Genomic DNA, 141,570 nt, shown 5'->3' with positions numbered 1-141,570 from the left:
AGAGAGGGAGAGAGGGGAGGTTTAGGGAGGGCTGTGCTCACTGGGAAGCAATGTTAAACATCCAGGGGAAATGTTTGTTATTCTAATGGGATACCACCATGGTAACAGCTTTTAGAGACTCCCAAGGCTTTGTGTGGAGTATATGCACGCTTTCATCAATCTCGCCTAATTTCTTTGGGGATTAGCAAATATAATCAGTCCTTTCTCCAAGTCGTCACCTGCTTATCGACATGAATATTATGGTGAAAATTAGCAAAACACAGCCCTGTTGGATATGGAGAAAGCAATACACGGGTCATTAATATAAATCACAATTTGAAGTGAGTCACTAAATGGATTCAGTCATTAGTATTCCTTTTGTGCTGAATGGCATCCCAGACAGAAAAGCTTACATTTTGAACATACAGTACTTTTTTTTTTTTTAATAAATCCTTGCAACCGAGACCAAGCACTTTTGCTCGTATTACATCTTCAAGTTAAACATTTTTCAGACAGAGGTAATGAATTATGTTATTTTCAGATTTAATACCTTTTACAGGGGTTTTAAAGGCAACAGAGTGAACTCATTTACAAGACTTGGTGAAAAAAGGAAACCCTGTCTGATGAGGAGCCTCCGTGTTTAAAAGGCTCCAATAACTCTTAAGCCCCTCTCAGTTTTATACCTTTTTCTCTCCCTCTACAGATTTCCTTAAGTGGCTTATGTGAATTGCAATTGCCATATTGAAGCCGGGAGTATACAGAATACATTTCTTCCCGGCCGTGACCAGCTAACAGCGCATTGAACTTGTGCGTGTGGTGATGGAGAGGTTTCACACACAGCACTGCAGCGCCGTGAGAGTATAGCCTGACCTAAAGCTAAGCCCCCAGCCGGAACAGCCTTCCATCAAACACACAACACTGCTCTCTTATCTACTGGCATTTCTGTCTGATACAAATAGCCAAGACGTGATATAGTTGGCTACATGTCATATCTGGCATTGTACTACGCTCTATCTGCTCCCCCCTCTGTGAAATATAATGCTTTTAACTCACCAGCTTTTTTCCTTGGCTATTTTTTCCATCTGTAGCAGAGACAGAGACCAGTGTGTTTGCTCGTCTTGGCCAAAGGCCAAAGGCTCTTTCTGATATAATCCCCACCATCGATCAGACTTTGTTTACTCTAACATGGTTTCTCTCCCCTCCAGCAATTAGAAGCCAACCTTCCACCTCCTGCTCCTCAGACCAGCTTTATACGTTTATTTTTCCCTTAAGTGGTAATTTTTCATGTTGCGGCTAAGCTCTGAGAAGTGTGGGTGTATATTAAGTAATGGATACTCTTCAACCAGACTGACATGCTGGATACCAAATTTTTGTTAGTGTTTCTTTGTCTTTGTAGAGGAGAATTCCCCAGACGCCAAACACTGCCACACATTGTACTGTACTATCAGTGTATTATGGAAATATGATTCACAGATTTCCTATGTAGCACTCCACAGTCTGTGTGTTTCATTTAGGCTGCTCCACTTAAAAATCTCAAGCACTTTGAAATTTTTGAAAAATGGATCTGGCTGTAGAAGCTGAGGATTACTCTCCTGTCCGTCTGAGAGGCTCTCATCATAATAAATCAGGCAGGAGAGTGACTGGTCTTCTCTGTGGTCTTGGCTAAAGAGGTTTAAAATCAACACAGAGAAGAGGCAATTTTGCTTTTTTTTCTTAATACCGTGATCACAAACACAATTACGACCAATTTAAGCTCTCTGTTTGGTGCCCAGTACCTGCACCGGTGAGTTAAAGTAAATGTTGATTTGGAGCTGGTTTCACAAAATTATGTTTGATTTTGTGGCTAAGATCTAACAAATTGTCAGACATATGACGTACGTATTTGTCACACTGCATGGGTTGCACAAAGCTTTGTAGCTGCTTACCATTGTAGGTAGGAGTTATTTGCTGTGACTTCTGAGTAAATTGAAACTTAAGAGGGTTTTGTCATTGAACAATTAAAGTCTGAAATAATTCCTTATTTGTGGCCTAGTGCAGTGTACAGTATTTACTTCTTGCCTTATTTTTTCATCGTCCAAATTGTAAATATAAAATTAATGTGCTATACGTACAGTGTAACACCCTCAAAAATTCACAAAATGGATCAAAAAATACACCTTTGCTAAAATTCCCACAATACATTGCTTTACCTTTTGATAGATGTGTAATTTCCTTTTATGTTGCATAGCACCCACCAGTGATGGTGCAAAATAGATTTTGAATAAGTCCTGAAGTGCATTTCCATCCACCTGTGGTTTTTTTTTTTGGTTTTTTTTGTTTTGTTTTTTTTGTTTTGTTTTTTTGCATAAAAAATGAACGAACGGAAAAACGAAGATCATTTTTAAAAAAACGTACAAATCATGACGCACGAAGCATGTGACTTTAACGTCCACTGAATCTGCAGCGTAAGTGGAAACATGAAAAATTGCTGCAGATGAAAACATAAGATCTGTAGTCAAGTTTCCATCCAAATGTAGCACAAATTTACACAGAAAGTCACGAAAGGACAAATTTGAATTTATGCGAGTTTTCGTACATTGTTATTGTTATGTGATACTGATACATGAAACAAACATTAATGCCATATTTCTATCACGTTTTCCTCTATGTTGTCATCCGCTTGAGGTTTGCCAGACACTCTTATTTACTTCATCTTGTTGCGCCTTGTTCTTTTGCAATGGTCTAACGGCATCCAGCTGGAGAGTTATCTCCACCAACTGTTTATCTCGATGCACCCAACTCCTAATGGTCTCATAACAGTAGTGGATGGAAACACGCATTAATTCAATTTTTGTTTTGCAGATTCTCTGGAATTTCTGTTTGTGCTAAGTTTAACTCGTTTTTTAAATGAAAAGACATGGCCGACCAGGTAACCACTTCAAGCTGCTCAGCTCTTTTCATTCCAGCAGTAACCAAACAAAACAGTCAACACTTACAGGGACACTTCACAGCGAAAATTTGGTAACAAGTGTAATAATACCGGGAAAGTAAAAAACTAATCTGGAAAAAAATAGTGACGGCAGTAAAAAGTATTAATGCTACAGTTGACAGGAGTAACAAAGATGTTCAAAAAAGGTGTGCAAATATGGTGCAAGAAAAAAAACAAACTTAAAACTGGGGGATAACACATTATGCCTTACTTGTGGCAAAACACACATAATGAGCCATGTTATCCTTCTTTTGGTCAGTGTCACCGGTCAACAAGTGTTACCGATTATTACCATGGAAACATTGCTCTGAGTCAGCCTGGGGGAAGGCTGCCCTTTTACCCTTAAATTAGTCCGTCTTATTTTGTGTTAAACTATCTACCTTGTGTTAGAGTAGTCCAAGAGTAAAATAAGGGTGGCTTAACCCTGTAGATAAGTATAACATATCTTCATGAAGTAAATCCCTGATGTTTATTAATCATCTATCCTACAGAGAGGTAATATCGAACACTTTGTGGCTAATAAGTCTTGCAGTCAGAATTATCAAAGGCAAGCAGCACGCTAATGCCTCTGAAATTTTAATTTAACATCTAACACATTTCTTCACCCTGTTACTTGTGCTTTTGGCAGACAACCCTGACGCCTACCATCACCATCAGCATCTGAATTTTGTGATTTTTTTTTTTTTTTTTTTTTTTTCTTTTATAGGTTTTGTTTGATGCTGAAGAAAGACTCCTGTTTTCTGGCTGTGATTATATCCATCTCAGCCTGAGATGCTATTCTCATGTGGCAGACGCTCTTAGCACACTACACTACTAAAATTTGAGTGCTTTGAGGGAGGAAAATGTCTGTTTAGCCCAGTGGAGAGCAGTAACTTTCACAATAACTCACCGACAGAATTTAAGTACAGGAACAGTGGCCAACTTTTAATGGTATTATCATGCGTTCACTTTAAAAACTTGAAAGCTCCTTCAGTGTGTTTTTTTTTTTTTTCTTTGGATCACTAAGATTTTGAAGTCCTGCTGAGGTATTTCCATCAGCTGTGATTAGCCATGCACAGGTAGGGAAGTACTCTTCACTCAGCAGTGAATTGTAAAAGCAATTTCAAGTTTTAGCAGAAACTGACCCCTTTTCTTAACAATCAAAATACCACAGCAACAAAAGAGTCTTTATAGAACTTAATCTTGCATTGACGAGACTAGTAAACTCAGTGTTGAGTGCACCGTTCCTGCCCTTCCTCTTTGAATGTTTATATCACCTGTGTGCACTCAATATTTCTCCCTCTTGGCCCGACTATAAACAAAGACAAACAGAGTTGACTCGTAGCATCATCACAGCACCAGGAAGATAAAAACATGGAGTGGATAAACAAGTTCTAAAGTTTCCTAGCTTCCACAGTATTTCTTACCAGTTGTCATTTTATGTGGCTGTGTCGTTTTTTTTTTTTTTTTGCATAATTCCACGGTGCATTGGCTTGGCTTGGTTTGATTTAGGACCTCAACTTTCAAGGAAATTGGGCTCAGGGTATGAAAGTTCACACTTCTTGCCTCCAGGCAATTGATTTTTTTTTTTTGAGCTTGATTTTTAGTGCTGTAGTAATGCCAGTAGTGAGTGTTAGCACCATGTTGTGTCACGTAGGTGATTGTATAAATTTTGAAGTTAGCAGCGACAAAGGTAAGGGGGAAAATGTATTTGATTCGGCACTGAAACAAGTAGTCGATTTAGTTACAGAAAATTAATCATCAACAACTTTCAAGTCATTTATGAGGGTAAAATCTGTTTTCTGCTTCTCTCTGTTTTGTGTGACTGTAAGGTGAATATCTTTGGGTTTTGGATTTTTGGTCAGACAAAACATTGACATGACATTTTAAGATGTCACTTTTCACACTTGGAAACTGTGTCACACATTTCTCAGGCAATTTACTGACATTTTAAAGGCTAAACATTTAACTTTTGACTAATTAGTTGATCATTAAAATAATTGTTATTTTTGGATCATTATTTGGATTATAGTTCTGTTTCATTATAGCTCATACAGGTCTGTAAAATGTTTTTTTTTTAATGTATTTTAAATATAGAAAAACTAGAATAGAACATTTTTTTAAAATACCAATTACGTCTTAATTGTTAGACGTGATTGGTAAGTCATATTATTTATTTTTATTTAACCAGGAAAGCCGCAACGAGAATTAAAAATTTATTTTTCAAGAGTCTTATGTCCAACATAAATCAGTTAACACAAAATATTTAGCAAGATCGGATTTGGAGAGGCACTCTGCTGATTTTACTCATAAATGTCAATTTACAAGTACTAAGGAGTTCTACTTAACTGTGAACACAGTTGTATAATGTTTTCTGTGGCTCTGGAGGAACTTTTCGAAGGAGTTTAGCTTTGGCTAAGACTACAAATTAAATGAGAGTCTGTGTTACAAACTGGGGGCATATAGTTTGAAGTTTGGAGTTTCATGAGCATTAACTAGGCACGTAGGGTCTAATAAAAAGATATTGTCACGTTGGATTATGGGAAGTGTAGGATCCAGGATCTTTTGAACTTGTACCTATAGCAACAAGGGTCTCAGCCTCTCCTGTTTCAATTCTGGCTGTTCTTTTTAAACTGTCAATTGTGGTTCCCCCAGCTTAATGGAAGTGCAATACAAAATCGCTGGAGAATCTCTTTTAAACATAAATTGTGAAATAATTAAAGAAATTGCCAATAAGAATTATATAAAAGATAAAACCATAGAAACAACCTCAAACAGCACTTTGAAGACACCCGTAAGTATTCTTGCATGTTTGGCAAAAACTCATATTTTTGTTTGCACTCTACAAATCTGCAGCAACTTTTTACTCTCTCTACTCATTTCAAATTCTAATTTGCCGATTAGGCAAAAAGCTGTTGATAGCTGTTGGTGTTTTCATCCGGGGGCCATCATATAACAGTTTCAATTAGATGATTTTTTTTTTTTTCTAAGCAGGGATGAATAATTAAAAGTTCTTTTTTTGCCACGTGTTCTCCTATTTTGCTAGTGCTGAGCACACACAGTCTGAAGTTATTATTAGTCTGAATTAAAGCGGCCTCGTGTCCTCAGCTCTGAGCAGTGGGCACCAAGCTCCTGCATTGAGTTTGACAGCCTTCACACAATATTGTGCAAGGGCGCTCCCTTAGCTTCTCATGCTGGTTAAATGTAATATGGCAGATGGATAGTATTTGCAGTCAGAGCGGGGGTCTCACCCTCCCTCTCACTGTTTTTTTTTCACCGTCTCTTGCCAGTACCTCAGACATTTCAAGGGGGAGAAATATGTATCAAATTAACTCTTAGCAAAAGGGCCGCCAAGCTCCCTGCCCTTGTCTTTTCAGCAATCAGAGCTTTGTTATTTTAGTCTTTCAACCAAAACCAAACTGGATTCAATGGCTTCAGCAATTACCTGTAATTTTCCAACCTAGTGCGCTAGCTTTCATCGGAGCGACTGCGAACAGTGAAAGATTGTCTCCTTGGTTCCTCATTTTAGTGTTCAAGTTAAGTGCACTAATTCATTTACATCTACAGAGTGGCACATTTGGAAATGTTCACTTCCCAGCAGCAGGAATGTCTGCTGAGATTTTGTTTCTGTGTCTGCACAACCTTCAAATTATTGAAACTGGAAACCCTTCTGCAGTGTCGACACTCCGACACTGAACCTCTGCTTTATACATCTGACCCATATATTAATACGTCCTTTCAAGCCGGTTGAGAAGAGACAACTCTGAGGCCCCGACATCTGTTTTCACATCGCAGACTTTTATTTCATTTTTCCATCGACCCCCACAAACTCCCCTTTCCGTTCCCCATCCTGTTCTCAAATCGTGTAAGAAACTACAGGGGCTCAACTTGACTCCAAAAGTGTGTGTGTGTGTGTGTGTGTGTGTGTGTGTGTGTGTGTGTGTGTGTGTGTGTGTGTGTGTGTGTGTGTGTGTGTGTGTGTGTGTGTGTGTGTGTGTGTGTGTGTGTGTGTGTGTGTGTGTGTATTTGTGTGAGTCGGGGTGATGTTTCCCCTTTAGAGGTACCGAAGGAGAGAGAACTGCTCGTACTAAAATGCTAATTAAGTGCAGTGTGGAAGACAAGGACACTTGAGAGTGTATGCATTAGCAAATTTTAACTCCCTGCAAACCAAACAGTTTGTTCTGGGCTAATCTCCCAATGATGGAGGCAAGAACAACAGTAGAAACCAGAGAGAGTAGATATATAGACCTGCTTTAGAACATGAGGAGAGAGAGAGAGAGAGAAGCATGGTTTTCTCTTTCATTACCAAGATAACACAGTTTTAGGAGAAGAAAGCACCTCTTCTGGCATCGTTTTTGCGTTTCATCTCTTCACAGAGGTAACATATGGTATCTGTAAGGGAGAGTCAGTTTGTGCACTGCGGTGAATTATTTTGTGGATTAGTATTGGCATTTAAATGCTCTTGGCTTTAAATCTTGTCTGTTTTAGATCTTAAGTACATTCCTTGGCATCCTGCTCTCCAGCTCAGGCTGGCCTCTTCCCCTGGCCAACACATTTTTGAAACTGTAGAGTTTAACAGGAGAGCAGAAGGCAGCCATTTGAAAAGGCCCTGGAGCTGATCTCGAATTACTTTTAGTGAGATAACACTCAAATCAAACCAATTTTTCCAATGTTGTGATGCCAGCAAAACCTTAACCTCAAGCTGGAGTTAGATACCTTTTTTTTTTTTTATCTTTTTTCCGTGAAAATAGTTTCCTCCATTACTTTACAGAGTGGAGGCGTCTGAGGTTAATGTAATTACAGTCTCTGATGGTTGTACAAATTGCAGGCTGGTAGTGTGACACACGCTCCCCTTGAGTGTTCTGTGGTTGGCTCTAATGTCTTATTTTATCCACGCTCATTAAGACGACCTTGGCCAGGTATGTTTGGTTATCGCCACGACCTTCTAGCTGCATCTCTATATTTCACGTACACCACAAAAGACCTTCCTGACTCCGGGGAAAAATATCCACTTGCATGAAAATCCAGAGAAAATGTTTTAGAAATAAATACTGCAGCAGTTAGTAAGTGATGTCTCTACCTGGTTGTTAAATCCAGCATTTGTGGCACATTTATGTTGCCCTGGAGATCCTGGCTGACACGATAGCCCCTTTTCCTCATCTCCAAGTGGCCTTTAAAAGCACAGCCCTCCCTTCTGTTTCCAGTACAGTTGGCCTCCCTCCAGCTCCCTCAGAAGAAGTGGATGAATTCCTAGATGTCTGATAAGCTTCACCAGAACATCATTCTTAATGGAAGAGAGAAGAAGAGGAGGCAGATGCTATCAGTGCAGCTGAATCGCCTTGCAGTCAGATCAAACATCCTAAAAGAGCAGAGAATGCTGAATCATGTCGCGAGGCTGTTGCACATTAATCTTCTGTTGGTTTAATTGAACTTGTTTCTAAATGAAACCAACTGGCCTTTCTGATGCAAACAAAACATCATTAGCATTGTGAAATCCCAGTTGCTTTGTAGCTTTTTTCTCCACTCATTTTCATTTAAAATGAAAAGCCTTAAATGAGGTCTTTTCCTCCTTGTAAATTTTTTTTCCTCCACTTGAAGCACTTTGTGACACCATTAATCACTTACCTCTGTTTGTTTGTCCGCTTTCTTTCTGCTGTTTATTGAGCCAGAGACTGACACAGATTCCCGCAACCCCCATCATGTGTGAAGGTCTTGTTTGTCCCCGTGTGTTTGTGTGTAAAACAGCAGGACCTTCAGGATCAGGGAGTAAAATATATCTCGCAACACTAGCGTAGCGTGCCAGAGGTGTCTTGATTGAGATGGAGTCATACTGAGCTAATGAAGCTCCAAACCTCAGCTATCGATCCACCTCGCAACGGTGCTTTACAGAGATAGCTGAGGAGGAGAGCAGTGTGTGGCATCACGTGTGCTCAGATCTGTGTGACATCTAATTCTGTGTAATGAACCCTGTGCACCAGAGAGCATGATGGGGGGCTGTCTATGGTAATGACAGGGATAGCATGGCCTGGGTGGCTTTTGAAAAGCTTTGAAACAACGCCGGATAGCTCACGGGGCTTTCCTGACGAGGAGGATTTATAACTAGAACAAACGCCTCTATGCTTGAAACAAAGTTGCTTTGCAAAATTGTATATATGCTACACTTGGTGAAAACATGAAGTCTTTCTGTTTCTTTGTAGCGTTGCTACTTTGTATTTCTTGGCTGTATACTGTATTTCTGTTTCTCTATCATTGCTATTCCTCTCTATTCTACACAAGTAGTAACTATTGCATGCTTGTCTCTACTCTGTTGCTCTTCCTGAGGTTTCTCCAGATTTTTTCGTGATAGAAGTTCATCCTTATCTGAATAGGATCTTTTACGGTCCCATTAGTCCTTCATCCAATTAAATTTCCCCACACTTAGCCCCCAAAAAAGGATGTGATGTCCTTTGTTGGGATAGAAAGAAATATTGAGCAGAGCAATCATAAACTGTACAGGGATTATCAGAGCAATAATGTGATCTGTAGTCTGGTAGTGTGACAATTAACTAAATACGGTGACGGCACACAGCTATAATAATGACTTTTATTTTCAAAAGCAGTGTTTCTGTTGGCCAACAGAGGCCAAGAGCTGAACAAAGGTTAACTAAGACCCATGAGTCGGCTTGAGCCGGCCAGGAATCGCACCAACACAGGGCACACATGAATCCTTGAATTTGTCAGTTGCGTTTGGCTTTGGCGGTATTCAGGCTGACGATAGCACTTCATCAAAGAAACGAAAGAGACTGCAAGAGGCTGCATTGGTTTTGCTACAGGTTGTGGTGAGAAGATGAAACACAATCCAGGAACAGTCATGCCTCTGAAGGCTAATCAAACACCAAAACACAGCAGATGAAAGGATTTTACAACCGTGGAAAGTTTTCATGTTGACAATCATCGTCTCCTCTGTCTCGACAATCATGAAGTAAACATTCCCATGTGCATGTCGACATATTTGACTGACCAGTGCAGTTCTGTGCTGCAAGGCATTACATTTTGTTACAACAAAAGTTGAACCAAGTTCAAGTGTTCAACAGGAGATCTGGCATTTTTTTAGCCAGAGTCCTCTGCATCAGCTCCCTCGCTGCGCCAAGTAGTGGTTTTACTGAAATGAATGAGGATGCTGTGGTCATTGAAGCATTTGTTAGCAAACAGTTGCCTGTTCACACATCCAGCAGACACTGAGCAACATTAGCAGTCATTTGGAGTCATGTTTTGCCCAGCAAGAATAGGTCCAATATTCATATATTCTCTTTTAGCTCTGTTTTTGGTCTCCATCAATCCCTGAGGGCAATAAGTCGCTCTTTAGCTGCTCCACAATGCTGCACTATGTTCACCAGCTAGTTCCCTTTGTCTTTCTTCCGTTTGGTGCTGGGCAGGTAGCATAGAGTCAGTTTATCAAAAGCAGTTGCAAGCAAACCCTTTCACATTATATATATATATAGTCATTTTATCCACTGTTGATATAAAAATATTAATAAGAGCAGCTTTAAGGATAGAAGGTAGATTGTAATGCCCTCTGATAGAAACTTTAGACTTATGGGTGTACACATTAACTTGACTAAGGTCTGGAGATTTGATGAAATTTAGTGCGCTTGCAGTGTCCATAATTACTCTTTTCACTGAGGTGGTTGAGGTGGTGATGGTTTAAATTATTAGGGAGTACTAGGAAGTGTCAAACAAAACCTTCATGACACAGTACTTTGAACCCTCCCCCTTATCCCTGCAGAATTAAAATAGACCAGGAACAAAAAAAAAAAAAAAAAGCTTTTTCTTTTTCCATGACCACCTTTGCTGCTGGTGCAAATGAAAATGCCCTTCCCAAAATAGATCATTTTTACCCTTCAGATGTCCACTTTTATTTTAAGCCTGGTGACACCATGTCATCCATCACACCCAGCTTTTCAGATGTGAGCAGCCCTAGGGAAACACTGATACAGTACGAAAGAAAGTGTGATAGCGTGCTGCTGCTGTGTAGTTAGGGCCTCTATGGTTAGATTACCACTAATTTCACCTCAGAGGAGCATTTAGACATTTTCTTTGTGTGAGTAAAGTGGAAGTCATTCCTCTTTTTAGGGTAAACATCGAAAATGGACGCCCTGCCTTTCCAACTCTTCCCTCAAATTACCACTTGACATGGCCAAACATCATTCCGCATTATTGTCTGCCAGGAAAATGCATTTCTGAATGCCTTATTGAATGTTTTGGCTGGGTGGAAATCGTACCAAGTGTACCCATCGCTTTGATCATCTTGACCTGGAAATTTGATAGTCACCCCACTTCACAAGGCTCTTTGACACCTGGGAAACTGGATCTGGTACTCTTGATACATGAGCTGCACCACAGCACTAACAACTTAACTTCTCCTGTTTCGTAGTCGGCAGAGACTACTGATGGGAACTGGAATTTCACATGGCTCAGACTGAGGCTTTTTTTTTCCCCCCACAAGCCACTGGAGTCACAACATTTGGAGCCTGGTGGAAAAAATGGCCTGTATGATTTTTATGAACGAGATTCCTGCAGCATTACTTTGACTTAAAAAACAGAGACACACACAAAGGTTTTTAAAGTGGATTGATTTTTTTTGTTTTTTTTATTTATTTCTGTGCATCAAAGCTGATTATGTTTGGCAGATGTAAAAAGACTACACATGAACACATATGTACAATAACAGCATATGTACACTGAATGAAATGTATAGGGTTCAGGTTCCTTGAATCATCAATTGGATGTTTGTTACTGTTGTATTTTATCATTTTGATTCATTTTTTGGGTTAGTTTGAAGGGTTTCCTGCAGATTTTGTACAGTAGAATTGGGCCTAACATCATAAAGATTACTACACTTTTATGAAATGAAACCTTTACCCTTATGGGAAAAGTGTAGAGGCAATATTCCACACAGCAAACCCCATTTATTAAATGACTGTGACTGTTGTTTAGGCCTACTAACTAAATTGATCACAAGATGAAATTTCAAAATCGAAGTGGCTTTCCACCTTAGCTATTCAACTACCTGGGATAATTACAGATATCTACTGCTGTTGAGTTTCAAAGATTATCTTGGTATTTTATTGTGCCTGTTTTTTGTCTGTCTTGGTTTATTTTAGCATTGTGAAACCATTCACAGTGTAGCATGTTATTTTTCTTGGATTGGATGCAGCATGTTTTCTAGATCTGTAAATAATCACATCAAACTTAAGGGAGTTGAGTGCTCAAATAACAATTAAGTGTAACAGTATAAGAGTATTTCAGTTAATTACATGGATATAATTCATTCAGAAATCAGTTAATGCATTTCAGTACGGAGTTCTGGGTGATTTAATGCGATGGCACTGACAGTGGTACTGAGGTTAGAAGTAAATTACACAGAGCCAGCGTGTGATTAGAGAAGCTGTGGCATGGCTTTTAAAGTTCACCACCCCACAGGATATTTGATCGAGCCGCCGGCCTTTGATCAGTGTTAACATTACGGTAACCATGACAGTTTATTTTCAACTACCAAAAAAAGACCATTTGTGTCAGAAAACAATCTCCCCTTCCTCTGACACTTTGGCACACCGTAAAAGAAAAATGTCAGGGTCAGTGATGGGCCATTAGCCCAGAGTGAGTTCCTTCTGTGCTCCCAGACCCATTGAAAACACCTTTTTAGTCTTCAACAGATGGTGCAGTGACACAGCAACCACAGGCACTGACCTGGGCCTTAACTTAAAGACATTTCCAAAAAAACCACAGGAGACACAGTACTGCGAAGGAACGACAGTGTCTGCCCAAAGAGTGAATGACACCATCAGTGTGTAATAAAGAATTCACCTGCTTAGCATGGCTGTATTGTAATGCCTTGTACATTTGACTGACTACGTAGTCAGCCTCTATTCATCGGTATTATACTCTTCTTTTTCATGGGGGTTGCTCCTCCGTTGCTGCAAATGTCATAGTGCTTTAATGAGAACTGCACTGTAGCCCACAATGGAAGCTTTTCAGCCAGATTAAATGTATCACTGTGCTGAAACTTTCCTTTCCTCTCACCCCCCCCTTTGCCCCTATTGTCACACAGTGGTTTTACAGAGCAGCTCGTTGCTGAAAAACAAGGTTAAGAAGATCAGTATCAAAGGAGGAGTGTTTTGTGTGGCTTGCAGGAGAGTCTCGCTTCAGGTTTCCACCTGAAACACAAAGGTGTTTTCTTACCTGATTTGTATTCATTCACACAATGAGTGGACCTGCCTCTCTTGTTTCCAAGTAAGGAGAGTCCAGACGAGACTTTTGTTCACCCTATCATCGGATACGTGCATGTTGCTTCCTCCAGTACTAGCCTTGGAGCCCAGCCACAGGCTTTGTCCTAGATGGATTTTTTCCTGCCCTTTTTCCTCTTCTTTGTTGCTCTGTGTATACTTTAAGAAAACATTTCAGATAAATGTTTGAGCACTACCTCTGCTTTTTTTTTTCTCCCTTTTTGCTCCCCTGTTATTTCAGTAATACCAAGCCTTGTCATCCTTAAATTGCTTTGTCAGAATCCAGAACCCACAAATTAGCAGTTTGAAGTGTTTCAGTCCATAAGGGCCTGCAGTTCATTTCATTCTGGCCATTGTTGTGTTATCAAAACACAGATAATGCAGCTTGTACAGAGGTACTGTACAGATTACTTACTGATTCAGCTGACATCAGTCAAAGTGCTGAAAACATGATGTAAGTAAATATTGTCTTGTTTTTAGGGTTTTTTCCTGACTGTGTCTCCGGAGTCAATCCTCAAGGTGGCGAAGCACGCTTCAGATAACAACAAAATCTTCTGCATGAACCTCTCAGCACCTTTCATCAGCCAGTTCTTCAAAGAGCCCTTGATGATGATCATGCCTTACGTCGACATCTTGTTTGGCAATGAGACGGTAAGTGAAACAAGACATTTGGAAGTTCACTCAGGCATTGTTCTGATTAAGGTATACAGTACATGTGTTTGTTGTGTGTATGCTTATATTTATGTCAACACAAGAGGTTATGTGTTCAGTCATGTGTGCCTATTTGTCTATTTAGTTTTGTTTTCTAACTTTTTAGTAGGACATCTCAAAAACCCATTTAGTAGAACGTTAGGCCAGGGGCCAAGAAATAAGTGATTAGTTCTTTTGGGGAGATGTAGATCTGAGAGCCCCAAATTCCTTGTTGAATATGTCAGAACAGGGCTTACCAGATGGACTCAAACATCACAAATTCAAACATAGTGAAGTTTTTAGCCGTGATGGTGGCATGGCCCTAAGGTTGTCAATGTCGGTCTCTTTGTCTGACGGTCAGCCCATCACTTTGGTCCATATTGAAAGATATCAACAAATAATGGGTGGATTGCCATGGATTTTGTAGACATCCTAGAAGATGAATCCTAATGGCTTTTTCTGTAGTGCCACCGTGAGCTTGACATTTTTGGTTTTGACTGAAACGTCTGGACAACTATTGGATGGATTGCTGTGAAATTTGGGAGAGACATTCACAGTCCCCTCAGGATCAACTTTAATCACTTAGGTGTTTAAAGACATTTTTGTTAAGCACCATCATCAGGTTCGATTTGTCCTACAATTGTTTTATGACCACATATCTCCAAAACTAATATTCCCATCAGTCTCAGCTGTACTTAATGTTTAGTGCTAGCACACAAACAGGCTAAACTTAGATAGTGAACATTACATCTGCTAACCATCAACATGTTAGCATGCTGACATTAGCAATTTGCTGAAAGCACTGCTGTGCATACAATAGGTATTGCCTTTAAAATTCACCTTGACTTCTGTCTGAACATACAGTCTTATTTAATCCTTCCTCTGTCCCTCCTGTTTTTTAAATTCTTCATTCATATCATTTTCGGAATTCTTGTAGATGTAGTCTATTTGATGTAAATTGAAATGGCTCTTGCACATCTATAGGTGACGCTACTGAAACAAGATTAGTTTAAAGGGCTGTGACTCAGTGGTCATGAGTGTAGTTTGAACTTCAACACAAATCAGCCTCATACAAGCTCTAATACTCTCTGTCAGGATTAAGGTCCTCTGCAAAAAAAAAAAGGCTGCTAACAGCCAATCAAGAACTCAGAATTATATGCAGAGTAAATACTTCTGAATATATATATTTTTTAACATATCAGATTCAAAGGATTGTGCATTCTAGCTGAAGGTACAGTATATTTTCTCTCTGCGTGCTTTGTAGTTTAACACTATATCCTCTTACCTTGTTTAAAGCAAAATTTAAATGTGAGGTCCACTGTTTCATTCCAATCATTGCTCATTTCTCCTCAGTATCAGTTTAACTTCTCACTTATCACTGCGACACAAAGAGATGAATAAGAACTAGCCCGATAATCATTCATCTCAATCACGTCACCATTTCATGCCGGTTAATCTATTGATTTCTCTCATCTCTGTGGAAGTGAGTAGCTGGTTAGAGGTCAAGCTGTGGTCACAGACTGTGGTGTTGCTGGGAAGTATCCTGTAACAGGCCAGCTGAGCTGTACTCCTAGGCACTGCCTGTACAAACTGCACCCTCGGGGGGGGTGATCACTGGACTGGACTTGCCTCCCCACTGCTAAAGCTACTAAACAGAGCCCTGTCTTTGGGTAGAGATGGGGTCCAAAGACCAGGACAGAACTGGAAAGAACCGCTCAGCATTTGAGGATTTATTGCTGCTGCTGACTTCAGCTTTTTCCTCTTTTCTTTCCTCTCCCAATATAAGACCTCCCTTTTACATATGCACCTCTCTCTCACTCCTTAATTGCTGTGAGGAGCGATTCTGTCTCCTAAACTACGGCGTAAATTTTGCAAGCGTTATGTATTTTCGGATGGGTGGTACTATAACTGTTAGTTTAAGACGTTTGCTCACACCTCCAGTCATTACAGTTTAATGACTCTGGATAATTGCAATGTATGTTTGTTGAAGGAGATTATCTTTTGGAGACTCTGTCAGGGCTTGCTCTCCGGATTTGAACCCGGCTAAGTCCGCCAAAATAAGAAAGTCAATGGGAAACAGAGCAGATATTCACCACTCAGCTGCCTCAAGCAGTGAGGTCTTCCAGGGTCTATATAGGACTAATGCCTGTCCAGAGTGTTTTGACTCCTTTTGGCCTTCCTCTGTGTTGGCTGCTGGGAAGAGGGAATTGGGAATGACTGCTCATACAGTCAAACCCCAGACCTCCCATTGTGCACAAGCCAGACAAGGTTGGCGGTCATGCAGTGGTGCATGGTGAATGACAGGCAACAGGGCTGCCTCGCCCACGCTCGCCCCCTCCAGCCCCCCTGGCCCTCCTCTCGCCCCAACTTCCACCCCCCAAAGTGATGGATCAGCCTCAGCCCGCGATGTTTTCATAACAAGTCAGTGACAGTCAGGATCATGCAGACTGACTCCTATAGCCTTGCAGAATGTGCCATAAGGGAAGGCTAATGTGTCTGCATGTGTTTGCCCTCCTCTCCCACACTTACTGAGTCACGATACAGAGCTACGTACACTAGGGGAAATATGTTTAAAGCAGCTGTAAGATCTCGTGTTTTCAAAGTGACTGATAATAATTTTGGGCAAGATTGAAGTTTTTGAGAATTGAGTGCTGCATTATTTTCCATGACTGGGATCTTATTTCAGTCAGGTCACAATTCCCTTTTGATCTTTTGAAATCCCATAACAGCAACACCACAGACTCCAAAAAATGTCAATAGCCTCTGTTTCCTGTCTTGTTTTTGCCTGCTACTGATGTTGAAATGTGTCTGTGTTTCTGACTGAGTCTACCCTGGGTAATTCTGCTGTAACTCGATCCTGCTGGTACTTGTTTGAAACCTGGCATCAGCAGGTCCTGCCTGGCCTATCAGCAGCTTCGCACTTATATAACAGTCTCCCATCCATCCTGTAATTACTGCCTTTTTGGGGCATAGTGTAGTGTCTGTCTGGGAGGGGGTAGAGAGGCTAGCGACGTCGTTTCTGTGTTGCCAGGGCCTCTGAGATCGAGCCGACGGAGGCACATAGACATCAGACGCTACTTCATTTAATTGGCAAACATGTCGTGTGATAACCTGGGAACAGCACAGGCCTAATTGAGTCCTCCTGTGCTGTTCTCCTCTGACTACCTGACATGGAACCCAGGGCATTACATTTCCCTCCATTTAATGGCTGCAGTTAATTAGGCCCGAATGAGGGAATCATTACTGCTGGAAAAACCACATGCCAGTGGATTTGCCGATAAAATTAGCCACAATTTGCTTTTGCTATTTGAGCATAAGAGATAAACCACACAATGGGGGGGATTGGACCATTACTGGCGGATTTTGTATTGTGGAATTTTAGACATATCATAGAAAAATGGAACAATTAATCAAGACTGAATTAATCACCCTGACTGATGTTTTTCTAAGCCAGGATTCATGGCTTTCTCAATTTAGATCATTTCATGTGCTTGGGCTGTTTTTTTTTTTATCTGTGTAAATGGTTAAAAATGTGCTTCCTTAATAAAGCGGTACCGCAGATGAGGAGCTTAGTTTTTTTGCCCCACAGCCAATACCCAACAACCTCCTCGCTCCTCTGCCATTAACATTATATACCACCCCCATACAGGAGCTCCACATGCCTTCCATAGCTGTCCAATGCGTTCTGCAGCTCCACACTCAGAGGGAGCTTATTTATATGGGTCCCAGCCCCGTCTTCCAAACGAGAGACAGCCATTGTAATTGAATACTCAATAGGTGAGCCATTTAACAAAAGTGGAAATGGCATTCAGCTATGTATTAATGTGCTTTACTGAGGCAAAAGGAGCCATCATCATTTCAATGTTCAAGCTGTTTTAAAAGAGCATTTAGCCTACCATCTCTCCAGGCCATGAGAGCAAAATGACACGGATTTCTTCCTCCTCTGTACTTTGTGTGAATGTTCCTCGCCTAATATTTTGTATGGTTATCTGGCTTATTTTCCTATCCATCCCTGAGCACCTCTCCATGATCTAGGTGGAGGGATACAAGCAACTCCACAGAAGGTTATTGTCATGAAAAGCCCCTCAGGCGTTTTGGCTCTCAGCCCTGTTTTTCTACATCTGCATGCAGTGTGCACGTTTGTATGTGTGTGTCGGGTGGTGGGGGCTCTAATGATTTTTCCAGGACAGGCTGAAGTGGGTGTACGAGTATATACTGTATATGTGTGTCTGTGTGTTAGTGTGGATGGAAAAACAGGCAGGCGGAGATACATGGGCAATATGGCGTCATTTCTTAACATCCCTCCAGATTCTTCATTTGGCTTTGTTTGTTTGATAGACTGCTTGGAAGCCTTATCTCTGTGGTGAGGCCCCTGGCTGTTTATCGCCTCGGTGACGTGGAAGTGTGTGCTTTCTGGAAGTGTGTTCTCTCTGCTGCCAGTATGTGTGGGTGATGGCAAGTTCACTAAAGACCCCTTAGGGTATGAGGGGTGTTCTCGCAAAAAAAAAAAAAAAGAATAGGAGAAAGAATTTCCCCTTGACAGCTCACCCACAGTAGACTTGAGATGTGCTTCTCAACTGTAGCTTGGGGAAAACATCCAATCGCACTGCCTAAAACAAAGAGATGTGAGAGCTAGATTAGCGTATTACCGAAACAGCTTTCCTTTTAGGCTCGTCTCTCTCTCCTCCTGTCAGAGCTGTCTGCCGCGAACGGGGCAGAACATGAGACATTAACCTCCATGTGTTTATTCACAAGGCCCCACAGGCCAACTGTGAGGATGAACACAGAACCATCTCTACTCTGAAGCCAGCGAAGCAGAACAATCACAATGTGTCATTGGAAGAAAAGACATACAGTATTAGCTGCTGCTCTCCTTTGTGTCGTTCACAACTGAATTTTAATTGAATGTGCTATTTCTGTGATGAGTCACATGCCTTCCGTTCAGCACCAGAGTACTTTGACCTTCAGTGTGACGTACAGTCAGTGAGTTGTGTGGTGAGTCATAGCGCACATTACCTGTGATGATTTGCTAAATGCAAAAACGCCTTGTTTTATTTTTCTTTCTTTTATTTATGTTTATTATTTGTTTAATGCTAGTGGTTCCCAGTCCTGGGATTAGGACCCTCCAAGATGTAATATGATTAAATGGACTGAACATTTAAGAAATGAATTATTTCTGCTACATAACTTGTTTCTTTTTTCTCTAACACCTCATGAGTTGAACTGCTAACAACTCATAGAAATATGCAACCAGTGACAATGGGTCACAAGTAAACGTTGCTTGGCTTTCAAGTGAGAATATGTAAACTTGGCTGATGTTGAACTTCTCTCTCTAGCTCTCTTTTTTTCAATTGTTACGCAACTTCATTTGAACCACCAAGTGCAACACTATGAATGTCTTTCTGGAGAGACTGTCTGAAGATCTGCGCTGTTATCCCCCAAAATCGCATCATCCCCCTCACTATGACGACCGGCTTTTCACACTTCCAGTGTGGCTGTTTTGATGTCCAACATGCCCTTGAAACTCAGGACCTTCTTGTGGTCAGGAATCAGTGCTAACCACTTTGTGACCCTTCAATTTTAATTCAAAAAATACTGCTAATACAACTAAAATAACAAAGATACAACTGGGTCTTAGAGCGCAATGAAATAAGAAACACTGCAGCAAGAGATGGCACACTTTTAAAATACACAATAACAGTTGTAACTTATCCAGCTTATTTAGGCTACAAAAAATATTTTTACAGCATATGTAAACAGGCTTGATGAATAGAACAAGCAATTACAACAGCTGCTTCACTAAAAATCCATTACATTTCAAAGTAATTTTTATTGTTGTTAAGTTGACTCACATGCTTATGACCTACTTAGAAATTACCCATGGTCCACTTTTATGCCACGACCCACCAGTTGGGAACCATAGAATCACATCATCATCAGGCAATCTGATGAGAGTGAGTGGACGAAGCCTCCGATAACAGCGCGTGGCTGGGCGGCAATTTTCGCATAGTGGCCACAATCAGAGGTACAAGTCCCACGATATCCACTAGACCAAAAAGCTTTCCCCATACACAAACATTAGAAAAGAGACAGTCAAATGTAAGCACATTTTTCTGAGCGTCACAAACACTCCAAAATGACTATTTGCATTCAAAGTCACAATTGAAGAAGAGTCGTATCATCTAATTATTTTTGTGGTGGCCACCAGGAAGTCTGCCGGCTGACATGGAGAACAACTCTAATGCCCACGCATCAGAGGAAGCCTGAAAAACTTTTTCGGCTTATGTGCCCAGTGAGCAGCTTTCATTGGAGTGAACAGGTCTCCACCTTGGAACACAATATCCAGTCATCCATGCCACCAGCAGGAAACAACTAACAAGACTACTAATGAAGTGTTTACTTGTTTTATGTCCGTGATGAAACAATTGAAATGTTTGACATGCTAAAATGTAGTTGAAAAGTAGCGCAAGAAGTAAAAAGTCACAAAGTCAGCAAACCGACTCACTAATACCAGTTATGCAACAATATCTACCTAAAGTTTCATATGACATTAGCTAACATTACAGTGTGTTCTATGCTTATAAGTTCAATTTTCATTTGTAAGAAGAAGGTAGCGTCATTTCTTCTTTCAAATTTTACACAGTCTCAATCTAAAGGGCCATAAGCAAAAAGGTTGGGAACCACTACTCAATTACATGAAGTGTCACTACAGGATACTGCAACTGCTACTATTAAACCATTAGCCTTTGCCTGTCTATATACAGGCAGAGAGGGGATTCAGTACAGAAGAGGAATGATCTCTTAAACATTCCTCTTGTTTTTCCTGGCCTCTCTGTTTGCGAGTCATGGTACTTTGGGAGCCAGCATGGCTCCACCAGAGGAGTCCGACTAACCACTGTAATTGTGCCGTGCCGAAGCCGCCTTCCCCAACCCTGGGACTGAACCATGAAATATTTGAAAATGCCGGGGTTAAGAGAGGGGGTCTTTGGCAGTGCAACGTGAAATGTGAGACCATAGAGCATATTTAACAAGGAGGCGGATAGAAAGCCAGCCAGCCAGTCGGGCAGCCAGGGCACATGATGGAGTCCTGTGAAGGAGAATAATTATGGATGTAAGAGGAGATATTGCGCTGGGAGAAGATCAATAGTGCCCACGTTCTACTGGCGCTGAGGCCAGTGTATTTCTGTCACAGCAGGAGAGAGTGCAGGATATCAGCTTGTTGCTGGAGGGACTCACAGAAGTTTGAACCAGCAGGCATCCCAGGTACCCTTACAACCCTCATAGCCCCCCCGCCCCCAAAATCACTGCTGCTTGGAGTTTAGCTGGTGTGTAACCCCCCCCCAAATCCTCTTATCCACACAGAGTTGGCGGGAGGACTGGCCTTGTCTACAGATGATTGTATTCCCACAGTCCAGGCTATACAGTCATGTTTTCCAGTATCGTTTGGAAGACTCCTCCAAGAAATAGACAAAGACACAATCAACACGCATAATCTACTGACCCATAATACCAAATGAATTTGTCGAATGCCATTGATAATGGAACCTATGGGCTTATTTCAGAAATGTTGGTTAGCTCAATCTGCCCATTGCTCCCACTTGAACTGATGAAATATTTGTTCTTATAATTTACTGTGAGGTTATTTTAATTGCGTCTTGCCAAGCATTTCCTTCCAGAGGAGCCATGTGGCTATTTTGCTCTCCCTGCAACATCTATCATATGTAAGTTATATGCATATATACGAAATGATTTAGCCTCCTTGTTGAAGGGCTGCTGCCCTCCCTGCTGCTCTGGCAAATGGCCATCTTATGCCACATCAGCAGATAACACTTTGGACATCATCTCAATCTTTGTATGGGCAATTTATTTAGACAAAGCTCTCATGTCCCTTGTGCACACAAATGGTTTGAATTATTCTGAGGTCTTTTTTTCTTCCCTGGCTTTTTCTTTGTCTGAAGCATGCGAGTCCCTCCAGAGCAGATCTTTGTTTCTCATTAGGGGGTAAATAGAGCAGGCCAAATGCTCATATGTTTATTATACACAGGAGGGCATGGTCACTGTTCTCAGCAGTTCAGAGCAGAAAAAAAGCTGTTTGCTTTCTTGACCTTTGTTTGAAGTGCCTGCGACCAAATGTCTGTTGAATTTACTGGATAATAAGCTGCAAGCAACTGATGGACTGCAATGAAGGTGGGTTCAACCTCATCAAAAGTTTTTATAGCACACTCTCCAACAAAGGCTGTTTTTATCCAGAGTTAAAAATAAATGTATAATCTTAATCATAATCACCATTCACAGGTCATTTTTTACAGCAGAGTTGACACAGAATAAAACAGCTGCAAAAATATCAAATGTGCATATTACCTCAAAACAGAAGGGACACAAGAGGATAACCATATTGGAATACACAACACCACAGCAAAACTGCAAAAATGATAGAAGCAATTAACAGCAATGGACGACTAGGTTTTAAATTTTGTATTTCTCTATAATGTTAAATATTTGTGACTAAAGAAACAACAATCCAAATTAAACTTAGAAAGAACATCCTTACAAATTAATTGCCGTTAAAACTCAAAAGGTGGCTTAATCTAGTTCATCAGGACTGTGCGGTTGTGTTTTGATCAGATTTCATTCATTTGCAACATAAGAAAGCAGCTCGAAGCGTTGCTGGATTCTTAGTTTGTTACATTCTGGTTGATGTGTGGAAATAACCCAATTTCACCTTTTTCTTCCCACTTAAAACCAGAGAGAAGAGCACAGGTAAAACACAAATACACAAGTCTCTCGAGAAATAACCGTAATTTTTATAAGTTTGGCAGAAAATAACATGCTTACGTATCGTCCTATCAAAGAATAAGAAAATACGTTTTCAAGGCAGCAGCAGGTTTATAACTTGAGGGCATTCAGAAAACTGAATCTCCACGAGTGTTAAACAACTCCCTAATTTACTGTCTCACCCATTATTTCTATCATTTAAATTTCAAGATAAATTGTGTATTGACCCTGAAAATATGCCCCAAAGATCTGGAATCAAGATTGCAATTTAGTTGCTTTCATATGCATGACTAAAAAACAGTAATCTACTCATTGTGGAAGTCCTGGATCCTAAAAAATTCAATCAGGGGGAAGTTGATCAAATAAGTTCCCAGGTAAAGTAAAACTTCACTTGAGAACAAAATGAGTTTTCAGTTGTGTTAGCAGCTCACATTTCGTCAACTAAATTATTTAGTTAAGTTTAGGGGCCTTTGTTGCATTTGCTTGATCACTTTTTATCTTTTGGGTCAAGATTATTGCATCCATGATATAAGCTGGGGGATAAACCTTTTATGATGAGAAATTAATAAAAAAAATCTTGAAATTCTAAAATCTGGACATTTGAGTGGAATGAGAGTTATAAGAATTAATTAAAAACTGCTGCATCCGCTCTGCTTGTTGATTAGACCTATTCATCCACCATTTTTCCTTCATCCAGTGTTGTTCCTTGAGAGATAGCTAGTCTCTGGTAGTCTGACGTTGTCCGCTGACCCCTTAGTTAGAGCCCAGAGGTGAGATGTGTGATAGAGGCCCTTAGTGCTGATAAGGCCATCAGTCTGATAGCTCCCCACAGCACAAAGCTGCTACTGCCACTGCCATGGCTTCCATTAGCCCCAGCAGACTGGCTGAATGCCTGCCTGCTCCCTCCTGCTCTATCTGAGGTTACATCCTCTGTTCTAAGCCCCTTATGCAAACCCTGCTTTTCCTTGCTGAGATTGCTATCAGCGGAGATGTTTATGTACTGCACATGTTTCTGATTGTTTAACCTTTGGACCTGTGCTGTAGGTGCTGCTGCTGTCCCTGTGGGCTTGCAGAGACCTCTCTCCTGCCCTTGTAGGCAGACTGAGTTAGATGACAGCAGAGGCTGTTGCTAGAGGTGTGTAATGGCAAGAGCACTGTTGAAATTGGTCACATGAAAGCTTAGGCCAACCCTGCACTTGCTTTCAAGTTTGGACAAATCTCATCAAAATTGATTTAAAGAGAAAAGCTCAGTCAGATTATTTTTGGTTATTTCCTTGCTTCTGGTTCTATTTTACATTTTCTACTCATCCAGTGGCCATTTATGTTTACTATCTCCAGTAATGAACTGGCATAATTTAACACTACTAATGCTGAGGAGTGTGCACAGCCTGTATTGCTGTATAATAAAACTTTGTTGCAATTAGGTAAAACACATCTCCCTAGTGTGTAAAGTAAAATAATTGTAGTCATTTAATCAACTTAATGCCACAAAGTCCAGAATGAACAAGAAGTACAAGTACATTCTCTTCGCTCTTGTTGTCCTGAATCGATCCACAGAATAGGGATTTAGGGCAATCGTGACTACACTGAGCCTGAACCATTTCCAATCTGTTCCGAACACCAGCTTCCTAAAATGCTCCATCACATTGCCTTAAAGCACTACAGCTGCAGAGTTGAGCACCACTTTACAGCGGAATACAAAAAAAAGGAACAGCAGGCAGCAGTTTTAACTAAAGAAATGACAGCGAGCAAAACAGTCGTTTTCCATCTATTTCAGTGGCATTTTGCAGGTGAACCAAACCTCTGAAGTGTTGCTGTCAGTTGAAAATGACAAATGAACTAAAGTATTTTGTTCATGCTGAAGATGAAGAGAGGCTGTTCAAATCCTACCACAACAGATCCACACTGACACGCCTCTCCCCACAGAAAAGCCTTCTATACAAAAAAAGACAGTAAGACACAGTAAGACACTAAAAAAAATATTATAAAAATTTTACGCTAACTTGTTTTTCTTAATACAGAGCCGTTCCGCCATCAAACATTTTTAATTGTACTGTAAGTGTGCATTGTGGAGCTGTAGGAAACAATATACAACTATATACATGTAAATGAATTAAATCAGATATCTGGTCAACACATATTCATATATATTCATATGCAAAGTCATCTGGACACACCTATTTCTAAGCAGATGTGACATTGCAGTTCACTTCAATGCACTGTATAATGAACAGTGCTTGAGGCGAGCAGAGGTTTGACAGAAGTTGAAAATGAATACCATCTTATGCACTGCAGAAGGTATTGCAAACGTAAATACTCTATGTCAAAACAATACACCACCTTGTGAACAGTGGATGGAACAGTATAAAGAAGAGGATATTTTTTTTTAATTTTTTTTTTTAATCACAATTGCTACCATGTGTTTTTCAGAATTGATTTTTCTCAACTTTGCTTCAAGACATTAGAGAAATACTGATAAGAAGACAAAGTTCAGGTAATGCATTTGGGAGTTAGAGGAAGCCTTAGTTAAGAATCCAGATAAACTGTCTGTCTGTGGATGGCAGATGTAAATCTGACTGCAACAAAAAAACTGATGTGCTTAGTAAAACTGCATGATCACACCCTAAATTGTAAGAAAATAACTAGGTAGAGATATAACATGCCACTTAATGGCTTGGTAAAAACTAAAGAGAAATGCCATCAGCTGTTGCTGAGTAAATTCCCAGAGGCACTAAAAGCGACTCCTGCCTCTCTTAAGTGTGTTATTCCTGCATGTGTGTTTACCCTCATGTTTGTGGCATGTCATGCTTGAGCAGCATTGCTAGATTCTCCTGGGAGCTTTAGGAGTGCTCGGTACAGGTGATTTATTCCTCCTAATCTGTCCTGCACAGTAGCAGGCGGCTGCCTTCCTTCCACCCGGCATGAGTGAGGTGCTATCAGCTTGCATGATCATATTGATAATCACCTGCGGTCGTTATCGGCCCCCATATCTTTGAGGTGATAGCTTCCTGTTCAGCAGCACCTGCGCGTGTGCTGGGGGCTGACGTCCTGACATCCAAGAGGAGCCATGTTTGCAAACCCGAGGCCAAGTCAAGGGCACTGACAGTCCCCACTGATGCCATCACTTTGATTAGTTATTAATCTCATTATTTGCGATGTCATGGCCCAGTCATGCTCAGTTCAGTTTAAAAGGTTTCTACAGTAAGTGATTTGTTATTTCCAATTGATTTGTCAAGACCTAATTATTTGTTCTCCTCTAGTTTGCACAGTGTGACGACTTAAACAGTTAAAAAGACATATTTCCTACAATAGTGACAGTTAGTTGCCTCCTGAAGTGGTTCTAGGCTGAAAACAGCCTGATTTCTTTCAAATGAGCTCTTATTGAAATGCCCACAAAGGAAGAAGAAAACAGGGGTGTTGTAAATAACGTGTCAGGGCTATACTTTCTTCAATCTCTTGTATGCCCCCCCCAACACACACATGCACACACACACACACACACACAATGTACCATACAATACAATTCAATTTCTGCCTCAGCATCAGCTTGGGCTAACACGGTCAAGCAAATGCCTATTTTCTGAATGGCCTGGGGGAGTTACGCTTTTCAGCTTATCAACTTTTATTAACCTTAGCACTGAGGTTTGCTCTTTGATTTAGATTCTTTGGGAAACACTGAAATTGGATTTTTTTCCCCCCCAACTCTTACTCTTGCTGTGACATATGCTTAACAACTTGTTACACAGAGGAGAAAAAAATAAATTCTAGCTTTGGTTTGTTACTGGTAATATTTTATCATGAGAGCTGATAACTTCTTTAGTTTTCTTAATTGTCTTTTCGGATGTCCTTATTTACCACGCAAACATGCATTAAATGTTGTGACCAGTGGGAAATGCCTGTTATGAGATACAGAGTAGCAAAGTGGACAGGCTCATTGATTCTGAAAATATTTTTGGCCACTGTAAATTTGCGTGTCAAATTTTCCTGGAACGATACCATCTGTATTGCTCAACGTAGCACCATGGGATGATTCAACAAAAGCTTAACAATATTTTATGTTTCAAGTGGCTTTAAAGCAACTGTAATCAATACTTTTATCTTAACATTGGATCTCATAACTGCTTGTATGTGAAAGGTCTCTCTTGCAGTGATGTACCCAAAGAGTACTATTACCCAACTCTGAAGTTCCCCTCAGCTCTATGGACCTTTTGATAGAGATTTTTTTTTAGTTCACCGTTTTGGTTCTCTGACCTGAACTTTACTATTTTGGTTCACTCTCACAGCTCTTATAGTGTTGTTTTTGGCAACAGCAGGCAGCTGTGCATTTAGCTTGTGAATCTAGTGGAGCAGCTAATAAGCCAGGTACAGCATTTTTTCAGGAGTTGGCGGAGACCAAAAACAGAGCTAAAAGGAGAATTATTATTGGACTTACATTTGCTTGGTGGCTAGAAATACAACTCTAAATGATCACTTATGTTGCTCTGTGTCTGCAGGATGTGTAAATAACAGTGTGCTAAAAGTTCACCATGTACATTTATTTGGATAGTTTGCAAGTGTTGTGTTTGTAGCTTGTTTCCCAAATGTGATCCCAAATGGCCAATTGGAAAAAAAATTGCTAGAATCATTAAAATTGACCCATAATCTGAAAGTAAAGTGCTTCAAAGTGCTGAACATATTTTCAGAAAGTGTAATTTCTAGTTTCTGCTGCCATTAGCAGCACAATTTACCAAATTTTAAGCTCAATGATTGAATGTTTTTAACCAAAGTGCTCTTTGGGAGTTGTAGTTGAGTTCATTCCTCATGTTTTTTTATGCACACAATCTCATGCCTTTTGACTTATCTTTTAACTAGAATTTAGAATTTAACACAGTTACTCATAGTTTGTACTGAAGATTCAACTGGATGAGTTTTGTGTCCATCCAAGCCTCAGAACTGCCCCAACTGCATTTCACCTTACATTATCTATCAAAAAATGAATAGGGTCTTCACGTCCAGAACCCTGAATACCTACTTTGCTCCTCTATTTATGAGGAGGTATTAGATAAAGACTGAAGGCAGATTCAGCAATTTAGGGTCATTAAAAAGAAGAAAATAAAGTGCATACAGCATGGATAACTTCACACATATTAAACACATACTGTGGCTGAACAGACTGTTTCTAAAGCAGGCCTGCTAGGCTCCTGTCACTTACAGTGTCAAGGAAAAACGAAGTGTGAAGCTTTGAAAACTGCCCTTTGCATGAAGTGTGTATTTCCGCTTTCATTTTGCTTGGCAAGAAATTGTAGACTCCCACCCCCTTGACTGGGCTCTGGATTATTAGCTTAAGCTCTCTAAAAATATCCCTTTGACTGTTTAAGCCTCTGACAGCAGTAACATCTCACACATTCTGATAGCTTTATACTAACTGTGGCTGCAGAGGGCTCATGCACTCAGCCCGCCTCGTTATCTTTTACCTTGTTTGCCCGAGGAGGAAAAGGAGGAGAACTTACTGGCCCCGAAATCTGCAACAGTCCTCTCTCCTTTGGAATCACACTCAGAGCGGCTCATCAAAGGTGAGCATGCAATCACAGCAATCTGTGAACAAACGGGATGCTTTTTTGAGCACAAAAGGATTTTGCCCAGATGTCACTCGAAGCACTTGTCATTGTTGCGACAGCTGTAGAAGCACATGGACCGTCATTTGAAAACTGTCTACCCAAACATACCAAAACAGCACACATCAAATGTGAAACATGCACAGCCTGAAACATAAGATTTTTTGAATATTAATGCTCTAAGCCCCTTAAGGAATAGTGACTTTTATTGCCTATCATTTCAGCTTTATTGGCTCTCTTGTGTAGTCTCAGTAATTGCATATTTACCACCATACAGTATTTATCATACCAATACATTAGGTTTAGCTGAGCTTATACTAACAAATATTTTTGATGTTGGCGTTCATAACAGCTCATAGAAATTAATAAATTCCTGAAAGGGATTACACTCTACACACGTGGCTCGTAGACATTGCTTCAATTATCTTTTCTTCTAACACCCACTCTCCCTTGAAAAGCTTTTCTCACAAATATTATAGCTGCTAACTAGAGAAAGACGAAGGGTGAAATGGAGGCATGTGCTGCTCAACAGCACCATCGTTATTCATGCCGTCATTCATGTGTCTCTTTTAAATGTTTTCAGATGAAATATCACTGTTTTGACAAGACATGTTCTAAGCTGCTCGTGTCCCTGCGAGATGCCTCATGCTCGCCTGTGATGGAACGTTCCTGAGGAGAAAAGTCAATATGTGGTTGTAAATGAATGAAAACAAATGTGAGACCCAAGCCCTTGACAGATTGAAGAGGTGAAGGGAGGAGAAAAAAACGACTACTCACCTTTACTCATTATAAAACTGCTTCGTGACTACAGTGGCTAATTGACTAGGCTCTGTGTGTGTTGAAGGAGAAGGGGGGTGATGAATTGACATATTGCTGGCGCTGTGATGTTGATCCAAGGCAGAGAGCCATGAGGCTTTCCTCCAGGGACCAGTAACCTTATTGTTCCATGTCATCTCCTCCCCTTCTGTTTGAGGACCAGGTTGTCAACCTCTCCCCAAGGTCATACAAACACCAACCCCCCCCTCTGCACATAATTAGATTATTTAGAGTCATAGCATCAACTCATTGCCCCGTCTGGGGTCAAAAGTGAATTTAGTGCATGAGGTTGTCTGTCATAATTTGTGGCTTCACTTTGAACTGACAAGCAACAGCTTCTGTCATCAGTTAAAGGATCATACATCACAGATAACCATATTGAAGACTGTTCTGGTGAGTTTTTGATTTTTGTAAGTTTTCCCTACTATTCCAAGCATTCATTGGTTTCCATTCATTTCTGTACAATATGAGAAATCAATTAACAGACCCTTAAACTTTTCTCAAAAGCAATAGTATAGTATAATTTTCATTTTTTGGATGTGTATATCATTGTAGAAACCCACTGTTTTACGTCCATTTCTCTTCATTTCTGTATGACATGAAAACTCTTAAAGCTTGCCCTAAATTCCAAAGTGGGGACAAGTTTTAGCTAAACAGATCACGTATAAGTTACATTTTTGCTGAAAGTTCCAATGCATGCAGGGGGATTTAGGACTTTTGGATGTGTCAGCCGTTGGTTTCCATTAATTTCCATACTAGATAAACATCTTGTACCTGACTCTTGGAACTTGTCCCAAAGCTTCTTAACTGCAAATCATATATACTTTTTTGCTGGTCATTTTCAAATGAATTCTGTACAGTTTTCAAATGATATTTTTCCACCTATCCAGGCACCCTTTGGTTTCCATTTATTTCATGACAGTATGAAAATTCCATGAAAATACTCTTAAGTTGATTGAATGATCTAATTCATGATCTAATTCATATCAGTGAAAATCAAGTCTGGATTGAATTGAAATTTTGTTAAGTTGTTGCGTGCTAATGCAGTTAAATTGCACATGGTTTTCAAAAGTCTGAAAAGAAAAAACAGAAATATACAGAAATATTTTTTGTTTGCATCTTATCCCTTGAATCCTCCTGGTGACCCCACCAGGAGGAGTGATTTCTTGGGGATGTTATCTGGGGGCCTAACCCCCAGATAACTGCTGACTAACTGCTGGATTAGACAACTTAACCAAGTTTAAAGAATAAGAAGAAGGTCAGCGGCTTTCTTGACCAGCAGGAAAAGATATCCAAAAACCTAAAACTATACTCCATGAATTTGGATTTGACATCTCCAGTAAGTTTCAAGAGTTTGCCATTAGATTCTCTTGCCATACAGTAATAAATAGAAACTAGTGGCTGCCTGAAAAGATAGAGAAAAATATACAGCATGTGTTTGATAATGGTCAGCAAAAATGTCAAGTTTACATGATTTGTAGTAAAGAAGCAAAATCTTGCATAAACACTTGTATGGCCCTTTAAAGTGCACCTGTTACAAGACTAAGCGACATATAGTAGGTGCTGAATGCCTGCAGTGTCGGGGATTTCCACATACCAGCACATATTCATGGTTTCAGTGGTGGTTTCATTGCTGGAGGCTGATGTGGTGTTATCTCATGTTGCTGTGGTAAAATGAGATGAAGTGGACCAATAGATTAAATGGGTGGGCCACATGCCTATTAAATCAGGAGTTGGCAGAGCAACACTAACTCAGGTTACTTATTCTCAAGTGACATGGCCACACGTGTGAGGAGCAGAGGGAAGCGAGATAGCTTTACTTCCACGTCTGAAGTGTGACATTCTGCTCTGTTTGTGACTCTGTAATTAACTGCTTATTTGTGTGTGTGTGTGTGTTTTTTTTTTTTTTTTTTTTTATATTATCTTTTCTAGGAGGCGGCCACGTTTGCCAAAGAGCGGGGCTTTGAGGTGAGTTGACCAGCAATTGCACACTAAACAGATCCTAAAGGTTTATTTTTGCTGATAATGAAGTTCTTTTTGGACAGTGATTGATGTGCTATTATACTCTCCAGGCCTTGCAGCAGTTGCTATGGAAACCTGGCAGTCGTCATGGTTTCTTTGTTCAGCCAGCTCTCTGTTATGACGCACTCTGCTAGGTCTGCACCCAACATCGCCTACAGATGTTATTTATTGAATTTTGAAAAGCCTCTTGGGAAGCTGAGAAGTTGGGCATGGTTTCAAGCCTTTCTCTGCAGGCTCGGGGCTCATCAGGTTGCCTGGTTAAAAAGCCTCCTCATTATCTTCATTGCACTCAGGGATGATACTGTATGTCTTCCCTTCACTGCTATAGCATTACACCACACCGAAACACACTGTGGTCTTTTAATAACCAAATTACAGCCACCTGTGGTTTTAGATTATGGAAATGAAAATTACAGTGCTTGTTACCCCATAGAACATACACTATATGTTTTAAAGTGGGGCTGCCTGGTAAGTGTAAAATTAATGTTCCCTTAGTCTTTTTTTTTTTTTTACTCGTGTTTTGCATATTCCTCACACTGGTATTTAAAGGTGGAATCAAAAACACAAATAGCCGATGTATGTTAGATTTTCAAAATGGGCTCAGGTATTTTAAGTGTCTTCTCCCTTTCAAATGTAGAGCTGCCTTGAATATGGCACTGCTCTGTGTGAATAATTGTCATCCAGAATCAGTAACGGTGTGATCAACGTGACCGGAATAGAAATGCAATCCTGACGGCAGTGACAGGTTTAAGAGAGGAGAAGGGATTTGGAGGGGGGGGTCAGATGGAAAAAAAAAAAAAAACCTCAAAGGTCAGTGTAGACTCTCCTAGTAGTTACAACTCTTTGACATTTTCCATGTCAACCTGATTGGCCAGAACACTCTGCAAAATTGCATTGGATGAATGTGATTTCCCAGATAACATCAGTGGTGTGTAGTGTACGTTCTGCATTTCTAGATGGTCCCCGTTCAAAGAGGTTCTCTACACAGTTGCCTTTTTTTTTTTTCTTCCCTGTTGTCACTTTCTGATGACAGCTTTACTTGCATCGTACCAGCTGGGCCACATACCGTAGTTATACACTGGCAAGTCTTCAAAATATCAATATATACACTATACAGTAGCCTCTAGTTTAAAACAGGAAATAACAGATTGTAATATAACATTGCTACACTGGTAAAATTAGTGTATGTGTTATTGACACATACACAATACACTTGTAATATGTTTACAGAACAGTTGTGGAGGATGTGGTTGAATCAGTAAAATAAGGATATTTTCCCAACCCTGATATACGTATGTGAAATGTACAATTATCAAAAATCATGAACTTCAACACAGGATCCTCTCACTGGGAGTTTTTCGGAGCTTTCAGCCATATCCCATGGCTTTCATCAGCAGCGGGAGTTTGCTCAGTTGTCACGGAGAGTGTTAAAGGTCGGTCTCTTGAATCACATCCAACAACCTGTTACCACGTGAATGAAATTATGTGAAAACAACTGAACCATCTCCATGACAACTGAGCCAACTCCATACAGGAGATGGCTAAAAGCTCGCAAACATTTCCAGCAAGTGGGTCTTTTGCTATGATTGTTTTTGATGGATCAAATTCATGTTAAATTCCATTTGTGTACATTACATTGAACAAAATTCAACATTTGCATAAAATAGTTTTGATCGTTTAAATTGTTTTGACATTATTCCTAATCAATCACTCAGATTTTTGTAAAATTATAACAGTTTAATTATATCACACAAACACCACAAAGAAATAATTGCTGTCAGAAACGTAATCTAAAGAAGTTAGTGGTCAGTTGAGGTGCACTATAAATAGATATTGTTATAGCTGCTGCCCAATGTCAATTTCTGACTCCAAAAACACTGCATGATGCACTTTGAATGTATTCTAAAACACTGTTATCATCACATTATGGATGACTCACAAAAATGACAGCAGCACTTCTTCAGTATAAATACAAGATAAAAAGCCTGTCCACTCCAAAACAGCAATCAGCAGATCTGAACACCCTCGCCTGATTGTGATCTGTTTCCTTTAAATGCTCAAAGAACTATCTGCATCACAGCTCTAATTGAATCTTTCCCTGGCAGTGTTTCTCAAGCAGCCTGCAGTGGAGACAATCAGTTTCTCACTGGCTTCAAGACAGAAAAACAATTTAACACCCTTTTAAAGCTTTCATATTTCACGGCTTGTTGATTTATGTCTGATCAATTGCCTCATAATCATAAATATTGCCATTTGTCAGCAGTAAACCAAATTGACCATATCATTCGTCAATTAATTTGTTTTGCACTCACACCATACGTTATTCTTCTGCATTGTTTTGCCATAGGAAGTCGTCAGGTAAGTATTTCTGCCAAGCAAAAATTAGGAAGTTGTCTGTGTGCGTGACTGTTTCTGTGTTTGTGTGTGTGTAGCTTAACCTGCTCAACAGCCATGATGCCTACCCCGCCACCTCTGGCCCTTAGAACCTTTTAGCTCCTAAACCTTAGTAGAGCGCCTTTTTTATGTCAGTGAACATAAAACCAAAGGGTGACAATGTGCCGAAGCCTTGTGCGGTTTTGCATTCAATGTCTGGAGTGCTTGTGGTTACATCCAGTCACAGTGACAAATTGCCTTTTTTTTTTTTTTTTTTTTTTACACCGTCGCTTGCTAACAGCCTCTGTATTAACCTCGCCATTAGCACTTACTTAGAGTGTTACACCAATTTTTCCTCGGCCCAGGGTCTCCCCGGACCTCTCAGGGCTGATTAAAGGACGTTTGGGAAGCATTTAGAGGTGTAAAAGCTCATTGGTTTGAGTGAACCAGTGTGACTGGTGGTATTGGGCTGGAGCCTATCTCTCTGATTACTCCCATAACCACAGTATTTGCTCACCCTGAAGGTGCTCGAGTGCTCACTTTGATACAGATGCTAGAGGCGTCTACGACCCTTAATGCTAGCTCCTCAGTGTGCTGTATTACAGAAAAGCAGAGTCCACCCCACTGCGAGATGGCGATAAAGACATTCCACCTGCTCATAGTACATCATGATGAGTTAATAATAAAGTAGCACTGACAGGTGTGGGTTTTTTTTATCCCTCTCATGATCAAAGGCAACCACTCCGGAGAGTTCTGTCGTCTCCAGGCGAGAATATCCATTCTGTGCAGATGCTGAGGAGAAATGGCCTGTTTCAGGAAGAGAATGATATAGTACACGCACCACATATCCCTTCAGTTTGAAGAACTAGCTTTATCTGACAACAGCATATCTTCACACGCTTATTTTCATCTCACTTAGGAAATATGACTTTCTAATATTTTGCAGCTCGCCTGAAACTGCATGGAAGCATCACTGAGCGCTTCTATTGATCTTTTCACAAAACGGTTTCATAGCCCATCTGGTTTCATTATCACTTGATCCGTCTGCCAGGATTGGAAAGATCTGACCTTTCTCAGTCACACTTGTGATTTTTGATTAAACTCCTAAGACATGGCTCTTCATGATGCATTCATTCAACTTAACATACTCACACGGTGGTCTGGTATTTTTACAGACAGATGACATAGCAGAGATTGCAAAGAAGACCCAAAACCTCCCCAAGGAGAACACAAAGAGGCAGCGACTGGTGGTCTTCACTCAGGGCAAGGACGACACTGTTGCAACTGTTGGTAGGCTGTTTTTGCTTTCTGTTTTTGATTGCTTATCTACACATATTTTCACTTAAGTTTCGACTCGAAGCCAGCCCAACTTTGGCCCCTTTTGGACATGTTTACCCTTCAATTTAAACCTCATATCTTAAAACTGCAGAACGCAGCCTTAAATAGATGCTTGATCGCTGACTGAGGGGAGCCGAATGCTATCAGTAATTTCTTTGAAGTTAACCTCCAATATTGACACCAGATGTTAAAAAAAAAAGAATGCTTGCACTACATTCAGTCATTTCAGAGCATAAAAGAAGTGTGGGGGATGCAGAGGGCAGGCATTGATTTGTGAAGTACTTCTAACTTTGTCTTGGGCAGACTCCAGGCCAGTCCTTAGCGATTTTTAATGCTTCAACTCTTATATTCTGCCCTTTTTTTTCCTGCAAAATGCTGGCAGAGTGACCCTGGGGACAGGTTGACAAAACTGGTCTTCAAATCAGTCCAGTTTCCTTTGATACAGGACATATTTGTTAGTGGGACATTAAAAGGCAGTGTCATCGCAACCGAGTAGGGGCTGCAGGTTTAAGCCGTGTGGGGAGAGATGATAGTTTCCGATTACTACTGGGAGCCTTTGCCTTTGTTATGAGCCACAGGGTGTCTCTCCTCATTGCCCTTGCAGTTCAGACTAGGTGTGCACGGGGGGGAGATGGCCTCAGGTAAAAGACTCCAACATATCACTCATCACTGGGGACTGCAGAAGCACAGCTACAGCAGGACTGTTAGCACTACAGGACACCGTCTTCACGTGTGTCCAGTGTCCTGAGTTTCACACTGCCGGCAGTATGAGAGTATTTACAAACTCAAGCTTTGTACAGGATTTCATTGATGGCATTATTAAAAAATCAATAATTAATTGTGTCTTTTCTGTATTTCCTATTGTGATTATTTTATTTTCTGCAAACTGCCATTTTGGCCAGGACTCTCAGGATATCTTGGTGTAATAAAGATTAACATGGGAGTATTCAATATTTTTATATAAACAATGGATAAAATAACTAGGTGTAATGTGAAAAGAGACATTTGTAGTGATGATCTCACAGAATTATTACGCAACTCTGCAGCTGTCCTCAGCTCTTCAGAGGTTTTTAAAGTGTCTTAACGCATTGTTTTGGTTTTACATCCTGCAACTTTACTGTTTTTTGGTTCACTCTCATCAACATCGTTTACAGCCACAGTAGGCAGCTGTTTTCGGCAATAAAGCTCTGATAAACTCACTGTAAGCTACCTGTCCAGCACTACACAGCGGACGAAGCAGACATAGTTGAGAATTTATCAGATAAAGAGCCAGATATTTCCCTCAGGAGTTGGTGGAGACTAACAACAAGCTAAAAGGAGAGTGAATATTGGATTTTACATGCATCAGGTGACCAAAAACATGACTCTAAAAAAATATAATCAGTTTGGTAACAGTTCACTGTATCACCTTTATAAGGTGATAGTGTGTCAATGTTTTGTTTACAGCTTGTAAAGCCTGTTATAAATAAGAATATTTGTACGATATCAATATATGTCACAACATTTCAAATACGGGCAAAATTACCTATAAGAAAATCGAAGCGATGTTCAGTGCAGTGAATTGTTTTACACGCTTAAAGGCAATACACACAGACTGCCTTGTGTAGTGTTGCACCGTTTGACATCTATAGCACTCACTGGACACGCCGTACACACACACACACACACACACACACACACACACACACACACACACACACAAGTAGTCATGATATAGTAAACTGGATATATGAATCTGAAGAATTAATTTGATCAAACTTTTCTGTAGCGCCTCTGCAAGAAAAAAGGACACTGGCCTATCTTGATGCCGCAACACCCATCAACCAGCGATAATGTATGTCATGAAGCCGCCTGTGCATAGGCTTACAACAGGCAACAATAGGCATGGGTGCCCTAATGCGCATTATATGCCACTTGTGTGTGCTGCTCTTTATGCATTACATCAGACAAAACTCTTCAAGCTTCGAAAACACAGGCTGACTTGTTGGGAATCACTAATTCAAACCACAGCATTTTGTAAAGTAGCAGCGTGATGTGATAATATCATCACAATAGCCTTCAAGTGAAAGTCAGTAAATGATAAGTAGCATTTATTTTAATTGAACAAGCTCGTTTGAATTTTCATTATGCAAGTGGAATTCCTGGAAGTGAATTTCCTTTCATGAGAATGTGAAAAGAAATATTTAAGCAGAATCCCAACAGTTAAAAAGAACAGGAATCCATCCATTATGCTGGAGGTGATGGATAATTCCTGCCTGCGTCTCTCATTGCTCCTGCATGAAGACAGAGCTGTGCGCCACAGTGAACTTTATATAAAATACATGATGAATGCAGGCGGGATGAAAGACAATGTGTTTCAGATGTCATCTACAAAGGCAAACATGATAAATGTCATTGACTGTGCTATCATTACAGTGGAGCAGTTACAGTAGTAGGTGCAGCACAATCGGTGTGTGTATGTGTGTGTGAACATCGCCGTTCATGCCAGCCAAATAAATGTCAATGTAAAAAGAGAATTAAAGATTTTCATTTCCCAGAGGCGGCGCTCTAATAAACTTGATCTCTCATTTTGTTTGCAATTTGTCCTCCTGTCAGGATTTGATCATTTGCCAGCCTCTGCATGTCATGTTAAACCATTTTATAGTGATTAAGGATGGGAAAATGCCTTCCCCCGTGGTATAATTCTCCAAAAAGAGATGTCAATTTGTTATTGTTCCTTTTTTTTCTGCCCTTCATTTGGAGCCTTTCATCACACCACCGCTTCAAACATGCCTTTTAAGAGCTGGGAGCAGGGGAAATGGCCCTTTATTTAGCTGCCACTGACACTGCTGAACTACGCTGGGCTTTTGCTTATACACCCATTAAAGCAGTAATTAAGATCATTGTGCCCTGAACCTTAGCGGTGAGGAGATCTAATAAACGATCATTCAGCAGGGGTTGCCACGCTAATCGCTGATAAGGACTAGATAAAGCCTGACTCGGCTTCTCAGCGAGTTTCAGGGCTCTCAAGGGGGCAAGGCAGGCAGATTTCAACTTTGGGAAAAAAAAAAAAAAAAAGGACCTGATCTATACATGTTAATCAAATGAGGTAGGGAAAGAAGCGAATACTGACTACAAGACACAAGGCTCTTCTTTTTTTTTCTAAAAGATGAGTAATTTTTCATTCTCACCAAAGTTAGATTAAACGTTGCAGAATTATTTTAAGATCTACTTGGAGAAATTTTAATAGTCTCTTTAAAAAGCGGGATGTTTATGTTCTGTACCTCATAATAGACAAAGTCAATTAACAGCCTGTGCTATGAGAAAGACCTCCTCTTTTTTCCCTTGGCATCTGACGTTGAAGTGTTTTCTTTCATGTCTCTCTGAGAGGATATTGGTTGGCGATGATCTTTTGCCTGTGGTTACAGTAATTACAGGCATATGTTTTTTTCCCTAACTCAATTGTGAACAAAGATGCTGGTTATGATAGGGGAACAGATTGAATGTCAACTTGCTCCTAACCTGTCGCATTTGCCAAGAAAGCGGTAACGTTTTCCTCTCCGAGGCTCAGAGTTTGGCTGAAATGCAACAGGACACGATCCAGAAGAAGTATTCTCGGGCAAGTTTCTCGCATAAAGATGTTGCACTTAAGCAACTTAGCTCATGCCTTTTAGCAAAATAGTCATGTGTAATTGAGCCACTTGGCAGCTCAGGATTTAAACTGATGTATTAATTGTTTTACTTGTGTAAATAATAAAGTGAGACAAGATCAAAGTAAATTCTTATGACCTGCCAACTATTTGATACACCTGTTTTCTGTCAAGGCAACAACATTGAGCGCTGGAACACGACCAAGTGAAGCGTGTAATAATTTCAGAGTCAAAACAACACTCCATATGCTCATTTTCCAATAAAGCCGTGGTCATCTTATTTGCAAGTACAGTCGTCTTTGCACAGGAGAGCATTTTCTCAGTCAGTGTCGTGCTGTGAATTGGCATTGTTAAAAAGAATAGTCAATAATAAAGGACTTAATTGATACTCATTTCAAAGAGACGCCTGTTGAAAGAATTTCTTAAGTTTAATCAGCACCATTCAAGAGTTATAATGAGGGAATTATGAAGAGCGATTTAACAAAAGCACACAATTATAGCTGACTGCAAGGAAGTATTTGGATTCCTTCAAGTTTTTTTTCTGTTTTTTTTTTTTTTTCCCCTCTGTTGCAGGTTACCTGTCAAACCACAGCCTTACTACACTCCCACGTATTCCCACGTAACCAAATTCTAGGAACAAGAATATGTAAAAAAAAAAAAAAAAATAGTACCGCAGATTGAAAATAATGTTGCAATCTCATTAAAGTGAAATGTGAAAGGAGTTCAGCAAAGCGATGTTTTCAGACGTTCTACAAGCCAGTAACAACAGACTCAGAGTATTTTGGCAGGGTTTTTTTGGTTTCTTTTGGTTTTTTTTGCCATTTCCATGACAGATTTTCGCCAATGAGATCTTTGTTACAGATGGCTGGGGAATTGTTGGACCGTAACTTGAGTTAACATGTCAGTCAAATTTAATAATTTGCATCAGTGAGGTTATATGAACTTTCCCCCAGCAGCAGAGAACAAACTTCGAATGCAATTATAGAGGAATACGGTTGTCTATTGGGCCATGTTTCTAGAAACTGAACAGATAAGTAACTGCAAGTGCCACCAACAGCGTAATGCGGCTCACAGTGACCTAATCAGTCAGGACTGTGAAGAGGATGTCTTCGGGGCTGAAATTCAAGTTTACATGATGACAGCTACATGTTTTTACAAACAATTTAAACGGTTTTGAAAACCATCTCTCTGTCGTCGTATTCAGAATAGACCAAAATATCAGGGTACAAGCCCAGACAGATAAGTTTACCTGTTGAGCACTCCCTCCAGGATCTCAAGGGTTTTTTTGTGGTTGTGATTTGTTGCCAAAATTAATGAAACTGCAGCAACTTTAAAAAAAAAAAAAAAAAAAAACTGCACTAAAATTTGTGAGGAAATTGCAGTGTTCAAGGCTCTAAGGAATGAGTATATTGCACAGACTGTGAAACCCTTTGAGGCAAATTTGTAATGAATTTGTATAATTTTGGGCTACATAAAATTGACTTGATATTTACACAAGACTAAGAGTCAGCCTCTGTGAGGCTGTGCTGCTGCACAATGTTTCTTTTTCTTTTTTCATTCATGCTAATGTCAGCATGCTAACATGCTCACAGTGACAATGTTAACATGTTGCAGCCTAGTTATAATGTTAACCATGTTCACCATCTTAGTTTAGCAAATTGGCATGAAAAGATTTGCCACTTGTCACTAAAGACTGAGTAAAGCTGAGGCTAATTGGAATTTCATTGGTTTTTAAAAGTATTTGGTCGTAAGATAAAGTATTGGACAAATTAAGATTTGATGATAGCACTATATGGAAAGTCAGGGGATCAGCAAAGTTATTATAGTTCATCCTCTGGGAACCATGAATGTCTGAAGGAAAAAAAAAAAATCCATAGCAAACCGTCCAATGGTTGTTGAGATATTTCAGAATGGACCAAAGTGGTGGTCGTAGTCATGGTAATCATGACACTGTAATTAATAGTTCCAATGAAAGTTTTTTCCCGCCTTTACAAGGACCTTTGTGAAGACTGAGGCTGCATTTTTATGTTACTCTAGTTCATAAAGTGGTTCTAAATTTGTTTATTTTATCCTGGGAACTGCTGTGATCGTTAAAAATTCCCCTGTCGGCAAGCTGACAGGGGATCAAACCACCAGCCCAGCGATCAGTGGAAAAACCCGCTCTGCCACCTGAGCCACAGCCGCCCCGAAACAGAACTGAACAGAATCCAAAACCAGAATTGTTAATTGCCACAACATAGCGATAGGTCTCACAGTTTCTGATCTGATTGTGAAATGAATTATGATACCTCTGGATGCAGTGTTATCCCAAAGGTGAGCATTACTTCATGTGAGAAGTTACCTGGTTGCAGACTGTCTTAATAAGGCCCGACCTCTCCCGTACCAGCCCCCCGCTGGAAAGAGTAACCACTTGTTTCAACTGCTGTAAAGTTATTTACACAAATTTATTTCTATTTGATTTCTAATCAACAGCAGAAGACTCCGTGTTGAACAAGTGCAGCAGCTTCAGATTTTAAAGCATCCGGTTTTATAGCCGCAAAGTGTGTCGCATAAGCACAACCACATCTGACGACTTGAGTTTCTCAACTGTGGAATAACTGACAAACTGGAATTTATTATTAGCACATTTTTCATGTGCGGTTAATCATTTCAAGAGGGAGGAGGATTCTCAAGCTTCATCTGTGGCATTAATTAAGCAAAGTCGTTATGCTTCTAATTAGCTAATCCTAAAAGGATTCTTGTTTTATTGTAATCTATTATCAAAGTGACAAAGAGCTGCTTTCCTTTAAATAGAAAATGTGTCATTATGAAAACACAATCTAACACTTTACCTGATACATCTTCGATAGCTGTCCTTTAATACCTTCACATTCTGTTCTGTAAAATGTCATTTTCAACCACAACTTGATGGAGTTTCTTTCACAGTTGGTGTATTACAGTAATTTCCTTGACATCAGGTGTTGAACATATGCTCAGCTGCAGCTTGTGTATCCTTTGCCCTGTAGGACAAGGATTGAAGTGTATTCAACATTTGAAAAGGTGGGGTGTGTTGCCTCCAGCAGATATTCTGTGAGACATTGTTAGATTAGCAGGGAGCCTCATTAAACAACTTTTTTATAGTTTTTTTTTTTTTTTTTTCCTCATGTTCTCCTTAAACTCCTAACCTTTTTTCTCAATAAGAAGTCTGTCAGCCTCCTCGTGTTCCTTTTATCCACATGTCAGTCTTTTGTCTCCTGCACCTTTTTGAAGGTTCACGTCGGCACCGGAGCCTTGGATTATTTGAAGATTGTGTGTGTGGTTTAGATTGTTCTGACATAAGTTGCTGATATAATGTCACTCTACACCTCAAGACTTTGTCATCTGGTAGATTTTTGTTTCCCCCCCCCACCCTTTCTTTTAAACTAGAAGTGTCTTTGATGTGCATATGCTACTGATAATTGAAGAAGGATACAGTAATCCACTGAGGATAATAAGAGACCCTCATTTAATGGATTCCGTTTTGAACTGGAATGACTCACAATAACTGCTCTTGCATTGTTTGTAATTCATCAGAGCACTCGCCTAAAGCTTTAGAGATGTTGATGATCATCTGTTGCTTTTGGCGCATTTATTCAAAGGTACTGTAGGACATTGCAGTAGTTTATTTACAGAAGTGTCCATTGATTTAATGTCTAATTTACCTAGTCATTTTTGCTGAAACAAATGGTTTGTTTCATGTGGAATAATCAGTTTGTCCATCAACAGAAAATAATTCTCATTTTCAGTCAGTTGTTTGTCATTTATCAAGTAAAAATGCCAAACATTCACTGATTCTAGCTTCTCAAATGCTAGGATTTGCTGCTTTTCTCTATTTTAAATCTTATAAATATTTCTGAATATACTGTTGGTCAGCTTTATTCCCTATTTTTGAAATAAAAAAAAAAATAAACAAGCCTCCGAGTCTCCTGCTATGCTAGGAGCTCTCTGATGCTGTCCTTAGACACATCAACTTTGACCTAAATGCTAACACCAGACTGCTAACACACTAGTGCTAATGCTAAGCAGGTATAATGTTTACCATGTCCACCTTCTTAGTTTAGTGCGTTAGTTTGCTAACATTTGATAAATAGCCCTAGACACAATGTATGCTGAAGTGCTAGAATTAAATGACCAGATATCTGTAATTATAGCAAAGCTTTGCTGTGTAAAACGACCTATGAATTTCGTAACATCAAGCTACAACCAAAGAAATAATAAGCCAAAACATGGGTGGTTTAAAAAAAAAGAAAGAAATAAAAACACTGACGTTCAGCTTTAATTAACAGCCTCTTCTGTCCTGACCACAGGTGAGAAGGTGACCATGTTTCCTGTATTCGACATCGACCAGAACGATATTGTGGACACTAACGGAGCAGGAGACGCCTTCGTGGGAGGTGTGGCAAGAAAATGATTCTCTGCACAGCTTGACTTCTGTGTACATTCCCAATTAACCTTTGATTCTGGCAAACTATGCAACCTAGTAATGTATCCAGATTATATGAGCGTGACATTTAGCCTGCTGTTTTTACCCTGTACGAGCTGATCATAGCACCACATAAAATCATTTGGGTCCTGTTGAGGATGAAACCGTGTCCCTTTTTCTGGAAGCCATTAGTACCCGGCTCATGTTAGTACTAAATGCTCCCCAAACTATTTTGGAATTGATGGATGGTTACAGGCCTGCCTCTGCTCCTCTGTCTATCCAGGATTCCTCTCTGCATTGGTCCAAGATCATGTGTTGGAGGAGTGTATCCGGGCCGGGCACTACGCCGCCAACGTCATCATCAGACGGGTCGGGTGCACCTTCCCAGAGGAGCCAGACTTTCACTGATGCATCCGAGCACCACTCATCTGTCTTACTCATCTGATATGTATGCTTCTTCAGGATTTCATTTGAATTTTTTTTTTCTATTTACAGTGACTGACTAAATGGGACTAAGTGCTGCTTGGGTATTTATCAAGCTTGAATAAGCAGCTCAGATGTTTTAATACAATTCAAACAATGTACTAGTATCAAATGTTGGAATGGTATGGTCATGTTTAAAGGAGCATTCCACTGAAAATCTGTCCTTTGAGTATCAAAAAGTCAATGCTCATAGGCCTGAAAGGCGGAAACTTTTCAAAGCCACTCTTACAGCATAATCCATTTCTCCACCATTGATCCATGTGTTATCTATGTTTAAAACTCACTTTCTCCGCAACAGAGCTAAACACTCTCGTTCTATGTCCCAGTAATCACCTCCAGCATTGCGCTGAAGCTTTGCTGGGAGTAGTGTATTTAGTGATTTATTTGGATCATCCCGAAGATCGGATTAGTGATGAACGTTTTATCCTGCAGGATAGATCTGAAAAGTTTCTGTGGACATGTGGCTCTGAAAAGTTTGTTTCTTGCTCCTTCGTGGAGTAGTTACAGTTGATTCTAATGGTGACCCAGAGTCAAGGCCGAAAAAAACGTATTTAAACACCCATAGAAACTTCTCCAACCCTTCCTGCTGCATAAGCCACTTCTCCACTGTTGAACTTTGTGCTCAATATGTTCATAATAATTAATGCTTCACCAATAAATTGCTAATTACACTACTTCCTTAAGACCGTCTGAGCTATGAGGAGGGAATAGTGTGACACAGATAGTAGTTTGCTATCCTTCACAGAGCAGCAAGCTACAAACTTTTTAGAGCCTTCGTTCAAGCCTGCAGGGGGGTGAGTGTTGTGATACTACTGTATATCCTCTAAAATATAGTACATCTTCAGTTGAGTATTCCTTTAAGAATCAGCTGTAATGCTGCAGAAATCATGGATGGTGTGACATTATGGGTGGCTTTGCAATTTCCTGAGCTGACACTTTTAACAGGACAAAACTGGAGAGAATGTTTTTTTGTTGTTGTTACTGTACAAATAAAACGATATCAAACTCATCCTACCGAGATATACCTATTCCAGAACAAAGTCAGTTTTGACATATAATATTTTGTTTTCCTATTATTTAATCAGCCAGAGGCTCCCTCACGCTAATCACTTTTGGATAGCTCAACACCGCCCATTATGGAGGGCACGGAGGGGGGGGGGCAGGATCAACCTGGTGTCCTGGCTCTGCTCAGTCACCCCCACTCTCGCTCGTCGGGTCCAACCTGGACTCTCGTGGGTCTGGAGCTGCACTGCAGGGCTACAGGAGATCATTTTACTGAGTTTAGGGATTAGTGGTTGCCGTTCGTGGCGATCATTAGAGGGACCTGAAAATTAGGCTGATCCTTCAAACCCAGCTGTGCTGTTGATGGGGGTTGGAGAAGAGGATCAGAGGGCGCCCCCACCACCCCCTCCCACTGTCTGTGGGCCAGCAGACGTGTTGGGCAGTGTCTCAAGTGTTTTGTGGAAAACAATTCAATACTCATCTGTTGTACCAAGAAGTGAGATTGAGAATAACATTTTTTTTTATCCCCTGGAACAACCTGTTACATCATATTTTCTTTAATTTTCTCTGAGCATGTCAGGAGAAATCCAATTTTACTCTCCCTGCACAAGAGCTCAGTTTTCTGTAATGAGGCATAGTTTATGCATTTATGCTAATCGGGGGCATCTAGGTGAAAACATTCTCCAGCCAAAATGTTATTAACAACTTTGAGACACTTTTTTTCATCAGCATTTTTTAAGGTTTCACACAGATGCGCTTTGAAAAGGACCAAATTTCTGATTGGGCAAGATCACACTCCATGGCAGCTGGTTCATTTGCTTCTCAAGATGACAGATGGCAAAACACAAACACAAAAAGAGGGAGCCATGATTAAGTAATGAGAATGCCTGCCACAATAAGGAAACTACTAAACATACTTTTCTCACTTTTCCTGGTAAACTTTTGCTTTGCTCAATGAATGCAAGTTGTGGAAAAACAAACATAAAATCAGCGCATTTAATTTACATTTTACAATACTATGTTATCTGTTTTGTAAGCTAATGAGCTGTAGGCATTTCGAAAATGTTAAATTGCAGTTTTATTGTGTAGCAACAATCTAGAAAATCTCTTTTCATTTACTGTTTCAAATTATATACACTGTAAACAACTCTGAAGTAGGGAGAGGAAAAACTTGACTTTGTGATATTTGCCTATAAAAGTGAGTTCACGGCCAGAATATTTTTTTTCTGAATGCAGGCAAAGGAGTAACTGGGGCCCTGGCCAGTGTTTTGCCCCGCAGATGGGCAGCAGTGTTTGTGAACACCAGTGTGGCAGTTGGCAGGGATTGAGGAAGGGGGATGGGCAGATTGCAATGGCACATGCTCCAATTCAAATTATCCCTGGACCCATGCAGCAGCAGAGGACCTGCTGGGGCCCAGGGTGGCATTCATTATAACCAGACACAGGCAGGTTTGATCTCTGCCTCCATCGAGACACCAGTCATACATGCATCAAATCTCAACTCTCTTCATTCAAACTTCACCTGCTTCAACAACAGCGCCTCAGTGAACTACCATTTTGTTTACGTGTATTTACCACAATTTGTCAGGAAGTGGTATGAAGTAAATGTCAAGGACCGAATGCCAGGAAGGTACTGAATGAGCTGAATGTACTAAAACAGTGTAAATGGGGCAAACAGTTGAACAGGAAGCATCATCAAGGTCATCAAGGTAATGCGAGGTGCATCCGATGAAGATGCAGCATGGTGATTAAATGACAAGACAATTAAAACGTGAATTAAATCAAATGTCTTTTTAAAGGGGCTGCATGTTTTCATTTGAGATCTTTTTAAAGCTGCCTGTACAATACAGTTTGTGTTCATTATCTGATGGGAAGTTACCAATTATCTCTAATTACATCTGTATTACTGCATGAAAAATGAGCTTTCTGGCATTTCTAATGCTGCTGAAGAGTTGGTGAGTGAGCGAGGGGAGCGCAAATTTAAAGACTGAGAATTAAATGATCTACATTATTGCTAACAACTACTGCTCTTCCTTGGGTATGGTGAAGTTAATTAGCAGATTAGGGTGTTAGTGTATAATATCCCATACTGCCCTGGGTAAAATTGTCCAGAGCAAGAAATAGCTCATTCTGAAATAAAAGTCTGGATTTATGTGTTTATGTCAAAATCAATCACATGTGCGCTTATATCTGCTGCACATCAATGGAATTTAAAAATGCCCATAGGGACTTATGTTAATAGGAGTGTTATGACATAAAAATGTTATGTAGCCTGCCGAGACTAATCCACCAGAAACATGAAGTGTAAAAATGTTCCTCTTGGCTCATCACTGGACATGTTGATGGAGGGGGGGGGGAGTGAAATTGACAATATCATTGTAGGAGCGCACTAAAGGGGCGACGGTCCGCTCCACTACACTGAAGTAGGGATGTCTACAGTGGAAGAAGAAGAAGGGGGAGGGTACCACTTTGTCACAGGCTGCTATGTAGATTAACCTTTCAATTAGTTGTTATCAGGTCCTCTCCATGTCTCGGCGCAAGCTTTTCAGCCTTCGTTGTAAGAGATCAAATCCCACGAAATCGCTTGGATATGTCGCTGCACATTTTATCCTTCGACGTTTTCCCCGATAATGAAGAGGAGTATCCGTGGGGGGGAAAAAACTTGAAGAGGTAAACTACCAGCAAATATTTACGGTAGCCTGTGCCCTCTTTTTCTTTTCTTTTTTCCTCTTTCATACTAGTTATATGTTCATCCTTGCATGAAACTTGGCGTCAATTTGTTGTGCCTCCTCGCCCACGGCGGCGGCGGACTATAGATAGATAGGTCGGTCGGTCGGTTTGTGTAACATCTAACCATTAAAAAAAAAAACGGTGCGAAAACCTAAAAGAGGCTGTGTATCGTTTCCTAATATAATATGGAAAACGAGAGCGGGGCTGAAGCTGAGAAATGGGAGCTAAAGAAACTAGCGATACGTAATTGAGAAGCAGTGATGAAGGAGCTACTCTCCCGGCAGTCGTGTTAACTTGTATTCCCCCCTGAACATGTTTTTTTTCCCTTCCCTCCAGGGCTCACTGTTTTTCCTCATTGGAGATATTTGATAGTTAATGGTGATGAAGAGGTCATGCCATCGTTGCACAGCGCAACACAGCACGTTAATAATTCCGCTGGCAGACGCGGAGCGAGAACGAAAACCTACTTTTTTCCTCTTTTTTTTTTTTTTCTTTTTTTTTTTTTCTCTCTTTTAGCATGACGGAACATTAATTTATCGCCCCTCGGTTTTTAACGTCACATAGTTGAGATGTTAAACACCAGGAGAATTACGGCTCCTCTCGGGGAAATGATGAAAAAGGGAGGAAGATAAAGACGAGGGAAGGCGATAGCTTAGACACATTTAGCCTGCAGGAGTCTTGAACGTGCTACCTGGAATTTATTTGGAAAAAAAATATATATATATATATATGTGTGTGTGTGTGTGTGTGTGTATGTGTGTGTGTGTATATATATATATTTATATATATATATAAATATAAATACATGTGTTCCACTTTAAACCTGCGCTACAGCCTTTGCTGGTTTTATGATAGATTTAACAAACAGCCAATTAAAGTCTAAAATGATCCAAATCACTTTCAAGTGTAACCAACTGTTTCAAGGAGGAATCTGAGTAAAGGTGGGCCGGCGCTGAACGCTTCGCAAGTGAGGTTAAAAATGCATCTCGTTTAGTTATTGCCCGGCCAGTTTATGCCCGTTATGGTGTGTTCATAACTTAATAAGACCCCGTCGCTGCGGCCGGAGCTGTGCGTTGAGATATTATGTGTGTTGGAGGTAAATGATATCAATTCATCACAGACGGCACCTTAAGAGGGCGGGTCAAACGAGCGAAGTGACAGATCATACAGCCAGTGCCGTGCCTCTTAGAGTGAGCTCATACATAAAGATTGACATGTGCTTTATCAAACCAGAAATCGGATCTTGTCTTTACAGCCAATATTGAAGTTGCTAGGGAGGGCACATTAGTGTAGGTAAGGTTTAATGAGACTCCATTGGATTGTAATCAGCGTCATGTCGGATTCATGTAAACTACAACATTGTAACAAAATGGCGACTGTTTAGGTGACATCAGTAATGCTGGCAACGCTGTCATTTATCTGCTCAACTCGGCGGAACGCAACTCCGGGTTCGTTACCTAGTTGTTACCGGGTTTCTGCCTTCGCCTAAGCGGCTCGGCGGCGTTTTTGCAGGCGTCCCTCCGACGTTTCACGAAGACAGCTGTCAGGGAAAGTGAGCATTGATTGCAGGGCTGTCATTAGAGACCGAGCGCTGATCGGTTCGTCGTTGCGGGTGACGAGCTGTCAAAAGTCGTGTGCGGACAACTAACGGTTAAACTTTACGTACGGTCTCCTCTTCTTTTTTCTTTTTTTTTTCTTTTTTTTTTTTTTTCCACTTTGCGTTTTTAGTCTATTTTTGTGTTTCTGACTAAGAAATGTTGCGGTGACATTTTGGAAATGACGTGCTACGGGAATAAATGTTAACTTTTTTTTTGTCGGGGAGGAATCTGAAACCGAAAATATTTATCTGTCGAGGAGATTGTTTATACTTTTCCCAGAACTCGGTAGAAGTTTCTAGCTACCTGTCACGGTGTGAAAACTTCTTACTTTTACAAAATAGTCTCTTTTGAAATGGACGTCTGGTTTGGTTGTGTGGATTACACCGTCAGACTATGGATTAAGTCTAATTTCTTTAACAGCCATGACAGCTCCTACATCTGTTTTTATCCATCTGTTTCTCATGTTTTAGCACATCTTAAAAGTCCTGCATTCCTCTGGCTTAGCCTTTATATGCAGTATGCTATAACCTAGTGTACAGAATGTGAATAGGAAGAAATAACCACCAATTACACAAGAGTTTGCTACTTAAAATGCATTTGACCAATTTGTTTTTCTCTTTTTTTTTCCTTTTAGATTTGATCTGGGATTGAATAATTAAAGCTCCAGGTCAGCGGGTAACTACCATTGTGGAATTTACCAGTGCCAACTTTTCCTCAAGCTCTATGTCAGATACCCAGGATTGAGAAGAAGTATGTGGATGCTGGTGTGGAACATAACTTTTTGACCTTATTAAGGATGTGGATGTACCCAGTGTTCAGCAGCAGAAAGGGGGAATCTTTATGGATCACATTTTTGTGTGTCTAATTGTTCAACCATGGTAAAACTTGCAAACCCTCTGTACACGGAGTGGATTCTTGAAGCAATACAGAAAATCAAAAGGCAAAAGCAGAGGCCCTCAGAGGAGAGGATTTGTCATGCGGTGGCCACATCGCATGGGCTGGACAAGAAAACCGTCCTTGAGCAGTTGGAATTAAGTGTTCATGATGGCTCTATTCTCAAGGTTACAAATAAAGGGAGCGCCTCCTACAAGGACCCAGGAAATCCCGGGAGAGTTGGATCAATCCCGCCTGCAAACGTGTCTGTGCCATCAAAGGAATCTATATGGAATTCAAGCGATCTGCGCCATATTGATTGGAATAAAATACTTAGGAGGGCCATTGAGGGCCTGGATGATACCCATGGCTCCTCACTAAAAAACATCGAGAGGTATCTGAGGAACCAGGATGACCTCTCAGTCATTGTTGATAACCCTGCTTTCCGGCAAAGGTTACGGCTGGCGGCCAAGCGGTCGGTTAACAACGGCAAGTTGTTAAAAAATGGCCCGCGGTACAAGCTCAGCAATGGCAGTGCGGACGGAAGGGGCTCCAGGTGTCCGAGTACTTCCTCCTTGGTCCTGTCATCAGTGACACTCCTCCCCCATGAGCGAGACCAGGTACACACACCTTGGCCTCTGCCCTCTCACTCCTTCACCTCATGCCAATTCTCATGTCAACCTGCCCTTTGCTGTGTCTTATGTTGTTGTTACACCAAAGGACAACATCCCAGTGACCACAGTAGTAAAATTGCTGCCAAAATAGACTGGTTATCCATGTGTTACTGATTTCAACCTTCTTACACAGCCTTAACATGTACTAAAGCTTTGTTTAGTGAGAACTAGGGACTTTTTTGGAACTTTAACAGTGGCATTTCCATGATATCAGTACCAAGGAGGGAGGACGAAAGTTAAGGCCACCACTAAGAGAAATTTTCTTGACAGGACTTTTACAACTGTGGTCTTAATCTGTGGGACTCTAGCTTGGCAGATCCGGAGCAACGCCATCTAGAGTGTGTCCCTTTGGGGCCGTGTTTCCTTTAGTCTCCATAATAAGAGAGCTTGGATAATCAGAAAGTCATGCTGACTGTGTGGTGGCCAGTCTGCTGTAGGCTTCCCACACGTTATGTAACTCTAGCCTAATGACCTTAAGGGATGTGGCTGGCTGTCTTGTGAGTTGCAAAGCATTGGTGAACAGAATTGGTATATTTTGTTGGAAATTTGCAAGGTCATGAGCATAAACCGGTCTTCGCAAATAGGACTGAGAAACGGGAGCTGAGGTGTGTGTGTTGGGACAGAAAATTCTCAGACTACATGCAGCTGTCATGACCTTTGTGCTAACTGAGATGCCCCAGAGAGGAACTCAAGTCATATAAACAAACTTCTAGGTTGCATTATTTCCGCTTTGGCACCTCAGGGGTGGTTTATAATTTACAGATTGTGTCTCTATTACTTATGCTCAGCTATGATGCACACTGCAGATAAATGCGTGTAAAATGACTGCGCTTTTGTACTTGCTTTGCAATTTTAAAAGACACTGTCTTTTAAAAGCACAGGAGAGAGTGTCATGGAAAAAAAGTTTTCAGTGTGTGGCCCTAAAGTGCGGTGTACAGTCATCTAGATAGTCTGTTGTGAAGTCTCTCTGCTGATTGTGTGTTGAGGCCTATCAAGGTGAAATGCGCTCTAATTGTCTATGCACAAGTTATTCAGCCAAAGTGGTGAGCAGCATCAGGCTGTAGAGATGTCACCCTGCTCCCCACCAGTTTCACAGTGAATAATCAGGAAGTGACACCTTGATACTGCAGCCACAACTGTGATGGTGTCTGTGGTCAGGCCAAAAGTGAAACTGAGAACTGTTTAGAGACACAGTGTCCTGCAAAGGTTCTCATAGCTGAGGAGGGCCTGCTGTTTTCCATTTGGAACATTTCAACCTATTGCTCCCAGCCTGATGACATCACCTAGCCCAGTCCAGGTTTACCATTCACTTCAAAGGATGAGACATCTCTCTGCCTGTTCAGTTGTGGAAGCACAATGTGTGTTGAGAATGAGAGATACTTTGGGGTAAAAAAAACAAAAAAAAAAACAGTCTTGGTTTAGAGTTTATTAGACTCTGAAGAGACTCTGGCAGGAACAAAGGCAAGGAATGAGAGTTTTTTTTTCCTGCTGTGTTATGCAACCACTTGAGCTCTCTCTCTCTCTCTCTCTCTCTCTCTCTCTCTCTCTCTCTCTCTCTCTCTCTGTCTCTTCCAGCAGTGTTCTAATAGGACCCCACCCCCTCACTCAGGACAGCCTGCTCTTTTGAAGCAGCATAATTTCCTGTAATGTACTTAATTTAGAATCCCCAAGTAAATCATCAACATCTCTTCAGCTGTGTTTGTTTCTCTTTTTTTTTTTTTTTTTTTTTTTTTTCCGTTTTTCTGCTGTGCAGATTGCAAATTGCTATTGGTTTTAATCACCAGGCCTAAGAATATTTCTGATGGAAATTAATTCTCCAGTTCCTGGATTAGACTTCATAGCTCAGTCAGTGGAGGCTATGTTATGAAGTGAAGACTTACACTTGCCGATCAGTTCAGAGCATTTCATCAGTAATATGCACAGGCTGCACATTAGCAAAGACTTCCTATTAATTTCATGCTCTTTACATTAAGTTTCTCACTAGTATCTATAATTCTCTTGTAGAGATCATATTTATTTATTTATTTATTTTTTTAACCTGAAATCTGAGTTTCAAGGCTGACATGAACAATGTGATTTCAGTTTGCCTCTCCAGTCTACATAATAAAAATGACATGCAGGTACTTTTTGTATGTAAACAAGAAGTAATTAATCACAGCACTGAGGCCTTGTTTTCAAATGCCTCTGGCTGCATCCTTTAGCAGTGAAAATGTTGAATGGCTTGTGATCAAGGACAAATGCTAATATTCTGTTTCTGCTCTGAGTGAATGTGGTTTGAACTTCGAGGAGCCTTTAATTGCCAGGCTTGTGCAGTCCAGTTAAAACATTAGAGTTGTATGTAGGGCTGCAACTAGCGATTATTTTCATTATTGATTAATCTTTTTGATTGGTCTCTAAAACATCAGATAGCCATGAAAAACACAGATTACAGGTTCTAAGAACCCACAATCTCCTCTTCAGATGGCTTGTTTTGTCAAACCAACAGTCCAAAATCCAAAGACAGTCAATTTATAGTGATATAAAAGAGAGAAATCATCACATTTAAGGAACTAAAGCTAGAGAATGTTTGGCATTTTAGCTTGATAAATGACCTAAACTCTTGATCATTTCTCAAAATGGTTGGCAGTTAATTTTTTGCTGATCTAATAGTTTCATCCCTGGTTATGTTCAATTGGAATATGAACAGTATAACCAGGAGTGTTCAACAAGATTGTTTGCAGTTGTAGACCTGACAAACCTATATCTGAACTAAATGTATTTTATTTTTCTTATTTTTCTCTTCATAGCATGAAACTGTATGAAAATCACTGATTACACCTGACTGGTAGTGTTATATCCTAGAGGTGCAGTCTCATCGCACAGTTGCATTTTGGTGTTTTTTATTGCCATATTCACAGCTGTGTGAGCAGCAGTCAGCTCCTAGTGCTAGTGCCCGCTTTCAAATATTGACCTGGCAGGTTGGAAAATAGAGTAATCATTGATGTGGCTGTAAACTGCGTACCTTCACTGTAACAACGAATTGATACAGCAGCCAGGAACAGTGACCAAATTCACACTGTATCCTTGCTGCGTTTCCCCCTGGGGTTCATTTGGATGGTGTGACAGGTTGAAAGGTTGCTCCTGTCTCTTGTTTTGTTGATGGACAAAAAAAAACAAGAAAAAAAAAACCAATATTTCCCTTAATTCAACTGTCTGTCAGGAGGGTTTCAGAACCAATAGAGATTTGGAGGTCGGAAATTTGGTTGGGGTCAGGAGGATGATCTGCGTCATAGAAACCAGGAACTAATTATGGGCATCCCCAGAGTGCCCTTCAAAGCTCCAGTCAATTGACAAGGCCTTAGTGTGTAAACTGATGATGAGGTGGGTTATTTATGGTCACACCCTCAGTGTTATTTTCTGTTGAGAAATTCCTCTTAAGCAGGAAAGGAGGCAACAGCTTGTAGGATGCTCATCTACAGCTCTGTGTGTAAGGGACACCTTATGAAAGTCACAATGCATCAGACTGAGTGTAGTCGGGTCATGATCTTGGTTGGGTTTTGACTGGCTCCTGAATGAAGAGATGACACTAAGTCTTTCCCGCTTTCCTCTGCAAAGTCAGCCTCTCTTCATTCTGAGTGATCAATGAGGAAATCCTCTTAAACCTTGAGCTCATATTTTACTTCAGAACTTTTCCGTAAGCCCTTAAATGAGTGTTTGTTCTGAGACTTGCAACATTTACAGTGGATCATGGCAGTAACAATGAGAGCATGTTTTATTATTGAGGTAATTTGATTACATGCTGGTTAATCCTTTCCGACTGGAGTGCAAGCTTTAAGAATTGGATTAAGCCCTTAAACTATGATTACTAAGATCACTTACCCATTCAGATGTGATGGATAAAGGAGGTGGATCTCAAGCGCAGCATATCTCTGAGGATGAGATTCATTTATTATTCATTTCTAGTCTGTGAGAACTCAACTCTTTTTTTCATTCTCGGGCCTCATGCTTCCAGTTCATATTTTTGTGTTTTTTTTTTTTTTCTTAAATCCACACACTGGTTTTATCTTCTTGCTTTAACCAGCAATATGTCTACAGTGATCACAAAAACCTGACAAGATAAAATGTCCGAAAACAAACACAGCCTGTGCCCCTTTATATTTTATATTATCAAACTAATAGTTTATCTCTGTCTGTGTTCCCACCCAGCTCCGGGTTGACCCCATCCCAATATGCAGTTTCTGTCTTGGAACGAAAGAGTCAAATCGGGACAAGCGGCCAGAAGAGCTGCTATCCTGTGCAGACTGTGGGAGCAGTGGTAAGTCGCCTTGTGTAAGGCTTCAGTAATTGGATGTTCACACTAGTCATAACATACTATAGACCGGTCTGTTAGTCTCGTAGCACAGCTCAAAAGCAAGAGTGTGAATATGAGGACATGGGGTGGGAAATATAGTTATAATATAATATAATATAGTTAACATCTTAAACCTTGTGTTTAATGCAATGAACTGTGTTCCATAGTTCATTTTTATAAAGATATAACATTGTCAAGATATGAAAGATGAGAATAATATGGAATTATTGCCCAGTACTAATGAGAAATGTTAATTTTAGAATAGTAGCAGTGAGGATTGGTTGACATCGATAAAATCTTCTATCAACATATCTATAATGGCATTTTTTTTATATCACAGTTATATATGTAATTATTTTATTGCTTTACTGTTATAGCATGATATTGTGAATTTTTCTGGAAATTCAGTTGGCCAAATATTTTTATAACTTTTTTAAAATGTCTGTTTTTTTTCTGCCTGAAACACCTCAAAAATCATAGTACCTAATCACACTGATGCACAAATCCTACAAATTCAAATGGCTGCAATCACCTAGTAAAACCATTGATACTAAAGCTGCCATATAGATATTAAAGCTACCGTAACATAACGATCAGAGAAAAATCTGTGATTGTTGACACATTTCTGTCATCTGTCAATATAGAGCATATCATCATATCACCCAACCCTGGTAGCATCAGTTCTCAGCATCGGTTGAGCAGATGTCACATTCTTGCTCCACATTTTTCACTTCCTTTTAAGGGATTTATTGGAAGAAAAATGTTCAAATTGAGTGGCTGAAGGGATCGAAATTGCTTGCAACCCTCAGTGGGCTCAAGAAGGGCAGAAGCTCCATAAGTGGCCATTAGAATCTGAAATCATTTTCGCTCAATTTCAGATTATTCTTATAGCACGCACCAGGCACAGTGGATCAAAGATGAACTCTTTTCCCGCTGCAGATTAGTGGCATTTCCTTTACTGGTCTTTTGTTCCAGAAAAAAAAACTGTTAAACCCCCCTCCCCATAAAATTACCTCTGCCAAGGAGTCATTTATGTCTGAACAATTATTTTAAATGCCGTAAGGAATTGTTCTCCTGGTGACATTTTTATAGCTCAAATTTGACTAAGTAGCGTCGAGGTGGTTTTCATTAACCGCTCATAGTGTACACAAATTGTTCTCTCACTGTAAAACAGCTGTTTTACAACCATGAGAGGGAGCAGGGTGAGGGAGAAGGCAAGCTTTTACATGACTTTCATGGATTGGCTTCCATTAGAATGAGTGCTGCTACTGTTTCTGCCTCATTAAGATCAAATTATCTGTAATTAGCGGCTCAGATGTTTGATCATACTGTTTTTAGGCACAACTTGTGGCGGGGGGAAAAAAAAGTGTAGCGGACATACAGGCCCACCATTGTTTTTGATGATGTAATATGTTAATATTTAACCTTACTGTGTCAGTAAATGTAAAGCCTTGTCTCTAGCTCTGTGATACAGACAGTGCTGGTAAAAAATGTGTCATGCTAAAATAAATTTTTGATTGCATCTGAAGGGCATCCATCATGTCTGAAGTTTTCCCCCGAATTAACCTCAAATGTGAAGAGATTACGGTGGCAGTGTATTGAATGCAAAACCTGCAGTTCCTGTAGAATACAGGGGAAAAATGCTGTAAGTATAATGTTGCATGCATCTTAACACGCACCATTTTCAGTGTTGTTGGCTTGGAGGTAGATTCCATTTTGTGCATCCCTGAGGATTTATTGGTTTTCCCTCAGATTTGTAAAGCCTCTCTTGTGCTAAATTGGGCTTATTTTTCCAAAAGACTTTAAATGACGGGAAGGTGTTACGTGTATGCAACAGGGACATCCCTTACACGTGCCTGCTGTTCCCTTTCAGGATGAGATGCTATTCTGCGATTCATGTGATCGGGGCTTTCACATGGAATGCTGCGACCCGCCGCTTTCAAGAATGCCAAAAGGTGAGGTGTTTACACTGTCTGGCTTCTCTGTTTCCCTCTCTGCTGTCAATTCAAAGCCCATTCTTCACAGACGGCCGTTTGGGGCTGTCACTCAGCACACAGAGAGGCAGCAGTGGCTTATTAGGAGCTTTGCATGCATATCAAATTATTCCAGCATCCCTGGGGAGATTTGCTATCTCTGGATTACAGTACTGACCCTACGGTGAGACTTGTAATGATGGTGCACCTACTGTAGTAGGACATTTGGTAGGCAATTCATATAAGTCACATAGCTTTGCCTAACAAGCTGACACAAAGTCTATATCTCTGGACAGAGAATTGACCCAATGTTTTTCTTATGGATTTTCGCTTTATGCTGAGTAATTGATTGTCATAGTGAGCTGGAGGGATTCTCGCCAGTTCTCGGTATTAAACGAGATGTTTCAAATGTACTGTATGTCCTCTGAACTGATGAACCCACCCAAACAGTACTCTCTGTGTTTGGACACCCTCCAGGAACCTGGATCTGCCAAGTCTGCAGGCCAAAGGAGAATGGGAAGAAACTGCTGCACCAGAAAGCCGATCAGATCAAACGTCGATATGCAAAGCCAATCGGAAGGCCCAGAAATAAGCTCAAACAAAGAATGTAAGTGTGCAATAATCTATGAAAGAGAAACTCCTGTTGAAAATAATAACATAGTACTCACTGAGTTAATTGCTTTGCAGTTCAGCTTTGACCTGCTGTTGTTGTTCGCAATGTTGTGTGTTTCCAGATCTGAGTAATTAATTTTGTGAGCACAATGTTATCATAACAGATAAAAATGATGGTCAAAAATACCAGAATAAGACCCACACTGTAATAAACTGGATTTATTCTTTACAGAGAATAAGACCACACCAAGCAAATAAAAAGTAAATACAAGAAACAGTGAAATCTTCTCTTCTAATCATAAGTAAATTGGTGTTTATTGACCCCAGCACAACTCAACTTCACAGAGTTGTTTTGGGTGCAAAATGTGTCAAAAAAAACACTTCTTTCTCATGCAGAAATAAAGAATAACTTCTAGAGATCTCGTTTACAGTGCTAAACAGTGGAAGATATACTCAGATGCTTTACTTTAGTAAAAGTATCAAGACCACAATCTTAAAATACATTACAGGTCCGTTAAAAGTCTGGTATTCATAATTGTAGTGCCCTCTTTGAGCAATATGTTATTATACATATAACGACATAGAATTGATGCATTAATGTGTAAACAGCACTTTAATGTTACAGCTGGTTGAGGTAGATCTAAGTTTAACAGCTTTGTATACTGTTAGGTAGGTTAATTTATAAGATTGCATCATATTTTAGAAGTTGATCACGTGCTTTTTTTGTTAAAGTCTTTATCCGCAAAGTAACAAGTAACTGTACGTGTAAGATGAAAGCAGTGGAGTAAAAAGTAATACTCAAGTAAAAGTATGAAGAAGCATAATACAGAAATACTCAAGTAAAGCACGTACCTCAAAATTGTACTTAAGTGCAGCACTTAGGTCAATGTACCTAGGCAGTGAGATATCACCAACTACAACAAACTTTGCTGTTCTTTCCTTCACAGCTCTGTAACCAGTGGTGACGGCTGCGTGGTACCACTTGGAGGAAGGGGGTCACCTGGTAGGGGTCAAAAGATTACCGTCTGTTCCACACCTTCATCTGGTCATGCTGCATCTGTGAAGGACGCCAGAGACAGATTGGCTGTTGCAGACCCCTGTTGTGCGGTCGACGCCACCCAATTCACCACTTCCACCCCCACCACCACTCTCCCCCTCACGCCCACCTCCACCCCAGCTACACTCACCGTTAACAAGAAAACCAAAGGGCTTATCGATGGGCTTTCCAAATTCTTTACCCCTTCCCTCAGGCTGTCAGTCATGAAGCTGTGTAGAAGTGCGTCCCGCCAAACAGTTGAGCTGTAGAGACAAGGGTCGGTCCAAACTGTCCAAGCCACCAGAGCCGTTTGCCTTTGCTGCTGACGCCACTCAAAAGATAACTCCCTTGTCTTCTGCACTTCCTCCCGCTCCCACGTTGCCGGGATTTAGCCCCCCCTCGCAGGTGTCCAGCAGCTCCACCTCTGCTAACTCGCCCCAGAGCTCTTCCAGCCAGTCTAGTGTTCCTTCCCTGAGTAGTCTCTGCAATAGCAGCCAACTTAAGGGACTATTTGACGGACTTTCTCACATTTATACTACTCAGGGACAGTCGCGGAAAAAGAGACTACCTTGCTATGCGCCGCCTAAGCGCATGCACCATAAGCAGGATTCACCTCATGCGTCCATAACGGGGCCCCAGCGCCTTGGAAAGAATGAGTTTACTAAAAATAGGTTACACTCCACATCTGCTGGGCCGGGCCGACCCAGAGGACACCCATTTAAGATGGTCAGTCGTTTCAAACGTAACCCCTTCCTTAAAAAGCACAGGACACTAGGCAGGCTGAGGTATAAAGTGAGCCCTCAGAAGGGAGCCCCCTCACCAGGAAAGGGAGACTTGACAGACGGAAGAATTAAGCCTGAGAATAATCATGGTAAGCAAGGCTCAAAACTCCAGCCAAGACCTGCGTCTCCACACCTTTAAGTTTCTTCTTTATTTTTTTAAAGCTTAACACTCGCAGTTATTTTTTTTTTCCAGACTATAGCTAATCTTTTCTTTGAGAAGACACCCTCAACATTCTAACAGACTACTAATCTTCTGCCTAATTTGAATTCTTTTAGTTTCTTACCCCAGTTTCGTTGCGTTTTGACTTGGCTTTGGAGTTTACGTGGCTTCCATCCTCTTGCCCGTTGGCTTTTGTCATAGTGCATGGCCCACTAACTCCCTCATGTTGCTCCTTGCTCTGTTCTTGACCCTGTGCAGTAGTGCACACATTGTGATCACTACCTAGTACAGGCTGTAGGCACATCAGCGCTCTTCCTCATCCCACCCTCACTCTTGAAATCACTGTCTCTACTCAACTTCACTTGCAGCGGTCACATACAACCCAGTGATTCACCCACCCAAGTTGAGTCAGAGCTGACATGATGATTATAGCCAGAAGTGCAGTATCCCTGATATTTCACTGTCTTCAGGAGTGAAATCACAGTTGAAAAAATAACACGTAGGAAAAACAAATGGATATATGTTCCAAGCAGTTCCAAACAACATAGTGCACGAACGCTACTTACCCCAGCACCACATTTCCATAAATATGTTAATGACACATCACTTCCACTTGTAATGGGTTTTTGTTTGTTAAGTCATGGTGTTGATGTCTTTCATTAAATTACTGCCTGCTTTCCAACATCAGTTGCTTTTCATGTCGACACTCGCTCCCTTCACTGCATCTGCTTCTTAATTCATGGGAAACTGTCTTGGTGGATGACTAAGCACATGAAAGCGGTTACGCAATTAGAGTGATTTAGTTTCACTTCATTACATTAGGGATTTTCATATAAACATGCAAAGATGATACATTATGAAATTCCTCAGAGACATGGCCTCAAACAGGCTCAGCCGCAGTACTCACAGTATAAGCACATTTGCATAGAATGCATTTATGAGATTATTCAGCCCCGGCTGCTTCAAACAGGCCAGTGCTGATGTGCTATCTGATGTGTTGATGTTGTGTCATTGTGCCTGTAACAGACCACAACGGGGAACTGCGTGTCAAGCAGGAGGCCCAAACGGACTTTGCGGCCATGTCCAGAGACCACGTCACAGAGGAGGACATTGAGACATTCACACGTGTCCAGGAACTCGCTGTGCAGGTGAGAAAACTGGGGAAAGGACTAAACTTCTTAAACATCGACTGGAGTTTTAGGCTTAACAAATCCAGTTTGCAATCTTATTTTTTTATCATTTTAAGTTAAACAAGTGAATTGACATGGAAAACACAATTTTCTATGTATATTTAATAATTATCCTAATCATCCTCAGTTATCTCCAGGTCCGATTGTCTCTCCCAAATCAGTTTAACATGGACAGTTGAGTAGTTTGTGGAGAAACTGAGCAGTTTGATGTGTTAAGGATAGGGGTGGGCGGGAAGGTAAACATTATTATATTGAAAGGTATCTGATGATTATCTTGATCTACGATTTGTATTATACAAATTTAAAATAATTGTCCTAATTTAAACTGTCCTTTGTTCCACAAGCCTCAAGAACCCTGGAATATTTCAGACTTTGTATTATTTTAGGCAGAGCAATAAGAGAAACCCCCTGAAGAAATACACGGAGTACTGAAAGCTAGTGGAACAGAAGTTAAACCCCGATGTCGGGAGGGACTAGATTATATAAATGACTCAAGTTTTGAAGTTAAAACTAGTGACAGATTTTGGTTAGATTTAGTGTATCTTTCATCTTCACATGAGAGCTATGAACTACGACCACGATTTGACAGTTTATAATAGATTATATGGACCGGTGATAAAAGCCACTAACATTGAATTATCTGGGTTAATATATTTATCCATTTACCTTTGCTAAATCTTTTCATAGAGAACTGGTTCTCTGATGAACGCAGACTCTGTGCGATGCCCTGCCGTTATTGAATTCGGGAAGTATGAGATTCAAACCTGGTACTCGTCGCCTTACCCGCCTGAATATTCAAGGTAATGTTGATTTTACACAATTAATGCCAGTTTCTTTGTTACTGGAGTTGTATTTTTTTTTTTTTCCTATGTCATCTCATGCTGAAGTACAGACCGCAGCTCTCATTTTTGTCTTCACCAGATTACAAAAGCTTTATCTGTGCGAGTTCTGCCTGAAGTACATGAGAAGCAAAAACATTCTCCAGAGACACTCAAAGAAGTGTGGCTGGTTCCACCCGCCAGCCAATGAAATCTACAGAAAGGATGACCTTTCTGTATTTGAGGTCAGCTTCCCTTTACAACAATAAAGCGATAACTGTATGTTGCATGAGATTCCACTGAATGGGTTCTGGAAGGAGGAGAAGGGAAAAAAGGGGGAACTGTTTGAACAGTGTCCTCTTGCTCTTTTTATTCCATGTTTAGGTTGATGGAAATGTCAGCAAACTATTCTGCCAAAACCTCTGCCTGCTAGCCAAGCTTTTCCTGGATCACAAGACCTTGTATTATGATGTGGAGCCTTTCCTCTTCTACATACTTACAAAGAATGATGAGAAAGGCTGTCATCTTGTGGGCTATTTCTCCAAGGTAAGAATTACAGAGTGATTATATGGGAAATGAAGGAATACCGCACATAATTTATGAATGGTGATACCGATACAGAGAGACCTGTCCATTTTTTGTAATGAGGATTTAGTTTTTTTTCACAGCAGTGCTTGAATGATGAGTCAGGTAATTGATTAGTCATACAAAAATGCCAAACATTCACTTGTTCTAGCCTTTAAATGTGACGATATGCTGCTTTCGTCTGTTTTACATCTTTTTAAATTGAATATCGTTAGGAGTTTGGACAGTTCCTCAGACAAAGCCAGCAATTTTAAGATGAGATTCTGAGTCCTGAGAAGCTGTGATGCTAATTTTCAATATTGCATACAAAACAAACCAATTAATCAAATTACAGATTAACCGACAAAAGGTAGTTATTATTGGTTGTAGCCATGATTAAGGACAGAGTTACGTTTTAGTGGAGGCTCATCACCCTGTGTGTGTGGTGTGCATGTGCGTGTGCGCAGCTTTAGACAAGGACAATGGCAGGTGCAGTAAATTGCCAGCTTCAGCAGAGCTCTGACATACTTGATCTGTTTCTCCTTCCCTCAGGAAAAGCTTTGCCAGCAGAAGTACAATGTCTCCTGCATAATGATCATGCCTCAGTACCAAAGGCAAGGATTTGGAAGGTTCCTTATTGATTTCAGTAAGTTCCTTAATGCTTTTTTAGACCGCTGGACTGAGTTTATTTATTTATTTATTTTTCCATTGGTCTTTACAAACAATTTCAGATTAAGGGGTGAATTTTTTGCTCGTGGCAAGGTGCTGTTATTTGGTTAAGTCTTTGAAGTGGCCTAATCAAGAGCATTCATGTTCAGTGCTTAGGCAATCACAGAGGATTAGGAGTGAGAAACATTACATTCTGGCTGCATACATTATTTGATGGCCAGTAGTATTTCACCTAAGTATTGCTTTAAGACCTTTTTCATAGAAAATGCCTCCAATTCTCTCTCCTTGACTTGTGATGAAGTGTAGATGCTGCTCTTATGTTTTAGTCCAGTAAATGCAGCACATACAATATTTAAAGCCTTGCGGTCCACTTACGAAAACAGTTGCTGCCTTGAGTGGGTTTCTGTGTTTAGGCAGGCAGTTTTTTGTCATTATAGGGGTTTTATTATTTTCAAGAGTTGTCTCTTTGCTGAGTTTGTGTGTGATGAAGAGAAGGAAAAAGAGTGAGTGCGGGGAGGGTGGGTGGTAATGGAGCATTTGATTTCCTGTTCACTTTGGGAGCCATTGAGACACAGAGATGCGAGAGGATCTGTGATATTGAGAGTGTGCTGATAACAAAGACAGGGATTAAGGGAGATTGAACACAGCTGAGTTCTGAGCTCTTTGAAGGCTTTATTGGAAAATGTAGCTTTGGAGCTGGAAGTTGTTTAGATTAAGATTTTCTGTTATATTGGACTGTATTAGAGGAACACTTTGTCTCAGGTAGCTGTGAAGGCAGGGCATTAGTGGGTGCCTGTGTAAAAAATGCTCTCTTTCAAATCATAATTCAAAGGACCCAGAGTAGCTTTTGTTTTGGTTTATTAATGATAATATACTTGGAAAATTACAGAGAATGAAATATTACTTTTTTCAATTAATTTATTTGAATATTCATCACTGAGTGTTTGTTATCACAGGCTCCTCTTAGCTTTAGTAATGAATATTGTTATGATTACTGAAATATTATGTGTTCACTGTTTGGTGATTAGATTTGCTTGTTTGGTTCTCGGTAGTGGGTGCACATTAAAAGGCATTAATTAATTTCATGCCGCTCATAATGGATGACCCTTGACAGGGCTGCTATAAAACTAATTACACAGATACATATTGGTATTAGGTTTTTTTTTTTTTTTTTTTTCTTCTTGTTCGTTATCTCTCATAAGTGCGGTCTCTTGTGAGCAATGACATCCAGCTGCTTCTCTGTTTTGCTCTGTCGCTTTGTTTCCTCTTTACTCCCCTCTTTCAACCTCCTTTGTTGCCCTTGCCAGCATGTATCATAGCTTCTGACAAAGGTTGAAAGAGAGGAAAACTGATTGCCTCGCCTCCCTTTATACTATTTGAAGGTGAAATCCTAAACAGGGTTCAGTGTCACATCCTTACATGAATATGTAAGCCATTGGGGTGGGGGTTTGAATTGCAGTCTGAAATAACCCAGCAGCAGCCTCTTCCTTGACTAAAGCATTTTGTTTTTGTTTGAATCGTGTCTTTTTAGGTTACCTTCTCACCAGGCAAGAAGGACAAGCCGGCTCCCCGGAGAAGCCGCTGTCAGATCTGGGTCGCTTATCCTACCTGGCATATTGGAAAAGTGTCATACTGGAGTACCTTTATAAGCACCAAGATAAACACATCAGTGTTAAAGGAATAAGCAGGGCCACTGGGATGTGTCCACATGACATAGCCGCTACTCTCCAGCAGCTCGGCATGATTGACAGACAGGATGGCAGGTCAGTTTCCAAACCGCAGTCTCCTTCAGCCTTTGCCGCCGCTTCTGTATGCTGTCTGACTTATCCAGGCCAGTGGGTATTTTTAACAGCGCATCCATTGATGCTGCTGAATATTGACAGAAGTAAGTCAGGCTAAGCACCCCCAAGGACATGGAGCACCTGCTGTCCCAAAGAGTTCGCCTTTGTGCTCACATTTAACCACACATCCAGGGTGTCCGCGGGTCCTTAAAAATTCTAAGATCCAATAATCGGAATTTTAGGCCCTAAAATATCTTGAAATGAAATTTAAAATGACAACTTAAATGTCTTTTTGGGAGAAATTTGTATCGCTCACGCTGTAACAAAACTACAAAACTAAACCAACATGGAACCAATTATCACTGATGCAAACTTTGCAGCCCGATCAGAATTTAGCGGAGCACGTCCAGCTAGTGTGTCGTGATTTGGTGTGCGCTAACACTCAAGTTAGGAACTTTGGGTATAAAGGCATTAGATTTGCATGGGAAGCCAGAAAAACATAAAGCCACCAACAGACGCGCACACACACACACACACACATTAGTCATGCATACACACGGTTCCATGTTGTCATGTTCACCTGACTGTTCATGTTACTTTGCAAGTAATTCTGGATGTCCAATTTTCCTTCATATCCTTTGTACTTTTTGCAAGTATGGACATTAAATGTAGAAACCCTGACATCACCTGCTGTCTACCCTGGCTCATTCTTTCGTGGACATGAACTCATAGGCTTTTCTCACTGTGACCTAGGATTGTGCTGATCAGAAGAGAGCGATTGATTCAGAGGCACAAGGAGAGGCTGAGGGCTAACCCACGTCACAACGAGGTGGACCCCGACGCCTTGCGCTGGACACCTTCCTCGAGTCTCAGCGCTGTCCTGTCTGAGGAGGAGCGGGAGGCAGAGATGGATGTATGTTTCCTTGTTCAATCAGCAGACGCTAGTTATTTGGTTACACAGGCCTGCAGTGCTGTTATTGAATGTTTGTTTGATTAGCTAAGGAGTTCAAATAGAGGGCATGAATGGGAAAGGCTCCCTCACTGTCAGTGGGCATCTAATGTTGTGCAAAATTGCCCTAAATCAGTTCACTACATAATTGATAGTGCTGAATATTCCATGAAATGCAATCTTTCCACGGTTGCTTAACGGAAATGTTTATCCATGACGGGCAAACATCCAATCAGTATGCCGCTCTTATTATCAGGAGAAACCTGCAGTGATTCACTTGTCATGATGTTAATTCCAATCTCTTGTTTTCCCATTAGCCTCATTGCTCAGATGTTGGAGCTGTGCGTGCTCCTTTCCCAGAGATAATGCGTCTTGTCTGTTTAATTACCAGGCTGAGCGGCTGAAGGAGCAGGCCAGTTGCTGGGAGAAAGAGGAGGTAGAGGGCTACATGATGACTCACGGTAGCAGGCAACCTCTCACAAAGGTCCACTGCAAGGTTCCTTACAGGACCTATGAACGCCGCCCTGCACCTTCCTGGACCCGGCGCATCCAGCAGTCGGAGGAAGCTAGTGATGACGAAGCTGATGACGACGACGATGATGACTACGATGGCGCACCACCCATCCTGACGAAAGCCCATGCAATGCTTGCAGCCAAAAGAAAGGTGACTTTTGTTGTTTGTTGATGCGAATCATTCTTCTTTTGAATCCCCACGAGTCAGCCTTTTTTCCCTGGTGGGACGACCTCCTTGATTATCTGAAGTTTTATTCGAGGACAAAGTGGAACTGAATGGATATCATTAGATATTTTCCTTCATTAGGGACCATGTTGTGTTCTCTGGTGAGATGGAAAGGTTTGATAAATATTCATGAATTCATTGGAGGGTTCAGTGGCTTCCTCATGTCATCTGAAGTCTCCCTGTGTGCCTGCAGCTGTAGATAATAGATAGTGTTTTCACTGCTGGTGTCGAGACTGCGCAGGCTAAACCTTGTACTATTGTCAATGGTCATGGTTAATTTACTGCCCTCTTCTGTGCTTCTTACATCTGTTCTGTCTATATGGCAGTGCCCCCTTGTGCTGGAGATAATATTACAGCCAGTTGCATGATGTCAGGGAGACCTTATCAGTAAAAACACTATGGAAACCAGAAAAGAATGACAGTGACTGTTGGGAGTTTTTTTTTTTTTCTTTTTTTTGTGCATTAGTTACAGTATTGATTTCACATTCTTGTGAAGGATTTCGGAGAGAAGAGTGGTTAAATCGTAGGCAGCCGGTGGGAAACAACTGGAGAATGTAAAATACAGACTGTAGTTTCTGCTTACTCTGCCTGTCTCATTTGTGGTTTTCCACGCCAGGCTGCATTGCTCAAACATTTAGTCTCACAGTGTGGTTTTAACATTTTACATTTAGTACAAAAGCCTGAATGAATTTCTGCTATATCCTCATGGAGGCCATCCACCTAGTGCCCTAGTTTTCAGTCTGCAAGACTACTTTGATGAGGGTTTTATTCCGTTTTCATTGGTTGTTCTTGTATTTGTGTTTCAGAGAACCATTGTGCTCAAGAAGAGAGGGCGTAAAAGAAAGAGAATAAACAGCAGTGTAACAACAGAAACCATCTCTGAGACGACTGAGGTGCTGAACGAGCCCTTTGACAACTCAGAGGATGAGCGTCCTATGCCGCTGCTGGAGCGCACCTGCAGAGTGGGCGAGATGGAAGAAGAGGAGGAGGAGGAGGAGGAACAGGAGGACAAGCAACCGATTATACCGATGAAACGGCGGCGAGGTCGCCCGAGGCTGGAGAAAAATGCACAGAAAGACGATCTTGAACACTGGAACGAAGGTATTTGCATCTTGACTGTCATAAAAATACTCATTATTATAATACATTGTAACCACTATTATTGTACTACATTATTTCACATAAAATTGTTTCTGGCAAAACAGTAAACTGTCTTTTATTGTTGTTTTTGATCTGTAGGAGCTGACGTCCTCTCTAAGAGACCTGGCAGACCCCGTCCAGTGAAACGGAAGAAAGGCTGGCCCAAAGGAGTGAAACGTGGCCCTCCTAAATGGAGACTAAAGAATGAACGAAAGATAGGCTTCAAGCTCAACCTTTACACACCCCCTGAAACCCCTATGGAAGCGGAGCAGCACCATATTCAGACTGAAGAAGCGAAAGGTGAACCAGACCAGGATCTTGTCAGTGCAGACGAGGGCAGCAAAGCAGGTAGAGGCCTGGCTAGCCCAGATATAACGCTAGAGAGGCTCCCCTCTGAGCCCCCGAGTCCCGCTGACCATGGCTCCCAGAAGTCAAGCTCCCCTGAAGGATCACCGGTAGCCTCTCCATTGTGCTCACCTGCCGCCTCTCCTGGCGCCATTTCCCCCAGGCCTGAGGATAGAGTTGATTCCCCAGAACCACCTGAAGATGACCAGCAAGAGAGTGAACATGAGCAGGAGTTCCCAGCCAAAGGCGTGGAACACAGCACAGAGGGTGCTGTTTCACTGGAGAATGACAACGAGGAAGATGATGAGGAAGATGAGCAGAGAACTCAAATAGAGGATCAGGATGCAGATGATGAAGATGACAGCCACAGCAAGGCAGCAGAACCTGAGAGCAGCAAAGCAGAGTCGGAGCAGAGTTCAAAAGAAATAGCCAAATGCGCCCCACCTTTTTTAGATCCAAAAGAAGACAATGACTCTGAGTTGAGTCAGCAGGTTTCTGCAGTACAATGTAGTGATGAGCAACCAGCTACCGCTGCAGAAAGCATCCAAGAGGCAGTGACAGACACAACAGTAGCAACACCACTACCCGAAGCAGTAGCTGTCGCTTCAGTAGCAGCCGTAGACTCTGATAACCCTGTAGTCTCTGAGTCAGAGGAAGAAAGCACGCCCAGTCCTTGCCCGGATCACCCACCTCCTCAGCCTGCAGAGAGGCAAACACTCAGTCCCGTGCTGAGGGAGGATCCCCCAATCTGCACAGAGATTGACTCAGAGACAGCCCAAGCTGTTCAGTCCCTGACGCAGGAGACTGAGCGGGAGACTGTTTTCCAAGACTGTGTGGAGAGCCAGGAGCCCTGCAGGAGCCTGCAGACCTACGCCCATGTGGCCCAGAGCCCCCAGCTCACCTCGCTGGATGACTGCCCCCAGTCAGACCACAGCAGCCCCCTTTCCTCCGCACAATCGCATCCCAGCCAGTCCGTACGCTCTGTTAACAGCCCGGCTGTCTCCATCCTGGAGAGCGGCTACACTCAGATCAGCCCTGATCACAGTGCCATCTCAGTGCCCTCGCTCCACAACATGGAGACCAGCCCCATGATGGATGTGCCGTCCGTGTCAGATCACTCGCAGCAGGTGGTGGACAGCGGCTTCAGCGATCTGGGCAGCATCGAGAGCACCACCGAGAACTACGAGAACCCCAGTAGCTACGACTCCACCATGGGGGGCAGCATCTGTGGGGCAGGCCCCTCCCAGAACAGCTGCTCCTATGGCAGCATCCCCCCCAGTGGCCTGGCCCAGAGCAGCTGTGCTGTGAGCCAGCAAATGGCTGCCGTAAACCCCGGCAGCTGCGGGATGATTCAGCAGAACAGCCTGAGCTCGCCGCCGCACTGCAATGTCAAGTCGCCACAGGGCTGCGTGGTGGTGGAGAGGCCTCCCAGCAACAGCCAGCACAGCCAGCACAGTCAACACAGCCAGCGCAGCCAGCACAGCCAGCACAGCCAGCACAGTCAACACAACTCCCACAGCAGGCACGGCCCACACAATCAGCACAGCCAACACAATCAGCATGGTCCACACAATCAGCTAAGCCAGCACAGTCAACACAATCCCCACAGCCAGCACAGTCACCACCACAGTCACCACCTGCAGCACAATCAGCTCAGCCAGCACAATCAACACCCTCAGCATAGTCTTCACAATCAGCACAGCCAGCAGCAGCCCATGGCCCAGTGCGCCATACCCACCAATTTCACCACCACCATGCAGCTGGCAGACATTCCTGAATCTGGCAACCCAAATTTCGCCCTCTACGAGAGGATCAACCACCAGGGGGAGTATGGCAGCGGGCACTACTCTCAGTCGTCTGGCCTCAGTCTGGCCAAGCTGCAGCAGTTCACCAACACATTCATAGACCACCCTCACTCGCTGCCTTTCAACCACTCGGCCTCACACCCCATAACATCTTATGCAAACACCCCTTCGCTATCATCGCAGCATTCCAGCCTGGTCTCCTTGTCTCAGACCCCACATCGAGTCCCCAACCCACAGGTGCAGGCCACCATGACCCCTCCCCCGAATCTCAGCTCCCCACCACCCATGATGCTGCAGCGCAACATGGGCATCTCGCCGTCGCAGCGGATCCAGCCCCAAATGGCCTCCAAGAGTCACATCTCTGCACGCTCCAAGTCAGCCCCGCTGTCGCACCACCAGCAGCAGATGTACGCCCGGCCGCCGCAGACTGTGGCCATGCAGGCACCATCCAGGACACTGGCCGCCATGCCGCGCATGAACATGAGTGTGAACATCATGCCGGCACCAGCCTACAACGTCAACTCCATGAACATGCCCTCCCTCAATGCCATGAATGGCTACAGCATGAGCCAGCCCATGATGAACAGCGGCTACCATGGCAACCATGCCTATATGAACCAGTCACCCCAGTACTCTATGCAGATGGGCATGATGGGAACACAGCCATACCCCCAGCAGCCCATGCAGGCTCCACCACATGGCAACATGGTGTACACTCCAGCTGGTCACCATGGTTACATGAACACAGGCATGTCCAAGCAGTCCCTGAAAGGGCCTTTCATCAGGCGGTAACTCGCCGCAGGACTGAGCTGGTTCTTCTCATGTGCATTTTGCTGTTTAAAGATGCACTGATCTGGCCTTGTTTTCTTTTTTGGTGTATTTTTTGTTATTGTTTATTACTTAAAAACCAGCAGCAGCACTTGGAAAGAATGCAAAAATTTTCATCAGTGAGTAAACTTTGAAGCTAATGTTAAAAAGTATTTTTGTTCCTCCAGATGGGAAGCCTTACATCATTACGATGAAAATCTATTTAATTAGTGTTAGTGTCTCTGATGTGTCTTTAGAGCAGGCGGGTTCAGAGCTCAGAGGTAGAGATTTCATCAGTGGTCTTGCAGTCGTGTAGCAGCCTCAAATGAAGCCATTTAATGTGCCTGCTACAAGTGGAGTTAGTGGCTGTTTGAACCTGTTCAGTGTACCTGTCTAACAGTGCTGACAATTAGTTTGTACTATACTCATGCCTTTGTATATTTAAATTATTGTACTTATTTTGTAAAGTGACAACTAGCATGCTTCAGTCTCTGTTAGTGACAGTGCATTGAGTAGTACTGTACAAGTGTTGTGCTTAATAGCAAGCCATTTTAAAGATATCTGGCCTTTATTAGGTTTCCCTCCACAGGGAGAAAGATGAAACTATATTTTGTTAATTCTAATAATGTAAAAAAAAAATGTAAACTTAGTCCTGTTTTCTGTTCGGTTTGAGAGGTTTTATTGCTATGTATGTATAATTCTGAAGTCTTTTGTAACAGATCTCCTTGAGGCAGCTTTCTGTTTAATAAAGCAGACTGATTTCTGTCAAAATAACAAAGCATATCTCAGTGTTTGTACCCTGAAAATTCTAAAACATTTCAAAATGTCCAGAAGTGTGGCAGAATTTAAAAGAACTAAATGATTATAACAATGAATAACAATAAAGAAAATATAAATTTAGTCCAAAGTTGATATTTTACATAATGCCTTTAAAGCTACGTTTTCATTCCATCTGTAGATTTGTTTTCTATCTTTATAAAATGTTGGATTTATATTTTACCGAAGTGTAGAAGAATAGAGCCTGTGAATAGACCAAACTAAGCTAATGGATTGCATGTAAAACGCAACTTGTACTTGTGTTTTTGTTTATATTGCTCTTTTGTAGCCTTTGTACCTGTACAGAGTTGCTGGTAAGAACAGGGGGGGGAAAAACCTGGCTATGTGCACAAAAATCGGACAGAATGACATTCTTGTATTTATGACTTTTCTCCTTTTGTCAGTCACTTAAAATGCTGTACATTTTAGCATAAGAATAAATTATGATTGACCATGTACATGATTGTTCTCCTTTAATTTGCTAGCCTGAGGGTGTGTCACAGAACGAGAATGCAGTGATACGATTCAGTGATATTTTTTTTTTCAATTTGTGGTAATCCAAGCCGCTGTTTTCTAAAAGTATTTTAAAATAAAAGGTGTAAGTAAAAAAGGAAACATGACTTGGACCTGACTGCTCTGAGACTTGATTTCCTTGAAATTTCACCCTCCAAAAATTTGACTTGACATGTAACATCGAAGCAAAAACATTCATGTCTCAAGTTTTTACCTAAAGTGCCAGAAAAACAACAACAAACAAACAACAATTTGCTAATTTAGACTCGACTGGAACTTGCCCTCAAGGGGCTAAGCCTTGATAAGATTTGCAATGGTAGACCTGAGACTTTTATTTGTCTCATATTACCCATATTACTACACTAGAACTTGTCTTAAATTACTTGTGTCTTGATTTAGACTTGTCTCAAAGGAACTGACATTTAACTTTAGGCTGTAACTGTGATAGACCTGAGAGTTGACTAGGCCTTGTCTTGAATTACGTGTGACTTAACTTGGACTTGTCCCAAATGAACTGAGTTTTGAGCTTGTCTTAAATTACTTTTGATTTGCCCAGAGACTTGATTTTATTTTTCTCCAATTACTTGAGACTTGACTTCTTGTCTCAAATTGCTTGAAACCCGACTTGAACTTGTCTCCACTGACTTGAGACTCGACCTGGGGCTTCAACTTTCCCCACAAGTCTTAAAATCATCTCGGCTCTGTAGAGTCTCTTTCCTCCAGGAGGTGGACGTCTAGCTCTCTCAGCTGTTTGAGGAAACCCCAGTTGGGGATGATCCGCCGGCGTTTTTTCACGTGCTCGATGGCGGCGACCACGGTCATGTTCTCACAGATCATGAGGTATGCCAGGAAGAGCGTGGCGGATCGACTCCTTCCCATCACGCAGTGCACCAGCAGTTTATCTGCAGACAAGTCTCACAATGAAGGAATTGCTACGTCACACGGTTTCCCATTTCTTGGCAATTTAAAGGGTCAGCTCACCCAAATAACAGAACTTTTCTTTCACTTTCTAGTGGTATCTAGCCATGCAGAAAGTTCTGGTTTCATTTTCCTAGGTTTTGAGTTGTGTCTGACTGATGTTCCTGCTGTCAAAATTTCATACGTAGATCCACAAAGAAACAATGTCTCCGATAATCCACGGACCTCACTCTCACAGTCCCCATGAAAACAACAGTATTCGTGGGGACTGTTCCTGAAAAAGATGAATTGCTGTTTTTCATATTTAGTTTGACATCTCTTTGAGCTTCACAAAACAAAATTCAAAGCCCAGTCATTAAAACCAAAACTATCCAGACTAGATACCACAAAGTCGATTCAATGATACGTGTGGAACAAGACTTTAACTACGTGTCATCTTACTATGAGGATTGTTCAGTGTTTCTTCTATAAACCGGGCAGCAGAGAAGAAATGCTGGCTGAGGTCAAAGGTCGGGACGTCTTCTGCTACCACGCCATAGTAGACGACGTCCATGTCACTGTAGTAACCAGCTCCGGTGTCCACGTTGTTCCACGTCCCCTCAGCTGCGTTCAAGATGTGCGTAATCCCCAACCTCTTCAGATTGTACTTGTCCTTCGCAGTCTGCCTGCGAGAAGCCGGTGTGAACATTATTTTAATCCTCTATTATTTTATTCGGTTTAATAATTTCATACTTTTTACTTACTCATCTCCGATGTAGACATTGGGCCAGACCTCATTGACATGAGTGTAAGCCACACTCCCACGGTTGAGGATTTTCTCCAGCTCATAGCCCCCAGGTGTGACATATTCATCAACTGGACTGGATTCCTCCGCTGCCTTTGTAACATTTATCTTGGTGCCAGTCTTTGACTTGTGAGAAGCCATTTTCTCACTGTGGCGTCCCTTCACACATGATTTATTAGCTTAAGGGGAAAAAGAAATACCACACTTGCTTTTTTCCCCTTACACATTTCTCCTCCTATAATCATGAAAAAATACAGTTTTCGGTTTTTGTTTTTCACATGCATCTTCAGTATCACTCACCAAGAGATTGAAGTCCTTTGTTTTCCCGCTTGAATTTTTTGTTTTCATCGTTCTGTCAGCTTGTTGTGAAGCTGTCCTTTAAGACAGAACGTGGTAAGGTTTAATTCTGGAAAGCTCAAGTCGGAGCACAGATTGTATAACCGCGCTGTGACGGGCATCAAATGCAGAGGATATTTTTAGGGCTGTGATGTGGCGGGTCCCTGACCTTAGCTGCCACGTTCCCTGCCTGTGGGGAAAACTTCCACCCAGCCAGCCCCTGCCATCCACTTCTAAACACACAACTTTAATCTCTGCTGCTGGCAGGAAGCTGTGCTTATCCAAACTTTGCATTTGCCAAAGGATACCCATATTCACTGGAGTGAACAGAGCACTCTGAGCTTTTGCTCAGCTGTATGAGCAACCCCTGGAAATTGTGTCAGTCTCTCTTAGCCTTTCCGCATATCTACAGACGCCGGGAGAAACCGTGTAAGCGCTGCTTCGCAACACCCGTTAAGGATGTTCTGCATCTTTCGGAGCCTCCTGGGGCCAAAAGAGAACTGAAATGTGTCAGACTGTTAGACAGATGAGGTTTTTCACAGGATGGCACATGTCTTTGATTCCCTGTTATATGATATGCATGGTCCATTCAGTGATCTAAATGCAAGCCCCCAAAGTGAGAGTGTGATGATGACTGTATTGCAGAATGGCTGGATGTAGCTGCTAACATGTCAGACAGAGTTTTCACACCATCAGACTCCTTTAGTTTTCCCTCATATCTTCATACTCTGCCATCATTCATTCTGACAGTGAAATCATTAAACCTGTGATATCCAATTCCTTTTATTTTGACAGCATCTCTCTCGCTCTCTGTATCCCAGTGAGCTCTGGAGAGCATCTCTTATTAAGATGGCTTTTGCGTTTCATCTCTTTTCAAAGTCTGACCTGAATCTGTATACACGCTCAGAACAACGCTGGCATATTTCTGTCATCTTGAATCAAGCCTCTTTAGACATCACAGTTTTAACTGTACGACGCTGGATTGCAGCCGTTAAGACACAGTATTTTGAGTAAGGTGAATAAATAAGTGGAGCATTGTTTATTTATAGGCAAACACTGTCTTTGTGTCGTTGAGGCACTGCACAGGTTTCGGCAGTTGTGCTACATTTGCTTTAAGAGTCTCTGTAATATATTTTTGCAGACCAGTGTTTTTGTATGTTTCAGCTCTTTAACTACATTTTTACATTTTTTTGACTGTTTTCAAATGCATGATGTAAACTTTTGTCCAGACATTTTGCACAGCCATGGGTTTCAAATATTTTCCTCAGAATATGAAAAACAGTTTGAAGCAGAGCTGATTTTAAGTTAGGCCTCATTTAAGAAACGTCCAAGTCAAGTCTTAAATCATTCATTACAAGTCTAAGTCAAGTTGTTCAAGACTAGTTTGAGTCAAATCTGAAGTCAAGTCCCACTCAAGTCCCTAGTAATTTGAGACAAGTCCAAGTCAAGTCTCATGTCTGTCACTGCAAGGTCACACGCCATTCCAGACTAGTTCAAGTCAAGTGACAGGTAAGTCAAAATCAAGTCTCAAATAATCAAAGACAAGTCCTTGTCTGGTCTCAGCTCTATCATAGCAGGTGTCAAGTCTCAAGACATTTAGGGTAAGTCAAAGTCAAGACCCGAGTCTTCATAAGCAAACTGCAAGTCAAGATAGAAGTCTTTCAAGTCTCTGAATGCTGACATTTAAAATGACTCAGCATTTGAACATATTCCTCTTCAAAGCAGTTTTTTTTTCAGCTGTACTTTAACATATCTGAGATGAACTCCCTTCACGGACAGCCATTATTATTCAATGTGAATATATAATATATAAATATTGTGGCTATCCAAGCGCCGTTGTTTAGTTTTAACTGTTTCAGGATTTTATCAGGTCAAAAAAGACAGACAGTGTCATGTCACGTCCTCATTTTTGTTTGTACTGTAAGTCTGACTTGAGTCCAAGTCTCCAGTTTTATTTAAGACGCTCTATTTAAGAGGCTCTTTAGACTTGCTTGACTCTCGTAATCCGCGGTGAACATACAGTCTGCATTTATTTTTGTCAGTTATGTTATTGTTTCGAGGTAATACAGTGCAGAGCTGTCAAATGAATCTGCTCTTTAAGTATGTCTCACATATTGTGAATTTTTTGATATGATGGATCACACAATTTAAGCAAGTTTCAGAAGTTTGCTAACTGATTTTTAATATATATGGAAATAAATGGAAGAAGCATCCAAAAATCTAAAAACTGAAGATGCGCCAGTACGGACCTTTAACATTCAAGCATTCACATTGACATGGTCTTTCCCAGGGCTCCCATCTCCACTTCTTGATATTATGTTGTACTCCTGTGCAGGGCCAAGGGTGAGTCCAGGTGACAGAGCTGGTTCAGAAATCCAACATTCGGAAGAATATTTCTGTACTTGCGGAGAGCCTCAACTGCCTCCACGAGGGTAAGTCTCTCTTTGATCCTGAGAAAGGCCAAGACGAGAGTCGCTGAGCGGCTGATGCCTCGTGCGCAGTGGACGAGCACCTTACCTACACAGACAAGGGAAAAAAACCACCTAGAATATCAGTTTCTCCTGCAAAGATTGCAGCCAGTAGCTCATATAGCTAAATTGCAATATATGCAAACGACATGTCTCTTTTGTTTTAATTTCTTTTTTTCTAGTGTAGGGGTGTAGCAATACAGTCAGCTCATTGTTTAATATACTAAGTATAAGAATGTTGGGATGAAAACAAACTGTGACTGCGAAAAATTCTTTGTTTATTTCTCCTTGGGTGTAAAATGTGCAAAAATGCATGCGTCAAGTTTCACTGCTGATAGTTTGTGTAAGTGTATTTCTTATAGGTTGTAGTTCAAAATGCAGAAAAAAAATAACTCGTCTCTGTTGAAGTGTCCAAACACCTCAGTTGGCCACAAACCCCCAATTTAAACATCTTCACACGCACAACTTATTTTAGATTTTTTGAAGAAGGACAAGCGTTAGGACTATAAACTTGGACACATTTTCTGGCAGCATTTGACACCTCTGAGAGTCTAGTTTTGATGGATGACATTTATTCACTCACTCTGGTAGTTTATATACGCAAACTAAACAAAATGTGCATATTTTGGGTCATAATTTCTCTGGTTTATTTAACATTACAATCCAAATTTCATCCTAATGATGCACGTTGTCAGATTTTTATGCCACAGTATACTGTGCTTTCATACACAGTATTATTACACCACTATCCCAAAGTCAAAATCTTTACAGTCTGGTGCTTCTAGGCCACGATACAGTATGTAGGTGTCATTGCAGAAACATGGCCCGGTGTCGGTATGCTTGGGGCCATCTGCAGCATCCACTACATGTGTTATTCCCAGATTCACTAACAGGATTTTATCCTGCGCTGTAGCCTTGTAAACGACACAAGAGATGTTACAAGAAATGTAGTTTGTAGTGATTTTTTCTTGCCTCTAAGCAGCTCTGTAAGCATGTGTTTGCACATGCACCCCCAGTGACTCAAATGTAAAGATTTTATATCTGTCCAGTCATTCCAGTGGGCCAAATGGAGGACTTGTTTGCAGCGACAGTTTCACAATCGGATCACCATATTGCAGCAGGGACCTGAAGTGAGAATGTCACTTACGCGTCTCCGATGTAGAGGTCGGGCCAAACCTCGTTGACAGCTCCAGTGGGGCGTCTGTTCGTCAGCAGAAGGTTGAACAGATCGCTGGTGGGCGGTGTCTGATACTCTGGCTCCTCCTCTGGGCTCGTATCTGCATCTTTCACTTGGGTTCTGTCATATAATTATCAGAAATTACTTTCAACTCAACACTTAGATAACAGTTTGATATATTTCTCCCAAATACGTGATGTTCCTGGATGGAAAATTTGAGAAGTTGTTGCAGATGTCCTGCTAGTTTTTCTTCCATTTGGAAAGGAACTACCGTGAACACAAACCTTACTGGTGCAGCTTGCTCTGTTGTCCATCTGAACTGGATGTCAGTGTTGTTTAGAGGCCGAGCCCGGCTGGAACGAGACAGAAGATGCCAGAGTCTGGAGCGGGAGCAATGTGGACTATTTTTTCCGCAGATGGCTGTGACAGAAGCCTGGCAGCTTGTGTTGTGACAACGTTGACTACAGAGCCACAGCAGTGCTTACAGTTGTAAATCGTGGAATTTTTGTCAGGCTTCCACATTGAGTCAGCTCAAACCACATCATCATTAAAGCAAAAATGCTGGTCGTATTTTATCTTTTAATTTTAGACAACAGAACACCTGAAGAGACTAAACCAACAGTTAATGTCCTGAATAGACATGACTGAGCATACACAGGGACATAGTGTACTGTTACCACTGATAAGAGACGTTAGCCACACTAGATCAGACTAGTGTATGTTATTAGATTAAGCTCGATTAAACAATTTCAGCTCGAGGTCAATTTAGAAGCTATTTTGGAGCTTGCGATCGTGCTATGGGATTTTCGATGTCAGATGGATTTTGCCTATTTGACACGGAGTTATAGATGCTGATGTTTTCCTTTTTTTTTGTCTGAACAATTTAAAGGTGCCCTGTGGATTTTTCTTGTAAACCAACAAAAGTTTCCATTCAGTATTTCTGTGTGTGTGTATTCTAGGTGTAACAAAGGTGTTGTTGTGCTGATGTATTTCCTCATTCATAAAATGCTTGCAAAGCCAATTTTCGGCAACTTTGCAGTCGTCCTCCTGGCCTTCGTTGGTGCGTCACAGAAACTCCTCGGGGTACATTTAGGGACTTCTCTGCTACACTGGAGTAGACAAGTTCATTCTTGACCTTGGAAAGGGCAGTTGACAAAACAATCCAATCTTGAGAGCCACTTAGTATCCGTTCTGTCTTTATACCGGCTGTGTTCGTTACGTTGATGCATTGTTTCAGTTTAGTCGATTCAGTGAACCGGTGTCAGTGGATAATGAGATGGATAAAACTTAACAAAGTACTGGCATTTTTTAAGCCAGTTCTTTTGCTGCCATGATGTTAGTTTAGTTAAGCAATGAATTTTAACATTAAAAAAAAAAAAAAAACAACTTTTGATGCGATAAGTGATTGGGGTTTATCGGTGTTGCCAAGGAGTGGAAAAAAATGGTTAAAAAGTATCCTGATATAACATCCCGTTTTATTAGTTTCTTGATGATAATTGAGTTGTGTCTAGACAGGTTGTATTTTGTTATTAGGATAAATTCATTATTGGTTTTGGTCTTTTAATAGTATTTGTTTATAACAATAAAAAGATGAAGTTACAGGCTTATCTTCTAAAGTAGTATAGGGTGCTAAGATATTTTTCACAAAAAATGGAATTTAAAAGACACTCAAAACATGTTCTTACATATCTAAATTTAAATACTGACGGGATGCAACATGGTAATCCACTATTATAGATTGATTTTATCTCAGATCTGCCTATTGACACTCCAGCTCCTCGACAATCCTTGGCAGTGCAGCTGTTTGTCCAGCTCTCTGAGCTGCTCCAGGAAACCAGCATTAGGTGAGATGTTTCTGTTGGCGCTGACAGCTTTAATTGCGTCCGCCAGTGTCATGTTCTCATGGATCATCAGATAGGCCAGGACCAAGGTGGACGAGCGGCTGAGCCCCATCGCGCAGTGGACGAACACTTTACCTACCGATCGGTGGAAACAAAAGCTGGACATCATTTCCTGTGGATCATTTCAGAGCTCAGCCATCTCCTACCAGCTCCCGGTCTGTATTTACAACCATGCAATGACTGGATTATTGTGGTGCACTTTATTCTAACTGTCTAATTTGTTACTCCTCTGTGGATTAAAAAACCATGCACATCACAGAGAAGAGTACTTCTAACTCCTGACTAAAAGTTTTCTACAATGTTGCAACAAATGTTTCTACACACAGTAATCCCTGGTTCCTTATCGGGTCCGAGGATTAGGGCGCAGAGGAGCGCGTAATTGAACTGTCTTGGCGCCTGTGTATTTCTGCCGGGGATTACTGTAGGCCCCGCCACACACTGGAGCCCCTGATCAGCCAGCATGTGAAGGAGGAGGCCTCATCTTATTACTGTCATGTCAGATACTGACTTCACTTTGCATAACAGGCCAGGCAGGCACACGCCACAAACATAATTGTGTAATTTCCATGTCCAATAAAAGTGTTGCTTACAAATTACCAGGGCAATCCATTTAAAACCAATTTTCCTGGCCAAGGTCTGAGCTTATGAGAAGATTACCGTGGGGGAAAGATATTAGCTTGATATTATGTTTAGTGTTTGATTTGCATTTTAATGACTAATACAACTGGGGGCTGCTGTAACAGGAATTGACTGACAAATGTTTCTGTACCTTGCCTTGCAGGAAAAAAATGTCTTCTCCAAATTAATGTGTAAAAATGATGCGAAATACCTTGAGCACAGTGAGAGCTCCTCACCTGCGGGAAAACTCAAGGCGTTCTTGATGAAATTGGCAGCTGGGTAAAAGAAGGGACTCAAGTTGAAGGTTGGCATGTCAAAAGCCTCCACTCCATGATAAGTGATTTTGGTGTCTCTGTAGAAGCTTTTCCCCGTGTTCACGTTGAACTTCCCATCAGCGGCGTTAAGTACATGGGTGATGTGGTGTGCCTGGAGTGTCCTCTTGTCTTTGGCTGCATACCTAAAGAGAGAAAGCAAAATTATCCGTCGGTGCAGGTAAGTGGAAGAAGGATTTTGTTTTCTCTAAGAGCACAGTTCATGATCGTAAACAACACATATGACCATTGTGTGATAAGGAAGGCTTCTAAATTATTTACAAATTATTTATGATTAATATTACATTAACTGATGCTTTATAGATAATTAATAAGCTGTTTAGTGCATAAATTAGTACTTTAACTTGCTAAATTGTAATTCCAGATTTAATTTAATTTACACTTTTTGCTTTGTGTAACATAAAGTACCGTAGTGTGCTCCGTCTTTTAAGGGCTCTGTTCACCCAAATAACAACAACAATAAATGAATGAATAATTAACTCACTGGAACAACTTTCACCCCCAAAAATTGTAAATATGTATAAAAATTGTTGACAGGAAGTTTATAATCTGCAGTAACGGAGATAGTGTTTCTGGAAAGACAAGGTTATTTCATCTTTTTATGTCATTTTTCTGTACTTTTTAGCAGCACAGCCAAAATATCATCTTTAGGTTGTGACAGAAATCCCAGAAAAAAACCCAGGTAAATAAAACATTAACTGCTGTCTTGTGTATGAATGCCCCGATCTGTCCTTTCTGGAAACATTTTTTAATTAGCACCATTAGCATATGGTTAGCACGGTAACTTGCCAATGTTTAGCATATTTGTATAATGACAAAAACATATAGTAGGTAAAAACTTGAAGGCCTCATTAACGAAAGGTCCCGAGTTATTTAATTTACATTTTGGTTCAAAACCTCACGGCGACCGCAAACTACTGCACAACTACTAACTTCTTACCGAGGAAAAAATTCGCAACTTTAAACACTTAAAACTGCAATATGGACGTATTCAGCCTCGACTAAAGCATAAGAATTGTATGTCAAAAAGAATTACACCAGTGTACAAAATTACTGAAGAATGATACGTGATTTGTAGAACCAACAATAACGGCTTTATTGCCACTAGGGGGCAGCAGAAACAAGCAGCGAACATGACTTATGACCTTAGCTTGATACGGCGAACTTGTTAGCAAACAGTTGCTTATTTATTCAGCATTTATTTGGGGTTGTGTTTGTGGCCAGCCGATGATATGTCCGATTTTCACTCAGTTTTAGTTCCGTTTTTTTGATCTTCACCTGAACCTGAGGCAAACATCTGGCTCTGTAGCTGCTAAATGCTCCATTGTGTTCACCGGCTTGTTGCTGGCTTTGCCGTTTGACGCTGGGCAGGGAGCACACTAGTGATTTTTAGCCATTCTTGGCACAAAGAAAGGGGGCGGGAGGGGCTGCCTGTTGCGGTTGAAAAACCAAAGCAATGAGCTGAAAGACCCTGAAAAGCTCCACAGAGCTGAGGGCAACCAAGTCGGGTGGCATATCTCTGTGGGTTCATCACTACAAATTACAAATGACGCTATTTATGTACAAGTGATGCATTGTTAGTTAAAGAAAATGTAAATTCTTTATTTGCCTTACTATAAAGTGGTACTGAAAACAAGTTGGATTTTTTTTTTTTTTTTTATGTTCCAGTCTCACATGTCTCCAATATAGATCCTGGGCTGAACCTCATCCAGATGGTTGCTGGTCCCTTTCTTTGTCCACATCAGCCTCTGGAGCTCTGAAGCTGGAGGGGTCTCATACCTGCCGTCTGCCCCCTCAGGGCTCGCCAGGCAGCTGAGGCCTCTGGGCATGTCTGGATATTTTACTCCTGCTTTTACAACCTGTCACACAGAAGTACCACATATTCGTATTCTGACAGAGTTTGAACGAAAGCATTGGCCATTGCAGTGACATTTGGACCACAGGGAGTGCTGAGAAGTCATCAGAAGGGTGAGAACTGTTGGGTTTCATTCTTTACTTTGCTCATTTACAGTTTAAGAAAGGAAATGCAAATACAGTTACAGGCACCATCTGATTTTCCCATGTATGCTAAATAACTTCACTGATAGCGTCTAATAGGCTTTATTAAAGTGAGGGCATCATCTTAGGAAGCTATAAATACAATGAATAAAATATGAGATTATAGCGAGAATTGTTAATTAAAACATTGGGTCTACAGGCCCACAGCCTTTAAATATAGCGTATGCCAATAAATTTACTCCACAGCAGCGAAGGACCATAAGAAGACACAATTGTAAGATGGCCTCATAATAATCTCATTATTTTATCTACAGTTCAGTAGGACTTGGGGGATTTATTTATCTCCAGAGATACAGAAATTTGTATTCAAGACTTATGAACATCAGCTTTTCATTTCCTGCAGGCAAGTCTAACCTGTGCATTTACAATTTACACACTGGGCTTTAGAAAGACTTGCATACTGTATACATTAGCATCCATTTAGGCAGCTGTGTGATTCTGCTCAAGGCTGGGGACATACAAGTGTTGTGTATGCGATGTTACAGTTAAGAAACCGATGGCAGCACATCTTCTCATTTGCATTCTGTTGGTGTATGGAGACATAATGTGGCACTCAGGGTTTGGAGAATTATTGTTGTGTCCACGGGGATGAGTCATTGAGACCAGACTGTTTCAGTGACCTTTTGTTGAGATGCCGTGGCATATGGAGGTGCACTCAAACATCATGATGGCTTTATCCATCTCTGCATGTGCATGGTTGCACGTGTGTCACTCGGAGCATGCGTATGCAGGAAAAGCTGCGTCTGACCCAGCGTATTATCCATGCATATGAGTGTGTGAGTCTTGAAGGCAGACCGACGTGCGCCTTTGCACAAGTACAATGTGCATGTGCCCAGAGTACCTGGAGGCTCTTCTTTCTCCTCATTGATCTATAAGTACAACCCTTCCCTCCCTCCCACGGTCAGGGCAGAGAACTGATTTCCCTGGTGCACATGTTGAAGTGCAGCGCTGTTGCCATAGCCTCCCCCCTTAGGCTAACCTGTCCTTCCTGCTCTACTTCTGTGTAATTAAAGATGCTATGTATGGGAAAGTGCCCACGGTTAACATGGAGGGCAAATAAAAATGGCTTTTTACCTCCTCTGGGTCTCTTCTTGGTGGTTTTTATGAATTACACTTCCCTGTTTAGCCTTTTGGATGAGATTCGTCTGAAGTTGTGAGCAAATTAATAAAAGAAGAAAGTGTAATCCATCAGGCAATGCAGTATCATCACAGTACATACTCATTTTTAAAAGCGCTTTATGATTACCTTGCAGACAAAAGTACACAGAACAATAAATCCAAACCCTTTACTTTATGTATACTGAACATACTAATAAATATTTTCCAACATGGACGTATATCTTCAACAAATTCGTAAGAACACATTGTAAGTAGACACTTGCCTTTGCTGGAAACTTTGCTTTTTCAAGGTGTCTCTGTAGAGCTACATGTAGGTCGACAGCACAACTCTCTGCGTTCTCCTTCGTAATCTACCCTGCAACCTTTTTTGCTATTTTAACATCTGAATCTCAGCCCAAAATAATTCTGGCATCATCTTCTGCATTCCTTAAAGGTTACCCGAGCTGCCAGCACACGAGGGAGGATGGGACACCGCTTTTTCAGTAGCAAGAGAATTAGATCGGTGCTGCTGTGTTTGAGCTTAAAGCTGACATAGTCTTTAGCGGGATTCTTCTCCACGGTGGAATGTGTTTAAATCAACACCCGGATGTTTGGCCAAGTCAGAAGTTTCTGACCTCTTTTACGTTATATGTGGATCATTTAATGAATGAAAGCACAAAAACTGCTTTAAGGTTTACCTTACTAGGTTTCAACACACCATCAGTGAAACTGGCAACTTTAAACACTTAAAACTGTAATATGGATGTATTCAGTCTTGACTAAAGCATAAAAAGAATTACACAAGTGTAGAAAGATGAATATTTCTTTTTATCTTGTGAACGTCATTCTTTGCAAAACTTCCTAAATTTATTGTATCTTTCTTCTTGCATACAAATAAAATATCCACAGAAGAAACCCATATACTGAAGCTGAACATCTGCAATACAGAGCAATACAAATTGTGGCATATCATTCCGCATAGTTTTTCACATACTGGGGGGGTTATTTGCAATGAGCTGGTCATTTAAATGTTGATACCAATGAAAATACCAATGTGTGTTTGTGTGCATGCATGTGCGTGTGTTCTAGGTGTGTTTGATATAGTGAGGTTGAGAGGTAAGTAGATGCGTGTGTGTACCTTTTTGTGTCTGGCGTGTCTAATTTTTATACAGATAATTTCATGGCCAATCAAAAGAGCTGAAACCTTTTGATGAATGCACCAAAGGAATTTCATACTGTGAACACTGAGGGGTTGGTCTTATTAAAGAGACAGATGCAGTATATTGAGTCACATTTTGAATTTGGCTGATGACTTGCAGAGCCATTTTCTATTTTTTCTGAGTCATCTGCAGAGTTTCCTGAAATATCATGCTTTGCAAAACATTTTCCATAAGACATTTGGTCCATTGTTCTGTTATACAAACTGAGTTGCTGAAGAAAAAGCCATCTTACAAGAGTGACAGGGAAAGACATAATTCAAGACATATATAGCAATAAAATCTCAGTATCATTAGCTCCTGTCTCTGTTTTCACTTCACATTACATTAAGTTTGAATTTATTTTGCAACCAAACTGTTTTTTTTGTTGAGACATTTTTTGTTTGTCTGTTGTGTCTTAAGCCATGTTAGCGTGTCCATGAGGAGGTAATGCAGCTCATTACAAACCAGACAAAGGAATTGGATTTTAATGAACAGACAATTTTGTAATTCATTGTTAAATCCTCACCACTAGTAAGGCAAAAATGTAAAGCTTGGCCTGGGGATGGCGCCAGAGGAAAGGCCACGTTGATACTACGCTGTTACTTTCACATCTCACACAAAGCTTGTCAGGCTCAGCTGCTCTGGGTCGTTAGATTTGGTGCAACTTTTTCTCCCAGTCTGAGGTGTACTTTGTCAGCCTCAGCTGTAATGAATGTTAACACGTTAGTGTGTCAACATGCCTGCTACTATTATGCATCCACGCATGTTAACAACTTGCCCACTGGATGTTAACATACTGGTAGCGTATAACATTTACAAAACCACATCAGCATGCTAAAAATTAGCAGACTAACATGCTAATCTTAGCATGTTAGTCTGCTAATCTTAGCATGCATGGTTTAGTATGTTAGCATGTTAATGTGTACAGTTAGCATATTAAGATGCTAATGTATAACATGTTGGTGTGACATGCTACTATTTAGAATGACCTGAGCCAGCAATATGTTTAGAAATATTGTTTCATAGTATTAAAAATAAAAAGAGATATGCGTGTGCGGATTTTGCCTCCTTAACATTTAGCACATTGATATGTTATTATGTTAACATGTTGACATTTAACACTCTAACAAAAATCTGAGGGATGAGTGGCTGAATGCAGTGGAGTTATGTATGCAGCTTTCCCATTCTTTTTCTTATCATTTAACATGCAAACACGATATTTTAGTGTTAGTCTCAAATTACAGCTGAGTCTAACGGAGACTCAAACTCACGAAAGTCCGTTGGATATAGAAATTTTCAGTCTGGACTGTTGGATCTGATGAGCATCACCATCCCTAGAAACCACGCAGCTGTGTGGCTAAAAAGTGTAATCTTTTTCTCTTGATTACAGGATCTGACATGTTTTCTTTTTTCTTGTCAGCTGAAGATCCAGATCCAACAGCAAAGCCAGGAAGTTCCTGTTGGGGTAGATGGCCCTCTTCTGGATCAATTTCTGCAAAGCCTGTTTGAGCGGGAGGTGACGGTAGATCATGAGGTATGCTAGCACCAATGTCGATGACCGGCTCATTCCCATGATGCAGTGCACCAGAACTTTCCCTGAAGAACAGACAAGATGAAAGGAGCAAGGCGTGTGAAGGAAGGATTAGTGAAAGGCCACAGTCTTATTAATATCATACATGACTGCCCGTCTCACGCTGTGGCCTTTCTTTTCTCCCGCTGTGAGCTAAAAATAGTGCCCACAATTCATCACCTTTGTTCATTTAAGGTCCCTTTGCAGATGGGGCCCGACTCACTCTTTAATACGAACTCGTCCTCTGCTTGATAGGTCCTTTGAAAAGTGCCATGGTCACATTATAGAATTAAATTCTGCAAGGTAAGACCCTTATTATTACTGCTGGCTGAAAATACACATACATACCATTACAAGCTGTGTTACATTGTGGTCGCAAGTGACATTGAAAGGACGGCATGATGGGAGAATTTGAGTGAATGGTTTTATTAAAGATGTGATGTGCAGGAATTTAAGAAACAAGTACAATTTTTTGCATGAAATTCCTCAATCTTTATAGCTACCGAATTCTGTCATTAAAACTGACTGTGCAGAAGTATGATAAAAAAGTCTTGGGGAGTCTTACCATCAGGTGACTTCAGAGCTTTATGAATGAAATCAGCCGCAGGCTGGAAGTAAACATCCAGATCAAAGTGTGTCGAGTCATCTGCTGGAATGCCACAATACACAAAGTCGTTGCCATAAAAGCTTTGGTTCCCTATGCTGCCTCGCTTGGAGTGAGCAGCGTTTAATACATGAGTTATACCTAACTTCAGCAAGGCAGCCTTGTTTTGGGCTACTGCCCTAGCAAGACAAAGAGACAGAAAGAGGTTCAAGACTAATGTGAAGGCTAAGCATCACAGCACAATGTTTTTATGTCAGAGTGATACAATATTTGGCAGGAGCTATGTCAAAGTTGGGAGACTGTTTAACATTAAAAGTAATTGGTTTCACGTTTCCTTGCAAAGCAAACTCAGAATATCTGGTTTCAACTTGAAATAAAATGTATATACTTACACATTCCCTATGTATATGTTTGGCCAGACCTCGTCAATTTGATTAAGATGTAGTTTGCATGAGTCCAAAAGCTTCTGCAGATCCTTCACAGTCAGATATTCTTTTCTCTTGCCTTTCATGGCTGACATTTTGATTCCAAATTCCCCGTCTTGGATCAAATCCTAGTCCAAATGTTTGTTGTATTAAAGCAGTTCCCCTCTACCCCGGCTCAGGATGATCTGTACGAGCAGGTGTTTATCTGCTGTCACTGGACAGTTACCCAATTTAGTGCTTAACCTAGCGTGTAGTCTTTCTCGTGGAGAGGGCAGAACAACAAACGGAGCAGCCCGGGCTCTGCTTTTCACACCACTGTGGGATTCTAATTTAATAAGCCTCAAACAGAGATGAATCATTCCATAAAGCAGTGATAATTGGATGTAATTATGGAGAAAATGTTTAAGTGCATTGCTTATACTGAATGACAGAAAGTGCACCATAATGCAACATTTATGGAAGAGAAATTCGAGTTTACTTCTCTGACATTAATATCTTGTGAAAGCAAATTGGATGAAAAGGGGAAAAAATTAAGCTTTGCCGTTGGCTGCACATGACATCAAACAGCACTCACACTGCTGCAAATGTCTCTTTAACCCTCCTATTATGTTGCAGGTCAATTTCACCCATTTCAGCTTTTAAATTGAAGAAAAAACATAATTAACCCCTCTTTTAAGCCATGAAATGAAATGACTTTCCTTCATTCAGGGTCATGAACGTGTATGTAAAATGTGAGCACAATGATGTATTGTAAAATGTCAGTGCTGTTGTATACAAAACCAGTCAATAAAGGTCTCTGGGTCATTTTGACCTGGAGACAGTTATTGATTTATTATCTGAAGTGTTGCCTCTCCTTATTGATTAATCAACAGTAGTGTGTGTGTGTGTGGTGAGACCAAAACCCAACTGGATATGTAAATAAAAACTGGGAGAATATGATTCAAACCTGCTGGTGAAAGAGTGATTCTGTGATTCCTGTATGTTGAAGAGGCTTGGTTGCGGTGGGTTCGTTTCTGTGCCTACACTTTGCATTTGAGAAGCTGTTTTCCAAGCATTTTAAGCACATGATTTCTCCAAAAGAGACACTTAACATTGAGCTCCAGAAGAGTCGCCAGGCAATAACAATCAGATTTTACTCTGAAAAGCACCAACAATAAGAGGAAGATGTCTCTGAGCTGTTAGTGATCCATGTTCTCTCTAAAGAGGATTCTTTAATTAATCTAAAGAGTGTCATGTCATCGCCTTCACTGCAGCAAAGCCAATACAGGCTGTGAGATTTTTAAAATGTATGTATTCAGAAAAGATGCTGGGCCTACAAGGTTGGTCAGCACTTAAATATGTGACATAAAATTGAGGACCAGAGGCACTCGTCATTCCTGAGACTCAGAGACAAGGCTGACTAGCTCACTCTCTATGATCGGCTGCTACGGTGCAAAAAAGTTCAAGCTGGACCACCCAGACCAGAATCTGCTGGAATCTGCCACTGGAACCATGAGGCATGTTGGCAAGAAACGTGAAAGTTACTGGGTTCTGCCTCCTTGAGAGGACAATAAAAACCAACACCACATGTGGAAAATGCAGGAAAACAAGACTAAGAGTCTACAGCCATGCTAGCGACTCTGAGGCTGTAATTAGTCACAGCAGTGCTTTGAGCTAAATGCTAATATTGGCAAGCTAATATGCTCACAATGACATGCTGACGTTAAGCTGGTATAATGTACCATGTTTCCCATCTTAGTTTAGTGTGTTATCATGCATATGTGGACAGTAAAGTGATTATGAAGAGCAGTGATAATCTAGGGCACATGGATTAAATCCTGAAGCAGTAACATTTTATCTTAACGCCCCCGTTTATCTTTTATAAGCAGTGTAAAAACCCGTAAGTAATGGTGTATACCATACTAAAATGTAGTTGTAAGCAATTAATAAAAAGGACATTTTGAAGTGTTTCGTTTTACTGCTTCTCCCATAAAGCATCCATCACCTGTGTATAAACAGTTAATGAACACATGAGAAGCATTTCCTAGGTGTTTATACACACAAATTATTCAAAGGTATGTTTAAAACTGTTACCAGATGTGTTCAGGACTCATGAAAACATGTTTTATATGGTTACACCTGTTATGTTATTGAGTATTCATTACCTGTCTTCACACCACTTATGGGTGTTTCTTATGGTGACTTATAGCTGTTGACAATTACATTAATAATCACTTTAGAATGTCCTTAACTTTGCTAACAAATAAATGTTAGTGTGTTGTAAACCAGCTGTTGATTGGTCATATGTTGCTTATAAATGCTAAAATGGAGGTGGTACCAGAGGGATCTAACACAAACACACGAAATGTAGTGAATATAGTGAAGTTTAACATTTAGAATTTAAATGGAATCATGTTTTTTTTAATCAAATGTACAGTGGGGTTTGAAATTAAAGGTTAATGTTTTGTGCGTCCACACCGAACACACACAGACACACACACACAAAGCAAAGTCTTAAACTGCGTTAGAATGAATTCAACTCATGGGTTAATTTGACCCACAACATAATGGATGTAATTTTCCTTCAACATAATACAAAAGAAAGGTAATAAAACGTCATCTTGTCTCATATTGAGTCATGTTCAGGTTGATTACACTGATCCATTAGTATAAGCAGGATCAGGATCTTGTGAAAAGGCAGCACGATTCACATCACACACAGCAGTAGAGTCAAGGAAAGTGCATTTGATTCAATACCATTCTTGAAACAAACTAAAGTCAAAGCACAGTATCTCCCTCCACTGGCAGATTGAGGCTCTGTAATCAATTCATTTTGATATTTCATTCATTGGAGTGCACTCATGATGTCGTAGTTTCACATCCAAAGCATAAAGCTGTCTGAGGAAGCCCCTGTTTGGGAAAATCCACCGGCGCTCTTTGACCTTATTGATGGCCTCCAGTAGGGTGTAGTGGTGGTGGATCATTAGGTAGGCCAGGACGAGGGAGGCAGACCTGCTGACCCCAACTGCACAGTGGACCAAAACCCGAGCTGGTGAACAGTAAGATAACAGTGAGCCTAAAGCACGAGTTGAATGCGGGATTCCATTCATGGAAAGATGAGTGACTTGCAGGGAGGCCTGCATATTAAGAATGAGTGACATGAAAGCCACGTGATGGGTATTTACCGCCAGTCGCGTTAAGTGCATTTTGAATGTACTCGGCGGAGGGAAAGAAATAGCGAGCGAGGTCAAAGGACGGCGAGTCATCTGCGGGCACTCCACAGTAATCCACCGCGGAGCCATAGAAGTCGTGGCTCCCCTGACAGTGCGGCCTCCCATCAGCTGCATTGAGAACATGAGTGATTCCCAGCTTCCACAGGCTGTAGCGATCATTGGCCACTGACCTTCGCACAAAAAGGAAACGGCAATTATGATGAGAAACGCGTCAGAGGGGAAGCAGAAATCCGGGGTCATATTTATCGTAGGAGTTGTCCAGAGCTTACATGTCGCCAATGAACAGGTTAGGCCAAACTTCATCCACGTGATTACCAAATCTTTTCCCGCCGTACAAAACCTTCACCAAATCTTTCACAGAGGAAGTGGCCGGAGAATCTGCACTGCTTTCCTGCGGATGATTCATTGTTGGCTGCATGCGCATTTATAGTTGCCTTGCTACTCTGATACTCTTCACCTGTATCATTTCTTATCCCAACACGTATCGTCAAACTCTGTTGAGGCTTTACTACAACCATGTCGGTACGGACAAGGGCAGGTGCTCCAGGTCTAAAATTAAAACAGTGACCTGTTTTCAAAATGTTGGTCAATCTCGTACCTTTTTAAATCTTCACGAAGAACATTTCTCGACCACGATTTCTCATTTTGTGACCTTCAACTGCACAAAGAATTTAACGCTTTTCATCACAACAATCCCAATGCTGAATTTAAGACGATGCAGTTCCCGGTTTCCACCAGTAGGCGTCACTTTTGGCCAGCGAGAGCCAAGCCCCGTGTGGCAGATTTTACGTGCGCAGCTATTCGGGACATTAACGGCTTGTGTTGTCAACAGTCATGCTAACCAGCGCAAAGACGGGGCGAAATGATTTCCAACAACCCCGTGTTATCGCAGCAGACGCTACTACGATTTCTCCAGATTCTTGTGAGATGCCGTTTAGCTAGCTAGCTGAAAAAATACGTTTCCGTATCGTCTTCTGTTACATCTCAGTCCGGGTGAGTGAGCGTAAGTTACACGCAGTGATAAAGCTAACAAATAGCAAGCTGGCTAACGTTAGCTAGGACTGAACTAGCCTGCTGGGCTGGGTTGTTGTGATACAGGAGAGGATGCTCTCATTCACTTTCATGTCTACCTCAGGTAAACCTTTGTTTACATACTGCCAGCTACCAGGGGGGCCAGTTATCTTACAAGATGCTGAAAGAAGTTAGGAGTAGAATTAGCTCCTGGGCTCACCTTATTGATAGTCAGTGATGTGGGTGGATGTGAGTTAAAGCAGTACTATAAATCACAAAGAGGGCTTTAAACGTTACATTGCCCTCGCATCATTTAATCCCTTAATTTGTAGATGCTGACACTGTATTGATATTTTGGAGATCCTGGGAACAGACTTCATACACAGGGTTTGTTGCCAATGATACTGAAGTTCAGGTTTAACGAGAATTATTCCGTCCATTGTGTAGGATAGTGTCAGCTCCTTCTAAGATTGGGGATAATAACCGAAAAGTAATTATCCATAACTAGCGCAGCGGTCTTAAATTCACTGTTTACCCTGGGGAATGTTTCTGCACCTTCACCTACATTTTTAGGGTGTGGTTTCCACTGTACAAACTTACAACACATTTTTTGACCGTGTTTGCTTCACATATTTGCTCAAGGTGTGAGGGCTCAGCCTGCCCGTGAAGCTCAGGACAGTCTTATACTTGTTTATCGCTTATAATTTGGCACAAAGTGAAGTTATTGTCTGTCTATGTTGCAGTCTTGCGTGGTGTGTTTGGAATTCATACTGCTGATTCAGGGGAAATAAAGTGTGCCTACTTCTCCTTAAGATTCATTTGTTTATTAGGGAGGAAGTCAGTGAGGAAGTGATATTGACAGTAAGGGAGAGCTCAGTCGTTTGAGTTGCATTTAGAAATTTTGATGTCTTTTTCTCCAGCCCTCAGAGCGAGGAGGAAATGACCCAACTGAGCGTCCGTCGCTGGACGCCCAAACACGTCGCCAAGTGGCTGAAGGAAGAGGGCTTCTGCGATTATGTGGACCTGCTGTGTAACAAGCACCGATTGGATGGCACCAGTCTGCTCGCCCTCAGCGAGTATGACCTCCGCTCGCAACCTCTGGAGCTCAAGGTGCTGGGGGACATCAAGCGGCTGATGGTGTCGCTCCGCAAACTTCAGAAACAGAACATCGACGTGTTGGAGGAGCTGGGTCTTCCCTTCGACGGCCACTCTCCTACAGGCTCCGGAGGCAGTTTGGATTGGCTGTGTAATGGAGACCCGGGCAGAGACTGTGACAGCACTGACACAGCACCAGTGGGAGAGGAATATCACCAGTACACTAATGGAAAGTACAAGCAGCAGGCTAGGCGTCTGGATCCAGAGTACTGGAAGACAGTGCTTAGCTCCATCTATGTGGTGTTTGTGTTTGGATTCACATCCTTTGTCATGGTCATAGTGCATGAGAGGGTGCCTGACATGCGCACATACCCTCCGCTGCCAGATATTTTCCTAGACAGGTGGGTGATCACATTTAGGTTTAAGACACTCTTAAGCATTATTTTATTGATCTGTGTCAAAACAGATGAAAAAAAAACAACAGAAACATTAGTCAGCAGTGAAATTCCATAGACAGACTGAAACAAAAATATATATTTTTTATCAACTCACAGAATATCACACCAGATGGTGGACATTATAACTGCCCTACTTCCTTCTAGCCTGATTCTATTATTGTCCTCACATATTCCTGATGGGCTAACCATGGTTCAAAGAGATCTTTGAAAGTTTTTTAGCGCGACCTACTTTGTAGTGTGACCCGTTGTTTATGACCAGCTTTGAGCTTTTCACGGAATTTCTTAGCTTACTGGGAGAACTGATTTCATGGACCATGCCAGGATTTGTTTGGAGAAATGAAACATGCTGATTCTAGTTAATCAGGCTAGTTACAAAATCTTACAGATTTTGCCTGAATCTAGTGATATTATGAATCGCTTAAGTGAATATTTTGTTATTAAAATCAGTCATGGAAGTAGAAACTTTAAAGATAGAAATGAGAGCCTTGGAAACATGTAGGCTTTTTAAAAAATATTTTTGTGTGTATATGAAAGGCACGTATTGAAATTGCTTTTGCAAAAATATTTATTTCACAAAGATATAAAACAGAGAAAAGCACTCAATTCTCACATTGGAGAAGCTGGAATCAGAAAATATTTGGAATTGTTGGTTGATAAATGACTTAAACAATTAAAAGCTCATCAAAATTGTTGTTGATTAATTTTCTGTTGATCAATTAAACAACTAGTTGTTTCATCCCTGAACTCTTCTTTTCTTTTTCAATAGTGTGCCTAGAATACCATGGGCCTTTGCAATGGCTGAGGCGTGTGGAGTGATCCTCTGTAACATCTGGCTACTTGTTCTGCTGCTGCATAAACACAGGTAATGTCCTGACAGTCTTTCCTATCAGTACAATGTGGTCACTGCAGGGAATGCTCTGTGGGGCACCTACAGTCTGTCCCATAAATCACTAACCTGGAAGACTCAGTGTAATTATTTCTCATGACTTGTAGGTCCATCCTGTTGCGGCGCTTGTGCAGCCTCATGGGGACAGTGTTCATGCTGCGCTGTATCACCATGTTTGTCACCTCCCTGTCAGTGCCAGGACAGCACCTGCAGTGCTCAGGAAAGGTAACACACTAACCTACTTTGCATGTATCATATTTTAAACACCACATTTCTGCCTCTTTGAAAGATCACGGTACTAACAGTTGCACCTCTTCCCTCCTTCCAGATGTATGGTGACATGTGGGCCAAACTGCAGCGAGCTGTGGCCATCTGGAGCGGTTTTGGGATGACCCTGACAGGAGTGCATACATGTGGTGACTACATGTTCAGCGGTCACACTGTGGTCCTGACCATGCTCAACTTCTTTGTCACAGAGTGTGAGTAGTTTCTGTTAACCCAGTCTAGCTGTGAACCATAGTGATCCACTTTTATAATTTTGTTTACAGTAAGTGGGGAACAGAATGACTTAACTTCATACTTCAAGAGCCCCTTAAACCTTTTATGTTAAGATTAAGGCAAAATTAACTTAGAATTACTATAATAATGAATAATTACTGAATGTAGTTCTTAAAATGCCAAGTATTCCATTAATGATCTCTGAGCTCTAACTATGCAGCCTATCTCCTGTCTGTCTATGTCTGTCTGTCTATCTATCTATTTATCTAAATATATTTTAAATTATTACAATTTTTTTTTCTTTGTGATGCATGTACTTAAATCCACAAAACACACACTAAAATATGAGATATGAGCTCTGTTTTTATTAGGTATGAAGCCTTAAATAACATTTAAAATGTCACAGTGGTGACACGTTTTGTCCATATTCATTCATGATCGGCATGAGAAATTATGAACGGTTATTAAAAGCTGTGAAAACAGAGGGTTAAAATACTTAATCATGAGGAATTAACCATATTTGGGAACATAGTCCCTTTGTTGCCACACAGGGTTTTTCTTTGGTACTGCAACTGAAATTTAAACTGGACAAAAAATAATATTTCACTCAATAATATGTTATGTTTCTGGTTGGTGGTAGTATAAATCCAAATAAGTATTCAAAACTGCTCTTTCTGCTTCCTTTACACAGACACTCCACGAAGCTGGAACTTCATTCACACATTGTCCTGGGTCCTCAATCTTTTCGGCATCTTCTTCATCCTGGCTGCACATGAACACTACTCCATCGATGTGTTCATAGCCTTCTACATCACTACCAGACTCTTTCTATACTACCACACTCTAGCCAACACCCGGGCCTACCAGCAGAGTCGACGAGCTCGCATCTGGTTCCCCATGTTCTCCTTCTTCGAGTGCAATGTGAACGGGCCTGTGCCCAACGAATACTGCTGGCCCTTCTCTAGACCTGCTGTGATGAGGAGGCTGATTGGATAAAGAACAGGAGCAGCAGCGGTACTTTCAGACACTAAATAACCTGTGCTGTTTTGTCTGCTTTGTCAAGTTGCCAACGGAGGTGGTATGTCATATCCTCATTAAAAAGGAGGTTGATGTCATCCTGTCAGCACTGACACCTGATGGGATACACAGAGCCATACCTTCTTATATTCTGGGACTTAATTTCTAACTTGGTTCTTAAAAGACCTATTTACACACTTTGCCTGTTTTGAAAACTGAACACAGTGGAGATACGTCTCATTGATGGGTTGCTCATTTTGTCTCTAAAGGGATATCATGTTATGTTGCATGAACTGCATTTTTTTGGTACTACCCAACTTAAAAACCTAGTATTTGGACAGCACATGATAAAAGGAAGCCACATTAAAAAAAATTCTCAGGCAGAAGCGTACCTAATGCTTTTCAGCAATTAACCATTTCCTGTGCAATTAAAATACCTAATCATTTCAAGGTTTGAATCTTGATTCTGAAAAACTGAAAGTTTTGTTTTATCTCCCACTTTGTAATTTATCAAAACATAACTCTGTGGACCACTGTTAAAGCAATATGGAAAGATCTACCTTACACTAATGCTTTTTTTTTTCTGTGAAGCATTTTTTTCCCTTGATAGTAAGAAGCAGATGTTATGCAGTCTTCTGCATTCCTTGAGATTACGCTTACATTTTGACAATGTTACCAAATGCTGACAGAGAAATCCATGGCTCATCATAAGATAAACTACAACATGCATAGACTCCTTTGTTTTTATTGTTTATGTAGCCGGCTTTTTCTTTACCAGACCCAGGAAAGATACATACAAGAAATGTCTTTATCAGCCAAAAACATGGAATGAATTTTTTTCTTTCCCGGCCGTCTTAAATATAATTCCATTTGCCAATTACCTTGAGTGTCACGATAGGTTTCTCTGTGCAAAAATGTCCAGAATCTCGTTTACTGTTGGATAGTTGGATAGTGCTTTTTTTAATCGTCATACAGTGTAAATGGCAAGACCCAAGTACCAGTTACACTTTCCAAGATATTAATCCTTTGACATTAATATGTACTAATAGTTCTTAAGAAGGACCCTTAAATTTGTAGGTATTTGTTTATATTAATTTATTTCATTTTGTAAATGTTCATAGGTATTTTTATATTTCATGTACAGAGTTACAGCAGCATGCACATGGAGAAATATGTTTACAGTTGCTCTTAACTATGTATTTGTTTTAAACACAATGTGCTATTTAAGTGTAATGTTGATTTCAGATTGGCATCTGCATTTCATTGAGTGAAACTTGCCAGTGTAAGAGATGTTTTCTTTGATTTGGTCATTACACTACATTAGGAGCATGAATATTCTAAATGAAGCTGACCTTTCATTGAGGAACGATGCTGTTATGTTCATTCGCTCCTGCAAAGCCACATAACTTGTTTCATGTTTCGTTCAATCATTTCCATCATTAAAGAGCTGAAATCAAAGACCAGTTTCTTATCTTTTTCTTCCACTTACTGCACAACCATATAATTAAGAGATGGATACTGTGTGTAGTCCTCAAGCTATTGTTTTTGCTGCTGCATGTCAACCAATAACAAGCCTGTGATGGTGAGTGGACATATATGGAGTACTTGAAACTTTGATTAAAGGGTGATGAACATTGTGTCACTAACAAAATAACATAATTTTCCTTTATGCTTCCAAACTGAATAGTCCATTTAGTAAAATGTGTCAGAAAGGTTCAGGTTTGATTGTGATTATTTTGATTTCAGTATCAGTTTTTTCTCCTTTTGATATACACGAAAACAATTTGTACATTTGATAATCATTTTATACAGCAGAAGACTGAGCTACCAGGACTTTGTTTTCCCAGTTTTACAAACAATAAGATGAACAAAAATTGTGTTTTCTAAGTTACAGTTACTTATTTTATAGTAGATAGGATAGGCTACATAACAGCTGCAGACTGAGTCCAAGGCTAACGTTTAATTATATATATATGAATATATATATGAATATATATATATATATATATATATATATATATATATATATATATATATACATACATTAGCTGACTGAATATATATATATATAATAATAATAATATATATATATATATTTTTTTCTTCGGTATGTTCCTTTCACAGTTGAAAAAATAAGTGAACATACAGTAAAACATTACATTAGCGTATTAGTTGCCATGGCGATTTAGCGGTCTTCCTCTTGCCGGTGTGCTCGTAGTACAAATATGGAATGAAACATTTTTGAAAATGAATATAATTGAGTTTGCTGCTGTCAAACCATAGAACAAATGCTTAATGAATTGCCTGAGAATCAAAAAGTGACCATCTCGCTTCTATTTCAGACGGGCACTAAATAAGCAGCTTTAATTTCGGGTCCTGGCGGCTCCGAGGTCAGGAGGGTGTTAGTTGCGGTGTCTCCTCCATATCGTCCTACACCTGTTTCTGCTGCTTATTTCTGACGCCCTTCCTTATTCACAACTTGACAACAATACCAACAACAACAACAACAACAACAACAACAACAACAACAGTAATACTAGTAAGTAATAAGAAATATATTTACGTAGGTTTTTCATGTAGTTTGCAGGAATGTCAACAACATGGCTATCAAACTATCAAACGTTTGCTAGCTAAAAAAACGCCCCCTACCACACTGTGTTCAAACTCCTTCGGGACACAGTGACTGTGTAGATAATTCTTATCACTGGCAAAAGTTAACCCCTATTTAAATCGTAAAAATTACGAACAAGCAATCTTCAACTGCGTTTATATCTTCACAGAAAATGCCTCTGATTTCAGATTTTTAAAATTATTCCACATAGACTTTATCAGACAATTTAATCTACAAACGACTGCTTTGATAATTGTATTCATGCCGAAAAAAAGACATATGCCTGGTTGTCGTAAGCAGACGGTGAGGTGTTACAGACAAGCATCTGGTCTAATCTCGACTGAGGAGTCGTGACAACAGAAACTTAAAGTAAAAAGAACGTAGTGCAGGTGTCTGGCAATACAAATATTTTAAGGCCGACACATTATAACTATTGAATCAAATGAAGTTTGAGTTTAAAGATTTCCGTAGTTGCAGTCAGACCATAGCCAAAATTTCTAGAAATACTGTTTGCAGAAATACGGTTTCCTCCCATTTGACAGATTGACATGAATATTTTTCACACTTCATTTATTCATACTTCTTTATTATTACATTTTTTTTTTTTTTTTTTTTTGGTGAACTCACAAGTAGTCCATTATAAGTAAGTAAATTGAGGATAAAAGGATTGAGGATTCCACCAATAAAATACTACTATGTGCTAATTTTTGAAAATATAGAATCTAAAGTCTCTGGTGGCTATAATTTGCAAATTCCCATAAAAGACAAAGGACATGACCCTAGCATCCCCAATGGTAGCTACAGCCCTTGTCGTAGTTAAACTTTGCCTACAATTTCTTTAAAGGCTTCACCAGTTTGAAGATGCATATTTTTCTGATGTGCTGTACACAACAAGTGCATTTATACACGTTTTTCACCATTTACACTCTCTGAATTTTTATTTTTCCTGACAGGTATAATGGCAGTTCCTCCAGCATACGCAGACCTTGGAAAATCAGCAAAGGACATCTTCAATAAGGGATATGGTAACTGGAAGCAAGATAAAAGGCAGTTTTATAAGGGTGTATTTATTGACCTTCAGAGGACAGGCTGGCTGTTTGAAATGCATTACCAAGCCCAAGAAGTAGTTCCTCTCTGTCACTGTCCTTGCAGGTTTTGGGCTGGTTAAGCTTGATGTGAAGACAAAGTCTTCAAGTGGAGTGGTGAGTTTAACTATTACTATAAATATACAGTATTGCGTTACTGTAATAAAATGCCAGACTATGTTTTAGGTAAATAAGAACAAACATTACATGAGCTGAAATTGTCAGACTTCTTCAATTACCAAGTTTAATTTACAAGAGGTGTTTGTTTATGTTACCTGTACGATAAATATAAATGTATTTCTCTTTTAAGATTTTTTGGGCATTTTTTGCCTTCATTGGACAGTTGATAGTAAAGAAGTAGATGGGAAAGGAGGGGGGAGAGAGAGGGGCATGACATACAACAAAGGTCCCAGGCCAAACTCAAACCATGGAAGCTGCAGTTATGTGGCATATGCTGTAACCATTTGGCTACCAAGGTCCTCTGTAAATGTATTTTAGCTGCAAGTGATAGATGATGAACTTCTCCAACCGGTATTGTCTTGAGGTTGAATTAAATTCCTCTTGTATTCAATGTAGGAATTCAAAACATCCGGCTCATCCAATGTAGACACCAGCAAGGTCACTGGAGCCCTGGAAACCAAGTACAAGTGGGCTGAATATGGGCTGACGTTCACAGAGAAGTGGACCACGGAAAATACACTTGGAACAGAAATTTGTGTTGAGGATCAGGTAAATTGAAAACTATGTGATGTTACTGATCATCCCCCTAAAGACACATTGCTCTAAATTAAGTGTGATTGATGGAATGATTTTCTTCTTTAGATCACCAAAGGGCTGAAACTTACTTTTGACACTACATTTTCACCAAATACTGGGTAAGCTAAAGTTTTTATGTCCATTGGAATATCATGACTTCAATCACTGCTTAAAGAACATCCTTCTAACTTCACTTCTTCCTTTTTTCCATTATATTTCATAGCAAGAAGAGTGGCAAGGTCAAGACGGCTTATAAAAGGGAATATGTTAATGTTGGTGTTGATGTAGATTTAGATTTCGCTGGTCCTACTATCCATGGAGCAGCAGTAGCTGGCTATGAGGGCTGGCTGGCTGGCTACCAGATGACCTTTGACACAGCCAAATCCAGGACGACCCAGAGCAACTTCACAGTTGGCTACAAGACTGAGGACTTTCAGCTCAACACAAATGTGTATGTTTTAGAATTAACAGATGTTTGAACCAAGGAGGATGAGTACCTTAACTGTAGAATAACACAAGTAGCTTTCCAAAGAACTCACTGATCAGTTGATCGTGTGGTATTTTTTTCCAGGTGAAACTGTTTGAAGAATACGGACATGAACATGATGTTGCACATTTTTTGCTGTTTTTTTTCCCCCCCAGAAACAATGGTTCAGAGTTTGGCGGATCCATTTACCAGAAGGTAAATGACAAACTGGAGACTGCTGTGAATCTTGCATGGACAGTAGGCAGCAACAGCACTCGCTTTGGAATTGCTGCCAAATACCAGTTAGACTCCAGTGCCTCCATATCAGTAAGTGTCTTTTTTTTTTTTTTTTCTTATCTCCGCCAAGGAGGTTATATTCACTTTCTGTTTCCGGGGGATATATCAAAAATGTGGTCAAATTTGGTGGAAAATTAGGTCATGGGCTAAGATTACAAGTGATTGAAATTTGGAGCCAATCCAGGAATAAAAAAAAAAAAAAATCCTACATTACGATGACATTTTTCCCATTTTTCTCACAAACTGTTTTGTTTTATTAAAAATTATCCCGTGCGTTTACCCCATGATTGTCTGTTACTGTTTGTTTATATGTAGATCTGGATCCAGATGTGCTCATTAAGTGCTTTCTAGTTGAATGATTAAGTACAATGTTTTTTTCTCCAGGCTAAGGTGAATAATGCCAGTTTGGTAGGAATTGGATACACCCAGACTCTGCGGCCTGGTAAGAATCATCTTTACTTATATGTACAGTTGACAACACTGGCCAAATATCATGGACCTTGGATTCACAATAGTTTTAATGATGTTAAATTTTTTATATCAGGTATGAAACTCCTCCTCTCGGCACTGGTGGATGGGAAGAATATCAATGCTGGTGGTCACAAACTAGGTCTGGGCCTGGAGTTGGAGGCATGAGGATCTGCTCTGCCATTAAGACGACGAAGAATATCAGCTGACTCTGACCCTGAGTGTTCCTGTCTGGTCAGCAACAGATATTTTAAAGAGATGAAGCCAAAACAGAAAACAAGCCGAGTTCTCAAGCACTGTTAAGATGGAAAACTTTCCGGTAGCCTCCTTTCATTGTGGTTACAATAGCTAGTCATGTTTCAGTCACATGTATTTATTTTCAGTTACACCTTCTGCCAATTTATTCTCCATAATAAAAGAAAAACCCTCGTCTGGGTGTTGAATGTTGGCAACAGAAACCTGTTAATTTGCTTAAGTGTGATAATGTAGAATGTAAATCTGAGCTGTTATTTTGCACAGTAGAATACCTACCTTTATTTAAGCTCTTTCTCCTTTGTTTTATTTGCACATTTTATCCATAATTTGGTAGTGATGTTCTGCCTGTTGGAAGGGTAACTCCAACTAAATATGCTTATCAAGATTGACTGGTCCTCACTTATCTTCCTAGAGAAGTTTAATTGTGCTGTGTGATGAGTTTTTGATCTCCACCACCTTATATACCTGCTTTTAAGTCGCAAGAAAATGCTAAATAGATTTTTATTTTCATCAGTGTGACATGTGCGAAAGAATATCTGAGTGTATCATCCATTTTCCATCCCATTATTGAGGACTGTGACACTAATCAGGAAGCAGTTTGTGTGTTGTCTACCTTTGCAATAAAGGCCTGAAATCAACCTTTATCCTCTCCTGTAAATTGCCTACAATACATAATGTAACTAGCCAATGTGGAGAATGGTATGGGATGTACAGTTTGTTGGTTTTTTAAAAAACATTCATTCACTGTTTCATTCAAACGCTGCACTTCGTCTTCTAATAATGCTAACCATAAAACTAGTTAAAAATACATGTTCCATGAGCTCCATAGTAACCTCTAGAAACATGAGCCTAGACAATATATATGTATGTTTCCGCTACCATCACAGACTCCAAATGATAATTCACATTATCCTAGTGTCACTCTCAAAGACCTATAAATCATTGTCCCTATCAGACACTTGTCCTATAGTTTGACAGCTATTGTGAGCCCGTCTCCCACTGCGAGCATGCTGAGGCTGATGCGAACATCTTTGTGCAACTTCTTGTTCAGCTTGTCAATGGCCACGGTGTCTGCGTCATCAGGAGCCGGATTCAGCACCTTCCCGCCCCACAGCACCTGGGAGGAAACATTTGTTTATAGGATTAGCTGCTTGAAATATCCCACTGCTAGAAGTCAAACTTAAATATTTGTCTTGGGTAAAGGGCTTACATTGTCGATAGCAATGATGCCTCCTTTCCTCAATAGCTGAAGAGACTTTTCATAGTAACTGTCGTAGTTAACTTTGTCTGCATCAATGAAGACAAAGTCAAATGTTCCGGCCTGGTCAGCAGCAAGGAGATCATCTGAAAGAAACGAGGAACGAGAGAGAAAAATTGTACTTGAGATTACATCACATACTGTAGCTGTTAACGTCTGTCTCCTGCCAGTAAAAGGAACCCCACTGATAGACAAGACACACATTTGGGAAGATTCTCAGATTCTGAAAAGCAAGTCAAGTAAAATAAATTCCCTTTAAAATATCCACAATTATAATCCATTATCAAAGACAATAAGGTGCAGTATTATTCCTTTTTGCTCATATTGTAAATCTGAAGTAGTATCAGTTTTATAGCTGCTGTTGTGCCATAAATTTTGGACAAATGTTTGTCTTTTTAATTTTTAGCTGATTTAGTGAGGTGATGTTTCTTTTCTGATTATATGGATTTGACTTTTATGTGCTCACACTGACAAAAGAATCAATGATTTGCAAAGTCTTTGCCCTCAAGGGAAAAATCATTTCATGATTTAAAAACCAACCAATAAATAGTTTCCAGCTTAAGAGTAGTTTTATGAATCCTTCACCAAACTGTCCAACAGCAAATCTTCTTTTTGTGACGATGAATGGGTGCTTTATTTATTTATTATTTGTTGCAGCAGCACCATACAACCAAGGAGTAAAAAGAACTATGCAGATATGAACTATGTAAAATAAATATATAAAGTGTATAGACACTGTAATGTATTATACTGAGGTCTAACATTAACCGTCTGAGATTGAAGGTATGAGAAAGTAGTTTTGAAATAAACAGGTGGTATAATTTATACACAGCGTTAGTTTAAACATTTATATTTACATGTTTTGAGTTTTTTTTTTTTTTTCATTTTTGATCATAAATACTCTGAATTACATGAATTAAATTATTTGTAATAGATCGGTAGGCCTTCCACTACTTGTGAATACTGGTTAATAAAATAAGATCGTCAGGTAAAAGCAAGGCCACGTGATCCCGCGGCGACTTCTTCTACGCTTTATGCACCTGACGTCGACGCACGTCGTCACCCCGCGTTTCGTTCGTTGAAGAAAAAAACAAAACAAAAAAAACAAAAACAAAAAAACTTTAAAAAGTGAGCTCAAATACTACGACACATTTGTCGATTCGGCTAAGTCAGAAATAAGTCGGGCTAACATTTTTACAGACGCCGAAGGTTAAAGAGAAGAGCAGCGAATGGATCTGCTTGGAGGGAAAACCGGAATCCAGGTACTGAACCAGACCTTGCGTACCGGTTAGCTGCCATTACGTATCCCCTTTCGGGTACCTTAGGCGACGTTTTGGCTAAAACCGCGGGGTCTGTTGTTGTGTGATTTTTATTTATTTTTTTAAACATCTGGCTAACTTTATCTGAACGGGTTTGGCTGAAACGCAGCAGGGTGCCTGCGTCGGACCTGCTTGTTGTGTCAAATGGTAATCAAGGAAACTGAGTTCCGCTTCGACATTTTGCCAACCGCCTCACTAATTGCTAGGGAAATAAGGCTCAGGCAGTTTATTAGGAAACACCTGGCTGAAACTAACTCAACAGTCTTGCAATGAATCCAATCCTCATATTCAGTTTTTGTTGAAACTGTTTTGAAAACACTACATCCTTTTTTGTTATCTTGACGATTTGTCATTTTCTGCAAATAAATGCTCTAAAGGACAATATTTTTTATTTGGAATTTGGGAGAAATGTTGTCAGTAGTTTATAGAATAAAACAAATGTTCATTTTACTCAAACACATACCTATAAATAGTAAAATCTGAAACTGATAATTTTGCAGTGGTCTCTTAACTTTTTTCCAAAGCTGTATATATAATTTTTTCTAAATTAATTAAAAAAAAAAAAAAAAAATCAGTTTAAACTTTTTATTTTTTTTAACAAATGTGAATCCAAGCTTAGGACATTTTGCCCCCTACAAAAGTAACTCTTCACAATCTAAAATATGAGGTTACAATAAAATTTCAGTGGGATCTTGCAATTCACTCAGTGGCCAGGTACACCTGTAAAATCCAATGCAATTCAACAGCTTTGCTATTAACTCTACCTTTACAAAGATAATAATGACCCCCTCAGAGGTATTAATTTAAGTATAAGCTTACTATTGAGTTTGTAGTTTGGTAGTGGCGTTGAACTGGACTGTATGATATTGAGAGGCTTTCCTAATGTTTTGCCAATACAACACCGCACGTAGTTGACCTAACATTTCTTGGAAAGGTATAAAAGTGCTCACCATCATAAGCTTCATGAAGGAAAATTATGTGGCAGAGCTGCTGCACTGGATTGAATTAGATTGTGTAATTGTACCTAATAAATTGGCAAGGGAACCAGAGAACACAACTCATCTAAATTACTGACAAACTGACTGCATGTCCTCCCTTGCAGCTACAACTTGTGCTGGTGCATTTATGAAATATGGTTGCTATGAATTGATCTCTTCAGTTTGACATATAATCAGTAATCCTCTTTCTGACATCTAAATGACTTGTGATGAGATCGTACATGGCAAATAGTTTAACCGGTAGATATTAATACATTGATCTGAGCTGTAGTAATCTGCCCTTATACTGAACTCTATGACCTCAAAAACCTCTGTTAAACCTCAGATACAGTGACCTCCAGTGGCCTTTTTAGATGATTTCTACAGGACACAGAAACTGCCACAAGCCCTCTAAGGGGCTGTAACTTTTGCATCGGGAGATTTTACATCTTCTGTCAAATCAGGAACAGTGTGTTGAGGAAAGAGACGTATTCCTGTACCTAGAGTTTTCAGTGCTGGCTGTATGCGTAGATCAATTTTTTGCTCGACTCCAGCCTGTAAACAGAAGGAAACAAGAAATATTTTTAAAGTAAAATCTTCTTCTTTGATATTCTATCATCACACTCCCATTAGGCAGCAACTAATAGTTAAATTCATTATTAACTAATCAACCGCTTAATTTTTCAATTAATCATTTAATCAAAAGCATTAAAAAAAATTGCTGATCGCAATTTCTGAGTGGTCAATAAATGTCCAAAAAATACTTTTCATTGTCTTAGCAGCAATTTACACCCCAACGATAGTAAAGTAACAATGTTATAAAACTGAGAAAACAAGCAGATCATCACATTTTTGAAGTTGGAACCAGCAGATATTTGGTATATGACTTAATCGAGTCTATTACCTGTGGCGCAAGAAAATCTTATGCGCTGATCAGCACTTTGCAATATGGGAATAATACAGCAGTATTACACATCATATATAGTCCCCACAGAAACAGTGTTTTCACAACTAATGAAACATAGATGTGAGCTGTACCTCTTTCCAGAAGGGTTTTCCAATGTTGGTGTAATCTTCACTGATATCACATGCCACCACAACTCCATCGTCAGGCAAAGACAGTGCCATGTTCAGTGTGTTGTAGCCTGTGTATACTCCTGCAAATGCAATGAGAAGACAAAGTTAACATGATGGATGACAATTGAAAGGGCAAAATGGACTTTTTTTTAGAGTTACCCAGAATAAAGTTCTGTTTTTAAACCAGTACTATGTTTACAGGCACTTAAGTAACCATGTAACTGTCGGCTTTCTGAAGTTATCTGATTTCTTAAATATCAGGTATACAAGAAACCTGATTTCTGTAATCATGGTATAGGAATAGAGAGGATTTCTTGTGGAGAAAACGGTGTCTTGGCCACATGTACATAAACAGGTTTTTAATTAGCTTTTTACGTGTGCATGTGCCTGACAAAGACTTTGGACTGGGAAAGTATTGCAGCGATAGTGGTGCAGTAATATAACCTTATATTAAAAATAATTTAAGTTTATTTGTCATTAAAACAAAGCAAATACAGTTTAGAGTAACTAATGGTACTTCAGGACCTAAGTATAAACTGATTTTTTAAAAAAAGGCATCAAGAATAGTATGGTAGTGAATGGCTGAAGCAAACCTGAATGCAATAAAAGTCTTGAGCATTTTCAAGTGCCTATAGAAGTGTGTGTGTGTGTGTGTGTGTGTGTGTGTGTGTGTGTGTGTGTGTGTCTGTATATATATTTATAAGAGAGATCTGTATATATATCTCTCTCTCCATATATATAAGTAAGTAAGTATACCACGGTTCCAAAGTACAGTTGAGTAAAGGATTGTGGAATCTCAACCAGGACAGATGTACACGCTTCAGAAACTGATTTCTAACTGGTCCTTACCGATCTCTAATGCCTTCTTGGCTTTTATAAGTTTTGCCAGAATCACCATGAACTGCGACTGCTCACAGGCGACCATCATGATGTTCCACGAGTCTTCCATTGTCCTCTGAAAGCAATGAGTGGAGACCAGTTGCGTCAGTTTCATAATTGCACAGTGAAACTTGATTACATCCTATGACATCGAGTGCCTAATTGTGCCAGAGCATTATTCCAGATACCAAGACGTGCTTACCAGCCTGAGGTTTTTCAGGACCGGATGCTCCCTAATGGAGTGATTGAGGATGTACTGCATCAGTGGGTTGTCTTTTCCCCCAGAATGACTTTTGGAGATGCTCATTCTGGAAGATTTATTTTTCCCTGAGGACAAACGTGGACAATGAAACAATTATAAAGATATTATGAGCACAGTGATGTCATGGGACCTACTTTTGAGCTTATACAGCTTTCAGGAAACTGAAGTCTGGTCTAGTTAATGAATTTTTTGATTTAGATTAGATAAAACTTAAATGGTCTCAGTGAGGAAATGTACTTATTGCACCAGCAGCAACAGATAAAGATAAAAAAAAAAAAAAAGAATACTACAGTAGCCTGCTATCTTGAGGGCAATACAATAAATCAAGTCTAAACACATCCATGTAACATCTGTTTCCCTACTATTGTGGTTTGCATGTGCAACAGACGGTTATATTATTCACCAAGTAGTTGAACTATTGGATTGGATATTAACGATTTTTTGAAGGCTTCAGTTTTGTAACTGCCACTATTGAGGGTCAGTAGAAGCTAAAAGGGAAATGATTACAGGAGTAGAGGGGGACTTTGTACTGGGCAGCTCTGTAAACCTGAGACAGTGTCTCTGGAAAATACCTTATATTGACATGATGGTTCATACTCTTTTTAGTTCAACTTCGAAAAAATTAATTCACGTCAATACATTCAATTTATGTTTTTCGATCCTTAAGGTTAAGACTCAAATTTAGGTCACTCCCTGCAGCATTCATTTGTTCCCATAAACCTCAATCTGTGAGATTCTTCGTAAAATCCCTGAGGCATTGTTTTCTTAATTTACATAGCCATCAAACTGAAAAGGTAACAGTATAAAGACAGCCGTGGTAAGGGTAGAATATTACTGTATCACAGTCTGAGGGAGAATAATTATTGGCCAGTGGTCAGTTGTTAAACCCTTAAAATTTTCCAACATGCACTTGACATTAGACTACACTTAAATAAAAAATAAATCTTCCCCCAAGAGAGTGAATGTACTTGTTTCCCCATAGCCCAGACCACAACAGTCCCCATCTACACTGAAAGCTGCTGTACTTTTGGGCTAGATTCCCACTTAGAGCTGAAAGGCAGCTGTAAACCCTGTATGACCTCCGTGAAACGTGTACTCTTACTGTGAAGACAGACCAAAGTGACGGATGGTCTCACAGATAGTTTTCCTCCTCCTGCCCAGGTCCCCCGTGAGACCCCCAGGTCGCCAATGAAGCGCGCTGTATTCAGAGGCCACGAACTGTTCTCTCACTGCCCTCTGCCGCTTTAAGCCGCCGTGCGCACACTGGTGCTCACGGCTCACCGCGGTGCAGCACAGAGCTTTTTAGCTCAGATCTTTAGTCTCGAAGGTCTTGGCTCTTACCAAAGAGGTACCCGGCGACGAAAACCACTCCCAGCGTGACCGATCCAACCAGCGCCTCTTTGGAAACACTACGACAAGACATGACCGCGGCCACGGCCCCGATGCCGCACGATTCGCGTGGTCCCAGGTGAAACGCTTCCGCGCCGGCTGACCATCGAGCCGCAATGACGCGACCCGACCGGCGTGGGGAGCGTTGCGCTGCGTCTGCGCGAGGAACCACGTGAGCTCACGGGAGTCCGGCCACCCGCTGCCATTGTGTTTTAGCAGCGATGACTTCGGGGAAAACGTAGACCGTGCAGTGCCCCGCCACTCCAGCAAGGACCGGCCACGCGGGAAAGGTGATCAAAATACGTACTTGTTACCGAGTTAAGACTTGGGGCCTGAAACGAAAACCACTTCCACCCTCATACCGCTGCGTGTGAAAACAGGAATGGCAGTCGGCAGAGCGCGTGCCAGCGCCGAAGCCGACGCCTAGACAACATGCACCTGCCCTCAGAGCGCCCCCCCAAAAAACAGAACAAAACAAAAAACGAAAAAAACCACACAAAAAAAAAACCCAACAGACACGAGCGATTACATAACCGAAGGTAATGAGAATGGCACTCAGCAGAGCGCTTACCCCCGCCGACGCAAGTGCCAAACAACACACCCCAGACCTCAGAGGAAAAAAAATAAAAAATAAATTCATACTGAATTATCTGGATCTGCTCAAAACATTAAGGGGTTCTTCCCCGGCCCATGCCCCCATACCTCCACCAAGCTCGTTTTGTAATCGGTTCAGCACCTATTGCGTACTCCTGCAGACCAAAAAGCAGACGCGGGCAAAACAACAGCCCCCTTCGGCCGAGGTAACAACTCACCACAAAGTTGCGTCTAAGAGGATATTCTGTTTGGTCTGAACAACTGGATTCCTGCTTAAACGAACCTTAAAAAGGGGTAGTCATGTATACATGATGCCGGTCATATGACCTGCTGCAGCTCTTATGATAGGACTGTAAAACAGACGCCCACTGTTAGGAGTCGATGCACCGTGCAAATGCATTCCAGTTCTTGTTGAAATAAGGTCAGGAGACATTAAAATGATTGTCAAAGTACAACTGAACAGAGATGGATGAAGCATTAACGTCAGTCACTTGAGTAAGAGAATCAGTACCACCATGTGAATTTATCCTGCCACAAGTCAAAGTCCTGCTTTCAAAAATGTATGACGTTAAAAGAGCCTCATGAAGTATCATCCGCACCATGTTATGACTCCTCCAATATGAGACTTCTCTGCCTTTCTCGTTGTTGCATTACAGTAAATTGAAGGCCTTTGGGTTTTAGACAGCTGCTTGGACAAAACAAGACATGTCATGACGTCTCCCTCTGCTTGAGGATGTTGTGATGGGGAATATTTCTGTTTTCTGATGTTTTGTAGTCTAATGGATTAATCCATTAACATGTAAACAGTATTCATCCACGGTCTTAATCTGCGAAGTAACTAGTTACAGCTGTCAGATTCACGTGGAGTAAAAGATAGAATATATCTCACTGCAATGAAGTGAAGAAGTACAAGGTTTGCACAGAAATGGAAATACTTGGAGTTCAGTACCTCAGACTTGTACACAAGTACAGTAACCTACCTCAGTAAATTTCTGCTGCTGCAGTCAAAGACACTATAAATTGGGCCCTAACGCCCGGTGAAATCACTAAAACAGATTTCCTATTGGACAAAATGACATGATTTAATAAACAAAACAATATTATAAAACCATTTACAAAAATGCTTTAGATGAATGTGAAAATAAAATGAAAGTTGAAAGATAAATACTGAGAATGTCCTCCTTTTAATATTAATCCAGACATACACACCCATATTTGCATTGTTTGCATCAAATACGAACAGTTTTTACTGACGGAATAGGTTTTCAACTCTGGGCGTGCTTTAAGGAAAATGCTCTGTTAGCATCATTAGTCCTATAAAACCATAATAACGATCTAATAACCTTATTCTTGATAACTGGTATGGGGAAGGTGGCAGGAGAAACTTTCTTCTTGAATGAATAACAAATTAAATCCTTCCATCCATCTATTACCTTCATATTCCTGCCTTATTCGAAGGTGAAGACCTGTATTTCAGAGAGGGGCAGTATTGTCACGACAGTGAATCTTAGATAAACCACATCTTCCATGTTTTGACATCTTGAACCATAAGTTACAGTACACTGACAGTATGATATTTTCCTAAATGCTGACATTTGTAAAACAGTTTGGTCGTATGTGTACGTATGTCTTTTCGGCTTGATCCATGATTAACAATTTATTGAATTCTGCCCAAATACGGATAATGGCGCTGCTAAATGAATTCCTCCTTAACCAGATGCGTCCTCAAAAATACAGGTACCAGTCATCTAACATGATGGTTTTTATCACCCCCTGCAGCTTTCATTATTGGACTATAATATCGACTCAGTTGCATGTTCTTTTTATTGAGAGATGAAAGGAGATTTATACACAGAAAGATAATTTCATGCAAAAAAAACTGAAGACTCAAAAACAGTAGGAAAAAGGCTAATACAGCTTAGTGGATCTGACAACCCTACAGGTAAGAAGCAGGAGTGCGTATTATCCTGTGGGAAGAGTCACTATAATTGTCCATATATTAACTCTGTTGATTTTTCACTCATAACTTTGAGTGAGTTAGTGATACTAACAGGCTGATGAAAACGGTTTGCGGTTCGACTCATATTGCTGCATTTACGTGCTGATAGACAAAGTTGTAGGCTGAGGTACCTGATATCCAGCATTTTGAAACTGAATTCAGACGGTCAAGTGAAACTAAAACTTAGCATGTCAAGACAGAATGAATTTCTTTACAAAAATATTCCAAAATTCTACAAGGTTCATCATGTTCGGTGGCAGGAGGATGTGTTCAGGTGATTTCAGAGAGGAATCAACTGACAGGGAACTGAAAAGTTTGGCTTTGATAATGAAAAATGTATAAAGTAAATTAACCTTCACTGTCTCTTGATATAGTACGTAAAGTAGCTAGGATTGGAGAAGAACCTCTGTCATATACAGTATCAGGAATGGATCATATGGTTGACCTTTTAATAAAATAAGTATTTGATAATACTGCAATTATTTGTGTATTTTCTATTTAATGTTTTCTTGTGAAGAGATCATAATGTGATAAATATACTAAATACTCTAGAATACACATGCAGGTAATGTATGAGACTGTTACTTCCTGTATGAATAAAAAAAAAAAAAATTACTGTACATGCACAATAAAAAAATAAAAATGAAAAAAAGGGAAGATGAAGACATGTAATATATGAATTCATACAGAGAGGGGCAGTGTTGTCATGGCAATGAAGCACGCTTAAGATGATGTTAGACATTTTGGATTTGTCTTCAGTAAATAATATTCGGTGTTTGATAAATGAATTTAAATTTAAAAAGTACCGTTATAGCCATCATTTTGTGCCCTTTTTGAGTATTTTTGTTGGTGCAAGAATGCAGTGTATCCACATGTGGATCATATAGGTGACCTTTAAGGGGGTCAGGGCTACAGACAAGTGTACTTTGTGTGACCACTGTCATGCTAATCAGTGTGTTCCCTTCAGACACACACTGTATCTGTAACTGATGCCATGGTGAGGGCTGTCACACGAGCAGGGGGTCAAAGAGAGATCACATTATTAACTACAATGCTGGGATAAGAACTCAAGATAATTGACAATGGGTGAAGAATCAGCCAGTCAACAAAGAGGAGCACAGTGCACCTAAATTGCATGTTGTATATTTCTTTATGTTGCCATACTGGAACATTTTTATTGCATCAAACTGGGCAATTTTGTAAAAGCAAGGCAAATGCAAAAAATTAGGCTTTTATTGAGTAATAAACCAGAGCTCTTGTTAATAATCGCAGCTTTCGTAAACATCTTACTCTCATACTTGCTACGTATCACATGTAACTCATCACTCGTATGAGTAAACTGTCACTAGTGAGAGATTTTGACCTTTTTTAAAGGTGATTTAAGTCTTTATGCCAGTGACGCAATGAGCTTCTCCCTCACGTCTTAAGTTTAATTTGCATTTATGTGTAAAAACTTGTGTGACATAAAACAAAACAAAACTATTAGATAATTTTATATATATTTTGATGATTATCTGACTAACAGAAAACAAGAGAACTCTTCTAAAAGTTTAGGGAAGTACGAACTTTAGGTACATTCGTGAGTTCTAGACAAACAATGTCATGTATTAGTGATAAGAAATGTTTTTTGTTTTTTTTTCGGTTGTAAACAAATTTCAAACCCAGTGACTAGCAGACAAAGGTTCCTGAAAAAAAAAAAAACGCTTTAAAGTGCCTTAATCATCTTAAATGAATCCCTCAAACTTCCCACAATTAGCCCAATTAGAAGTCAGTGCACCTAAATAAACTTCAAATGATCAAAATCCTTACTCGGTATATTAAGAGCAGACAGAGCAGCATCATTTAATTCTGTACTTTGTCATACTTCTTAAATGTATTCCATGCATATTTCACCTTAAACCCAATATAAGAGGTTTAAAGGCCTTTAATGTTTCCATTACATGGAAAGCATTGTTGCAAAAATAACCTCAGGTCCTGTTGGGTTAATGTAGTTTACATTTTGATTTTTTTAATGTATTTTCTTACCTTCAGTCCGGTCAGTACACAGAGAGAAATGTCTCCACTAGAGGGGGGTTAAGGGGCATAAACAGGTTCTTGATACTTTTAATACTCTTCTTTTTTTGAGTGCTGCTTACCATAGCACAGTATTGTATTCAAATATTTCTGAACAATGACAGAGAAACCGTGTCAAATGCAAGCAATGGCACTTTTATTGTCAACCAGTGGTTCCTGGTTGACAATAAAAGTGGGCCGAGAACAGTGTTCACTCGCACAGAGAACAAGATTTGGACAAATTGCTGTTTTCTAAATTACACCTCCCTCTACCATTTCTACCTGATGGATATCGCGCTCTCCGTTGCTCTCTCTGCTCGCTGATCTCCAGGTTCCCAGGCAGCCCTGGCTGCTTGCCTGCCACTGCTGGTTACTGACAGAATCCGACCAGCAGGGGAGGAAAGAGTATTCCTCCAGGGGGCTGGGACACTTACAGCTGGGCTGCTGAGGTGTGGGGCTTGCCTCGGGGTAAGCCTCTTGTGTGAGTAAACACCATAACAATCCAGCAGAGAGACACACTCCCCGGGCTGGGGAATTTTCTCGTATGCCAGAACAATGTCTGACACTGTTGTGGTGATCGAATTTTATTGGCCGGCCTGACTCGAGTCTACTGTGTGTGAGAAGAAGCGTTTTATGATGTCCCATGCAGAGATGATTAATGTGCTCTGAAATGTGTAGGCTTCTTTCTTTGTATGTGTGAAGAGGCAATGTTCTGTTTTTTATAGCAGATTATAGGAAACTTTATGAGCATTTCAGAGCAGTTGTTAAGATTCAAGTGGCCTACTGTATCAATCACTTTATTACTTTGCAAACATGCCCTATAAATTTTAAACCAGAGCTGAGCTCTGCTCGTCAGGCTTCTCCGCTTTCCTAGACACTGAAATGTCATGTAAGTCCGCTCCTCTCAACTATTGAATTTGACTTTGGCATCAGTCTTTCTCTTTGACTGACAGATGAGCAAGCTATATGACTCCATCAAATAGTGCAGCCTGACAGTTCGATTTGACAGCCTTCATCAAACCAAATATACTCCTTGTTCCTGGCACTACATCAACTTGACAAGAATAAAAGTGGTTTAAAAAAATAAAAAAAGTAAAAACAATGTAGATATCTATACAAGATAACAGAAACAAGTGTCCATAGTTGCAAAGTGTTAGCCAGTCAGTCTTCCCATCATGCTTATCCTTTTCACGCTCTTACATAATACTTATGCCTGTCAGACAAGTAATTATGAGTATAAAATGTCAAAAACAGTAAAAAGAAAAAAAAAAGCCTGATATTTACACTGAATCGCCATTGTACTTTCACTTCATTTGTTCAGCCTGACATCATGTTCACATTCACTGATTTCGGGGAGGGGAGGTCACTTTGTCATGTTTTGCGTCTCATATTTGTCGTATCAGTGTCATTCTCAGTAAAGCAGGAGCCGGTGTAGTAGTTGCTAGGAGCAGTTAACTTTATCTTTTTCAAAATGATTGAAGAAATTTGCAGATTTGAGTTTTGTTATTGCCTTAGGCCAACTAATACATCCTGTAAAGCACCATGCTTGTTGCAATTTTTGCAGCCATTTTACGACACTATCTTTCTCTGGCACGGGAAAGACGATGTCCTCAGCCCACAAAGTTTTGATCGGTTGATTTGTTTCTCCAACCGGGGAAAACAGCTGTCAATGAGCTACACACAGGCTAGTGAAAACACCAACCAGATGTTCCCAGAACCCTAGGTAACAACTTCAAATTAATAATAATAAAAAAAAAACAGCAAACCCTCACAGTTGAGAAGCTTGAACAAGATAAGTTTTGGCATTATTGCTTCATAAATGACTTAATTAATGACCTGATAATCAAAATTTCATCAACTATTAAATGAATCTGAAAACATTTAGATAAAGATTAAATACAATTCCTGTCTTTGCTGGTCCAACAATATCATGATGCTCTGCATGGAACTTAAATGTGTAGAATTTACGAAGTGGAGGATTTTGTTATTGGGACGAATCATACAGTGCTAGATCTTGATGAACACGCCAAAGAACTTTAAAACCTAAGGCCTATGTGTAAACATGACCCTTTAATAGCCATTGAACAACATCTTTCTTCAGTTATTCATTAGTGTGAAGTGTTTTCTGCCATTAGCAGGGAACCTACATGGAGTTGTGATAAAGTCACTAAATATTGTCATACTTGTCCTGTCATCTCTCGACTGTGTAGATCCTCATCTTTGTGATATGCCTACATTCTGCTCTCCCATTTAGCTAATAAAATGCATAGATCTAAATCATTCATGGCAACCATTTACATAATTCATAATTAAATCATAAACCGATGGCTTGGAATTTATTAATTGTGAAAATGCATGTGCCGCCATCGAGATATACTAATTAATATCTTTAGTTGTCATTGGCACATTGCTCACTCGACTGGGGTCTGGTTAAGGGGCAGGAATAATGCAGTGCAACAACAAATTATATGTGCATTTAAGTGAGAATGTCTCGGACTGATGGCCACAATATGCATTTGCCTTAAGAACTTAATGGGGGAATCTGTTTTATTGGAGATGTCACACGTTCTGGCTAATAATTTTGAACACTGTAAAGATTAGGGCTAATGCATTTCCATCATCTGGCTCCAACATATGGCTGCAGGGTGTGTCTAATCGCACTGTACACTTTTCCCACAGTCCTAAAAACAATATGCCACACTCGCTCTCAGTAACACACTTTATCTATAGACAAAGGAGAGGAAACTGAAAACAGCATTTCTCAGCTTTTTTTGCTTTCTGATTTATCACTGAATTGGTTGTTGTTGTTATTTTGATTTGTTGTTGTTATCTAACTATTTTTAGACAAAACAAGTAATTTGAAGAAGCCACCTTGCATGCCTTTTCATTATTTTCTGACATTTTATAGACTTTTATAGAAAATGAATTGATTTTAAAGTGTTAGTTCACCCAAATTTCACTTGAGCATATCTCACTTACTTTTAGTTGTATCTAGCCAGGCATATGGTTTTGGTTTTATTTGTCCGGGCTGTTGCGAGGTAACACTACTGCCAATACCACAAAAAATGTTATGAACTCGGCTTGGTGTATTCATAGTGTTCATAGTGTAGCAGGACAGACAGGACAAAACTGAAGTAAGCATGCAAACACAACAGATTAAACTACACAAAACAGATATAAATATAAACAGATACAAAAAATGAGCTAAAAACAAAATGTACCTTTACAGTTCAAGAGTTGAATATTGTAAAAATATTTGAATATGCACAAATACAAACAACCTAAACCCAAAATGTAGTTAAAGTGCCACACATTTCAAGAGTCAATAGGTTTTGACATATTGGGATTTCTGCCTCAACCCTAATAGAGGTGAATGGAATTTTGTTTATAGCTCTAAAATCATTGGAAAAATAATAAAAAAAAAATCAACAGTAACTTTTGATAACCAGTGCCCTGATTCTTTATAATCCATAGACAGGGCAAGAAAGAGTCCCTAGAAAACTCTTTACGGTATGTTATGTTACATTGTTTCTAGAAAGAGTTCCTGCTGAATTTTTTAAAAACGTCATTTTTCACAGCTGTGTGCATCACAAACAAAATTCCATACACTTCCATTGTATTGGATTGGTGGCAGACAGCTTTAAGACAAACAACTCAAAGCTTGGGCAAATAAAATCAGAACCGTCTCCATGGCTGGATGTCGCTAGAGAGAAAAAGGTTTTTTTTTTTTTTTTTGTCTTAATCGAAAATATAACTGACAGATTTATACATAAAGGAAATAATCTTAGTTTCAGCTCAATTTGGTTGCATTGCAGTGTTTTGTAGAAAAAAATAAAATAAAATAAAAACAAGGTTGATATCCCTCTGCTTTCAAAAACTCACAGGTCAGGCTTATGAACTCATGTCACCAAGCACCTTCCACCCTCTCTTATGACCTCAGTGTATTTTTAGTTTCGACAGTTAATTCAGAACTGAACATCCACTAACTCTTCCCACCAGTGGACAAACAAAGGGGTCCTCTTCACTAATGGTCCCTGAGGCTTCACCAGTATCTATTGATCTGCTGTCACCCAATTTCTCCGTGACTTATGCCCTGCTTAATTCCCATTACTGTGCACACTGAAGCCTTATCAGGGAGAACAATAGGCTTGTTGTCACTGAGGGCGAAAATATGAGCGGGCCTGTGACAGTGTGAGCGCAAACTCATGACTTCAGCTCCTGGAGCCCTTTCGGTGACCTCTACGCTCATGTAGGCCAATTTGAAGCCTGGTGTCAGAATACTGAACTAAGTCCGGACCGTTTGCAGATGAATCAGAAAATTGGATCTCGCTCCTTTCATAAAAACAAGCCCCGAAAACAGGGGGCTGGCTCCTTAGCCATAACATTGTCGCCATTATGTGTCTATGGCAATGATCATTCTCAGTTCCTGCATATCCCCTCTCCAGCTCCTCCACCCACTAGCTGCTATCGCTTCCTTTCAATTATATGTTTCTCTGCTCTTTTAGACAAAGAGTAATAAAGCTATAAATCGTATATCCGGCAAAAGGTATGGACATTCAGTCTCTGAACTGCTGCTGAAACTGCCATAAACCACCCACAAAGTCAAAGATAAGGATTTACAGTTATTTAACATCATCCTTGTCCCCTAAATCACACTGATAAGAGAATTAAGTGATGGCTATAGGTTCTTTGTCCTCTAGTTATTGATTTTTTTTTTATTTTTTTTTAACAGAGGACCACTGCAATGTGTCTATTGAGCACCCTACTTGCTTGAAGCACAAGAGTGGAAATAGAGCTATTTGGATTCTTTTATTGAGCTGCAGAATCTGCACTCTGAATGAGTTTATCTGATAACTGAGACTTCTTCTTGTTTAATATCCATTCACAGTGGAAACGTTTTTGAATGTAGAGTCAAAAAACATGAACGAGATGTTGCTAATAGAAATCTGCAGTGTTGGAGTCAAAATGTTTGCCATGTAGAGATAAACAACTTCCTTGAAAGATCATTGAAGATATTGTTTTATATAGTTAAGCACAATTCAGTCTTTATACCAATTGTTTTTTTGGTATGCTACAATAATTCTGCCCTTCAGGCACAAGGACTGAGTACGCTGAAATTAACCAGTCTAAATAGGAATGATTGTTCCTTTTTGGCCTCTCTAGACAAAACACGTCTTGATTTACAGGAAGACATCCATCTATAATAGTAATTGGTATTAATATCAAATGCAGCAAATAATCTGCTTGTTAAAGCGGCCATTGTTTCACCAACCCTGGAGTACATGTCCCTCTTAGTGCATAATGTCCCAGTTTGAACAAAGACGTGTTTAGCATAGCGGAAGTTAGTCACTTGTTTCAGCATGAAAACACTTATGTCAGTGCCTTCGAGACGTCGAAGCTGTGGCCGTTCGCATTTAATGATTCAGTTGCTGTTTAGCTTCAAGTTCACGACCCTGGAGCTATGATAAATGTCAAGCGCAACAATATCCCGCTAACTAGACATGCCACTGCCAACCAATCATCTTGTTATTGACTGGGAAAGCATAAGGCGCTGTAATGTGACTCTAAATGCTGTGTTACAGGGTATCTATCTGTGTAACCATGTGGGCCGGCTATTCGGTCCGATTCTTCAGTCTTATGGCAGTTCTCTGATTATGTGTCAGTACTTTCTTTAATCATAGAAATATCAAGGTGGAAGAACAGCTGTTCACTTTGAGATAGGCTGTAGTTGTAGCAGGTTATGAAAGAGTTTTGTGATCCCAAGTAGTTGGAGAATTTTCTCAGTGTGCAGCAGTGGTTCCCATCGACCCCTCAGATGAGCTTTACTACGCCTTTGACACCGCTCCTCATGATCCAAATGTGATAATTTGAATGGATTTTAAACTGGAGATTATTCCACACTATTAATTATATAAAACTGAATATTATTACACAATTTTTTTCATACAAGACAGTGAGCCTGAAATTTTCTATGTTTAGGCTTGGTCTCTTTTTTTCTTTTTTTACTTTGTTCAAATTAGTGTCTGTACTACTATATGTTTGAACAACTCATTCATCGCTTTTAAGTATCTACATTGACCTCTTTGCTCACTTGCTTACTGTAGTTTTCACACACTCGTAGCACAGTCGCAGCATCTGGTGTCCAGGTTACAATTGACTCAGGTTGGTTGGAGGTGTGATTTCTGCAACAGGCCCATCATAGCTGCTGGTTTATTGCTTATTCTGGATATAAATATACTATAGATCAGCTTCACAGCAGATTGTAAAGCCTACTATTGTGTTTTATTTTGTGTTTATTTTCCTCCTACACACAAATATGTGGATGTATGTTTTAATTGAATCATATTTTCAATTTTTTGAAATAGTAACTCTAAAATCTTTCCACAAACCCTGTGGTAACTGCAGAGGTGCCCCCTGAGGTACAAGTACCATCAGTCTACAGTGCAATGAACATACTGGAATCTTTCAGCTGATCTTAAAACATGAAAAATTACCTTAGTTGTTATTGTTTGAGTTTAATATTCAATACCTAGTCTGCTTCATCAGGACTGTGTGTGGGTGTGGTTTGATCAGATTTGATCAACAGTGGCCTCACACCAGAGGCAAACTAAACACGGACTGTCATTGATCTTGATTTAGATGTTGCTAAATCCCGATTGATGCATGAAAGTAAATGACACAACCTTTTTTTTCCCTCTGAGCATCAGACAAAAACATAAATACAGAAATCTTCCACACAAAGTAACCAAATCTTCGGTAGAAAATTGTATGTTCATGCAGGACACGCTGTCCCATGATAAGAAACTATGGTGAAATTTATGTTTTCAGGGCCTTTGATATCAGAAAAAAAAGGATTACATCCCAGTGTTTTTAGAAACATGGATCAAGTTGTGTCACCTTGCGTTTCTTTCTTATGACGTTGATATATTCGTAGTTTAGGCAGTTAATTATGTTAATTCAGTCAGGGAGACATCAGCATGCAGGAAAAGATTGAGTTACACCGATGGCTTCATTCAGGCACTGCTACATGCATCTCTATTTGTTCCGTCTGTCATTAACCTTCAATATATTCTTCTCTAAGATCTCACCCTCCAGCTAATAGTTGTTAACAAGTTAACAGCTGTTAACCTGTTTTAGAAATGACACTGTTCATACAGTATTTGTTGAAAGATGTTAATTTTGCCTGGGTGTCATCTCCTTTAGCTTGGCCTTGGATTGATGTGATGACAGCAATTAATGAATGTAATCCTCTGTATTAAAATAGCTCTGTGCGTGTCAGTGCCTAATTAAAATATCTTTCTACATAAGAATAAAGTGAACTCGGTCGAATATGGTTGAAATCAGAATCTCTGCTTCAGTAAAAACATTATGTAATATGTCACAACATGGCAAAAGAATTCAAATCACACACAAAGTAACTGATGTTTAAAACAGTGGGCTTTGATCTGCTGCCATGCATTACAGAAAAAAACGATGATACGCTATGATCATATCATAGCGATACTGTTCCACTGAAAGTCAATCAACGATAATACTAAGGAAAAGTGCGTTGTATAAGAGTAATATCAACCAATCCCAGGACTGACCCACCCAGCTCTGTGAGGGGAGGTATTTACGATAGTTTAGAGCTGCTGGGTGGGACGGCCTCACTCCGTCATGCTGCTACCATATATCAATCCCAAAGAAAGCTAAAGGGCCACTTCTCTATGTATAGCCCAGCTGGATTTTATTTTGGAACAGGGTCATTCCATTTTGTACACAGACCTCCCAGTTTGTCAGTCTTAGTATAGTGCTGAGTGAAGAGGTTTTAAGCAGGTGGCAAGATGGTAACAACACTGACAGTAATCTTCGCTCCGTCATTGAAATTGCTTCTTTTAAACAGGTGTCACATAGAAGAGAAAATTTGAAAAAACTCAAACCATAGTCAGATTTAAGCACATATTTTGCTAATCTTATAATGTACCCTGTAGTAGTAGCACTATGGAGCAATATTTTTACAATTGGGTCCCGTTTAGTTTGTGTCATGCTGTTAACACGAAGAGAAGCGTAGCAATGTGCCCAAGAAATCTGCAAGCTAGCAAACATGGTAGCAAAGAGACCATGAATTAAAATATTAAATAAACTGGCTTTTTTAAAGGTTTGATGAGGAAGGAAATACACTCATACACGTTTGTTGGGTGTCAAGGATAAATAAAGTGCGTTTTTTTTGGTGAATAATAGTGAATGATAACACGACTTTGTTTGTTTACAAGAAAACTGCACAGGGTATCTTTAATTTCATTACCAGCAGGTTGTAGTTGACAACACAAATTGTGCAATGTTTTGGAGTTTGATTTCAATATCCAAACTTATGGGTTATCTCTAAACTAAGTTCCCTAAAAGCTAAAGTTTCAAACATTTCAGCTTTTTAGCAGCTATGAAAAATGGACTCCTGTCTGATTTATCCTTTTGAAATTTTCCATAGTTAAATAGGTTTTGGAAATGGTTTGTGAATCCAAGTGCTACAGAATAAGGGAACTGGAATCTTTCAGCAGTTCTGAAGACCTAAAAACACAACAAAACTGTAAGTCTTCACCAGTGCTGAAATTAATCTTTACCAATTAATTCGTTGACACCGTCAATGACAGTTTTGGTAATTAAGCATTTCTTGGTTATCTTTTCAAATCCAAAAGCTTCATCACTTGTCGCCATTTCTTATCGTGATAACTACTGTTAGTTGCTGTATACCACTTGGTCAATATCAAGACAAAATATTATACAAAATAACTGATTACTAGAAAAAAATAGATAAGTCAGTAAGGTAAATAATCGTTGCAGCCAAACTGTGATGTGCAGCCTAAATCCATCAATGATCCTGAAAAGGGAACAGACCAAATGCAACTTATTTGCCTTTGTAGAATCTTTTTAAAAACTTTCCTGTTTTGGGGGGACCATATCTCAGCATCCCTTCACAAAATGCCCTTTGAAATGACCATAGCCACTGGTGATGCTCTCCCTCATTAGTGAACCCTAGGAACAAAAACACAGAGCAGAGGAGTCCAAAGCCCACATAAATACAGCTGACCAGGAATTATGCTCAAATGTAAAACTCCCAAACACGATTGGAGAACTCTCCGGGGCGTCTTCTAAACTTTGCTGTTTTCATTAATCAAGAATATTGCCACGCCAAGTCCGAACACGACTTGGACAAACTGCTTCTTAAAGCATTTCTCCGGGCGGCTTAAAAGTGTATTTATGGTCACCACAGGCAAGTGTAAAGGAAGACTGGCAAACATGAAAATCAAGCCCTGTCCTGGGTGCCATTTCGCCATGCTTGGCTGGGTTAAATCATAGATGGAATGAACAACAGTCTGGTGCCTCAACAGTCCAGTCTGACATAACACTGCCTTTAAGCCTGCGTTTTACATCCTTTCCACAGCCCATTATTGGAGTCAGTGTTTTGTCTTTAAACCTGTTTTCAGCTCTGTAATGAACTTCATATCTCTTATTCTGCACATCGATGAAATACTCCAGTTTAATATAAACTACAGTTTAGTGTGTATTACCTAATACCAAGATTTAAGGCTGCAGAAGATCCTGTTTCTGCACTTAGCTGATGTGGGATTGATTTCCTTTACAAATATATGAATCACTGGGGTCATTACTGAGCCAGACTCTTTTATTAAATTGAGCCATATCTCCTGCATCAACAAAAGGCCTTCTGAGAGCCCTCCACCAAGAATATACTGTATCTCCATGGGCTAAATGCAGAACATTGACCCTCTGTGGAGAAAATAGGTGACAAAATACCATTGGAGCCTTTCAATAATTCAGATGTATGTGGAGGGATTGTAAATATACTTTAGGTGGATCAGGTTGATAAATGGAGAAGCAAAGAAAAATCTTGTATTTTTAGAATGAGTTATATCTTTAGTGATAGAAAATTATAAATATAACGATACGCCAGTGTACTCATATACATGCCAGTGTACCTTAATGCTTCCCAAAACCCTTTTTAATTGGGAGGCTTATACCGGATCACTGCAAGTCTTCTCACTTGAATATCCCTCACACACACACACACACACACACACACACACACACACACACACACACACACACACACACACACTCTCTCAGACACTCAGACACACACACACAGGCAGTATTGACTTTTCAAATAAAAAGACATTAATGTAGATAACGGCCATTTTGAATCCTCATTAGTCACCGGTAATCTAGAAACATGGGCGATATATTAAGAGTGGTGTTCGCGGCTAGTCATTAAAGGAGAAATAAAAGACAAAATAAATCCAATCTTGGCACGCCTGCGATTAATCATGTTGGCCACCGCTGGCTGCCTGGCTGCTTAACAGTTTTATTGACTCATTTATGCTGGTTTCCCTGATAATCCATTTATTCTGAATAATGCCTCCCTTCATGCTTAAAGTGCTGTGTTCAGGTGATACAGCTATATACTGTATTTTTTTAATTCCCTTTCCCCTAGACAAACATATATTACAACAATTACATGTAACGGCTGACAAAAGAGAGGCAATAATTGCACAACATTAATGGGAAGCTTTTAATGAAAGTGTTAAGTATATTTTCAATTATTCCGTAGGGGGATCACAAACTAATAAAGTATTGTGAATGATTTACTGCAGAGTATCTATTTAGAACAATTTTACTGTAATTTCCGCGTCCGAGAATTACTGACAAGAGCAGCAACATATTCAGAAAGGTTCACTGGTGGCCCTGAAATGGCACACAGGGCTGTGCATAGTGTCATGTGAAGTGAGACAAAGGAGCAATGAGCAGTGACTAAGATGTTCCTGTGCATAACACAAGGGAGGACCACATGTAGCCGCTGTGAAGCGTAATTCCTCTGTCCAGACTCCTGAAGTAGCTCAGACAGCTGTGCATCTGCGCCTCCGGGAGCTGACAAGACTCCTGACATAAAAACAGGAATGCCAAGGTCCAGAGTCACCCCAACCCCTCCCGACCCTCCCCTACTATCTTCATCTGCAGTGAGAAGCTCCTGTTCATTGCCCAGATACATGGGTCTACACAGGAAGGCAGTTTTGCAGACTTTCAAAGGCACCTCCCTCAGCAGCAGTGTCACAGCTGAATTAAGAGGGACAGCCACACATCGATTACTTAATTAAATATGTGGTAGAGCTGTTTTAGGGTTTGGGGGTTTCACCATAATACACACAAAGGAGAATACAAACATACTGGACAGTGTTTCTTCTTTCAAGAGTTTCTCCTTGAGGAACAACTGTTGAATTACTTTCCACGTCTGTTAATATCTACAAATATCTATTAATAGCTACATATGTCCCGATACAATATTACGTACCAAACCTTAGCTGGTTTTCAGGATTTAGTGCATTCAAACTGTAGAAATGACAAATAAGTATACTCAAAAAAAGTTGTCAACATAGACTGCACACTTAAAAGTTAGTAGCTGTACCCCAAAACTGTGCTACATACTAATTCCATACAGTATGTATTACAGTCGTATCACCATAGTACACTCTTTCAGAAGTTAGTATTCAAAAACATCCACGTACTTGTTGATACAATTTTATACTAACAAGAAATGATAAAATTCGTTTGGATTCAAATGTCACTCAAACTGCGACTCTGAGAGAATTCAAAAATGTTTTTCCTAAGATGCAATACTTATTTGTTTTCCAAGATTTTTGTGGAGCTATTTCACCACCACCTGTGAGCTGTGAGCTTTTCCTCCATTTCCTTTGTACATTGCATTGTGGGAGAGTAGTGTCCATCAACAACACACTCATAAATCAACGATATTTAGTCTGCATGTTGTCGTCTTTGAGTATACTTTATTTTGTCACTTTTTTTTTTTTCCACTACATGTGAAAAACCTGCTTAGAATATGTATGTAGAATGGATTTGGGACAGGGCGTGTGGAAAAATCAAAGAAAAATGTGACACCTGCAGAGAAAAGAAAACTAATCAGTTCAAGTAAGAAAAATATTGTCTTGCTGACAATGATTTATTCAGAAGTGATTTGAGAAGTGTTTTGCAAACACATTAGAGCAACACTTTCTTCTCACCAAAGATGGCGCCAGATGCCTCCTCCAAGGCTGCACAATCCTCCAAATTTTGGAAAGTTTTAATCAATGTATTTGTGCATGAAAAATATACATGAAATATACATAAAGAATTATGAGATACATGGCAGGTAACTAGTTAGTGCAGTAGTTCATGAGAAAATGGCAACAAATACTATCTCACAATGTTGAATCCTTTAAACAAAATTCGGGATCAGCACTTAAAACTAATCACTTGTACTTACATTCATCAGATTTCATTGAAATTGTGTTCCATAGTTTTTGAGATATCCTGTTAAATAACAAACAGAAAACCAGCCCAGAAACTTAAAATTCTGCAGCAGAGGTGAAGAACGAGAATCTCGAGGATTATCCCTTTAAGTATTTCTAGTTTTAAAAAAATTCACAGCTGCTACTTTTCAAGCCAATCTTGAGTGGTCTGTTTCCGTTCAACATTATTAGATATGTGGTTGTGTATATATAGTAATGAGGATTGTGAATGTTCTCAGCAGCGTCTCTGGAGACTTTCTCACAAGGTCTTGACTGAAAGCCTGAGGCCTATCAAGTATCCCACACAGCACAAGTCCTAGCACCTGACGACATGGTTCTGCAGGGAGTTTCTGCTGTCACAATAAATCAGGAACAGACAGGATACAGTATAATCATGCTGGTGTCCCATTTCACTCAGCCTCTGTTGAACGCTTCAGCAAAATCCAAGCTGCACATAGTGGCACACACCACCACAACTGTATATGTTGCCATACCCACAGTGCTTGATGGTTGACTTGAGAGGAATAATCCACTGGAGATAACATACGAAGAGCTGTTGATGGTTGATGTTGCAAGTCTACTGTACACAATGATGTAGTGTGCTGCTAGTAGCTTCCTTGATTCTTAAACATCTCTTACTTGGAAAGTAGATGGAATAAATGGGATCCCTTTGAGGGAAAATAAGCCCAGAAGGTCTGTTGTATATCCTAACATGTAGCTCATACCTTAGAACTGAGGCATTAAAGATGTTTGACGATGTTTGAAAATGCAGTGTTCCACTTTGTAACCATATGAATCCTATACTTCAAAAACAAAGTAAATTGAAATGCCCGAACTATCAGAGTGGGGACCCGTGTTGTGCTCATATCTGAGTTTCCTTCCCTTCATAAAGATGAATCATAATGTCTAATTCTCACAAATTACCCAAACATTATGAAGCGTTCTCATTTCCAACACTGTTTAATCTGTGTCTGGAGCATTCGCTGTCACTTCATGTTGCAAACACTCTTTTCACTCTGGCAGTTCATTGTCTTTTGATGGGCCATAAAAGGCTCAGTTTGATGGATGATAACTCGCGGCGTCTCTCTTTGTTGTGGGATGTGACGACTGAGTGCATGTGAGATGTGAGGAGAAGACGCGGTGTGAATGGGAGTTGTCATCGATGTCTTGCGCTCACACCAAGGCCCTAAGCACGGGCTTTGATCTCAGTGAATGATTGCAAAGCAAACAAATAAAAGATTCCAGTGTGTTACAGTTTCCAGGGAGAAAGTTGAACTGTTTTCCAAGCATTTTCCAAGAGGTCTCTCCCTGATTGCTAATGTGTTTCTAGAAGCAGAAAGACCTGCTGATCAGGCCTCTGTAACAATTTAGAGCTTGACAAATTGGAAAAGGTGTTTCTAGGAAGGTAGAACATGCTCTGGCTTCTACCTGTATGTAAAATGTGATTTATCAAGAGAGACGAAGGCTCATGTCATTGCCTTCTGATCCGGTCCAATAAATATTGAGCGCTCTATAGGCTCAGGACTCCCTGCTGACCCTACAACATCTGCTCAGGCACTTACTACTTAATATATTAGCTGTGAGAACAGGGCAGGTGTTTTCAGCTGGTGCCAGAGAACATGAAAAACAGATTGTGTCTCTGGTTCATGCAATTGAATTAAAATGAGTAACCCCCAGGTTTTTCTCTCATAAAATAAAAACACAAACAATGTTATTGCATGAAAGGCAGGAGGGAATATGTCATAGGTCTGCTTGATGGTGGCAAGAAAACAAAAAAATATAATTGACTGCAGCTCTCGTAAGGAATCTATGATGAGGTAACATTTCGAGAGATAGATATAAATAAATCACCCTTATTAAAAACAAAAGGCTTACTCTGCAGTATAAATTGCTTTCCAGTATATAGCAGCCATACTGCAGCTCTCGATGTGCACATGAGGCACTTTGAGGTGATTCTTTGATGTTTACTTAAGCAGCTGAGCGTAATGTGCCTCATGGCCTTTACACTGTAGATTACAAAAGGAACACTTTAAAGGTCAAATCATCATAGTACTTAGGCACATGAGCAAACATTTACCAGTTATAAGCTCTACCTATTAGGAATTATGGGAATTAAATATATTGGATAGCTGAGTCATTAGGAGAATCCCAAGGGGGCAATGAGAGAGGTTGACCACACCGATTACAAAACGTGACAAATATTACGATATGCTGATTACCTTATACATAACTGATGGTTAATTTTGTCCCCTGAGGATTTCATTTGGGATCTTTTATACAGTCAGCATAAATGTTTTATTAATAAAGTGAAAGGTTTGTGCAATGTAGGTCAAATTGCATCTTTTTTAAGGGCAATTTCACACAAAAAAATCTCCTCATTTACCTCTAGTCATAGTGGACCTCTTCACACGTTTTGCCCTTGATCCGAAACTGACTCATGGAAAACCTATCTGAACTGCTCAGCCGGACTATGGGGCCCTGGACCAGGGAAAACCTTTAGTATCTAGCCATGCAGAAAGATTTGATTGTTTTTGCTCAGATTCTGAATTTGACAAACAAGGCTATGCTTCTTGACCAAAGTCAGGAGGATTCATCCTTTGGGAACCATGAATGTCAGTCTAATACTTGTAGAGATACCACTAAATCCTCAGCTAAAAATAGTCCCCAACAAATGCACTATTTACTCTTGTTTTAGTAGCATCTGGTAAATCAACACTGCTCTCCTGTTTTAGGAAATAATTTAGCCTTTTAAAAATGAAAGTATATATTCCTGGCTGGTTTTGAAGGATTACTGTCTTCAGTAGGAGCCAATGGACCTGGGGCTAAGCGCTACAAACAGGTTGACTCAGACTGAGAAACGGACTGATGCATTATTAGATTTGGTCTTTTTGTGGAATTTGTAGACAATAATAAATATAAAGCCTGCTTTATCCTTTAAGTTCTCTTAATGAAAGAATTACCTCATTGCTACAACTTGTCAAATTCACTTAAACAAAACACACACAACCGATTGAATAAAAGTTGGTTTAGAGTTTGGTGATGGGCCAAATATCAAGTGATTAGTTTGTGGGACAGTTCCAGGAATTTAAAAAAAAAATATTCATTAACATTGTGAGATAGGGTCTCTTTAAACATTTTTCACCTACTCATTTACTTCCTCTTGACTATTGCGCTTACTTGAATGAAAAAGAAAATCTGGCACATGTAATTCATTATTGTCTATCACTGATTATTTTGAGGCAGATCCGGATCCTCACGCAATTTTTAAAAAATCCCATCAAAACATAAACATAATTACTTTTTTGGAGCCTCTGAGGAGGTATGTTCTCTCTGAGTACTGTCTAGTTCAAGACTGGAGTTCAGAAATCATTACTGTAGCTAAGACTGACTGTGGAGTTTGCAGTTGTGCACACCTGTGTGGGTGTAACACAGACTGAAACCTCATTTCAGTTCTTCTTTCAGTTGGAAATGAGTAATGTGCTGCAGATCATAACCTTGGGATAAAGCCATATTATCCCAGTATTTGAAAGATATCAGAAAACCAGGATAACTCAAACCCAGGATACCTCAAATTGACCCCTGTCATTAATTTCCTTCAACAATATGTGCTTTTTTTTTTTCTTTGTCGGACTCTTGTGTCTTTTTCTCCCATAAGAGCTCAGCTTTATGTTATATGCAGCAATCCTTAGCCATCTGGTTTTCATTTCCTGTAAGGTTCAAGATGGTAGGAGAGCTTAAAAAAAGGAGCCTCATTTGAACCGAGGGCTAATGTAGTCAGAATTGGAATCTGTCACTCAGTCTATTGCATGTTGATGACTAAGGGCAGTTTCAGCTGTAAGCAGTCGATGATTTATGGACACTGAGTGAACTACTGTAAGCAAAAGCCAACTAGGAGTTCAGAGCGGCAACTGGGCCCTTTTTTGGCCACGGCTCGCCAGTATTTTCTTTCCATTCATGCCAAAGTATTTCGCACGGCAATTAGCTCCATCCTCATTTGGGTCTGCAGTCCCACAGGGTGAGCGAAGCCATTTATCATCCTCGGGGCTTGGAACTCCGCAGCTCTGTCTCAGGTACTTTCTGTAAACAGTCACTGGCCTGGCTCTTTTCATTTCACTAAATGAGAAGGAGATACAGTAGTTTTGAGGCCCTGCCATCCATCCATCTGTCTGATGCTTTGCTTTTTCTCTACAGGTGTGAAGGCAAAAGGGAAATGTCATTTCACATGGCTCATTTGTCATATTGTAACTACATAGTTAGAATGAATAGAGTGATGACAACATGGCCCCTTGCTTTTTTTCAGAGGGTCAACTGCTTTGGATTTGGAGTGTAGAGTGCGGGCAAGACTAAAGAATATTCTGTGTGGCTAATGAGGGGTACGCTCAAAGGAAAAGGGAATGGAGTTATTTTTTTTAAAACATTATTGATATGAAGTCTTTTAGGGAGCAGAATTTATAGAGCTTTTTATAGCAGACTTGAGATTTAGCACATGTTTACATGGATACAGATGTAAGATATGTAGCCTTGTTAGACACACTTTAAAGAGCTATTCTTGTTTAATGCTGATCTATGCATTGAGTTATATTGAAACATACATGTTGGCTCTGCTACAAGTATTTATATAGCTTCCAAATGCCGGTGGGCCATCATTAAAAAATATTAGAGCAGGCAGAGCCATAAACATATGCTGGATACATTTGTGTGTTCTTAGCTGAAACATCTTCAGATGCAGCCAGGAAAATAGTTGAACTACAGAATGTGCATTTTTCTATTTTCCTTGGAGAGTCATTACTTTACAAAGAGCCTGCCAGCTGATTCTGAATCCATCATTTGTCGAACCGATATATTGCGGTCTCTGTCGCTACTATGTCTTAATCAATCAGAATTAAGGAATTAGATTAAGCTCTTTGGTTTTCTCTTCCTTCAGTGGAGTCACACTGCAGTGCAGGCCCAGGGGTTACGGGGAGTATCAGAGGGGACTAATTGTCAAGGTTATGTCTCAGTGGATGATTGATGTGAGGCCAGGCTGTTTTTGTCAGCCTGTCAGGTGGCTGGAATGTTTAATGTTCTCATTATTGGTTGCTCTGTTGTGTATATTTCTCTGTCAGCACCGCTGAGCCATCTGAACTGCCAGAGCACTTCAAAGGCCTGCAGGTCATCCGTCTTCCCCCTGACGCCCTGAATGTTCAGCCTCAGCTGAGTGCTGGTGATTTGTTATGACTTGAGAGCCAGCTGACAGACAGTTCTCCTATAAAAAAACATCCAACCATTTCCCTTTTGTTGTGCAGTGAAGGCATCGCTGCTCCTGTAATGTGGTGGGGCAGTGGGAGTGACTCAACTGTCACAGGAGGCTGGCACCTGACGGTTGTGTCATCTCACTAATTTGCAGACAGGATGACTTGAAGTATTCATTCTTCTTTTTTGCCTCAATGTGGATTTTGGTTCTGGTGTCACAGACTCTCACAGGTCACCATCTGTTGTGGAGCGCCATGGGGAAGAAATCTGAAAAGGGATCACTATATTAAGGCACATTTTCATATTCATCACTAGCCCAGAGCTTGGTATATGCCATGTGATGGCACTGAGCAGAGAGCATCATGGGAAGAATGCTGATGGCTGCAAAGCCAGTCATGCAATGAAAAGTGAGAGGTGAGATCCTAAAGACAAGAGGGGGGGGGGGGGCAGAATCCAAATCTCAATTCTTTTCCCAGGCCCTTTACAAGATTGATTGTTTTCTGCTGATCTAATTTTGGATTGTACGAAAACAGTCCATTTGTCTTAAAGAAAAATGATGTGCCACATGGTGCAGATGGAAATTTTTTTGAAAGCTGAAAAAGATTAAAGAGAAACTCTGCTCCTCAGCCCTAATCACGAGCTGTAGATTACTCTGCCGATTTAACCAGATGGCAGGCTTGATTCTGCAGGCCCTCCTGTATATTAATGAACAGCAGTCTGTTATATTTGACTTAGGTAAGTGAAATGTCCATCACCTGTAATGGTCTGCCAGCTGGCATTATGCATTTTGCACCACTTTGGGTCCACGTGGCATTTTTCATTTGCCGCGTTCTTGAAGGAACATTTTTGTTCCCTGCTATTTTCCATCATTGTCACTGTTCTGGTAAATATTTTCTTTCACCGGGAAGAAAAGTCTCCAAGTTGTGTCCATAGCTAATTTCCTCTCATAGGTCAAGGCAATAATTCTGGCACTAAAGCTGTCGTGCTGGGCGAAGCACACAAGTTCGATAGTAACTTGATTAAGCTAGCAGGTCGACATGACTGCAAACACGGCAATACAGTATGTTAAAAAACCTAATAATAGGAAGGGGGAGATAAAGAGGAGGGGATGGCTGCACAATTTCTGGCCAGTCATGTGTCTGTTACAATGAACTGCTGACCTCAAGGTACAGCTTTTTGGGCTTTGGTCTATTGTTAGTTAGTGTGCGAATATTGTCTTTGTCTTCTTCCTATGGCTGGCCTAAAGGGTTTTGTTTATGACTGTATCAGATCTCACTTTGGCTTACTGCTCAGTGTATCTAAAACTAGTTTGCTAAAGAAACTGATTGTCTATGTCTCAGAATGTCAGTCTGAAGGTGCTGCAGAAAACTTAAAGAGGCAATGAACACATGTTTGCCAGTCCAAGCGCCCAGAAACTCCATCCATGAATACACCAAGCCTAATTTTAAACCAACAGCGGGGAACTTTGGCTGCGTTTCCTAACCAGAGAGCACGAACAGCGGGGAAGCACAATGCCAGTGTGTCATACATTTAAACACTGTTAAATTAAAGGCTGTTTACTGTTCTCAGAGGCCATTCATCTTACTCAACCTTAGTCTGCTTCTTGCAAATTTGTCAGTAAAAGCTTCCACATGCCAAGACCAGGAGGGGAAAAAGTTGGGGTTATCAGAGGAGGGTTTTCAAAGCGTGACTCTTCAGTCAGCCTGCAGTTAATTAGCCACCTCCACACAATAAGGCCGTAAGTCATTAATCACCCGGACCCTAGCTGAAGTCGACTGTGAGCAAGACGTTTGGAGACAAAAAGTTTGCTGCCTATGACAGACTTCAAAATGGCCCCTGTCAGTGGTGTGTAAATTATAGGGCATGTTGAATGCTGAAAGACAAGGGCCCTCTGTTTAACTCACTGTTGCTCTTTCCTTTGCTTTGTGTGTTGACAGACTCTCTTCAAGGGAAAATTCCCCTTTTCTCTGTTTCCCATTGGCTGGCTTATAACTCAAAAAGACTTTATTGTGAGTATACAGCATACGCACACACAAGTTATCCACATTAAGATAATCTCAGTGTACCAAGCTCACTCCCTTCATTTTATGATGCCTCACTAAAGTTAATAGAAGAAGACAAGCTCCAAAGGTCAACGGCTCAGTAAAACCCAGCTTTAACTTTGTATTCTTGCCGTTTACTTTGCTTGTCAAAGGGAGGAAATGATGGAGTGGTGATAAATATGGGGCTTGTTTGGAGAAGCAAAAGCCTTTCTCCTGCAAAAATAAAACATCACGTTTCTCAGCATGATGGAAGACACACTTCTCAGCTGATTGAACATGAAAAAGGTCATTGGTTTTACTTCTGCGTCTGTAAACAGAGATTGGCCTACCTTTCCAAAGTACATAAGCACTGAAGACGGTTTATTCAAAGCGGCAAAAGTTTATGTTGAGAATGGGGAAATCCTGTGATTTGGTCATTAATACGATTGACAAAAGGGTGTTAAATTTATTATATGACTAACATATGTAACAAGTGTTTGAAAGCTGGTTGATGTGTGTATTTGATGCATGAACTTATTTGTGAAAAGTCCATTTTCGTACATGACTGCGGGTGTTTCGAGGAGGATCATCAGCCTAGCAGAGCAGTGATGACGTCCACTGGCCTTCAACCATAACAGACCATAGATAGTGTAACACATGGCATGCAGCTGTGCAGAAGTGACCATTTTTAACATCAACATGTCTGTGACGGGCCAGGCTGTGTTGATCTGTTCCCCCTCAGGTGAAAGGCCGCGAGTCTTGCTCATGCTGCGGCTCAAAGCAGAAAAGAAGGGGCGTTGTGCCTGTGATTCAACATGGTGTCACAAAGCCGTCCAATGTCTCATCTCTTGACAGTATTTTATACTCAAACATGTGGGAAAGAGATCCTCTGTCACAGGAAAAAAGATGGATAGACTTTACCATGGTAGGATAGATGTATCTGAAGCCCACTGAGCCAGTTAATGTAATAAACAGAGATGTACCAATTACCTCTGTCCATATGATGCAGCATCTGCCCCCGATGACCTCTAGACCTCCTCGATTATATTTTTTCTAAACTCCAACTCTAATGATAAAATATATGGTAAGACTCTTACTCCTGCTCTTATCCATTGCCAAAGGGTAATGTAATTCATACAGTTCAGCATTATAAATACTGACTGACTCACTGATTGGCCAACGAAACTTACGTCAAACTACTTGCTAATACGCTAAAAATTCAGATTGGGTCCTTATGCTGGAACTGAGCAAGTTTTTCCTTTTTTGAAAAACAGAAAAACAAAAAATTGTTCAAGCTACTACACAGTGCTATTTACTGGGTGGTGGATTAGCATTGGATACCATTTACCACTGATTCATTTAAGGACAGAATTTTACAACATAGGTTCTTATACTAAAAGTCAACTGGGGAAAACTGGTTTCTGCTACTATGCATCTTACTGTTGGAATGATAACGGCACATCTTAACTTTAGAGACACTGTATTACTTTGCTTTAACCCCAACCCACGCACAATAGTAACTTTAACCTCACCCCTACAAACATTTTTATGTTCTTAAAAATGTACACTATTTGTCAACAATGATAACTTCTTTTATGAAGACATATTTCATATGATTACAACTGTGTTTAAATGTATTGCCATTCACAGTCTGTTTATACGATAGCCTCCACTTATGGGTACCCACAGGAGGAGTTATAAAATAATAAACATTTATATCTGCCTACAACAATGAGTTTGTTTATAAAACGAGACTATGCATTAGTGCATTTTAAACATTTATTAGATATTTTTATACTTCTTATAAATACTATGTAGGGGTTAAAGTAAAGCGTTACAGAGACACGTATTCATCCGAGGGACTTTAAGTTTTCCTTACTGATATCTTTAATGATTTGTGATGGTTTTTATTTCTCCGTCTGTGTGTGTAATGGCTAATTATTGTCATTTGGGATCGTGTGTGTGTATTTTATTCTCAGGAATCTCTCGGACAAGACTTCTTAATTTTAAGGAAACTTCCTGTTTAAAAAACAAAACCAAAAAAAAATACTAGATGATGTACTTTTAATACATTAAAAAGGGATTATTAAGATTTCACACAAGAAAAAATTTAACACTATAAAATCCAAGACCTGCTAATTAAATATCAATTTAGTCCGCATGTAACAAGCACAGATGCTGTAGTACACAGGCTATGTCCATCCCTAAATTCAAAATAATGCATCAACTGATACTATAAAGTTATATCTAAATAATTTATTGACTGTTTGATGTGTCCGTACATGAGAGGATGTGTGAGTTTATACTGCAGTATCACACATCAGTTAAATGGTGAGAAATAATGTTCACAGATCTTAATCCAATTTGTTCAAGTCACATTGTTGTGCTGTTTGTAAATGAAAAAAGATGCATCACATATGATCCACGCTGGCTTCATGGCTGACTGGTTGCAGTGCTGAATTGTGGGTTAGGGGCTTTATTACCATCTATCACGGAGCTATGTTTGGGACTCATCTACATGAAGGATGGGGGGATTTGATGAATATGACTTCTGACCATTAATGATGGTGATTTTATTGCTGGAGAACAGCCTGATTTACAGAGGACGTATAATGACACTGCTGGCTTGATTTAGTAGATTTGTGCTGATTAAATAGTTAGGCCTCGCTTTATTTCATGCTCCATGCTTCATGGCTTCATTATAGCGATCACAAAAGCAGTGGAAACATCCCACATCTGGTGTCATCGTAAATCTTTGTTTAGCCAGCTCCTTCACTGATATCAGTGGCTCGTTAGTCTTCGTTAGCGAAACAATAATCCATGACCTCATGATTGAGAAGATTCAGCATGTTTGGATGAGCCCAAGAGATATTACATCTGAACACACACAGACACACACACGCACTCACACTCTAACAAACACTACACATGCTGTAGCTACAGCACCAAGGCTTGTAAGTGGTTTTAGCTTCTTGTCACTATAAGTTAATAAAAGAAAAACAAAAACGCATACAGTAATCAAAAAACACGCAAAGGTTTTTTTGATTACATAATAAGTTCTCCATCTTTAGGCCCTTTGCAAAACCCAGTGTCAGCGTCATGGCCAAGACATAAAACGACAGAGCCGGGGTTATGAATAAAAGGAAATGAGTTAGATTTTGCCATGACTGTCTTTTTTTATGTGTTTGTTTGCCACAGCCTCAGAACCAAATTCGGATCAATTTTATAAAAGAATAATATACATTTGATTTAAAAAAAAAAAAAAAAAAAAGCTTGCACAAGCCTACAATTTCATTGCACAGCCAGACTAAACAAAATAAAAAAATAAAACTGAATAAAAAGTTAGTGATGAATTCCTCTTATTATAACTTAAAACTTTTTGACCTTATTTGAATTCATAATCCAATTTATGCATTATAGTAAAAGTGTTTTTTTTTTTTTTTAAACTCTTAAAAAATGAAAAAGACACAGACACACTGTAAACACTGTCTGAAGCTTTAAAAATGCCATCCAGATAAAAACGGGCCTCATGAAGTGTTTGACTCCCTAAGAAATAAATCAATGACAGTTGTGAAGAAGCTGCTCTGACTGATTTTTTTTTTTTTTTGTTGTTTGTTTTTTTCCACGTCCATCATTCCATCAGATCACCCTGCACAGGCAGCCCTCGAACCCGTCTGAGAAAGGCACAATTAAAAGAACTAACAGCATCGAGTCAGCATTAAGATTGGATGCACAACAGGCAAGCATTACCCAATATTCTCTCCTAGATAAAATAACGCACATTGAGGCTTTTCAAAGTTATATTATAATCATTTTTTATTTTTGTCACGCTTGAAGCTATCGCAAATAAATACAGTGATCCCCATATGGATCCAGTCCCTGCATGAAGTACAATATAAAACTCATTGGGCCTAAATCTCCTTTATAAATGTATAATTCTTTGTTTCTACTGGTATCCTAAGGCCGAGGCTGTTGTCAGTCTTTGTCCATACAAGGCGTACGGGGAGTAATAGGGCCCGGTAGCCGCGGGCACCGGCACCGGCGCCCCCGGAGTGGGCAGGGGGCTCTTTGAATAAGGGTGATAGCGGCTGCTCAGTCCGAGAGGGTGATGGGGGCCCCTGAGGGCCAGCGTGCCGGGGCTGCCCGGGCTGCCATTAGGCGGCATGTGCATGTGACAAGCCATGGCGGCGGCGGCGGCGGCGTTGGCGAGAGAAGACGACCCCGGGTACCCGGATATCAACTTCTCCGTGCCGGCAAAGGCCGTGTGAGTCCGCAAGTGGCTGAGCAGCTCCTCGGAGGAGGAAAAGCGCTTGTCGCAAGGTCCGTTAGCCGACACCCAGTTACACACGTGCGGGAGTGGGTCATTGGGCAGCATAAACCCGTAAGGATATAGGGGGTGTCCGCTGAACGACGGGGCCGAGGAGTGCACGCCGTGTAACGGGTGCGTCGGGTACATGAGCGGGTATCCAGATTTCAGCGCGGTGGCAGCCGCAGCAGCAGCCGCAGAGTCATGTGCGCAGTTCGCGCTGGACGCGCCAGACAAGTGGCTCGTGCAGTGGTAGCTCAGGCAGTAGGGGTCTCGACACAGACTAGCGGACATTAGGGACGGCGGGGACGCTCCAGCTAAGGGACTCGTCCCTGCTTTACTGCACCCCAGTGAGCTGGCGGCCGCGAACTGCGCGCTTAATAGCTGGCTGCCAGATTTGGTGGGGTCAAGGGTCATTCCGGGAGGCAGGAACGGCTGCGGGTAACCTGCATAGGCACCCGCTAAACTTCCGGGATAGGAAAGGCCAGCAGGTGGCATGGGGAAAACTGTGTGGCCGGGTTTATAGGGGGAAACGGGGGCCACCAGTCCAGAGCCGAGGACCGAGGAGGAGGATGAGGTTACAGAGGTTGAGTCTGACGTAACAGTCTTGGATCCAGATGTGTTCTCCTGGTGTTGGCTGCCATCAGAAGTAATTCCACTTATCCTATGGCCACCATTACTCTCAGTCGTACTGCTTTTATTGCTATCGGACTCCTTCTTTTCCTCCTTGTCCCCCGCTTTGCCTTCAGACGGCAGTGGAGAGACCGAGGTGCAGGAGCTGGGGCTGCCTGTCCTGGGGGTGAACGGCTGGCAGGTGGCGCTAGGTACTCGGAAACTGGTTTTATCTCCACTGAGGCTGCTGCTCGAGTCCTTCTTCTCTGAGGATTTGGAGTAAGGTTTGAAGCTAGATTTGTCCTCGGCCCCGATGTCGCTCATTTTCAGGGGACCGGATTTGGTCTCCTTGTCATTAGATCCATTTGAGGTCACAGAGCACAGTTTGGAGGAGGACGGCGGGTCCGGTTTGCCGATCTGAGAGCACGTCTGGGCCAAAAGAGCCAGTGGACTTTTCTTGGCATCCAGCTGTGAAATAGGCCAAAATACAATTCATTAATTTCATAAAACACTTGTAAATAGGAGGTTTTGTGGTAAATACGCACACGTAACCGTTAGCTGTATTTTACAATTTGCGCATAAACTTATCTCGGGGTGAAACTCAAAGCAACTCCGCAGAATAGGCATGAAAAGAGGCAACGTACACACACTGTGGATTTACATGCGATACGAGACTCTGTAACCGCCGCAAGTCCAAAATGATATTACAAACACTGGCCTCCATTTGCTACAAAAAAAGATTACCGATAATCAAAGTGAGTCCGATTTCTTTAATGCAGAGAAAAAAAAAAGCTCAGCAAAATTTGAGAGACCAACTCGGAATGAGGTTTAAAAAATAAATAAATAACATTATTCACAGAAAGAGAGTGTTCAGGGCTGTTCCGTTCTCTCCCCAACGATTCCTCACACGGTCTGAATAAAATCTCAAGTTACTGACCGAAATTTGTCCACAAAATTCATCCGGCGATAGTTTCGGTGTCCAGCGGTTTCAAAGTGAAACAATTTCAAGCGAACCGACGCCTGTGCGCGCAAACGTTTTCACAAAAAAAAAAAAAATCGCCAGGGTGCTTACCTCGATGGGACTGACAGGGGTGGACGGTAAAGGCTGGAGGTATTCCGGGTGTAAAATGTGTCCCGCCCGAGCCGTGAGCATTTTCAAAACCTTTATGGGAAGACGACTTGCTTGGCGAGAAGGGTCTGCGGGAGAGGCGGAGTTGTGGACGGATAGCTGGCGGATCTTTACTGCGCCCTTCTCCCCCGAGGAGCCGCTCTCCCAAGCTGGATTCGTACTATTTCTCAGGACAGAGACCGTGGGCGATGTGATCATGACCCAATTCTCGTGGAAATGGTTGAGAAATACATGTGGAGGGTGAAGAAAAGCCAGCACTCAGCACGTCAGACCGTCGAAGCCTTCGCCGGAGATAAAAGAAACAATGTTAAATCCCCAAAGGAGACGCGGAGTGTGTGAGCAGAATCCGTGCGTTTCACAGCCGCGCTACTTCATCCCCGGCGTCGCTCTGACAGTGTGGCTGCGGGTCCAAGAGCGGACTCGGTTTACGTGGGTCGTGGGCAGGAGGGATCACTCCGCCTCCTGGCGAGCAGCATCTGAATTATTCCGCAGACCGCTGCCTCTGCCGCCTCCCAATCAAAAAGAGATCCAGAGGTGATCCGGGGGGGGGGGGTGTTATGTTTCCTCCTCGACCGGGTGTCTATTTCAAATGTCACCCGCTAAGAGCGCTTTTAATTTTGAGTTTTTATATGCGTCTTAGCGTAATTGGTGCTTTGACGCATGCGCCGCCCCTGCGCCCATGTGCGGTTCGGGGTAGGTGGAACGGAGTAACGAGGGGGATAAAGATGACCAAAACTTCTTTGCGTCAAGTGAGCACAAGATAGGCCCACATTTTTGATTGACACAGACTCATCTCACACAGCGGAGTCCTGAGATGCATTTATTGTGAGATACTGGGCAGTTTGACACCTCCGGACAAAATATTGCACATTCACACTCCTTGTTCTAACGTCAAGTAAGTGATTTTGAGCTCGTTTTCATTTGGTTAAATGGACCGCGAATAGGAACCCACACTTGTCGCCCATAATATCTTTGCAATAAATTTGCAAAGGAGGCAGTTTGTGTGCACGAGAGCGACAACTGCACTGATAACTGTTGACTCATAAACAGGAAAAATAACCAACTGAGGGCTTCACCCCAACGTGCGCCGACATCCTTCGCCTTGTTTCACAGTTTCTGCAACTTTCTCCTCTCAATCACGCAGCCTGTCATCTGTCAGTTCCCTGTCCTGCACGCCAACTATCTGTCAGCTGTCTGCAGACTTTTTCTTTTTTTTTTTTTTGCCTCTTCTCAATCGCATCCAGGTCAACTATTGTAAAGTGAATCCACGAGAAGTGGAGAGAAGAAGGCATGTGTCTCCCCCTCTCACTCCTCCATTATCTTTTAGGCCTGTTTATAGTCTGCCTGGTCTGGTAAAACTCGGAACGGCCATTTATTTAATTGGAGTTAAACAGGCTTTTCCTTTTTATTTATTTATTTAATTATTTTTTATTATTTTTTATTTTTTATTTTGAGACCCTCAGCTCTGCTTCAGACATATTTTTAATACCATGTCATTTTCAAGTGTTTTTTGTTTGGCAGATTAAAAATATCCCTCCACATTTCCGGCACACTCGAGCCAAATATGACTTCTTTTTAGTCCGAGAGCGCTTATAAAAAAAAAAAAAAAAAAAAAAACCCTCTTGTGGCTGCCGTTAATCATTAAAGCTTCCACATTTCTTCCCATCGAAATGGATCCACTTATCTTATTACTCAATAGCCTATAAATGTCTTGCTGATCAGGCGAAAGTTAAACATATGCAAGTGTTTTTTTGATTGATAACAGAGGTGCTGTTTTCGGCAACGGCTGTCAGGCTCTGACACAGCGCTTTGAGTTATTAGGGCAGAGAAGGGCGACCATAAATTTCGACCGTCAGGCAAAAACTCCTTTATTGTGGACGTGATGGATGGCTCGCCGCGGCAGACACCAAATTCTCGGCTTTATCCCTTAAATGGCTGCACCTTTTTTTTTTTTTTTTTTTTTTTTTCCTTTCCTCGCCGTAATTCATTACTTTTAAACCGAAAACTTGAAATCTCCAGTGAGTATTTCCCACAAGGACACGTTTATGAATCACCCAGGGTCCGTGCAAATACAACCGTTTACAAGCAGGGCTGGGTACCTCGGGTCGGTGATTACACAGAAAACAAGCCTCCATCTGGGCATCACATTTAAATATTAAGGATGGAAATTTACATCAAAGGATGAAGTCATGTTTTTTTTTTTTTTTTTCTTCTAAAAGTCTCTTAGAGCTCACATTTTGTCACGAATTCAGGAAAGAGACGTCCCGAACTCAAACCTCTGCAAATGAAAGAGAAAGGTAAATTAAGTTAAGGTTCATTTTAGCAACATACATATTCTTTATTAAGCAAATTCTATGGCCACTCTGTAACAAATGTGCAAAATATAACCTTTTCATCTCAAAGAAATTATATTTTTTATTCACAAAAATGCCCAAAATGTGTTCATTAGACACACATTCAGTAATGACCTTTTCAATAAACTTTTTTGTATTTAATTTAATTAAATTTTTTTTTTTTGTACAGAGTTGCACTGCTAGCTATCGACTGTCCTAATCTTTACCCGTGTCCTTGGCCTAAGAAAATACAAAATTTATAAACAAAACAGCACACAGGTTGGCAAACACTATGAATGGTTTGAGAATCTACTTAGTTCATGCATGGGCAAAGTTATATTTTTGTTCCTTTAAAGTGTTTAAGTTGAGCTTTTAGGTTTGATTTTATACACTGTGGTGCTCAGCTGTGCAGGAACAATGTGTGAGTTGAAAACAACTTTGCAATTTACATTGGAGTTGATTAAAAATTGAAAATGATGGCAATTAAAGTCACAGTGACAGGAGCTGCTTTTATTAATGTATTGTATAATGTATAATTGTATGATGTGTATTGTATAATGTATAATTGTATGATGTGTATTGTATAATGTATAATTGTAGCCCGATGGTTAATCTGCACTACAGGGTTGATTAGACAAACTCTTTTGTCAGTATTTGTTCGACGAAGTTATAACTGACCTCATTATTGGAGTGTAAAAGTGCTTTTCCTTACCGGACACCTTGGAGGTTGCAGGCAACAGGGGAAGATTTATCTTGCAGCCTGAGGGTAAGTCACTGCTCCAGTCTTATTATTCTGCTCTCTTTAGACTTGTACATGTGCATTAAAAACATCACAAAGGACCTGTAACTCAAACTATCACAAAAACGACAAAAACCCGGGCCCAAAAGCCCTTGACATATAGCTTTCAAAAAAGGATATGGTCGATAAATGCAAC

General features: G+C 40.5%; 10 protein-coding genes, 2 long non-coding RNA genes and 1 pseudogene across 20 annotated transcripts in view; 6 read left to right on the top strand and 7 right to left on the bottom strand.

Moving 5' to 3' along the window:
• LOC120794779 (adenosine kinase-like) overlaps positions 1-44,339 on the top strand; it is a 101,786-nt gene extending 57,447 nt beyond the window's left edge. Inside the window, exons 7-11 of one of the 3 annotated variants that reach the window (XM_040136087.1) lie at positions 13,672-13,842; positions 30,999-31,034; positions 34,637-34,751; positions 42,754-42,840; positions 43,153-44,339. In XM_040136087.1, the coding sequence (XP_039992021.1) occupies positions 13,672-13,842; positions 30,999-31,034; positions 34,637-34,751; positions 42,754-42,840; positions 43,153-43,277 (534 nt within the window). In that variant the 3' untranslated portion in view covers positions 43,278-44,339. Of the gene's footprint in view, positions 1-13,671; positions 13,843-30,998; positions 31,035-34,636; positions 34,752-35,403; positions 35,638-42,753; positions 42,841-43,152 lie in introns of those variants that run through there. The other 2 variants (XM_040136089.1, XM_040136090.1) reach the window with 2 other exon arrangements.
• A 4,062-nt stretch (positions 44,340-48,401) lies between these two features.
• kat6b (K(lysine) acetyltransferase 6B) lies at positions 48,402-71,348 on the top strand. Its single transcript, XM_040136205.1, has 17 exons — positions 48,402-48,532; positions 49,317-50,175; positions 54,415-54,523; positions 56,089-56,204; positions 56,433-56,514; positions 57,010-57,139; positions 58,092-58,147; positions 60,149-60,270; positions 61,000-61,112; positions 61,234-61,375; positions 61,515-61,676; positions 62,247-62,340; positions 63,895-64,126; positions 64,898-65,057; positions 65,485-65,757; positions 66,639-66,933; positions 67,072-71,348. Exons 2-17 carry the CDS (start codon positions 49,558-49,560, stop codon positions 69,912-69,914), a joined length of 5,547 nt encoding a protein of 1,848 aa, XP_039992139.1. The 5' UTR covers positions 48,402-48,532; positions 49,317-49,557; the 3' UTR covers positions 69,915-71,348.
• Positions 71,349-71,634: 286 nt separating this feature from the next.
• LOC120794843 (dual specificity phosphatase 29-like) lies at positions 71,635-73,347 on the bottom strand. 2 transcript variants are annotated; one of them, XM_040136218.1, is made up of 4 exons: positions 73,261-73,347; positions 72,920-73,139; positions 72,618-72,841; positions 71,635-72,160 (listed from the first exon to the last, which is right to left on the bottom strand). In XM_040136218.1, exons 2-4 carry the CDS (start codon positions 73,099-73,101, stop codon positions 71,949-71,951), a joined length of 618 nt encoding a protein of 205 aa, XP_039992152.1. In that variant the 5' UTR covers positions 73,102-73,139; positions 73,261-73,347; the 3' UTR covers positions 71,635-71,948. The 2 variants fall into 2 exon arrangements, with proteins under 2 accessions (XP_039992152.1, XP_039992153.1); XM_040136219.1 differs by having other exon boundaries at positions 72,920-73,108.
• Positions 73,348-75,512: 2,165 nt separating this feature from the next.
• LOC120794842 lies at positions 75,513-78,358 on the bottom strand (annotated as a pseudogene).
• A 277-nt stretch (positions 78,359-78,635) lies between these two features.
• Positions 78,636-83,501, bottom strand: LOC120794844 (dual specificity phosphatase 29-like). Of its 2 annotated transcripts, none has more exons than XM_040136220.1 (4): positions 83,233-83,501; positions 81,467-81,651; positions 79,697-79,917; positions 78,636-78,917 (listed from the first exon to the last, which is right to left on the bottom strand). In XM_040136220.1, the coding sequence occupies exons 2-4, from the start codon at positions 81,619-81,621 to the stop codon at positions 78,691-78,693; spliced, it is 603 nt and encodes a 200-aa protein (XP_039992154.1). In that variant the 5' UTR covers positions 81,622-81,651; positions 83,233-83,501; the 3' UTR covers positions 78,636-78,690. The 2 variants fall into 2 exon arrangements, with proteins under 2 accessions (XP_039992154.1, XP_039992156.1); XM_040136222.1 differs by lacking the exon at positions 83,233-83,501 and adding an exon at positions 82,925-82,974.
• Positions 80,976-85,680, top strand: LOC120794847. Its single transcript, XR_005708167.1, has 3 exons — positions 80,976-81,313; positions 81,461-81,760; positions 85,568-85,680. It is a non-coding gene; the product is annotated as an uncharacterized LOC120794847 (long non-coding RNA).
• On the bottom strand, positions 85,532-86,867 carry zgc:153981 (dual specificity protein phosphatase family protein). The gene is made up of 3 exons (XM_040136224.1): positions 86,714-86,867; positions 86,283-86,500; positions 85,532-85,743 (listed from the first exon to the last, which is right to left on the bottom strand). Exons 1-3 carry the CDS (start codon positions 86,839-86,841, stop codon positions 85,532-85,534), a joined length of 558 nt encoding a protein of 185 aa, XP_039992158.1. The 5' UTR covers positions 86,842-86,867.
• Positions 86,868-89,158: 2,291 nt separating this feature from the next.
• LOC120794845 (dual specificity protein phosphatase 13-like) lies at positions 89,159-90,474 on the bottom strand. The gene is made up of 3 exons (XM_040136223.1): positions 90,228-90,474; positions 89,911-90,128; positions 89,159-89,774 (listed from the first exon to the last, which is right to left on the bottom strand). The coding sequence occupies exons 1-3, from the start codon at positions 90,380-90,382 to the stop codon at positions 89,554-89,556; spliced, it is 594 nt and encodes a 197-aa protein (XP_039992157.1). The 5' UTR covers positions 90,383-90,474; the 3' UTR covers positions 89,159-89,553.
• On the top strand, positions 90,013-96,371 carry LOC120794837 (sphingomyelin synthase-related protein 1-like). 4 transcript variants are annotated; one of them, XM_040136211.1, is made up of 6 exons: positions 90,013-90,244; positions 91,890-92,465; positions 93,289-93,384; positions 93,516-93,633; positions 93,737-93,887; positions 94,598-96,371. In XM_040136211.1, exons 1-6 carry the CDS (start codon positions 90,228-90,230, stop codon positions 94,900-94,902), a joined length of 1,263 nt encoding a protein of 420 aa, XP_039992145.1. In that variant the 5' UTR covers positions 90,013-90,227; the 3' UTR covers positions 94,903-96,371. The 4 variants fall into 4 exon arrangements, with proteins under 4 accessions (XP_039992145.1, XP_039992147.1, XP_039992146.1 ...); XM_040136213.1 differs by lacking the exon at positions 90,013-90,244 and adding an exon at positions 90,745-90,961; XM_040136212.1 differs by lacking the exon at positions 90,013-90,244 and adding an exon at positions 90,746-90,951.
• Positions 96,372-97,299: 928 nt separating this feature from the next.
• Positions 97,300-101,499, top strand: LOC120794839 (voltage-dependent anion-selective channel protein 2-like). Its single transcript, XM_040136215.1, has 9 exons — positions 97,300-97,462; positions 98,488-98,559; positions 98,687-98,736; positions 99,196-99,348; positions 99,442-99,494; positions 99,599-99,826; positions 100,018-100,168; positions 100,523-100,580; positions 100,683-101,499. Exons 2-9 carry the CDS (start codon positions 98,493-98,495, stop codon positions 100,772-100,774), a joined length of 852 nt encoding a protein of 283 aa, XP_039992149.1. The 5' UTR covers positions 97,300-97,462; positions 98,488-98,492; the 3' UTR covers positions 100,775-101,499.
• A 1-nt stretch (position 101,500) lies between these two features.
• LOC120794840 (catechol O-methyltransferase domain-containing protein 1-like) lies at positions 101,501-108,934 on the bottom strand. Of its 2 annotated transcripts, none has more exons than XM_040136217.1 (7): positions 108,835-108,934; positions 106,574-106,698; positions 106,342-106,447; positions 105,454-105,572; positions 104,916-104,970; positions 102,072-102,205; positions 101,501-101,978 (listed from the first exon to the last, which is right to left on the bottom strand). In XM_040136217.1, the coding sequence occupies exons 2-7, from the start codon at positions 106,676-106,678 to the stop codon at positions 101,826-101,828; spliced, it is 672 nt and encodes a 223-aa protein (XP_039992151.1). In that variant the 5' UTR covers positions 106,679-106,698; positions 108,835-108,934; the 3' UTR covers positions 101,501-101,825. The 2 variants fall into 2 exon arrangements, with proteins under 2 accessions (XP_039992151.1, XP_039992150.1); XM_040136216.1 differs by lacking the exon at positions 108,835-108,934 and adding an exon at positions 107,975-108,169.
• LOC120794848 lies at positions 103,285-133,150 on the top strand. The gene is made up of 3 exons (XR_005708168.1): positions 103,285-103,381; positions 132,172-132,243; positions 132,998-133,150. It is a non-coding gene; the product is annotated as an uncharacterized LOC120794848 (long non-coding RNA).
• A 2,936-nt stretch (positions 133,151-136,086) lies between these two features.
• LOC120794836 (zinc finger protein 503-like) lies at positions 136,087-138,780 on the bottom strand. The gene is made up of 2 exons (XM_040136210.1): positions 138,246-138,780; positions 136,087-137,641 (listed from the first exon to the last, which is right to left on the bottom strand). Exons 1-2 carry the CDS (start codon positions 138,498-138,500, stop codon positions 136,202-136,204), a joined length of 1,695 nt encoding a protein of 564 aa, XP_039992144.1. The 5' UTR covers positions 138,501-138,780; the 3' UTR covers positions 136,087-136,201.
• Between the last annotated feature and the right edge of the window lie 2,790 nt (positions 138,781-141,570).

Source organism: Xiphias gladius, chromosome 9, assembly GCF_016859285.1.
Source record: "Xiphias gladius isolate SHS-SW01 ecotype Sanya breed wild chromosome 9, ASM1685928v1, whole genome shotgun sequence".
NCBI classification, from domain to species: Eukaryota; Metazoa; Chordata; class Actinopteri; order Istiophoriformes; family Xiphiidae; genus Xiphias; species Xiphias gladius.
This window is presented reverse-complemented; position numbering and strand designations above follow the sequence as displayed.

Bases quoted from the DNA above. Each gene is read 5' to 3' on its own strand.
- kat6b (XM_040136205.1), top strand. From the start codon at position 49,558: ATGGTAAAACTTGCAAACCCTCTGTACACGGAGTGGATTCTTGAAGCA. The intron at 57,140-58,091 runs GTAAGTGTGCAA...TTTCCTTCACAG, and splicing joins AATAAGCTCAAACAAAGAAT to CTCTGTAACCAGTGGTGACG. The intron at 58,148-60,148 runs GTAGGGGTCAAA...TGCCTGTAACAG, and splicing joins TGGAGGAAGGGGGTCACCTG to ACCACAACGGGGAACTGCGT.
- LOC120794843 (XM_040136218.1), bottom strand. From the start codon at position 73,101: ATGGCTTCTCACAAGTCAAAGACTGGCACCAAGATAAATGTTACAAAG. The intron at 72,842-72,919 runs GTAAGTAAAAAG...GGCTTCTCGCAG, and splicing joins AATGTCTACATCGGAGATGA to GCAGACTGCGAAGGACAAGT. The intron at 72,161-72,617 runs GTAAGATGACAC...ACTTGTCTGCAG, and splicing joins AACACTGAACAATCCTCATA to ATAAACTGCTGGTGCACTGC.
- LOC120794844 (XM_040136220.1), bottom strand. From the start codon at position 81,621: ATGCCCAGAGGCCTCAGCTGCCTGGCGAGCCCTGAGGGGGCAGACGGC. The intron at 79,918-81,466 runs GTGAGACTGGAA...TTCTCTCTTTAG, and splicing joins AGGATCTATATTGGAGACAT to GTATGCAGCCAAAGACAAGA. The intron at 78,918-79,696 runs GTGAGGAGCTCT...ACCGATCGGTAG, and splicing joins CGCCTTGAGTTTTCCCGCAG to GTAAAGTGTTCGTCCACTGC.
- zgc:153981 (XM_040136224.1), bottom strand. From the start codon at position 86,841: ATGTCAGCCATGAAAGGCAAGAGAAAAGAATATCTGACTGTGAAGGAT. The intron at 86,501-86,713 runs GTAAGTATATAC...TTGTCTTGCTAG, and splicing joins AACATATACATAGGGAATGT to GGCAGTAGCCCAAAACAAGG. The intron at 85,744-86,282 runs GTAAGACTCCCC...TCTGTTCTTCAG, and splicing joins AGCTCTGAAGTCACCTGATG to GGAAAGTTCTGGTGCACTGC.
- LOC120794837 (XM_040136211.1), top strand. The intron at 92,466-93,288 runs GTGGGTGATCAC...CTTTTTCAATAG, and splicing joins CCAGATATTTTCCTAGACAG to TGTGCCTAGAATACCATGGG. The intron at 93,385-93,515 runs GTAATGTCCTGA...CATGACTTGTAG, and splicing joins CTGCTGCTGCATAAACACAG to GTCCATCCTGTTGCGGCGCT.
- LOC120794845 (XM_040136223.1), bottom strand. From the start codon at position 90,382: ATGCGCATGCAGCCAACAATGAATCATCCGCAGGAAAGCAGTGCAGAT. The intron at 90,129-90,227 runs GTAAGCTCTGGA...TTTTGTGCGAAG, and splicing joins AACCTGTTCATTGGCGACAT to GTCAGTGGCCAATGATCGCT. The intron at 89,775-89,910 runs GTAAATACCCAT...ACTGTTCACCAG, and splicing joins TGCACTTAACGCGACTGGCG to CTCGGGTTTTGGTCCACTGT.
- LOC120794839 (XM_040136215.1), top strand. From the start codon at position 98,493: ATGGCAGTTCCTCCAGCATACGCAGACCTTGGAAAATCAGCAAAGGAC. The intron at 99,495-99,598 runs GTAAGCTAAAGT...TATATTTCATAG, and splicing joins ACATTTTCACCAAATACTGG to CAAGAAGAGTGGCAAGGTCA. The intron at 100,169-100,522 runs GTAAGTGTCTTT...TTTTTTCTCCAG, and splicing joins ACTCCAGTGCCTCCATATCA to GCTAAGGTGAATAATGCCAG.
- LOC120794840 (XM_040136216.1), bottom strand. From the start codon at position 108,056: ATGTCTTGTCGTAGTGTTTCCAAAGAGGCGCTGGTTGGATCGGTCACG. The intron at 106,448-106,573 runs GTAAGCACGTCT...CATTGCTTTCAG, and splicing joins TCCTGAAAAACCTCAGGCTG to AGGACAATGGAAGACTCGTG. The intron at 102,206-104,915 runs GTACAGGAATAC...CGTTTCTTTCAG, and splicing joins GCCAGCACTGAAAACTCTAG to ATGATCTCCTTGCTGCTGAC.
- LOC120794836 (XM_040136210.1), bottom strand. From the start codon at position 138,500: ATGATCACATCGCCCACGGTCTCTGTCCTGAGAAATAGTACGAATCCA. The intron at 137,642-138,245 runs GTAAGCACCCTG...CCTATTTCACAG, and splicing joins CCCCTGTCAGTCCCATCGAG to CTGGATGCCAAGAAAAGTCC.